The following is a 144,179-nucleotide window of genomic DNA, read 5'->3' as shown; positions in this document are numbered from 1 at the left end:
TGTAAGCTGAGTTATTATTGGCTGAAGACCTGTATTTTAATGAGTAGGTGTACTTTAATGGCATGCATTACAGGACTGCTACCAGATGTATAATTAGTACATTTCGGCATGGTCGGGAATAAACTATAATAGGAACTACTGTATTAACAATGTGCACAATATAATTACAGTAGAGTATGTCAAAATATGGTATGTTGTTTATTGTTAGTAAAATAACATGTACAAAATTACAGGTCTTAATTCTTCCCTGAAGGAGTAAAACCTCGTGCTCAGGGGGTTATCGAAACATTTACTTAACACAAACAAAGATAATTATTTGGCACAAAGTGGGTCAAGAAACAAAAAATTATAGGAATATATTAACTTTAAAAATACAATTTCAATTTTAGCAATTTAAATCATACAAACACATACACTTATTAAATCAACATATATTCTTTAAAAATTAAATTCCTAACGCTATTTTTGAAATTTCTGATACTACAATTTTCCAAATTTGGGTATTTTTCAATTATTTTATTAGGCCTATATAACCTTGGACCAAAGTAGGTACCATGAATGTACAAATGATAGAAATTAGTTTATATGCCAGAAAAAGTATACCTAAAAGGTTGCGTCAAATTAAATTACATGAAAAATAAATAAGCCAAATACTTGTATGTAAATAGGTTATGTGCGTTCGACGTTTCAAAACAATAATTTATATTTGTCTCTACAGTAGGCCTTTGTCAAGGTGATAATCAGTCTACCAACACTCGTTCCTTAAAAGTAGCATACAAATTAGTAAGGGCAATAAGGAGTTTAGAAGTATCTCTTTTCAACAAACATATTTTTAATATTCAGATTGCAAGTAATTTGATGATATGATACCGTACTGCAATGCTTCATCATGATCATCTTCGCTATTTGTATCTGTTGACATTGTTTAAAAATGGCGGTGATAAAAAATAAAATTGCACTGTAATTTCATTACAGTTTCACATATTTTCCTATAATATTAAGTGAAGTGTTTTATGTGGTCGTCTGAATTTCATTAGATACTCCCAGAATGTAGTTACTATAAATTCATAAAATAAAATGTTAAATAATAGGCTGCTATAACAAATGTAAATTATAATTTAGAATGTAATTCGGGTGTTTATGTTGGATATGTATCAAGATCTCTTGGACGAATGACATTGTAATTTACGGTCTAACAAGAGTTGGTTTCACGTACACACGAAACATTTCCCAACTGTGTCAATATAATCCCAGAGCCTTTTGGCAAAATACATACACAAGGAAGTGAGATGAATGCTCGTCACCAAAGGGACGCTGGTTTATATTCTCCACATGCACAGTGGGATTTTGTGGAAAAATGTTGAGCGGTGAAGAAATAAGTTGGGGAAAAAAGAAGAAAAATAAATTAGAGAGAGACAAGAAGAATGAAAACAAAACCGTATGAAGTATGAATAACAGTTGAAAAGGAAAGTAAAGAGAAAAATAAGAGACAAATGAAACGACGTAAACAGTTAAGACGAAAAAGAAATATGAATACAAGAAATAGAAGAAAAGTACTAGGAACGGAAGAGAAAGCATAAGAAATGGAAACACAGCACTAAGAACAGAAGAAAAAGCACAAAGAACAGACCCAAAAGCACAAAGAAGAGAATCAAAAGAACAAAGGACACAAGGAAAGCTCAATGAACGAAAGAAAAAGCACAAAGAACAGACGGAAAAGCACAAAACACAGAAGAAAAGAAACACAACTGAAGTGAAAGAACAAAAAGGAAGCCAAAGCATAAAGAACAGGAAGGAAAGCCAAAGAACGGAAAGCGTAAAAACATAAAGAAGAGAAGAAAAAGCAAAAAGTACAGAAGAAAAAGTACAAAGAACAAAAGAAAAACATAAAGAACAGAAGGACAAGCGCAAAGAACAGACGGAAAAGCACAAAGAACGGAAGGAGAAGAACAAAGAATAGAATTGAGAGTGCAAAGAACAGAAGGAAAAACACAAAGAACATAAAGAAAATCCAAATAACTGTAAGGAAAGCATAAAAAGCGGAAATGAATGCAGAGAAACAGCTGGGAAATCGAAAAAACAGAAGGGAAATCGCAAAAACAGGAGGGAAATCGCAAAGGAGAAGGGAAATATGAAAAACAGGAGGAAAAACGCAAAAACAGAAGGGAACGCGCAAAAAAAGGGCAGCGCAAAAAGGAAGGGGAAGCGCAAAAACAGAAGAGAAAGAGCAAAAACAGAAGAGAAAGAGCAAAAACAGAAGAGAAAGTGCAAAAGACAGAATGGGAAGCAGAAAACACAGAAGGGAAACGGAAACACAGAAGGGGAAGTAGAAAATACAGAAAGTAAAGCGCAAAAATGAAAAGGGAAAACGCAAAAAAACAGGAGGGAAATCGTAAAGAACAGGAGTGAAAGCGCAAACAACAGGAGGGATAACGCAAAGAACACGAAGAAAAGCGCAAAGAACAGGAGGGAAAGCGGGAAGAACAGGAGGGAAAGCAGAAAGAACAGGAAGGAAAGCGGAAAGAACAGGAGGGAAAGCGGAAAGAACAGGAGGGATAAAGCCAAGGAGAGGAGGGATAACATAAGGAACAGGAGAGAAGGCGCAAAAACTAAAGGGAAAGCGCAAAGAACTGAAGAGAAAGCACAAGAAATATAAGGCAAAGCAGAATTAACAGAAGTGAAAACGCAAGTAAAAGAAGAGGAAAAATAAAGAATAGAAGTAAAAGCACAAAGAACAGAAGAAAAAAACGAAAAAATCGAAGATGAAAAACAAAGAAGAAAAGAAGAGTACAACTGAAAAGAAGGCACAAAGAATGGAAGGGAAAGTAGAAATAAAAGAAAGGAAAGCATAAGGAACGCCTCATAAAGCACAAAGAAGGGAACGGACAAATCAAAGAACAGAACAAACAATAGAAATGGAAAACAAAAAAAAAGGGAAGAAATGAAGGAGGGAATATAAACCAAAAAGAATGGATAGATGAATCATAAGATGAGAAGCACAACCAGGAGAAGACAGAACACAGCGAGGAGGAGACGGAACAAATAAGGAGGAAGGTAGAACACAAAGTGGAGAGACAACACAATGAAGAGAAGACACACAAAAGGGAGAAAACAGAGCATAAAGAATAGAGAAGACACAAAGAAATTAAAGTAAAACACAAAGATTAGAAGAGAGAAATCAAGAAAAGGAGGAAAGAAACACATTAGGAAAGACAAAAAAGCAGGAGGAGGCAGAAACCAAACAAAAGAAGGCTGAATATATAAAGGGAGAAGATAAGAAAAAGAAGATATAAGGTAGAACACAAAAAAGGGAAGGCACAACACAAAGTAGAGAAGGCAGAATACAAGTCAAAGAAGGCAGAACACGAGAAAGAGACGATAAAACAGAATGAAGAAAATAAGACAAATCACAAAGAAGAAATAGAAGAGCACAAAATGGGAACAGGAGGTAGAAACAAAAAGAGAAGAGAGAAAGAAATTAATAGGCCGAAGAAAGCAAGAAAAAGAAGAGAAAAAGCCAAAAATTGAATGGAGAAAGCAAAGAATAGAAAAGAATAATAATAATGGTTTATTTTAACTGGCAGAGTTAAGGCCATTCGGCCTTCTCTTCCACTCAACAAGTATGATAGAAAATTACTACAATACTATGAATATAACATAATTAATACAATACAATACAATTCAAAGCAATACAATACTACAATACAAGACAATGTAATACATAATTAATATAATACAATGACAATTCTTTTCATCTTTACAACACCAATAAAATAATTATGTAATAATAATAATAATAATAATAATAATAATAATAATAATAATAATAATAATAGTAATGATACTCATACCTAAATTAAATTAAATTATTAAACTCGATCACAATTATAACTTCAATTTGACTGCGTCCGTAAGAAATCGTTTAGCCTTTTCTTGAAAGTGGTTATTGTCTGGCAGCCCCTTATCTTCTGAGGTAGAGAATTCCATTCACTGGGGACTGAGACAGTAAAAGAGGATGAATAGTGGGATGTTCTATGGACAGGAATTGCTAGGATTTGGCTCTCCTGTGACCTGGTGTTTAGATTGTGATTGGAGGATAAGTAGTTAAACAGGGAACGAAGATAATTTGGAGTAGAAGTGTGGAGAACTCGAAACGGAAGAGAGAGCGAATGAAGTGTTCTATGGTTACTAAGTTGCAGCTAGGATAGAGATTTGAACGAGGGTGTAATATGGTCAAATTTGTGAGCATTACTGATGAATCTGACACACATATTGTGCACACGCTGCAGCTTGTTCGAAAGGTCAGTTGTCAAGTCTGTAAGTATTACGTCGCAATAGTCAAACAGTGGTAGTACGAGGGTTTGCACTAAAGTCTGTGTTAATTCTGGCGGGAGGAAGTTAAAAAGGAAGGCACAAAGAGAAGTAAAACTGAAAAAAATTGAAGTGAAAATGAAAAAAGAAAGTAATTGAGCTACAAAGAGGAGAATTGGAATGGAAAGAGACATGAGTTAAAAAATAAGTGAGAATACAAAAAGTCGAAGTTTACAGGTGGGAAGTGGTAATTAAAGCAAAAGTAAGAATTAAAGGACAACTGAATACAAAGATGATAGGAAAGGAAGATTAAATGTATAAATATAAACACTAAAAGTGGGAATACGAACAACAGAAGGGAAGATGAAAGATGTGAACAGAGAAAGGAAACATCAGTAAGAAGAACGAGAAAGGAAAAAAATAACAGTCAGCAGAATTAAGAAAACAGAAACTAAGGTAGAAGTGAGATGTAAGTAGGGAAGATAAAATGTTTCCGAGTATGGAGAAAGATAGGAGAAGAAAGGAAATATATGGTATTTAAAAATAAGATAAGATAGAAGAGAATGTCAAGAATAAGGAAAGAGAAGAGGTTTGAGAAGGGACAAAAGAAAAAGACAAAAAGATTGGGTAAAAAGGAAGAGGAGGAAGAGATGTGTAACACTTAAGCTTAGTAACGTAAGGAAAGAAGAAGTAAAGAAAGAATAAATAGAAGCAGTAAGAGAAGAGTGAATACATAAATTTGAGAGAAAGGAAGAATAAACGAGAAGAGCGGGAACATAGTAGAGCAGGAAACAATTCGGAGCAAAGAACATAACGAATATAGGGAGAAATGTAACAAATGCATAATGGAGAAAGCAAATAAATTTTAGGAGTAAGAGGAAGAAAGTGAGGAAATAGGAAAGAATTGGAAAAATTCATTTGAGGGAAATAAAAGTGAAAGAATAAACAATCACCACTAATACGATGAAAGAGTAATGGAACGGAGAAAAATTCTCTCCGGCGCCGGGATTTGAACCCGGGTTTTCAGCTCTACGTGCTATGCTTTATCCACTATCCGGTGTGGCTTAGTGGATAAAGCATCAGCACGTAGAGCTGAAAACCCGGGTTCAAATCCCGGCGCCGGAGAGAATTTTTCTCCGTTCCATTACTCTTTCATCGTATTATGACGCAGAATATTTGCATGGAAATATCATATATACTTCGGTACATTAAAATAATATATATGATATGCGTAAATCACTTCGTGATTTAAGACAGCGCTTATTCCGTCGGATCCCGGCCAACTAGTCACTCATAACGAGTGCACCTCAGCACATGTGTGGACTTCAGTCTTACGTTCATAGACATCTATGACGTAGTGCAGAGGGCGGCCACTAAAGGGAACCCTAGAGTTGGAACTTAATCTGAGACGATTCTGTCCGGCGCCGGGGTGGGTATCCGGTGTGGCTTAGTGGATAAAGCATCAGAACGTAGAGCTGTAAACCCGGGTTCAAATCCCGGCGCCGGAGAGAACTTTTCTCCGTTCCATTACTCTTTCATCGTATGATGACGTAGAGTATCTGCATGGAAATATCATACGTACTTCGGTAGATTAAAATAATATATAATCACCACTAAGTTAAACATTAAAATGTAATGTTCTGATACAAAATATATGTACTTGCCAACTTTAGCTTGGTCCGTTCGAGGAAAAGTATTAATAGCATGTGCCCAGAAAGTATACAAATGATTTATTGCATCATAATATTTGTTTATTTTTTTTTAATCTTCTGTAAGTGTTCTCAACATTTGTATTCATTCTTTGGATAGACATAGCAACTTATCATGTTAAAGAAATATTTAATTTTTACTACAAATGTAGATTAAAATACATTTTCAAGAAGATAAATATTACATTCATGTCTTTTCAACTGTAATATTTCTTTATCTTGAGGTATACAGAAAAGAAAACGAATTTTGCTTCCAGATTTTGCATTTAGCACTCTATCTGGGTTACAATAAGATACACTACCCACACAGCGGAAAACTGCAGTTACGTAGAGAAAAGAAAGGTATCGCTATAATGCTAAGTATTTGCATGTAATGTTCAGGAATGTATTTCAAGGCGCACAATCTGGGATATTCAAAATAAAACAATTGCTGCTGACATTGATGTATAATACGACAGAGATGCTTTAAAATTTACGAGCAGAGAGACGTATAAGCAGAGAATCTATAACGTTTTATACCATAGAAAATTAAATTCAATGCGACTGCTGAAAATTTATATCGGTAGGAATAATCCTATTTTGCAATGAACTAAAGTCACTACATGCACTTAAATTCACAAATATTCAGATTAAGGTCACTAGGTTTATATAATAAGTAAAACACGGTTCAGAAAGATTCATGTAGGTAAATAACAGAGATAATGGAGAAGTTAAACCGAAATGTAGTACTTACTGGCTTTTAAGGAACCCGGAGGTTCATTGCCGCCCTCACATAAGCCCGCCATTGGTCCCTATCCCGAGCAAGATTAATCCAGTCCCTACCATCATATCCCACCTCCCTCAAATCCATTTTAATATTATCCTCCCATCTACGTCTCGGCCTTCCCAAAGGTCTTTTCCCCTCTGGCCTCCCAACTAACACTCTATATATGCATTTCTGGATTCGACCATACGTGCTACATGCCCAGCCCATCTCAAACGTCTGGATTTAATGTTCCTAATTATGTCAGGTGAAGAATACAATGCGTGCAGCTCTGCGTTGTGTAACTTTCTCCATTCTCCTGTAACTTCATCACTCTTAGCCCCAAATATTTTCCCAAGAACCTTATTCTCAAAAACCTCAATCTCTGTTCCTCTCTCAAAGTGAGAGTCCACGTTTCACAGCCATACAGAACAACCGGTAATATAACTGTTTTATAAATTCTAACTTTCAGATTTTTTGACAGCAGACTAGATGACAAAAGCTTCTCAACCGAATAATAACAGGCATTTTCCATATTTATTTTGCGTTTAATTTCCTCCCGAGTATCATTTACATTTGTTACTGTTGCTCCAAGATATTTGTATTTTTCCACCTCTTCGAAGGATAAATCACCAACTTGTATATTTCCATTTCGTACAATATTCTGGTCACGAGACAATCATATACTTAGTCTTTTCGGGATTTACTTCCAACCCTATCTCTTTACTTGCTTCAACTAGAATTTCCGCGTTTTCCCTAATCGTTTGTGGATTTTCTCCTAAGATATTCACGTCATCCGCATAGACAAGAAGCTGATGTAACCCATTCAATTCCAAACCCCCTGTGTTATCCTGAACTTTCCTAATGGCATATTCTAGAGCGAAGTTAAAAAGTAACGGTGATAGTGCATCTCCCTGCTTTAGCCCGCAGTGAATTGGAAAAGTATGAGATAGAAATTGGCCTATACGGACTCTGCTGTAAGTTTCACTAAGACACATTTTAATTAATCGAACTAGTGTCTTGGGTAATAATAATAATAATAAAAATAATAATGACTAAAAATAGAAAATAAAGAATTTATTAATCATTTTATTTAATTTATTTTAAGACAGTGTAAAGAGGAGAAGAAAACTTTTACCTATATTAATATTGAGGTAGAATGTAGCATAGTAAGATACAAATTACCGCTAGACATTCAATCATTTTTGGTAGGTTATTTTACGACGCTTTATCAACATCTTAGGTTATTTAGCGTCTGGATGAGATGAAGGTGATAATGCTGGTGAAATGAGTCCGGAGTCCAACACCGATAGTTATCTAGCATTTTCTCATATGGGGTTGAGGGAAAACCCCGGAAAAAAACCTCAACCAGATAACTTGTCCCAACCGGGAATCGAACCCGGGCCACCTGTTTTCGCGGCCATACGAGCTAACCGTTACTCCACAGGTGTGGACACAATCATACGGTAATATTTTCCCAGAATTATTGATAACAGTACCACAAAGAATACAGAGCAAAATAAGTCGAATAAAATAAGCGATATTGATGCGGAGGAGTTTAGTCAGTATAACCAGTGCAAATATACTCGCACATAATAACTTATAGTGAAGCAGCTGCAATAATAACACTGGAATTGTGTGTAATAATTGTGTATTTACTGCTACGTAGGAAAACATTGGGTAATGGACAAAGGATCTAGGAAACAGCAAACATGCTCATGTAAATAATGTAACTTATAGTCAATTCCGCTCTGATTTTCAATTACAGGTACTTTTTAGTTCATATACTGTATGTTTGCTTACTTCAACTTTATGTTTACATCTTCGTATACAGAGTCCATCCGTTATAAATTCTGCATACAATGATCAAACGTCCACTATGATTTGTAATACAGACTTCTAAGCGCCACATCATGGACTATCTTATACTCTCCCATTTTCTAGATATCTGTTGTATCTGTTTATATCCTTGTTAAATATGCTGGCGAAGAATTTAAATGTTCTCAATAGGTCTTAATTAAACAATTTATTACTTTCAAACATCCCCATAAGTAAAAATCCAACAGACTGGGCTCAGGAGAACGAGCAAGTCAGGATGTTGGTCTCCCCCGACCTATCAATTTATTGGGGAACCGCTCAATAGCCTATCATTCTAGCAGCAAGAGCAAAATGAGGCGGTGCTCCGTCATGCATGAACCAAATAATACGATGAATTAAGTATATTGCAGCGATGTCATCCCGTTCTATTACAAGCTGTGCTCCAATTCCGTTCCAGCAACAGCACACGTTCAAACCTTACCTCTCCTGTTACTCCTCTCTGACCTGCTTATACTAGATATTAGAGATGAACTAAACCACAGTATAGTATATACAGTCACGAAGCTCTATACTTACTAAATATGCATCCATAGATAGTTGCTAACCACCAGGATCGCTTTTATCGCCTCATCACAGACCCTTTCCCCAGCTGACGATAAAATGTATTGTAGTTTCGAAATCGTGTTCTTTTGAAAAAATTAACACCTTCCTTCCACTATTCAAATATGAAATACATAAGGTTTATATATTATTTTCATAAAGTATATATTATATTTTATAAACTCACCTACCTGGATCTTTCGGAAGAAGGATAACTCTGACCTCTTTTTCTCACAATTTATAGTTCTACAAACGTCTCCTTGTCCATATTATCATTCAAATTATTGTATTTTAGTCGTTTAGAGTCATTACAACCGATAACGAACATTTCACAGTTTACACAACTTTTCGCAACAATGCGAAATACGGCAGAGTCAATGCCTTTTCGATCTAGACCGCCGTAATGTATGTTCGGGTTTTCTATTTCAGTGTATGGAAATCAGTGAAATATTATATTATAACTTTATTGCGTATCATTGCTAAGTTTTACTTAGTGTAATGTGTCCATAAGTTCCGTTTACTTCTTATTGCATAATATGTTGCAGAAATAATTACAAAACTGTGTTATTTTAATGTGAAGAGAATGTTACATGTTAACGAAATCTGTTCGCATCAACATTTTAAGTTTAGAAGGGAAGCTATCTTGAGGTTTAATAAAAAGGAATTTATATTGTGATTTTAAATTAGCACATCTACCTTCCTTAATTGTAGACAGAAAATTTACCATACCACTCCTATGAAATTAGTGTATGTACGATTGTGTCACTTCGTCTCTTAGGTAGTACATAAATACAATAATTCAGTACTCAATTTAATTGTAATATTAAAATACAAACAAATTAAATGTGCGGGGTATCATACTTGACATTATGTTTAATTATAATGTATAATTGCGAATATAGGTATGTATGTATTTATTTACACTGCAAGTGGGCAAGCACCCGGTGGCAGTGGGTATGTAAGTTAAATATAGTAAACATAACCTATAATTTCCATATGACATAGCATACATATGTAATGGCAGGGCATTGAAGACCACTAAAATTAGACAGAAAGGGGCAACTGATACAGTAAACATAACCTATAATTTCAACATATCTAAATATCCGTGCGGTGCAACTGAAAATTATTTAATCGTGCATAAATAAATGTACAAGAATTTCGCAATATTTCATCGAAATAAAGGCAGGTATTACACATACGAACAACGTAATTTTCACACCAAAAATAATATTACACCTTAACTCGGAAGTGAATTATATCTGAAGTGTCTCATAATCATTGATTTAAAATTTTATTAATGCAATTACACTACATTTTAGAGAAATATAGGTTACTCTTTATGCATTCCAAGTAATTTATATGGTTGAAACGCCGCCCTTCATAATAGAGTTAAGTGAGTCACATGGTCTGCCTTACGCCTGTATTAGATCACAATGGCAGTGGTACAGTCTATTGGTCCTAGTATTCACAGCGCTTCAAGAGGCTAGCAACTATCGCGAGAAATGCAAAAAATTATCCCAAGCTTCATGACAGTCTATTATTACAGTTATTAGAGATGAACAAAACTAACTGCCGCTCTCGCTCGCTGTGTTCGCTGCATTTGTCTTTCGAGTCTCAGCTCGTCATTCCCGCTGCGCTTCGAGGCTCGCTCGTCATTCTCGAAATAGCATTTAGTTGGCGTGGAAAGATTTCGTAACTTTGAATAACGTACATCATTGAAATAAATAACATAAATGTTTAAATGAGACAAAAAGACAAAACAGAACAATATCTTAGTTATCAAAATGTTCTGGTTTTATTATATGATATTACCTATGGTAATATAAATAAAAAAAACAATTCTCAAATAAATTTGCATTTCTAAGAAACATAAAAGATGACATTAATATCTTTTTACTTGAGATTGCACACTTGATTTCAAACATATGAAAAGAAAATTCCTAGCCTTTCAATAATGGCCAATTAATTAAATAAAGACTGGGGAACTGATTATTATACACTGAAAGGTAGAGATGTTTCAAATAGGCTACTTGATTGTTTACACATATATAACAGTTGCCGAAGTTGATGAAAGTTCAGACAAGTATAAACAACTGCTGACTTCGGGACTTGATCACAATATCCAGTCTCGGAACTCACAATCAGTTTTTACGTCAAGGACGCGACGTAATGCAACATTGTCGTGCGGGTTTTCGGCTTTGCGGGCGCTGTTAGTCTCGTTTTCTCGTTGCTAGACATGATTGGGGAGTACAAATTTAATACAGTGCATCATTCGACCTCGTGCTGAATAGGAGAGCATTAAAGTCACCACAATATCGTCAAATACTTCAATTTTTACTTTGTACTTTAAATATTTTTTTTTTTTTTAGAAATAATAGAAATGTTCTGCATTTCATATAGGTGTAAGCAGTTTTTTCTTTCATGAAACTTAACAAATCTGACATAATGAGTCGACTGTTAGACAATCCTTTATTTATGTTCAGTTTTAAGGACTGCAAATACTAACGTAATATTATCTGATATAGAGAATGTTATATCTAAAATTAACGTCAAACGTCTGCAGCAGGTCCTTCAAGTGAGAAAAATGAACTCTTGTAAATTAAGAAATTATGTTTTGGCTTAATTCACATTGTAATTGCAATAAATGGACAATGATTTGAAAGTTTAGAAAATAAATACTTTTAAATTTTTCCAGTTTGTATATGTATTTACGTACCAGTATTTGTTTCCTACTTCAAATGTTTCGTAACGCAGTATAGATTACTGTAATTTAAGTACAGTTCATACTGTTTTCCTTTAGAATAATATATATTATTTAACGTGAAATGGTGCTAATTTATAAATAAATAGTCATAAAATTTTAATTATATATCGCAAATATTTCAATTTTGAAATAATGTTTGTGCCTTATCCCTTGTATTTTGTAGAAATTGTTATATAAATGCACTACAATCTATTTACCGCTGATGATTATTAATGTCCATGACGTATCTCAGGCACTTATAACATAAATTGTTACATTTCTATGACTGTGATTGTCCCTACAACTACAATCCCTTGCTTATTGTAACACTTTGTAATCCCTGCCTGAGCGCTGTGTAGTCGTACAGTTATATGCAGTCTTTTACAGCGGAGCACAAGGCATAACAAATATCTTCAAAACCATAAGTTACGGTGTCGATTTCGTGACACCACTGATGTAGTGTAACTTCTTCCAGTAAAACATCTAAATATTCCATTCAAATTCACAGTATGATTATCCTGTAATGTTCCGGATGAGAAAATAACAGATTAATCTGTCACCAATTATTGCAGTCCATACATTAATGTTAAACTGTTGATGGTGTCTTGATTTAAAACTGCAAATGGAGTTTCGTCACCGCATACGTGAGTACGTGAAAGTTCTCCAATCCATTTCTGGTAGAGTTTGCTTCATCGAGGAATAGTTGACAGAGAGAAAGCGTTTGTCTTGTGCACATCTGTAGTAACAAAATAATTGTCTAGGTAGAAAGTGAACTTCACTAAGACCTAAGATGGTATGGATAAGAGAGTTGACTTTTACGATTTTCCACACTGTCAAATGTTTCACATTTTCAATTTCTGCTATCCGTCTGGTGCTGTTATCGCTATTGTCCTCACGATGATTAAGGATTGATTTCCTAAATGAAGTATTTTGGTACTCAATGGTCTTCCACAATCTGAAACACTTTTTCCAGTAAGCCTAATTCCACAAGGCGTTCATGTATTTTCTGTTGTTGGGTAGAGGTCTGTTAGGAAACGGGTTGGGAACAACTCGCCACAGAAAATTGGCCACAGAGGCAACTAGCCACATAATTAAAATTCGTATCAAAGACAATTAGCCACACATTAAAATTCGTATAAAAGGCAATTGGCCATATACTAAAATTCGCTACAACTTGTAATATATGAAGGTAATACTCAAATTCGCAACAATTTATAATATATTTCTGTGGTAACACAAGACAAATCCAGAAGCTGTAAACTAATTCGGAATTATGGCGAAAGAAATTCGCTTCATAAACTCAGAAAGAGGCTCTGACAAATTAATATATCTTGGCTACATGTACACGAGACTTAGAGAAAATAAGAATGGAGTTGTTTGGCGATGTGACATGCGTGGCGGGTGTAATGCAACAGTCACGTTATCAGAAAATGGAAACGAGAAGTAGGGCGACGTTTTGAAAATCAATTAAACCCAAGATTCATATCTATTGATTACGAAGTAACTGTTATAATCGTAATAAAAAGTGAATTTAACGGAGTTAAGTTAGCTGGTTGTCTTTTTCACTTAGCCCAGTTTTTATGGGGACGGCTTCAGACCAAAGGATTGGTGCAGCAATATAATGTTGAAGAAAATTCAGAATTGAGGCACAGTTCCACTCACTCGTGGCAAATTGTCTATTTGTGGCGAATTGCCTATATGTAGCGAATTGTCCCTATTACCAATTTTCTGTAGCCAATTGTCCCAGTTACCAATTTTCTGTGGCCAATTGTCCGGAACCGTTAGAAAACTGTTCAGCAAACAAACGCCTTACTTCATGCACATTCCAATTAGCATGCCTATACATGAAGTGCATATCTGTCACATCCTGATGAGAATACATTTTGACCACAAATATAATAGTAACGAATCTCAAATAGGAAATAGGTCTAAGTGTAGAAGATTCCACTATCCGTTTTGAGTTGCAGTAATAAGTAGATCGTCTTTCTTTGTACCGTGCCTATTGATTTAATAAACATGGTCCACTAATAAAAGAACTAATCACATTAACTAAAAAGTACCTGTAATTAAAAAAGATAAAACTGACTGTCTATTTACATGAACTTTTTTTTTCTTCTTTAAGGTCCTATATTAATTTTCCTTAAGTTCACCACATACTAGTTAACAAGCTCTAGGTAGTAGACGTAATAAGAGTAGGATAAAGTTATTCCAAAGTCACTGTAAATTTTAAGGTGTTACAAATAATATATTTGTGATAAAATATCACTGTATTGACCAAAATTGGGATTTGCTATTTACAAAACATTGGGAATATGTCTGCCGTTTCCACGTTAAAAAAATATCTATACCATTCTTTAAGCGACAACCTGCACAGTATTGGAATATTCCAAATTACTTGTAAGATAGCATATTTCAGTTACTCTAGCGTTGTTAGGTGTCTCACTAAATTGGTTCTTTAAGTTTACTCCATATCCAACTTGAAAATCGTTGATACTTATATCGCTTTATGCGCGCACTCGGATCCTCATAGTTCCGCGACACCATATCACAGCTCTCGCACTAATGCTCTGGTCCAGTGGTCGTCAGCACTCGCTGAAATATGCAACGGGTACGCGGTGCCGTCCAGTGTGCACATTCGTGCAACAGGGAGAGATAGAGAGCATACCCGCTAGCAGCTACGAGAGCACTATAGTGCACTGCGTTTTCTGCGGGTAAGAGAGGCTAGCCCCAGCGTGCTCTGTGCTGACGACCCCTGCTCTAGTCACTTTTTTCTCTTAACTCACAATACGTTAATATTGCAATCCATGGCATGTTTCACTCATTCGTAAACAGTCAAAATCCATAGGTATGCAGCTGCAAGCCTAGGAACACGACTTTACATACTATGCTTTCAAGAACCGAAAGGGAATTTGGACCTAAAGTAAAACAACGTATAGACAAAGATAAGCCATTTAATGTACTGTGATGGCCTGAGTTCGTTTTGAAGGGAGAGGCGGAATAATACTGTACCTCTGATCACGAACCGGATTGTACACTAACGCACAGGTAAACAAAACTCAACGTGCCAACTCACTCCATCTGTACTTCGTTGCACTCAGCGTATTCCGAATCTCACCGGTCCGGTGGCATCAATGACGTCACGTTGCAATGAAATAAGGAACAAAACTGCTGGAAGGATCGATGCTGTCATGGCGACTGTGTAAGTGGTTATCTCTGCTAGCTAGCAAAATTCTGCGAAATTTCCGTACTGCCATCTCGTTCAAAGAAAAGAGATCATAAACAACTTATTTCTTGAATCGGTAGTAATAACTGGTCCGTTGACATGTTCGCTCATAAGCCATTAACATATTGTTTTTGCGTTGTGGTCATTACAAACAATACAGCAGAACTAAAGCAGAACACACCGCCATGACACAACAGTGCACGATGTCATTCGTCTGCTAATTCCCGCCCTATACAAGAACCAATCAGATTCACTGATGGCGGCTGATGGAGACTGCCACCACCTCTGCACGTTGATGGCACCGGTGCGACACCGGTGGAGCATCAATGACGTTATCGGTGGAATTCGGAACACCGTGATGCCATCGGATTGCTCACCGGTGAGATTCGGAATACGCTCTATCATGGCAGTTGTACAAGTTGTCTGTGCTACGCTAGCAAGATTTTGCGAAATTTCCGTACTGTCATCTCGTTCAAAGAAAAGAGAGCATAAACAATTTATTAATAACTGGTCCGTTGACATGTTCGCTCATAAGCTATTAGCATATTGTTTTTACGTTGTGCTCATTACAAACAATATAGCAGAACCAAAACAGAATACACCGCCATGACACAACAGTGCACGATGTCATTCGTCTACTAATTCCCGCCCTATACAAGAACCAATCAGATTCACTGATGGCGGCTGATAGAGACTGCCACCACCTCTGCAAGCTGACGGAACCGGTGAGCATTAGTGATCATCGTTGAAATTCGGAACACCGTGATGCCATCATATTGCTCAGTGCTGAGATTCGGAATACGCTCACTATAACTTCACTTCATTCTTAAGTTGTCTCGGATCTAAGTCTGTTCATAACATAAGAAGGCAGTGCCTATAGACTTGTTGTGAAAGTCTTTAAAGTACAACGAAGCACCTATTTATGTGTCACATTATTTTAAATTTTGCGTTAGCAAAGTGTGAAGAATTGTTTATAGCTGTAATCATCTCCAGACAATATTTGTAATCGAGTTGCATTACAATTTTCAACGGAGTTAGCTATCATCATTATCTACCAAATCACGTATTAGGCCTTTAAGACCTGTTCCGAGGCTAATATTTGTACTTCCATCTTCTCCCGGATCGCCTGACATATCTATTAATGACAATTACATTTAAAAGATAACTTGAAGATATCCATATTAACTACTTAATTTAAGCGGGACAGCACTGTGTGACGTAAGTGATTATTAATATGCTGTGTTTTCAATTTTCTTTGTGTTGTTCACCATTACTTAGGTCTATTTCATGGAAATTGATACCGTCATTTCCCATAATTATGGTCCTGGAACACAACTATGGTACATTCAAATTTTGTACTCCATAACGTAGTACCTAGTTTATCTATATCTTTGCTGTACTGCAATTTGAAGACAAGTCACCGCAGCTATCTACGAACAGTCTATGTTACTTCTACAATGTTTTTTGAATAATTGTATCGTGGACCATAGTTTTCCAGGACCATAGTTATGGGAAATGACGGTACTAATTTACCATAATGCTACTTAATATTGGCATTTACATGCTAAACAAACAAAATATGTCTGACTTAAGATGCTGTGCAATGCATTAAACCAGTGGTTTCCAAAGTGTCCTCCGCGGATCCCTGGGGATCCGCTAACACTTCTCAGGGGATCCCCGGTTGGTAATATATATTTTGAAATAAATAACATAATAATATTACCGTTTTTCTCGACGCGATTGTATAGTACAGTACGCGACTGTACTAAGTACAGTCTTGTGAAAGTTAGTATATCGGCAAGCGTAGATGACCAGATCTCACCCTTGCGTGAGCTGGCCTTCGAGCTGTAAAAAGAACACGATTTTCTTTTTTCAGTCAATTCTGTCGAACATTTGTGTCTGCTTAGCGAGGGTGGCGAGTTATTAGTTCATATCTGCTTGTAAATGTTTGCAGTTTTTTCTCACGAGACCAACAGTGTAAGAATAAGTTTTTTGTAAATGTGCTCGGAGACTTAGTCTTAACTGTAAAATAAATTTGATCGACAAAGTTAGTTAGTTAGCAATAAATTTTGACACGTATTTTTAAAAGAAACTAATTTCGTCTATTGTTGTGCACGCGTTCTGCTTCTGCTACTTTTAAACTTCGTGTTAAACTTCGTGTATTACTGTGTTAATAATCACGTGCCTTTGATTCCGAACATAATTTATTTATTTTATTTTATTGGGTTATTTTACGACGCTGTATCAACATCTAGGTTATTTAGCGTCTGAATGAAATGAAGGTGATAATGCCGGTGAAATGAGTCCGGGGTCCAGCACCGAAAGTTACCCAGCATTTGCTCGTATTGAGTTGAGGGAAAACCCCGGAAAATACCTCAACCACGTAACTTGCCCCGACCGGGATTCGAACCCGGGCCACCTGGTTTCGCGACCAGACGCACTGACCGTTACTCCACAGTTGTGGACCCGAACATAATAATATTAATTTAATATTACGAATAATTTTAATTTTCATATTATATCCTACAGTGTCATCTCAATGGATCGGTGAGTAATAGAAGACAATAAAAATTACTTTTCTACAAATTCATAAACCAGTAGATCACCTTGTTGTGCATCACACCCCAGTGCTGCTAATTTAAAAATGGATGAATCAACAAAAAACGAGAATATGATAAATCATATTTGGCTTTTGGATTTACGTATACATGCAATGAAATTGCTTCGGATGCCCTTTGTGTGCTTCGTAACGAAGTGTTAAGTAGCAGTTCCTTATTGCCGGCAAAACTGCATAGACATTTGGAAACAAACCACCCCGAATGTAAGAAGACGATCACACATGTTTTTCAATGTAAACTGCAAGGGTTAAAATTGTGTCAGAATACGTTGGTGAAAAGTACGAAAACAGATAATGAAAATGCTACAGAGACATCATACCTGGTGAGTTGTGCGACAAAAAACAACACCGTTCTTCACATTAGCAATATAAAGGTATTTTTTGTAATAACGCATTTAATTACTAAAAAAAAATACACGCAGTTTGTAAATACTGCTGCATATTTATGAACTCATGACTACGTATGGCAATTGAATCGGTCATTGCAGAAAGGGGATAAGTCATATAATCTTACTTTTGAGATAATCAATAAAAACTGTTTTATTCTTGCAATACTGGAGTAATCATTATAAATATTTTTTCTTACTTTGTTTATGAATAGTGAAGTATAATACATCATGTCAGACATCTGACATCTCAAGCACTTTTGTTTAAAGTTGTTTAATCGAACCATGACTTATCCCCTTTCTGCAAGGAATTGTTAAATATAAAAGAAAAAATATATAATTTACCATTTTGGGCTAATATAATATTTGAAATCAAACTAAATATTAATAATTACAATGATAACGATGTTTTGTGTGTAATTACTACATTACTGTCACAATTTCAATAATTATTTTTGCATTTTAATCATTATTCCTACTACAGAAATGTACCAATATGTGATTTTGTATCACAGTTTTAAATCAAAACTCTACTTTCAAACTAATACTTAAAAACTGCATATAGGAGAGCACAATAAAAATACACTAAAGTACTACACAAAATCATTTGTTTCAATTTGTTATAAAGTGTACTGTTAGACGTTGGAAACCACGTCATTTGTTGATTCTTTGTCACAAGGTGGCCAGTTCAGAATCTCTTCGTAAAAGAAAGTGTGTTCCAATGGGATGTATTGCCTTACTTTCGATACGTCTACAAGTTTTTTTTTTTTTTTCGTATTAATGGGAATTTTCCCATTATATGCTTTTGTGTAGGCATTACTATACGCCCAGAACCTGGTTTTTTCATACAGAATCTGTGTTTCCTCATTTTACTACCAATGAACAAACTGGCAGTCACACATCCTGGATCATCTTTAGAGTAAACAAATTCACTGAATTGTGCTGAAGAAAACATATTCTTATCTTTCCCTTTTTTTCCTCAGTGTGTCTAATGAGCAGGCGGTTTTCTTGTAATACTCTGGCCACCAGTATTTAAAATTCATAATATCATCAGTAGTAACTGATTCTACAGAAAATCTGTAGTGTTTGCCTGGTGGATCAAGGTATTATATTGGTCTGGTACATATACCCTGTCTGTCTTACTTAGTTTGCGCTTCACTACACCAAAGTTGCGGTCACAGGGAAGAAATGAATGGCCTCGTTGTGGAAAATAATGAATGATTTTGTTAAATCTCCCCATTTGGGTCAGTGCAAGCAGCAATCGAATTAAGGTATGATTTTTATTTTGCCCTCCACAGTTATCAGAGAAAAGATACAATTCCTTGACTGAAGAAGGGACATTATTTTCAATGTAGTTCAGAAGGAACACACTTCATTTGAAGATCTGTGACCCATACCTTCATGATAGGAATAGAAGTGCGCCGCATGGTCTTTGAAATTGTGAATGTTGAAAATTGATGACTCAAAGTTGCGTCTAATCAAACAAAAAGTAGTTTCTTACCCACATTGTTCTCCTGTCGTACGGGCTGCTACAGACTTCCCAATGGAATTGACGTTCCAATGCCTTCAGTTTATTTTTCTTATTTACATTTCTGCTGTAGTTAATTTCATTGCGTTTACATTTCCCACTAATAACACAGTTTTCTTCCCCTGGGTCACTTACTACTTCTTGCTTATCTGTCATTTTCCTTATCAGCTGATGGGCGCGTAACTTATTAGATCCGCGGCACTCAGTTGCGTCACGTCGTCAGTCAGTGCAGAAAGAAGGTAAGTCGCTGACTTGTCTCCTTCCTGCAATGACTGCGCTGCTTATGGTACTCTGCTTTGCGTTGAGAATGAGCAAATTTGTCCCATTTCTGTATGGAAATGTGTGTCTAAATCTGGAGAAAGCAATGGCACTCTTAACTCATTTTCGCGTTTTTCGTGACTTATCCCCTTTCTGCAATGACCGATTCAATTAACGTAGTTGTAGACATATTGTTCCTTTTAAGTAGGTACAGAATATAAATATGTAGGTCTGTATTAAGTATATATTATATAATAATCTAGCGATTAAATTAATTTAATTTCATTTGAGGATCCTTGAATATTTTTTCGAGTCGTAAGGAATCCGCGATCAAAAACGTTGGGAATCACTACACTGAGCAATGAGAAAGTAATATCTGGTCTTGTCTTTTTCTTACTTTCGGAAAAAGAGTTGTCAAGACCCTTCTTATTTAAAATAGAATTTTTAATAATTAATAAGCAAGCATGTGTACTCGTAATTTCAAACAACAGCTTCTTAAAAGGTAGAGTGACGTCTTTAGACATTGCTTCAATTTCATTTTTTGTAGCATCTGTAAATCATAATGTGAAATCTGATTATATTTGTTATTTCGCGTATCCAGTAAACCTCACACAAAAACATGCTTTGCATTACATCTGAGTAATTAAATTTACAGCTTAGTTTCACGTGAACAGGTCGCAATTTAATATTACGAATGAAACATGTATTCTCTCCTGCAATTTATCTTTTACTAACGGATATTTTATCTCATACGGGACAATAACTAACACGGAAGCTGAATTTAATATCCTATGTAATTAAGATTAAATTAGTAGTGAACAAATTTCACTTTGTGAAATGATACGAAGTGAAGTGATTAGAATCACAAAACAGGCAACGAACTATATATTCATTTGCTTTTAATTGAAGAGAATCTTAAATCAAATACAACCGATCCAACAAAAATCAAAAGACTGTAATGACTTAAAGAAGAAAAATACTCAAACACTATCTATTTTAAATTCAACATCAATGTAAGTACAATTACCATCAACATAATATACGCCATTACTACTGCTAGAACTATCGCTATTATCAATAACTACTACCTCCATACACGTTTCTATCACTAGCACCAATATAATTCCTACACCATCACCATAAATACTACCAATTGCATTATATAGTCACCTCCATTTCTTCTTCATCCATACCAATCACCTCTATAGCCACTGACATCATCTCCAAAATATAAACTACAGTATTTTCTTTATACTCATGTCCATTTACGTAATACTACCTACTATCTTCATTCACATGCATAGCCAACATAGTAATTCTTATTCATTCCCATATGCACACCCAACTACTTCTACAGGGTGTTTCATGACTTCTTCGACAAACTCTGGGGGTCGATAGATCTCCCAATCAGGATATTTTTTCGTGAAACAATCCATGTTTTCGAAGCCTTGTTTAGGAGCTATGCGACATCGAAAAAAGACAGGTTTTAGTGACATTACCAATAATATCAAATGAATTATTTCTAAGTATGTTTTCCGACAAGTTTCAGGTATTCAAAGTGTCTACCCTGAATCTCATTACATTCATTACACCGTCGTGTCAGTGATTATCGGACTCCGTCGAACATTACTAACATGCGTCGAATTTGATCAAAAGCAGCGAATATTCGCACAGTTAGTTCCTCTCTGCTGTCAATTCGAGTCGTGTGCACTTGATATGTCCCCAAAGGAAAATATAAGGCGTGAAGTCGGGTGATCACGTTGGCCACGCAACAAGTTCCGCTTTCCTTATCCATTGCTCCTCGTAGATATTGTTCAGATGTACTCGTATAGCCAAGCTGTAGTGCGTTCAGACGTCATGATGGAATCACATGTGTCCCTGCACATCGTCAAGGGTACATCCTCCAAAAACAACTGAATCATGTTCCGAAGGGCGCTTCATTCAAACGGAGCAGCAAAATGACAGGGCACTTGTAACTATCCACAAGGTTACTTGAATAAATAAATGAGTAATTCATTTCATAATTAAATATAAATGCCGAACCTGTCTTTCTTCGATGTCGTGTATCTCCTAAACGACACATCGGAGAACATGGGTTGTTTCGCTATCTATCGATCTCCAGAGTTTGTCGCAGAAGTCCTGAAACACTCTGTATACTCACAACCAATACTTCTACTAGCGTCGTGTATTACGGGCACTATGTTCGGTTCAAGTTTGTCGAGTACGGCGAAGTTCGGTATTCGCCGATGTTCGCTCTTCAGAAGGAGGCCTGTCGTGTTCGTAGCACTTTGTTATTAAAATATTCGCTGTCCTTCACTCATGTTTCAATCGCTTAAGAAATTTATCACATAGCTTGCGATTAGTTTTTCATTTGATATAGACGAAGTTTTTAATGTCTTCGTTCTCTCTCTCTCATGTTCGAAAATTAGAAGACACTAACTTCTACACCCGCCACCTTCATACCTATGCATACAACCTTCACATTCATACACCATATCTTAATATTCATGTAATTTATGTTAAAATGTAAAATGCCCTAATCTTGTTAACCCTTAGGAAGTCGCGCAGTTATTCCTAACATTGGTACTCGCGTGGTGTATTATTACACACTAAGTAATAATCAATGTTTTGGAATTAATGTGTTTATATTATGTCTATTTATCTATATATTGCTAAAATGACCAACTTGCATGTAATTTTAAAGTTTTAAATATCATATTGTAGGGTTAAGTAGCAGAAACTGACAGTTTCCTACATTCGAAAAAAATGTAACATCAAGCAGACACTGATTCATCAAATCGCCTTCATTGCCCATGCACACTTTCAGAATACACTTGCACATAAAAAGGAAGATTAATTGCACTTTAAAATAGGGATATCAAAAGTAAATCGTGTTAATTCACTTTGTTTCACTTTATTCGCTTGTTGCGAGATTCTTATCACATACGTATAATTATTTTGACATTTTGCACGGGCGGGTATTTTTGCTTTACTATTAATTCTGTAATGTAATTTTACCATCTAATTAATTAATTTGCTATTTAATCCTTGTTAAATATCCCACGATAAACACGATTACATTTTCTAATAACCATAATCATGGGACTCTAAACGGTAATTGCGGTCCATAACCGCCACATATCAAGGTTTAATCCTGTTAAAACTAAAACAATTATTCTAACTAGCTGATGGAAAGTACTCTGTATGTTATGTATTTATATACTTAACTACAGTAATTAATTGATTAGTTAATTAATTATCATATAGACGGTCCAGTTCTGCTTAAGCCCGAAGATTTTCATTTAAAAATCCACAGCAACATTTGAGGTAGATATGAACGCAGTTGGCAATTTTGTTCGTGGTTCTTCCGTTTCCCTATGTTAGGCATCAATATCGCTCTAGACAGATCTCCATTCCATTAATGCATTTCTCCAATCACTGGGTGGCGACGTATGGAAGGGACTAATATAAGGACATGTGGGTTGCCTACAAGAAAGTGGATGCACAGTGAACCTTAGTAGAGTCTACTAGTGCGGGTATTAAGGAGTCTAGTCTGAACATTAACCTAATAGTCCACTAGGGTGGACGTAGCTCTATGATTTGACTCTCCTTCCCCACAATAATAATAATAATAATAATAATAATAATAATAATAATAATAATAATAACAATAATAATAATAATAATAATAATAATAATAATAATAATAATAGTAATAACCATAAACATAATCATCATCCACCTGATACTTACTACGCCTTTACTGGCCGTTACGGTCTCAAGCCACTGATTTTTTATGTCTTCCTAACGACAGCTTTTCCTTAGGCTGGTAATTAAAAAGTCGTGAGATTTCATTCGAAGCACGTGATTTTTCCACGTGTTTCAGTAATCTATATGGTGCATAAGGAGTGGAATTTTTAGTTCACCCCGTATATCTGTATTAATCCAAGAGGACTTTTTTTTTTTTTTTTTTTTTTTTTTTTTTTTTTTTTTTTTTTTTTTGCTAGACATGCGAACTTGTACAATTACGTAGATTCTCAATACCGCGACTGAGGCTGCTCTCTTGGGATTGTATGATAATTAACAGCCATCTTTATTCCCTCTTGCGAAATAATTTATACCTCCTACTTAATACATTCATTTCCATAGTTCTTTCCTTTGAACCTCGTTACTGAGTAGACTGCTAAGCAAATTAAATTTCAGTTAGGAACTCAACACAAAATTCTATGCTGAAGCGGATTTCATTTTCAGAATGTATTGCAATGATTATTTTTGGAATATATACATTAATTTAACGCTAATACTTACATACGCCATAACATATTTTCAGTCTGATTCGCTAGATAATGAATCCTGCATATATACACATATCGTCGTCGTTCCTGCAATAACTCCTATGTGCAAAATATAAAATTTTTCAGTAGGAAGAAAAAACACATTTATCCATTCTATGACAGCCGTACATAGGAAATTGTAAATTCTTACATTTTCGAAATATAGAAATATAATTACATATAGGAGATTTCATTATTTGATGTATCACTAGGCCTATTTAGGATATTTAATAGAGCAAAACTCTCAAAATCGATAAATATGTCACCTAGGAGTTATTGCAGGAACAACGACAATATATTATGTTTCTTCATAATTTATATAAATTTAATAACTAAAGAGTTTACTGATTTATCGACTGAGTTATTTCTTATCTGCAAGGGTATACGTAATATAAACAGAGATAAGAAATAATTCAGTCGCTAAGTCAATAAACTCCTTCACTGATTCCAATTTTCTCTGACACAATTACTTTGGTGTTTTAAAACACGTAACAACTCAGCTAATTACACAGCTTGCAAAAATAGCCGACTTCGGTTTTACGCTTAAGCGATCAGTTAAAATGGAAAGTTGGAGGAGTGTTACGTAATGATAACATTGTCACGCACCACCGGACACCATTGTTCCTGCGGTCGCTCCGGGGCATTGACCAGTCGATATCGGGACGCTCCGCAGAGCTTGAATTCTGTAAATACCGTCCTGATTAAGAACGGCATTTCCCAAACTATATTCCGCTATATACCAATGTTCTGTTGAAAGTCTATGATTTAAAAAGTAGGCCTATAGCCTATTATACAATAAAACATATAAACGAGTAGGGCCTAAGTAAATGAATAGGTTTCTTGAGAAACTCTGTAAGTAAAATTCTCATAAAATTGAGTTTATTACTAATTCTTGTTCTATAGGGATAGATATACCATTTTGTAGAAAAATAGGCCTACTACAAGTCAAACGGTATTTCTGTTGTGACGTGCGCTTGAAAATTGGGTTTCGTGGAGAAGGCTCAAAAGTCAGTGACAAGGCTAACATAGAATGAACAAAACTATAGCCTAAGCCAGGCCTGCACAAGCGGCGCTCATTGAGTGCTGCAACTCCTTCGGAGCGTGAGAGCCGTCTAACAGTTCGCCGGAAAGGTACGTCGGAATGACGTAGGCCTGCTATTGGTAGAGGATAGTCCACGCAGCTATCTGGTGCAGTGTGTATCATCAATAGCTATTTTACTTTGCCTATCTACGGCTACATAATGGAGGACTCTAAAAGAAGAAAAAGTGATCGTCAGGCAAATTCTTTCAATATTGCATGGGAAAATGCTTATTTTTTCACAGCAGCTGCAGTCAATATTATCTGCCACAAAAGTTTGAAAGAAAGAGGAAAATATAATATAATGTGTCATTACTAATCAACACATAGAGATATGATGGTTTTATTGGTGTAGAATTAAATAATATAAATATAATAGAGAAAAATAAAAATAGTATTAATCATCTTAGAGGTATTATTTGTGGGATAGAAAATTATTCACATGAATAATTTTATCTTGACAAGATAATGTTATTATTTAACTAAATTTTCCCATCAGAAGTAATTGCTAAATTACTATAAATTGGTTTAAGAGACCATTGCAGTAAAAAGGTTCAGGAGTTGAAAATTGCATTATTACATTAGGTAGGGTACGTTAAAATTTATTAATCTTCAACAATTTAAATATCTCTACTCAGGGAAAAGGCCAACTCATTGTTGAAATGTTGAATAAATTACGGGATTTCAGTCGTAAACTCACATTTTTCGTAAGTCAGTTTCGGGAAGGTAATAGCCTATGGCTCACTTTCCAATGATAGAAACTGCTCGTGATGAAGCCATGTTAAACGATTATGTGCAAATATTAATTGAAATTCAAAATGAATTTAATTCTAGGTTCCAAGATCTTGTCTTAATTGGAAAGAAGCTTAAAGTTATCATAATAAATTCCTTCAAGACCAGTTGAAACAATGTCATATGATTTACAGCTTGAACTCATTGATCTTCAATGTAGCCTAAGGGCTAAATACCTTTTGAATAATACTACTAGTCTGGTTGAGTTTTACAAGACCAAACCTCAGCAATAATATCCACGATTACACAAGTTGGCTGTGAAAATGATTGCTATGTTTGCCTCAACATTTATATTAGTGAGAAACTGTTTTCTATTATCAACTTTAATATAGGTAGACATCGAACATCTGTAACTGATGTTTCATTACGATCAGTACTGTTCCTTTCAGCTGCCAACAGCATAAAACCACGTTTTGATATACTGATAAATAAAAGTAACAAAATGATATTGTATTTTTAAGTAGCTATAGAGTTTCTATTATTTCTGTAAAATAAATATGTATTTATTTATTAACTAATAATAGTCCAAGATAGTTTTGTAAACAATGAACGGGAATTCATTTCATGAACACTCATACTAGCACTTTTGTGTACATTTTGTACGAGATCACTTCTTCTTCCAGTCCACCCTTATACAGAGCGCAGCCAATATCTGCATTCCGCTCTCGAGCTGTGAGCTGACTCGAAGAGCGCAAACCTTGTGCAGGCCTGGCATAATCTGTTGTGTTTGGTAAATTAACGAATAACGAGTAAGGAGATAGTGAGACAGAAAATGTTTAGCAATTTAATTAATTTAAAATTATTAATAAATTACAAAAAAAAAAAAATGAAAATCATATGGGGACAGGAAGAATATACAAAATTTAACAACAGGATAGAAAGGGTGGGACTTGCGTGGAGGAGATTGGGAATTTGGAAGCTGAAAAATAGAAGAGGAGACGTAGGAAAAGACATATGTCCTTTATGTAATAGAAAAGAAGACGTATTACACATTTAGCTATCTTGTCCAGAAAATGAAAAACAAGAAATATTTTTATTCGGGAAGCATTACTAAAACTAAATGTAGAAATAGCATATAGAAAATTGTATAGAACAGTAAGTGAAAGAAAATTGAGGGAACTCGGAAAATGTTTGTATATAGTAAAGAAAAATGGGAAGAGAAAACTAAAATATACACATATTTATGTATATAAGAAATATTAAGCAAATGGAAAGAGTTTTTGTTAATAAATAACTATAATGATTACATGTAGTATAGAATATACAGTATAGTAATAGTTATGAAGAGTAGAATGTAGTCAAGGGTGGTTTTCTGGAAAACAGAAATGTATTCAGCAGAAATTTTGGACCCAAAATATATAATTCATTAATTAGAGCTTACCCTGAGCTAAGTACACTGAACACACATAGATTTAAGAAACAAATCAGATTAATTATTTAATTGTTTAAGCTAATTGACTTAAAAATTGATACTCTAATATTCATGTACGTTTGTATTTTCTATTTGTATACAGACCCTTTTCTTACATGCTGTATGTATTTTACCATTTATTAATGTTATTGTGCTCAATGAACTCTCTTAATTTTGTGATATATTTTGTATAACTGATCTGAACTGCGCCTGAGCACGAGCTTCTGCTCTTTCGGGCTGCAATGCCTAATGTAACTCAAGTGTAAAGTATTAAATAAATAAATTCAAATTCAAACAGGATCACCATTAACATGTGATACACAAATTTAATATGATTTTGGTGACAAGAAATACACACATACACAATAAGAGTGAATAAAAGGGATGGAAGGAAGAAGAATAAAGTAGACGAAACGAAAGAAAATAGATCGAAGAATGAAGAGAATAAAATAGAGAATGGAGCAGATGAGAAGTTGGAGGATAAGTGAAGGAAAAAGAAAATGATTTTGAGAATGGGAGAGAGTTTAGGGTGGAGGATAGTGGATAAAAAAAAATAGAGAAATAGAATAGGAAAGGGAGAATGAGATAGAAGAGGGTAAGAGAAATGAAGCACTGAAAGGATGAAAGACAGGAACAATGAGTGAATGACATAAATGACGTTAAGGAAGAGTAGATGGAATCTGAGTGGGAGAAAATTAAACCTGGAAGTGAAGGAAGGCAGAAAAATTATAGGGGAGGATATGATTAGCGTTAATGTAGGCAGAGAAGAAAGGCAGTGTAACTAGAAGAAATGAACAGAGGAGAAGGAGGAAGAGGAGGAGGGGGAGTAGGAGAAAATCCAGAGGATTACAATTCTTACATTTCCCTGTCCTCCTCTTTCTCTCTCGCTCTCTCTCTCTCTCTCTCTCTCTCTCTCTCTCTCTCTCTCTCTCTCTGAAGACTGATTTATTTAAAGTATTACAAATCTGATATGAGTAAAGGTACACTTTTAGGAGAGCTTATTAAGCTGTGGCTATTGGAAAATGTACGTGAAATTGTTAGGAAAATACATAATCTAGCAAAAAATAAGTTTCTACGTGTAGAGGTAATTTATGTATATACTTTTGCTGCACAGTACGTAGGTACACAATATATCATTGCCTTCAATGAAGAAGCTTTATGTCATTCGGTACTAATCTTCATGGCTAGACTCAGACTCGTGAAATAATGCCCACGATCTCCTGGGTTACGTTATGTAGAATGAACTCGCAGCACATCCTGCGAGTGTTTTCGCTTCTACGATTAAATTTAAAGACTCTCACAACTTTTATTACAACTGAAATTAATAAAAGACAGCAATAGCGAAAGACGACGAACTAAAACAGATATAAAATGTATAAAAATTAGGGCATAATTCATGACGACTATTTTCTTTTTGTAAGAATGCGGCAGCGGTTCGAAATTTTGAAATATGCAAGTTAAAGAGCAGAGTACATGTATTAAGGACGTAGGGTATAGTAGGAATTGGACTTCCATAAACGATAGAGCATCATGCTACTCGACAGGGGAGGGTATATGCATATAGGCTACTACTTGAAAGGTCAGTATGTGTACTAGTGGGGGATGATATGGTACAATAGCGATCAAACATCCATAAACGTCACAGCATCATGCTACTCGTGTTTGAACGGTAATTGGAATAGCAATACAACACACATTCTCACCCTAAAAATTCATCGGATCACATTCAGTCAGCACGACTGTCGACTCACAACTGCATTACACATTACACGTTAACATCACTTTGTGCGATAATCATATCACACTGCCATCTCCGTAGTGCTGAGTCCACATACTCTTACTATGAATATACGGTATGGCGGTACAGGCACAACTGAATTCATATTGGTCTTTTTGCGATAATACGTCACACTGGCATCTAGTGATGCAACCACATATTTTGGATGTCAGACTATACACGACTTAGGCATCTCATGATACTATCTATTGACTCTGATAAAAAAAAATAGTTGCCATGACTTATGCCCCAACTCTCGTATATTCCTCGTCATAAAGGAGATAGATACAATTTATTGAAAAATACAAATGTTTGATTTGTATGAAATATTAGTTACAGTCAACCATAATTTACGCTTCTTGTCACATATGTGAAGATACCTTGTGCAGTATGACCTTGAGACACATCGTAAATCCTGTAATAACCTCACTTGGCAGGTGTCCTCATTTATATGTTTGAGTAGTATCAGTACTATTGGTCTCTGTTGCTTTATAGATCAGTTGCCTCTTTCAGCATTATTCCTACAAACGGAACTGCATTTTTTATTTTACTTTTGTTTGTGTCAGTAACTATTGAATCATCTACTGTTCCGATTAAATTGTTTTGAATTTGATAAGATATACCTTTGAAAGATACGATTGTTTTTAAATCATTTCATAAAATTGACTTATAAAGAGATAATATTCAAGGATTTCAAACCTCATCTCGCCGAATATTATCTCGACTTCACCAGTTCCATTGATTCTAAATAACCGAGTAATTGATACAACGTAGTTAACTAACCAACTAAAAAAACATAGTGACGAGCCACATTTTAACTTATCTTCTCTATGAATATTTTACAATAATCACAGCATCTCTGTAAAAAAAAATTTGATATACTATTCAATGTCCAATAGATCATGGCATCTCAAACTTCAATTTAAAAATCAGGCTTATTAATTGTTACAATAATAATGTTAAAATTTAAGAGTAGCTTTCCAGTAAAATCTAAGTGTGGCTTATTATGTTGTCCCAAGCCCTTCAAATTAATAAAAAAATAAAAATCAATTCTTTCGAATGTGTATGTATAAGTACTTAAAATGGCTAACAGATTTCTGATGTTCTCTAAAAGATTTAAATTACCAAACACATTTGTATTCCAGCGATTAACATCTTTAGAAAATAAAAGGCAGAGACAAAATTACTCAACTGCTCCTGCTAGCCAAGAGCATTTTGACAGTCTGTCGGATTAAATATCTTGATATATGAACGATTTTTTTTTTGTAATGACACTTTCATTTGCTCGTGGTCTTCCAGATGTAAAAATGTCAACTTTTTTCCAACTCGTAACTCGAAAATGACCCTTTCCTTATCAAAACCCTTATAATATCTGACATACTTGACATTGGGTTCATTCAATAATAATAGAGGCCTGTCTCACGCCTGGATGTTCCATAAAAATAAAAATATTAACTTGCAACAGATGGTGTTATCATCTTTGTAATTCCACGTCAAACACTGAGGAAATAATTGTTACAAATACACTAATACACGCACTGGGATACATGGAAATTGAAACAGCTGGTGGATGGAGATTATTGGGGAAATTCCATAAATTACACACAAATGCCACAGTAGCTATCTGTTTGAGAGAAATTAAGAAACTACTTGCTACAGCCCTTAGTCAAGACTTTATACGGCTTGTTTTCACAGCCGCGCACCAACAACTTTGCGCGAAACATTATCTCAACAGGACAGCAAAACTAATTATATACGCTCGCAAATGTAAACTAATTAGAGGCCAGGTAATCTAGCAGAAGTAAAGATAACAAAAATTAAATAAAATGAAGTAAAAAGGAGAGAAATGAAACGATCATATAATGTTATAATGTTTTCAAAAGTGGCTAGGCTTCTCAGACTATCTGGCGCAGGAAATACGACCCTGCCATTCATTTCCAGCGAATACAGTAAGTTCAACTCGCTAATTCTCCGACTGTGGAGATATATAAATCAGGATAAAGATATAGATAACGAGATACGGGGATACGAAAGGGAATACGGAGATTGTGAGATGCAAATTCCGAGATCGTGATGGCGAGATACGGAGATTCATGTGTGGTAGGCTATATGCAGATGGAGATAAAAGAATATCTATATAAGCATATAAATACAAAAATATTTAAGTAGCCTATACGCATTTAAATATTGATGCTGGAGTACAACCACAGTCTAGTATATATACAGTCACGAAGCTCAATACGTAGTAAATATGCATCAATAGATAGTTGCTAACCACTAGGATCGCTAATATCGCCTCATTACAGACAATGCGAAATAGTCAAAGTGAAATTCATATACCATCATAACAATTAGTTATTTTATGAACAGAAATGTGGGTATTAACATATTGCCACATCTTACAAGCAGAACAAAAGCCGTGTACATTGTATTCTTAAGTCGTCACTGGTCATTCACCTTATTACTAAATTTACACAGATGTCACAGATTTTATAGTTCGATGTTGATAAGCCTCGTCAAAATAAAACTCATACAGCTCCGATTCATAGTTTTGTGGAAGATACTGTGTACGTTTGTGTTGCGTATGCACTAAACAAAGAATACTTAGTTAGTGGTGAGGAGTTGCAGAATACAGAAGCGTACAGTAGAGTCGTCATGGGTGGTCAAAGAGGTCAGTCTTCGAGGGCAGGAAGAGAACTGATGATTTTTCATTACAAAAATGGAAAATGTCTCCTATAAACAGCTAAAATTGTGAATAGGAGTCATGCAACTGTACAGTATGTTATCAATAGATACAAAAATACACACAGCATTGAAAATAAAGCAAAAATAAGCGAACAAAAATGTTTAACCCAAGAGAAGAACGTTGGATAATAAGACAAGTACAGAAAAATCCAATGATTAGTGCTCCAAAACTTGCTGTGGTTGGTGAGGAATATACAAACAAGAAAGCTAATCCAGAAACTAATCCAATTATTTTCAGAAAAAGTAACACACATAGAAGAATAAACTAGGAACAAACCATTTATTAACAAAATTAATAGGAAGAAGAGGTTGAACTTCGTTAAGGAGCATACTGGAAAAGAGTTCGACTTCTGGAAGACAGTAATTTTTGCTGATGAGAGCAAGTACAAAAATACTACCTCACCACAAACTAAGTATTTTTTGTTCATACGAAACACAAACGTACACAGTATCTTCCACAAAACTATGAATCCAGAGCTGTATGAGTTTTATTTTGACGAGGCTCATCAACATCGAACTATAAATTCTATGACATCTGTGTAAATTTAGTAATAAGGTGAACGACCAGCGGCGAAATAAGAATACAATGTACGCTACTTTTATTCTGTTTATAAGATATGGAAATATGTTAGTGCCTACATTTTTTTTTTCGTAAAATAGCTGATTGTTATGATTAGAGCCTTTTTTTACAAGTGGAAGTAAATCATTATTTGCATAGATATAAATGTGATTTGGAGTAAATCAAAGTGACAAGGCCAATTTTTGTTTTGCCTATTTTGCCTTTTTAAGATATTTCTTATTAATAAATGCCTTTTTGTTATTTTAAAGCAATATTTCTTCTTTATTTGCAATTTTCTAATTAACTGTAATGTAATATGTAAGAAATTTAAATATTTTAAACAATGACTAACTTTTCTAACAATAGTAAGTAAAAGTAATTTATTTCAGTGCTTAATATGCTAATAATCGTGCTTTAATACTAATATGAATAATGATCGACAATCCACAGTTTCAAAATAAAATAATATTGTCGTGTCTTAACGATACCAACAATCAGCTTTATAATTTTAAATATTAAGCTCGTTCTCATACAAGTTGTCACGTATCATTTCCAGTTATTTGTTTTCCTATTTTCAAATCTTACTGTTACAATTTTGTGCTACACGTGTTTATTATTGTAGGAGAAAGAAATTTGAGTGAAGAACAGTCAGTTATTGTCGGGTGACAAGGTATGAGATCAGTTAGCTATAATGCCTAAATTCAGTAAACTATTGAAAAGTAAACTTCATTCTTACTTTAGTAAATTTGGTGCTCATGTGTTTTCAACCGATGGAACAGTTTTGTTATGTAAGGTTTGTGAAAAGACAGTTAATCATTAAAATAAAGTAGTTTCTAAGTCAACATGTGTCACCTACGAAGTAAATATGTGAGTTATGTTGATATAATTTAAATTTATTGCTAAAATGTATTATGCTTTTTAAAATTTAAAATGCCTTTTTCAAAGACTATTGTGCCGTTTTACGTTTTTATTGCCTTTTTTGCCTGCCTATTGTAACTGTTATATAAATGCCTAAACATCCGGGCTCTAGTTATAATGGTGTATGAGTTTCACTTTAAGCCACTGTATATCTGTATCGAAGTGGATGTATAGGACATGGCATATCGAAAAGGATACCTACACATCGTATCAAAAAGAATTCATGACATATCGAAAAACAAACAGCGCACATCGAAAACGATACAGGGTATATCGGAGACTTGCATTATATGACTATATGTCGAAAATGATGTGTTATATACAGAAAGTGACGTAAGGCTTGTCGAAAACGATACACGGCATATCAAAATAAATACATGATCTAGAAACGAATAAACGACATAAGAAATGGACAGAGAGTATGGAACAGAATCGGAAATACAGATATTCAATTGAAGATATAATAATGGAATTTAATGTGGCGATATTGGGACAAATGTGGAGATTAGATGGAAGGGTTGTAGATATAGCTAAGCTAGATAACGATGAGGATTAACGGCGACGGTAATAAAAGCGGTATCTTTGGCGAGAACGGTGAGGTTAAGATGATGACCATTAATTAAATTTAAAAATTAGGCTTTGTCTAGTTACATAACTTTCAACACTTATGTTTTTATTTAAGGATACGGTACTTGGAGATTTGTATTAAGCGATCACAGACTTCAGAACGAAATAAAACATAGGGAGTGAGCTATTTCCTATTCACTTTTATCTCTTCCTGAGAATTAGATTACGCCTGGAGACAGACATTTAGCTTTTACTTCTCACATTTCATATTTTGTTTCCTTTCTATCTATCCTTCTCTTACGCCGCATTCTACTCGTTTCAAGCCGTACAGTATATGTCTGCGAGTTATTTACCTCATTTTATGAGCCTGCACTGCTAAAGCTTTGGTTTATGAAATCCAATATACGTACTATGGGGTCAAAGTTTCACACACCGGCTAACGTTATTTTCATAGAAATACGTTCCTAACATTCAGCTAAATCTATTTTATGAAATGAAGTTTGTTTAACGACTGACAAAATTTGTAAATTTATAATAATGTCGTGAGAAGCAATGAAAGTCGGTACCATAGCAACGGACTTTGACGGCAGTTCGTCTTTGCATATAAAATGCATGTACGATAAAAATTTCACAACCGAAGTTTGTACACATTCACACGACGATAACTTCAAGTTCAATTTTATTTACAGGATTTAACACACATACTATACTGCATCGTGACTTTAGACAGATAGATCTTATGCTTTTATGTTACACATAAATATTTCTAGTAAAATATAACCATTTTCTGAGATCCCAAGGAGTAACTATATTATTATGATTCCTTTTCCAGTTTTGTCAAAATAGCTTTATACGACATTTCTAAACGATAATTTCTTTTGAATCCATTACTTATACGTAAGCTCTCAATAAGAATGTGTAATATTTTTAGGACTGTTTATATCTTAGTTATTTGATGTACAGTAGACCAATTACATGCAACAAAATGTTGGTATCAAGCAATCACATTATTCTCTACATCGATAATATGGACCATACTACATACATTTTCATGCTGTCTATCGATCAGGTGTAACAAACATGTGTGCAGTGAAAACAAGCGCTAGATCCAAACAACAAGAGGACGGGCGTCTGAAATATCTAGAAGAGCAACAAACAAAGAAATAAATAAAATAATTCGTCAGGCTGAGACTCAGAAATCTGAAGTGAACAGAAATTATATAATTATATTTTAATTTATATTTGTTATGTTGAAAGGCTTAAGATCATAGCTGCAGTGACCAGTTGTGAAATTGAGATACAATTTATTGCATTTGAAATATTACCTTATTTCGTTCGTATGTTTTATTAGTTCTATTAGTTCCTTTTATTCGTGAAATAGCCCAAATAAATGCAACTCAATAATTTTTAACTTTTCTAGATAAATCCGCCCTAACTAAAGTGATTCGCGGACTTATCCGTGGTGAGGTGAGGTGAGGTGAGGTGAGGTGAGGTGAGGTGAGGTGAGGTGAGGTGAGGTGAGGTGAGGTGAGATTCGTTGGGACGCCACAGGAGAACCGGGACTCCCGGAGAAAACACGTGTTACCTGGACCACGGATTTACCCAACACAAGTTATAAATCGGGGGTACGCGGGGATCGAACTCCGGTCTACAGGATTATAAGTACAGCGCTCTAATATTAGACTAGTGATAAAAATACAATTACGCAAGGTTTTTGATGCAGAATTTATCAGGAGCTATGCCTAAAGTATGTCTTACTAAAATGATTAATATGTCTTACTAAAATACGAGTATTTTGGTGTGATAAATCTAGCATAACCACAGCTCGTTAAATGAGATGATTGGGTTAATCTAGCGCCAATATAATGTTGATAGGAATATAGCATTTAGGGAAAACGAGTTGAATATTCCCCACGAGATTATCTAACTTTGAATTACAGCAGGGAGAAGATCGAAAAAAAATCAACTTGGCAAAGCCCAATCGCAGTTTGAACCACGTCCTAGAGCAGCTCAAAGCATTAGCCTCACTCGTTCTGGATTAAGCCGGTGACTGATTTCTCTCTTATTGAAATATCACGTAATTGTTTGGCCTGATTAAAGTATAGAATTATAATTATATTTAATCATCCAGTATTCGAATTACATGTCGGATCATTTTAGCCAATCATAAATTAAACCTTTTTAAAAATAAAATTGGATGTAACTTGTTAGTTATACATTGATTCGGTCATAGAATGCAGCCATAAAACAAGGGTATTTTAAAAGAAAAATTGCATTGAGTTACAGTAAGGCTATTCGCAGAAATTAATCTCGACTAACTTTCATAAGAATAAACTACATAAAATGTGATGCCTAGTTCAATTTTAGAGGGGAATATAATTTCGCGCGTAAACGCGTATTTTATCTCATTATTAACTTACCTGTAAATGCCTTCATTATTGGATTATAAGAAATGTATTTTGCATTTGACAGAAAACTAAACTTCACTGCCCTACTGGGCGCATATACAGAGTTAATCGTAAGTAATGTCATTAATTTCAGAGGGTTATTCTTCGATTTATTTCAAATAAAAAGTTTAATACAATTTTGCTCTTTTTTGTTTCCTTTTGGAGACAAAAATTGTTTTATATTAAACATTTCATAGTATGTTTTGGAAAAGCTATTTTTTTTTAATTTCCGATATGCTTAGTCAATTTAAGAGAGCAATGTATTATGATAATAAATGATTGAAAGAATTTTAGTTGTCCTTTAAATGAACAGAAATTTGATCCGAACAAATGCAACATTGTAAAATCCCTTTACAGAACGAAAAAAGCAAATCGGCCCAGAGATTGGCTCCAACCTTTATAGATTGTCGGCATTTAATACGGCAGTAGGGATGTCAGTCCTACTTGCCCGTCGCTTTTACTGCCAATGAATTGTTCTGCGTACTCATTTCTGTTAGAGGTTGAGTAGACCGCGGGCCATAGTGAGGCTGGAAGGATTAAATTAATGTAAAAATACATTACCCATCGCGAATCGAACCCACGACCTTTCGGCTTGCAGCGTTATTTCTTAACCGTGATGTTACTGTGCGCTCCTATCGCGATTACAATATATCATAATATACTGCGGATATAAAATTATTATTATTATTATTTTATATAGTGATTTATATGTGAAGTTACTGTTTTCATTATACCACTATATAAAATCTATTCAGCATTAACATTTATTTATTATGATTGTGGTTTGGATTCAAGGTTGGTAGCATTCAAATATCACGCATATTTGATCTTTGATACCTCATCATTATATTGTTTTGAGTATAAATCAGTCTAGTGAAAATTCCAACATATCAACATTAGTTCTCTTAACGATAGCATCACTAAACTGAGGGTGGTTTTCATTGTATAAATTCTGAAAAGCGTGTTGTGGCCTGTGAGAATTATTCATGCGTAACAGAGCCAACGAACTGGATGATGCATCAGGTCTATATTACCATATTATGGAATCTCAGGGTAATACTGAAATGTTGGAAGTATATTAAGTCCAAACGCACGATGTCAAAACACAAAATATTTATTTTTCTCTGACTAAAATTACCGTGAAACCCTAATATCTCATTACATTCTTATCTAGTGGAATATTAAACAACAATAGGCCTACGCTTTCCGTTTAGAAGATCCAATGTAATTCGCGGTATAGTTGAGACAGGAGGTTATCTCGGAATATATGGCAGAATTAAATTTAGGCCTAGTAGGTTAATTAATTTAATCGAATTCTCAAAATTAGTTTCTGAAACCAAACCATTAAACAAGCAATAATTGTATATTATTTTATAAATCTGATCTCGAAAATGACAGTGGCGAAGCTCTTAAAAGGCTTCTGAGGCTTATCCGACCCAAAAAAATTGAGTCATTACACCTAGTAACAGTAGGCCTGTAAGTTCATAATAATAATGTATCGTAGCACTTGATTTCACTCCGATCTTTCTATATATTAAATGCACTATTGGCAGTCATTTTATGATGCAGCATTTAGTGCGAGAGGCTTGCGGCAGAAGCCTTTAAAGACATGGCTACGACCTTGACTCGTAAGCTTGAGAGGGGATCGGGGTATCAATTCGTTACATCTCGGTACGAAATGCGGTTACCCTCAACAATAATACGTTACGCTACATTGGTCTTCTGTAATGCGCTGCATTATTGAGTGTTGGTTTAATGAAAAATTTATGTGTGTATGTGCGTTGCATATTAATTTTCTGGAAAATGGCCCAAACTGAGAGAACATTGAGGTCATTATTTGTAGAATTAAAAGAGAAACTGCTTTCAAGTTGGACGTATGAAAGCAATATTGTTCTTACAATAATAGAAGATCGACACTACATTTTCCCCAACGGAATTGAGACATCTGTCACATCATGGAATCGACAGAGAGGTGCAGGTGGCTGTTAAACCTTAGTTCCGATCCCAGGCGGCTGACTTCTTCTACGACACAAAGCTACAAAAATTGATCCCATGGTATGACAAATGTTTCACTTCCAGTGGGGGATATGTTGACAAATAGTGCAACAATTGCTGTTTCTGTTTCGATAAATCTTTCCAAGCAATTAAGTTTTTCTTCTGTAAACGGCCCCAGTAAAAATCACTTTCTGGACGGCCTCGTAATTGCGGTCGAGTGGCCAAAATTTGTATAAGCACTTCTTTTGATATTATTAACATGGTGGAAGAAAAAATTTAACTTTTTTATTAGCCCTCATCAGAATGTTTGCTTGTTAGTGGATAGTTCCGATAGATCATGGGTAGAAAAGTCTTCGATGCACCTGCAGTGACTTTCTATGCACACAGTTCGACTCTTTACTATATCTTATGCTGCCGACAGAAGATTTCAGTAGCAGATTCTTGGTCCTAGGAATGACATTTATTTTTGGTTCGCTGTTTTTATAGTAAATTATGTTGAATATATAACCCTACGACGTATGATACTTATAAACATATCATGATAGCAAGCAATTATTTAAAAGAATAGAGAACAGAAAATACAAACTTGTAAACGGAAACGGGTACAGAAAAATGTGTAACTATATCCTTATTTCTATAGTCAATTACAAATTAATTGACAATGACATAGGAAATTACACAAAACCTAGAAATGTTTAGGATATTAATCACGGAGGCTTATATTATCACAGGAAAAAGATATTTACTTCACAAAACTAAGTAGAAAATAGGTAAGCTAACTAAATATTTGATTCGGTTTCTTTCTCTGTGTTTTAAAATTTACCTTGATGTGCCTACTGAAAGTTGACACTTCTTTTTGTTTGTAATGGCGTCGAACACTAGTTCAATATTGGAGAAAATTAAACGTAATACACATACTAAACGTCCATTAGTGTTGCGGCTTCCAACATTATTTTTCCAGTTGTTTAATATGCTGAAAAAACTGTTCGGAATGATATGTCAAACAGATTAGAGCCACAATGCGTTCTGCAAAACGACGAATTTGTTGGTAATCATTTTCTGGCAATGCATGATGCAATAATTCAGGCCCAGCACTCGTGACGTGCGCAGCGGTGTGCTATTTTACAATATCAGAAGTTCACATTGCAATATATGTGGAGCATCAGCAATATTATATGAGAAGGGGTTGTGGAAAAGCTTAATAGGATATATTCTTCTTCCATTTGTTTCAGATCTTGGAACTTAATAGTGCTACAAGTCCTTTTTCCTTCTCTCAGACCTCCCCGGATATTTCGTCGGTACCACAATCATCAATAAAAACGTTCATAAAGTGTGATGCGTGCATAGTAATTGTTCCACAACGCCCATTCCCGTCTTCTGGCACATAAAAATATTTCTCCTACCATTCAGAATTAAACACATCGCTCCTGCGTGGATTCATGTTGCAGGTGATCCAGCACTGTTCACTTTGAGTGTAGGTAGCGGAGTGCATGAGAGTCTGGGAATGCAAGTGCTCTCCGTGAGCACCTCTTCCCCATCACTGCGATATGTGGAAAAAGTAAACAAACCCTCGCCTGTTCCTCCAACTCCACTCAATACTCTGCTATCAGTTAACCTGCATCTACGACTGGGACCTGAACTTCGAAGTCTACTGATTAATACAGGGACATCACTTTATTTTTACCAACATTTTTAACATTAACCTGACTATACTCGGAAACACTGTTACCCCTCTTCCATTACAGGAGTTTGGAGTTGCTAGTGCAATATGTAAACAAATCAGTTTACTAGCTATAGGAGGAGAGAAAAGCAGTGTATCCATTTATGTTACAGGGAAATACAGTATTATGATTTTCAGTTTGATCATTACTTTTAAGGTATTTTATCAAAAAGCAGTAGAATAGCAAAAATTGTTTTTCACAAACTCAATTCTTCAGGCGGTTATAGTCATTATGTAATGTCTACTTTATTCAACATATTACTAACCTAAATTATTCCTGAGAATTTTGTGAGCACTTACGTAAGAAACCCAAATTCCTACAGCTAACTTCTTGACTGACTTATTAGGACTTCCCTGCATCCTTTCTCTAGTATCTTCTACAGGATCTTCTGTCACCTTTGGCCATATTACACTTTTATTCCTTTCTGTGCACTCTGTTGCTCTAAATTTATCTACCAGATTAATGGCATTTCTACGAAAATATTCCGTAATGATATAATCAGGAAATTGTGTTGTTCACATTCGGTTATAGCCTATTGTAATATTCCAGTTTCATCATCGTCCTTCATACCTACAAACAGTAAAACAAAACTCTTGTTTAAATAATGCTGTTAAGTACCGTACTATATCATAGGGTACCGTACTTTCGGTAACTCTAATCTTCACTTGTGCTCAGTCCACACAGATAAATTCAGTTATGTTACACCATACCTGTGTGAAAATAAACTTCAATATTTTTTTAATTGGGTTATTTTACGACGCTGTATCAACATCTAGGTTATTTAGCGTCTTAATGATATGAAGGTGATAATGGCGGTGAAATGAGTCCGGGGTCCAGCACCGAAAGTTACCCAGCATTTGCTCGTATTGGGTTGAGGGAAAACCCCGGAAAAAACCTCAACCTGGTAACTTGCCCCGACCGGGATTCGAACCCGGGTCACCTGGTTTCGCAGCCAGAAGCGCTGACCGTTACTCCACAGGTGTGGACACTTCAATAATATATATATATATATATATATATATATATATATATATATATATATATATATATTAAGCTCTTTCTTCTATAGAAAACGCAACATATTTCTGAAACACACTGTACTCTGTACTGTTTACTTCACTACTAGCAACAGCGGCCGTAAGTTTGTGTGACTGACGTTAGCAAGGACAAGTAAAAATAAAATGATGTCCCTGTAAAATGAGAGAGAGGTGCAGTGTAGTAGTAGAATGATAGAATGAAACCCTCTATTGTCTGCTTTATATACCACAAATTCCATCACGACCTGATCGGTGATCAAACCCGGACCGCCTGAATCAAGACCAGCGCGTTGATACTTGAAGCAAATAGGCTACACAGCATGGTGAGTGGAAGCACTAACACTCTTCCTACAAACATGTTGATTTTAAGTACAGTCGGGTGAAAATTTCAATGTTTAAATGTACAAATGTAATATTTCTAGTAGATTTTAGGTCTACATAAAATACAATTTTGCACAAAAACAATTGCAACCCGTACATTGGAGAGGACGTGTGGTAGATAGCATTTGTTTATATCGTCCGACCATCAATGCATTCGAATGTATGTCATCCATTGTAAATGACGTCATAGTGCCAGAAAAAGGAACATGACAAGTTGTGATTGATCACTAACAATAAACGCACTCAAGAAATCATATACAACAGAAAGTGGACAAAACTGCAGAATGAAAGTTACTAGAAGTGACAGCAGTACAATTAACCTAAAATTGTCTATAGGAAATTGAATCTAAGAAAACCGGGTAATTTTAAAGATACGATTGAAATTATGACGTCATTTGTGACGTAAGTTATTAGGCTATAAATTGACGGTACTGTGATCGATAGGTGAATTCGTGCGATAAATTGTAGTTAACATTGGAATGTTTTTGAAATTTGAAAGTTCATTGGTTCAAAATATGTACATGGCGTGTAATAGACCGATTACTTGGTTTAGTTTAGTGCATAATATGAGGATTGTGAAATGTTTCTTACTTTTTGAGGGTGCTTGTAGTTTGTGGAGCGAAGTGTAAGGTTTGCAAGAGATCTAAGAAACATAATTATTCCTACGGATCTATTTGTGTTGTTTGTGGAAAGAGGACAGTTATTATTTTTTTTATTTTATTGGGTTATTTTACGACGCTGTATCAACATCTAGGTTATTTAGCGTCTGAATAATATGAAGGTGATAATGCCGGTGAAATGAGTCCGGGGTCCAGCACCGAAAGTTACCCAGCATTTGCTCTTATCGGGTTGAGGGAAAACCCCGGAAAAAACCTCAACCAGGTAACTTGCCCCGACCGGGATTCGAACCAGGGCCACCTGGTTTCGCGGCCAGACACGCTGACCGTTACTCCACAGGTGTGGACGACAGTTACTACGAAAATACTTTGGTTGTTGGATATTTTCTACTTAACAAAATATATATAATCTATGTATGTGTTGATGCATGGTTTTATGCACACCTGAAGGTTTGAAGTTGATTTAAATATTAATACAGTTTATGATTATGTCTGTGATTTTTAATTTTGTTGTGTCTTAGTAATTTTTCTTAAATTCTTGTGTACCTTTTTTAATTTTAGTGTTTTGTAAAATGGCTGGCTATGATTTTATTCTTGACGTCGCGAACGTTTTTTGTACCGTATACGATGGTCATATTGGATTAATTTGATATAGTCGCTGTTTTCATAAGAAATTTTATGAAAAGCACTGGATTTTTTGTTTTTTTTTTTTTTTAATGTGATATGGCTTTTTATTATGTTGTGGTTTATGACTTTTGAAAGTTGTGTTGATATAGGGAATATTTTACGGTTTAAAGGTCGTAGCCCTCTAAACTTTGATTAATATGCACATTCAATATCCTATGGGTTTCACAAATTTTTTTAGGAAATGGTGATTGTATTTAATCCACTATTGGCTGCAGTATTGGTAGCAAATGCGTTCGTGAAGTCACGATCCTTCCATCCTATCTTTAAAATAATTATCGAAAGGTGAAACTAACCTCAGGAAATAAAACTAACCTTCAGAAACTGAAACTAGCGAATAAGCATCATACCAAATCTTACAAAACCAAAGAAAGCTGAACCAAACCGAAACTAGAGTGAGGAACCAAAAGCTAACCTATAAAAACCTAAATTATTCTAAAATGATTAGCATAAATGGATATCTCTGTATAAACTCAGGTGAAACCAGCGCGCAATTAGTTCTGGTGATTTCGGAAGTAAAAATTCGGGTCAATCTAGAGCAGGCCTGCACAAGATTTGCGCTCTCCGAGCCGACTCACAGCTCATGAGCGGAATGCAGATATTAGCTGCGCTCTGTATAAGGGTGGACTGGAAGAAGGAGTGATCTCGTACAAAATATACACAAAAGCAAATACAGTGCTAGTAAGAGTGTTTATGAAATGAATTCCCGTTCAGTGTTTGCAAAACTATTTTGGACTATTATTAATTAACAAAGAAATATTTATTTTACAGAAATAATAGAAATTCTATAGCTACTTAAATGTACAATATCATTTTGTTATATTTTTATTTATCAGTACATCAAAACGAGGTTTTATGCTGTTGGCAGCTGAAAGGAACAGTAGCCTACTGATCGTAATGAAACATCAGTTACAGATATTCCATGTGTGCCTTTATTAAAGTTGATTGCAGAAAACAGTTGCTCACAAATATAAATGTTGAGCTAAACATAGCAATCTTTTTCACAGCCAGCCTGTGTAGTCGTGGATATTATGGCTGAGGTTTAGTCTTGTAAATCTCAACCAGGCTAGTAGTATTATTCAAACGATCTTTAACCCTTAGGTCACATTGAAGATCAATAATTTCGAGCTGTAAATCGTTAAATGTTAAATGTTACGTTCCGTCTTTTAGATTCCTACATACTGTTCAGTAGCAGTAGGTAAGCAACGTGAAACAGTTACTGAGAATAGGCCTACACACTGCACTCCACTAGATAACTCAGTGGTCGTTTCCCTCTCCCCTACCTATAGCAAGTCTAAGTCATTCTGACGTATCTTCCTCTCCGTTTCGGAGAGCGGTAAATACAGCTCTCCCGCTCCGAAAGAGCGCTGTTTTTGCAGGTCTGATCTAGAGCATCTGCCAGCCACTGAACGAATATTGCACACTTTTATCACTGTCAATGTGGCAGCTATAAACCAATTTTCAATACTTTTATCACAACTACAACACATTTCAAATCTTATTGTACCATATATATAGAATTATTACTACATTAACACATTTAATATATCACGAAACATGTAAAATGTAATTATTATGAAAGTCGTCATAGCGTCTTCGTCGAATTAGTAGTATTAGTACGATCCACTTCCACTAGATGGAAAGCAACACGATTGGCAGAGCCGGCAATACATGAAAACGAAATGATACTAAATGTGAGGAATGTACTATAAGTGTGTAGTATTATGTAACAGGTTAGGTTAGGTTTGATTAGATGTGTATTATGTGACGGATTAGGTTAGGTTTGATTAGGTGTGTAGTATTATGAGAAAGGTTAGGTTAGGTTTGATTAGGTGTGTAGTATTATTACTACGTTGGCAACACTGAAACCCACTGTTACATTAAAGGAATATGGCGGTATTCTTCGTTCACGCACGACTATTTTTCATATATAAGTGAGGTACATATTTAGAGGGGTTGGGGTGGGGTGGGCTTACAGCTGTCCCAGTGATCGTATCAATTTCTATTAATCAATACTATAAATCCAAGACATTTTCAAGGTATTTTATCGACTTCCTATAGTGGCTGGGACATAAGAAAGATTCACCTAGATCAGTACCGACAACATCATGAAACAAAAAATCACCAGCTTTTGCTCAACACTTGGAAATCCTGCAGATTCGTACGTACAAGGCATAACAAAAGCCTAAACTAACCTAACCTGTCACAGATTCGTATACGCAAGGTATACGGTGAGTATACGCCAGCTTGAAACTTTCGTAATGTCACCAAAGTTATCTTTGCATGACTGAGGAGAGCTCTCTGAACACTTAAAGAAGTATAAACGGAGTACGAGAAACTAACTGTCCACTAGTTCAACCTAGTCTCATGCGGTGGGAACGAGTAAGCGAATCCATCACACGAAACTAGAGGTAAATACATAAACGAAAAAAATTGTATCCATATTCTGCATTTTAATTCTAAATTACAAAAATATATAATGTGGCATATTAGTGTAAACGTAGTCTTATTTACAGTATATTACGTTATATAACTTCCACTGTAATGACTGCAATAAAATTATTGTAGTTTAATGTAGCAGCTGTTGTTCTGGTAACATATTACCTTTGCTTGTGGATATTTCCCTGACTTAGTGGTGCAACGTGGTCCGATATAATCTTCAGTCCAACTACACACAACAAGCACAGATAAATGAAATTCAGAACACTTTACTTCTGCACTTTTGCCCGCAATTACCACAAAAACACAAAAGATCGGTTCTTCATTAATCCGCACTTTCAAACGACACGGAAAACACTGAAATGGAATTTTCCCCCTCCACCTTACATATGCAACAGTGTTCCAATTGACACAATCCCTCTAAAGAGGAATTGAAATATGCTTGTCAGCTTTGAGAAGTCACTATATCCGCAACTCAAGGTCACTTAATATAACTCTGCTAGCGTGTCGGAAGAATAAAATTAAATAATTCACTCGTTAAATTGATAATCTTTACAGAAATTATACAAGATAAAATGTAACTGCAGTCATATTTAACATTAAAGAACACTAATATGATATACGTTGAATTCTGGTTTAGAAAGAACTAGCTTTGCTTAGAAAATACTATGAAAAATCAAGACGACGTATTGAAAAACAGACTCACCTTTTTTCTGTAGGTCAAAATGTGTCCATATAAGTTAACCGAAAGGATTCAGCGACTCCCAAATCTAAACTGCACTCAGTCAAAAAGTTATATAGCACTCGTTACCGCTACAGTTTTCCACAATCACAATATACACTCAAATTTACAGTTACCGACGCAAGAGAAACAAACTTACAATTTATAAATAACTTCTGCACTAGTGAAGTAACTTGCTGCAGATTGTCTGTAACCACAGTCCACGCTTTAGTCACTGCTGTTGTTAGTTCAAGAGTTCATCGTAAATTTGAGAGTTTGTTTCCCAGATTTCGGAATTATCGCCCCACTGTTCGTGCAGGAAACTTATCGTTCACAAACACTATAACGTCTTCTTGCATCCTACTAACTTATTTAAGATTAAAAGTAATATTCCATGTGTACTATAAACTAACTTTGTATAGATAAGATTTGTTTAACCACAGTATCCGCATAAAATAATTGTATATTCGCTGAACATGTTTATCTTGTAGAAGTTGTAATCGAAATATAACTTACGACATACAGCAGGGATTTTGTAGCCTCATATCTATGCATATTATTAAGAACTCTTTGTAACAAAATTTATATAAAGCACAATATTAAAAATGACAAACTAAATAAATATCTTCATTCAAAATACACTAATATCATCACAGGGCATTTACATCGAACTTAAAAGATAGAAATGTTCTTAAGAAAAATACCAGAAGCAAAACCCATATGTCTTAAAATCAATCGCACAACCAACATAAACTCTTTCCGGTACTAAGAGAGCGAGTATCGCTCTTTACCAACCTAACAGACTACATTTTACCATTTTCTTCTTCTTCTTCTTCTTTTCTTCTGCTTCACATGCAGGGTATAAACTAATTTACCTCCAAAGGATATTTCTCGCTGGTCGCAACATTCTTTTAATTTCAAATAAAATTAATTCCCGAAAAAATTGCACTTATTCCTTCCTTCCATCATCACTTCATCTATTAATCTAATTTATCTATATTTATACTACGTTTTAGGCCTATAAGTTTGTTTACAATGGCTCAAAGGAGACTGAGGAAATGAAAGAGGAACAGTTTTCGTATGTATGTGATAACAGTCAGGTATATACGTCGCTTTCCCCCTAGGGGGTCCTTGCAGTTTAGACCACATACACGTTAGAGAAATTATTGAAACTTTTTGCCATTTACATGAATGCAGGGTTGACATCTCTGATAATATCCTTAAGGTGCATCTACACGGTTCAACTTTTCTTTCAACTTTACGCATTCAAGTAATACATACAATATTTGATATTTAATATTAATTTATATATATACGTAGTGAGGATAACGTTCAAAACGGCGCACCATGTAGGCACAAAATCTTCATGTATCTCAGCGTTGTCAGACACAGCCTAAACGGAGCGGAGCGCTCCACTATAACTCGTTGGGAGCTCCGGTGCTTCCACAAACATAAGCAAAATCATGCTCCGACTTGACGTTTCTAGCACCACAACCGGTTTCGGAGCTTACAACTCTGACACTACTGATGTATCTTAATTGAACACCCGTTTTAAACTCGATTCAATTCAATATTCTTCCCAGATTGCATGCATACGCGTATGGAAATTTGAACCGTGTAGATGCAGCTTGAAATTTCCAGAAGTTTAACGATTAATCGCTGCAACTGAAGCTATGCTAGCAGCTAGTTTTTCTAAGATATTTGTTGGAATCTCATAGACCTTGCGTTTCATCTCCTCTACAAAAGATAGCAATGATTTTGTAGAATCCTTATAATTGTGTGCAACGTTTAAGTAGTTTTGCGATTTCGAATTGAAGAAAATAAAATCATCTTAGCATAATCATAAAACAAATAACTTTAATTTTAATGAATATCGAACATGTCTTTCTTTCTTTCTTTCTTTCTTTCTTTTTTTCTTTCTTTCTTATAAAGAAATAAAGATTATTTTCCGAAACGAATATAAGTTAAAAAACAGTTTTTCGTCTATTTCGTCATTTTTATGTATTAATAACAATACAGATAGCATCCCAAAGTAAAAACTGAACAAGACTTCCGATTTATAACAGACGGACATATGGTGATGATGATGTTTGATCATTGTTATCAGTCGGTTAACATGACGTTTGCTCCGTCCAAATATGATCACAATAAGACTCGTGCACTCTGAATTTGAGTGGTACTCCCATGAAATCAGTAGCCAATGTCCCTGGGTTTCTGAAAGTGATCAAAGCGACATAGGACGTTTTTTGAGAATGGTTATCATGCATGCCTTCATGAGAACCCGCATAATAATAAATTACTTAATCATAAAAATTTCTATTCAATCATAATGTATTGTATTTGTATTTCTGGTGCTGTGGAAGAGAAGGCCTGATGCCTTTTATATATACATAAATAAGTAAATAAATAGACAAATAAATAAATAAATAGGTGAAGAAATAAATAAATAAATAAATAAATAAATAAATAAATAAATAAACGTACAAAGTTCAATCCTTTTTTTGATTTGAGAAATTAAGAAATTAATTTTCGACACAATACAAACCTTCAGATGGCATTTTCTTCCTAAGCTGTAATTTCAATATAGCCTACTTGTAGCGAAAATTATATGAATACAGAATTTCTTTGGAAATATTGACAGTAAAGAAGTTCCTCCCCGATTGAATGCTGCAGAGTCATATTTCAATATTCCGAATGATAAAAAAAGAACCGTGTGTGATATATTAAAAATATATCGACACAGACAAGAGGGTGAGTGCAGGAGGCGAATTGTTAATCAAACTATCGAAAGGGAGGGTGTGGAATACAATAGCAGACGGACACATGGTCACCTCTGGCCTTCGTGTTCTGAATGGCCGTCCTCTGTTTCATACACAGTTTCATATTCAGTTACAACAATATTTATTGGCCTTAAGGACATAATACAATGTTGTTCAGCGTTATATTTTACATCGATTTCCATTTAAGAATTCCAAACTGCAAAAGAATTTCTCCACGATAGAAGAAAATACGAGTACTGTATATAATTATTATTGTTTACACAAAGGAGGTCAGTAATGGAAATAAAATTAGATAGAAACCATTGCTTTTGCAGAAACAAAAAAAAAAAACATACAACATAATAGACATACTGTAGGTCTTACTTACTTACTTACAAATGATTTCTGAGGAACCCGGAGGTTTATTGCCGCCCTCAATTAAGCGCGACATCGGTCCCTATCCTGAGCATGATTAATCCAGTACCATCATCATCATATCCCACCTTCCTCAAATCCACTTTAATATTATCCTCCCATCTACGTCTCGGCCTCCCCAAAGTTCTTTTTCTCTAAGGTCTTCCGATTTTAACACTCTATAATAAACATTTCTGGATTCACCCATACGTGCTGCTCATACCAAACACCTGGTTTCAATATTTCTAATTACTGTATGTTAGTTGAAGAATACAATGCATGCAGTTTTTCGTTTTGTAACTTTCTCCATTCTACTTTAACTTCATCCCTCCTAGCCCCAATTATTTTCCTTAGCACCTTATTCTCGAACACTCTTAGAGTGAGAGTCCAAGTTTCACCACCATACATAACATCCGGTGATATAACTGTTTTATTTTATTTATTTTATTTTAGTAGGTTATTTTACGATGCTTTATCATTATGTTTGGTTATTTAGCGTCTGAATGAGATGAAGGTGATAATGCTGGTGAAATGAGTCCGGGGTCCAGCACCGAAAGTTACCCAGCATTTGCTCATACTGGGTTAAGGGAAAATCCCGGAAAAAACCTCAACCAGGTAACTTGTCCCGACCGGGAATCGAACCCGGGCCACCTGGTTTCACAGCCAGACGCGCTGACCGTTACTCCACAGGTGTGGACTAACTGTTTTATAAATTCCAACTTTTAGCTTTTTTGAGAGCATACTTGATAGCAAAAGCTTCTCAACCGAATAAACTAGTATTATTTCCATATTTACTCTGCGTTTAATTTCCTCTCGAGTGTCATTTATATTTGTTACTGTTGCTCCAAGGTATTTGGATTTTTCCATCTTTTGAAGGGATAAATTTCCAATTTTCATATTTCCATTTCGTACTATGTTCTGGTCAAGAGAGATAATCATATGCATTGTTTCGTTTTGTTGTTGTTGTTGTTGTTTTTTTTTTTTTTTGGAGTTTATTTCCAAAACCTATCTCCTTACTTGCTTGAAGTAAAACAACTTGATTAATAAAACCATACGCATGATTTTATTTTATTTCTCAGCTATAATGAGTATAAAACATGTATCACAGGAGTTGTTTAATTGATATCCATCTGCATTCATGGATTTCTGCTTCTGAAATTCTTCGTATTTCTATTGTTATATTGTCTTTCATTTCATTTATACCGTGAAGGTTATTTCTACAGACTCTATTTTTTAGGGTTTCTTACAAATGAAAGTCGCACACGGAAAGATCTGGCAAACGTGCAGACCACAAACTTAGAAATTATTCAGTCATTAAAACCCTTCTTATATCGGCCAATGAATCACAGCAGTGCGGTGTATGGTAGGATCTCTTTGAAAATAAACATATTGTCTCTCGTCACCTGTCAACAACTGAAAAAATAATGCGAGTATTTCTGTGCGGTACATCTGTCCATTTGCTGTCCTATTGTTAGAAAACACAGACCCTATTATTTGTGTTGCAGTGAAGGGAAACTTCAAACTACCTACTACGACCAATATCGGTCATTTTGACCCATACATTTTATCGTCAATTTTTCTCTGAGTAGAAACATTATAAATAATATCTTAGTAAAAAGTTAATGACTATAATTAAAGGGTTGAGAGTTAGTTTTAGAACATAATTTGACACCCATATACACTCTTCTTCTAAGAAAATCTTATGTTATGCTTTAATGAACAAATCTGTTTATTAACTGTATGTCACTAATAACATGTTAACTCTACCAGTTGTCAGATGGATTCTGTTCTTAAGATTTAAAATTATTAATGTTTCGTGTTTACTCAATGTTACATCATATATGTCGCAATTATCATATATTTTCTGTTTTATCAATGTATCTATTATCTATTGGTAGTTATTCACATCTTGCATATATATATATATATATATATATATATATATATATATACACACGATTCTTCCTGAACCTGGGCCACACAAAAATTTGTTACATTCTGCATAGATATGTGGTGTGTTATTTATGCTATGACACTCTTCAATCTGACAAGTGTCCTGTTCGGCTTCCTGGACACTACAGCTGGAATACTGTCTTTACAAGGGTGGTTGTTATTGTTGTTCTGTAAGGAGTCGTCAATTCCTCTGCCAGTTTCAAAATGAAGTCTCGACTTGATACACTTTCCTCAGTCTTTTCTGTAGAGGATCCAAACATTGATGGCAGCAAGATTCAATACATTGAAAAATACTTGCATAGCCATCGACGGCACTCATACATTACCGTGTAGAGGCAGGTCATTTGGTGCAGGACATCAACTCCACATTTTGTGGAATTGCAGTAAGAAACAATCTCGGGAAATTTCTTAGTGGCATGTCGTTCTATGCTTAATAACTGGTGCATTGAACTGAGGAGAAGGGCAGTTTTTTGCTTCTTTCTGTAGTATCACGTCAATGTTGCAGTCTATCTCCTTATCTGTAAGAAAGTGTTGTGGACATAACGCGTTTTGATTCGAAACTCCTGAATATAGTGCATATTAACAGATGACAATACCAGGCAACTAACCATTGAAAAAAACCAAATGCAATAAGGATGGCGTGTTCCATTGCAAACATGTTTAAGTTGCTTTCTTAATGGATTACAGGCTTCTTCCTTAAAATTCAACGACAGTTCAGGACGAAGTTCCAAGAGCAGCAATATGAATTATACGATATCCTGTTATACGCAATCAAAGGAGGAGTATGCTCCGCTATGTCTGATTTTAAGGATTATAGTGCCAATATTTTTCTGGAATACGATTGACTCTAATGCATACAAGAAGATATTCACAGAGTTTGTGGAACAATTTTAAGACGTAGAACTGAACTAACGTAAGGATATTTTCAGTAAGATAAGAGATCCGCCATAAATCTAAAGATGCAATGAAAACAATATCCATTTTTTTCGACAACTGAATAATCTCTGCTTGTCTGTGGCCACCATGTTTGCTTTAATCTTATCACTTCTGAGTTATTCTTGTGGGGTCGACTTAAATATAGGGTTTTCCACAACAGGCTCCAAAACCTGGTACAGTTGGAGGACAACTTCACAACTTCTCTAGAGAAATCAGGAGGACTAACAGTGTGATGTTGGCATACCTAAAAGAAGCTCCGTGTATAAATTTGCGTAAGGAAAACGGCGGTCACTTCCAGCACATAATATGACGTGTGCACACATTTCAAATAAATCAAGACTAGTCTCCTGTGAATGTAATCAATTTGCCTTAATTTATTTGTGAACTATAAACAAGATATTGGGTTCGGCTCTATAATAATCAGACTGCATTTCTATGGCGCTAATTACAAAGTTGTTATTGATTTGGTTTACCGAATTACGGCATGTGGGTTGAACCGACGTTAGTCTACCATCTGCCGCCCATTCTGCTTCCCGATTCCCCTTTACTTTGGACGCGCCCATACATGTTACGCAATAATGCGATTGTTGTGAGTGCAGTATCGTTTGAGGTACTGTACCTCATGCAATGACTCGCTACTTGACTCTCGAAGAAATAGTGTTTGTGTGCGTGACACATTTTAAGTATGAATCGGTCGCTGGGTCTGTACGGAGATTATTGGAAAAATATCCAAATACTTCACCGCTGACGAGGCAAGTCTAGTGTCATTGGTGCCAGAAGAATAATATTTACAATCAATTCATTAATGTATCAGTCTAATTAACTTACACTTCAAAAAATGGAATTAATGTTGAGTTAGAAGTTACAAGGACTTCAGTGGAAGAACTGGGAAGGGTGAACGAGAACATTACGCGATATTGCTCTTGTGTGGGACGAGAGGATCGACAATTTCAGCATCTCTCATTAGGTAGTGTGTTGCAAATTAACTACGCTGTTACGGTACTAATTCTCGTGGGCGCAATCGCAATCCTCGCCAAGGATCCGCGCGCAGATACATCAGTAAATCAAACCGATACCAATTCTGCACTTTAAAATAAGCAAGAGACGTATTTGAATATGTGTTAATCAACGAAAATAACAATAGTAATTATGAATATAAAGATACAAGAACTACTGATATGTAAAAAACTATTAAATAAAATAGCATAAGTACAGGTAAAATACAGATATAGGAGAATTCGATATTAGGAATTCTTTCATACTACTACTCTGTGATGGAGCAAACAATGTAGGCCTACAGAATCACGTAAGTACAGTTCCTAAAAGGTTAATTTTGCCGTCTCTTCAGTGCTGCCAACTAATACTAGATACCACCAAAGAGGGTAAAATCACAGTGCCATGTACAGTAGTAGTAGTAGTAGTAGTAATAATAATAATAATAATAATAATAATAATAATAATAATAATAATATAGTATTAGCAATAACGATATCTTGTTTGTTTATTTATTTATTTATTTATTTATTTATTTATTTATTTATTTATCTATAACATCTCGACTTTATGTTGGGAGATGTTTTCTAAGTTCAATAATAGAACGTATTCCGAATCTCACCGGTGAGCAATCCGATGGCATCACGGTGTTCCGAATTCCACCGATGACGTCATTGATGCTCCACCGGTGTCGCACCGGTGCCATCAACTTGCAGAGGTGGTGGCAGTCTCCATCAGCCGCCACCAGTGAATCTGATTGGTTCTTGTATAGGGCGGGAATTAGCAGACGAATAACATCGTGCACTGTTGTGTCATGGCGGTGTGTTCTGCTTTAGTTCTGCTGTATTGTTTGTAATGAGCACAACGTAAAAACAATATGTTAATGGCTTATGAGCGAACATGTCAACGGACCCGTTATTACTACCGGTTCAAGAAATAAATTGTTTTTTGCTATCTTTTCTTTGAACGAGATGGGAGTACGAAAATTTCGCAAAATTTTGCTAGCGTAGCACAGACAGTCGTAATACTGTACAGTCGCCATGACAGCCATGACAGCCATCGATCCTTCCAGCAGTTTTGTTCCTTATTTCGCTGCAACGTGACGTCATTGATGCCACCGGCCCGGTGAGATTCGGAATAAGCTGATAGTGAAAGAGTAGGCCTATATTTTCCTCCTGAACCTCTCGCACATTATGTTGGTAATTAGTAGATTAATGCGATCCAATATTAAAATCTATTTTGTCTGACAACATGAAATTCATTGCTTTGACTAAACAGTTTACGATTCACGAAACCTAACCTAAAATGTAGTTTGTTTGATCACGTGAAATGATTAATATAAACTCAGAAAACCGAATACCACTTTGAAATATATGCTTAAGAATACTTACTCCTAATAATTTTGCTATTATAGTTATAATTGCTGTATCTGTGCGCATAATTCCTTCTTCATTATTGTCTTTCTTCAGTTCATTTATGAACTATAGATTCCTGAAGGGTACTCTGAATGCCACACGCTTTCTTCTTTCGAGAAGTCACTGTCATGCTACTATCTTTCTTTGGAATTATTGTAATAAAAATCTAAACACGAAAGAAATTAATTAAAATGTGAAATGGCATTTCTATCAATCACCCGAATGCATGTCTCACACCGTATGTTACATTTATTTTCACTTATACGACTATAATCTTGAATTCTAACCACAACGCAACGCAACACACAAAGTAACTATTATGTATTAATATCAATACTGATATTAGGCCTAATTAATCATTAAATTTCACTATCTTCCAGTAATCGGCTCAGGAATCTAGAACAATTTTAATTTTATAAAATTTCACTACTGTCAACGGCTGTTACTGCTGCCAACGTAACAGTTAGAAAATCACTACCAGTTGTAGTATTTCTCAGTACCGAAATTCGAAACGAAGTTTGCAAAAGAAAATTCAACCTTTAAACTATAAAATCACCATAATCCACTAGCATATGTAGTAATGGGGGGAATATGGTTAGGTTTCACCCTTAGGGTATTAAGTAAGCTGATCCGGACTATAACTGTTGCCTAATCAAGAAATATAACGTCGGCATTGTTTGAAAAAAAGTTTTAATAGCTTATCTTCTAGGCGCATTAGACTCTACTCTTGATAAGGACATTTTATGGATATCAAACAATATCGAGTTTTACATTCAGTACCTCCTCTTGTAAAATTGTGGTAGATAGGTCTATAGGAGAAGCACCAAAGCCCAAAATAAGTGATTTATTAACAAATGGTGATCATTATAAAAGACGTAAACAATTAAATACAGAAGTACTTTTATTAAGTACATTACATTTTAAGTCAAGAAGTCTATAACGGATATTTGGAGAACAAGAACATAATGTAGCACTTAAGCAGTTTAACACCTTTAAAATATTCCTTCTGTACATGAAATAAAACAGACCTCAAACATTTATTTAATATACAGGTAGAATTAACAGTGATTACAATGTAAAACAATATTATTTATGCTAATTCTATGTAGTTACAATCCCGCTATTATACAATTGTACATACATTAATGGATAATGTTAAATTTATATAGTAATTTGTAAACAAGATCGTTAGGTACGGTACCTCATTTAACATATGTTGTTATTGCTCATCATCCATCATATATGTACAGGGAGGGTCAACAAATTTCATTGATTTATGGTTAAATATTGTAACCAAGTACTGCTCATTATTATATCGCAGATAGCGTGTAGCAGTCTGTGTGTTCCCCTCAGGATTCATATACTAACATAATATGCAAATTAATTGCATCCATGGGAAGTTATATATGAGGACGGATCACACTATGTTTAATGGTGGTAAAGATTTACATTCCATACCGTAAATTCACTTTTCTACTCCTGTTTTGGTTCAAGAAATGTCAAAGTGACAGACAGGTTGACGGAGTTCACTCGAATCTGCTGACACAATGTAACTTTCCATTAACTTAATTGCACTGCTTGTTCTTTCAGTCACAAATCCACCAAATATCGAAACAAGTTCTACCATCTATGTCGGTGACGTGACTTTTCGATGAAAGACCACTCTAGAAATCTGCATATTTCAGACCTCTTGGTAGGATACTGAAACAGAAAAGAAAATTGGTATTAATAATCATTAACAAAAATAATAAAATTACAATCCGAAAGTTCAAGCCCTAAAATGAACTAAATATTTTGCTTGTTGTGGTTAAAAATTTAAGAACGGGCACGCACCAATGCATACCATTACATTATATTTCCTAAAATAACAAGAATAAGAATACGAAGAAGCTATGAATAAAATATTTTATTTATTCCCTGCCATTTTAATGAATGCTATTTTACATTTTTAAACACGGTGGTGAATTCTACACTTCAGTGCGTCTCTAAAATATAGTTATTATTGTGAAAAACACATTTAGATCACACTATGTGATTGAGATGCATCCGATAATATTTCCATAAAGAGAGATAAATATTTTGGTATGGTGAAGAAGTTTTCTCTCTGAATTAATTCGTAATTTCTAACATCTCTTTATATCAAGAGTGGATTATTTGATTTTTTTTATTTCAATAGGTTATTTTACGACGCTGTATCAACATCTCAGGTTATTTAGCGTCTGAATGAAATGAAGGTGATAACGACAGCGAAATGAGTCCGGGGTCCAGCACTGAAAGTTACCCAGCATTTGCTCATATTGGGTTGAGAGGAAACCCCGGAAAAATCCTCAACCAGGTAAATTTCCCCGACCGGGATTCGAACGCGGGCCACCTGGTTTCACGGCCAGACACGCTAACCGTTACTCCACAAGTCTGAACTATTATTTGTATTACGCTTGTGACTATGAAGAGCAATAATCGGTCTACCACTGAAAACATTATTATTATTATTATTATTATTATTATTATTATTATTATTATTATTATTATTATTATTGAATATCCGAAATACCAGAATCCTATTTCACTCATAGGTATATTAGGGTTGTAGCTTTAACAATTTAATGTAAATACATTTATGGATTTGTACATTAAAATTTAGCATATACACTATTTACAAAAGATGAAAAATATTTATAGTCATGCTTATTTACAAATACACAGTTACATGGCGTGGAATAGTCAGAGTAAAACTTATTTAAATATGAAATCAAAAGTATCGTTCATATAAGAACAAGGGGCGGTCGAACAAAAGAAAACATATTGAAAAATGGAATCAAAATTGGCGCAAGAGTGAAAAAGTACTAAAGAAATCAGTTTTTTTTTCAACTGTTCAAGATCGATTTTCTTTTAAGTATCTACTGTAAATGCAAATTTTATTCTAAAACGATTATTGATGTTACATGGAAAATCTGGTATATACCTTCAAAGATTTCACATTTTAAATAGTGAAAATTTTAAATGCGGACAAGAGAGTAGTCTTTCAAACATACCATTGGAAACAGTGAAGAATTTCAAACTTAATGGAAGATCAGAATAATCCCAGACTCAACTTTATACTTGGTGTTCGAGGTTCCATTTCCTAATTCATATAGAGATTATAAAGTCTATCTTCCCTTCAGATCCTAGCTTGCTTACGACCATGTGGTGGTGAAATAATTGAAAGCGATAACATGAGACAGCAAAAAAATAGTTCCTTAAATGATGAATACACAGTTAAAGAGTAACAACAAAAATGCCAATATAATATGCAGTTACATGCAACAGATGGTATAAAGGGCATATGTATATTCTCTTCCATAATGAAGTAAGTAGAGGGTCAGAGTTATAGCCCATCATAATGATATTGTTCCTGATTTCAAACTTTGCTTTTGCTCTACTGAAAACTTGCAATTTATGACATTTCCTTTTTACCGCGCACAATAGAATGTTCATCAGCAGAGCTAGAACCAACGAACTTCAGATTAAATAACAAATATATTAATCACCATATCACCAAAAAAATTACCAAGTCTAAATTCTGTTAAATTTGAGTTTCTACTTGAGAACCAGGCTAAAAACGAAGTATGTGAAATGTAGGTAATTAATTTTCAAATTCACTTTTCTCATTGGTAAATTAATCGTGTAATTCGTTCTTTCCTCGATGAAACTTCATTCCCTAATACCTAACCTCTATGACATATTATTTTCATTAGCCCCAGAAACTAATGACTTAATTCCATTTGCAGATTATATAATATGCGGTATATATCTTTTCGTTTTATCGGGAGACAATGTCAATTAATTTTCGCTACAAATGTGAGTGAAACGGGTTCCGAGGGATGCATTAACCCCGTTCAATTTTTTAAAACGCAAATTTCAGGTTCAAGTATTCTCTAATCTTCATTCTTGTTCTGGGAAACGCTTGATAACATAAAAGACCGGAATTGATGTTGACCAATTCCACAACATTTAATTGAAGAGTTCAGAGCCATAGTGGGCCAAGCGCCATTTATTAAAAACTGAGAAAACAAGGGTTAAAATTAAGTGATTACCATAATTTAAGAAAATATATGGCAAGTAATATAAAGCATGCACACTAAAACTAAATTATATGTCAATCTTCATTAAACTATGGTATTAAATTAACTTTAACCCTCGTTTTCTCAGTTTTAAATAAATGGCGCTTGGCTACTATGGCTGAACCCTTCAATTAATCTTGAACTACGAGTGTACTAGCGATCCTATTACCCGGCTTTGAAACTACATTGTTTTGCTGTTTTGCTATTAGATCTATGCAACATGCAATACATATCAGTACCTTAAGAACAATATATTTTGCACACTTCCACGCGGCAATTAGTTTTTGGAATAACATTCTTGAAAAATTCTACAGATGGTAACACTAAAAAGTAATTATAAAAATAGTATGTGACAAATCTAGGGAATCGTGTAGGACCAATTTTCAAAATAACTACAAATAATAGGCCTACCCATGGCTTGTCAATATACATTTTCATTAATAAACTTACTTGTATATTAATTGTGAAAACTTTGTAACTGATTCAATTATTCATAGCATAAATACTCGTCAAAATTACTTTCATACCGCATCGGCAAGTCTATCGTGCTATCAAAAAGGAGTGCGTTATACTATGGCAGTAAACATTTTTAATAGTCTCACTATGGATATAAAAAATCAAATTCAAAACATAAGATTATATAGGGCCAAATTAAAGAAGAACCTAAATTCTCACGCCTTCTATTCTATAGGTGAATTCATGACATTCAACAACGCTGCATGAATATTTTGACGGTCCAGTTCAAAAGGAAAATTTTAAATTTTTTTATAAACCTGTATTTTAAAGCTCTATGTTGCTATAGAAAATCAAAGAATCGTTGAAATTACTCTCGATTCTGTTATTGATGTTTCATAATATATTATAAATTTCAAATTAGAGTGTTTTAATTGGATTAACACAGCAAAATGAAGCTTTAAAATGCAGGTTCCTCAAAACGTCTAGAAAGGGAAAGTGACGAAATGAGTATGCGTATAAACAAACAAGTCAGTGTCAGAAATTAACAATACATTTCCAATAAATTGCATTTCATTTGCCAATACATGTTGACTGAGACTTTTTTGTGCATATTAGTGCGGGCGTTTCATCCTTGCAATTTTTTACCATCGCACTTATGAGACATACTGTATACATAATGTTAAACAGTTTCAAATAAAGAAATAATACATATAGCCTTCTATGAAATGCTGCTGTGGACAGGATGCTTAATATTATCGTTAAACTGATTAGGGTCAAGTTGCCTAATTCCGTGATACTCCTAATTCCGTGATACGTTTTTTCCACTGAATGTCACGGGGTTGGGTATCTTGCTAGGAAGTTCACCGATGTCTCAACTGTAGGCGAAAGATACACTCTTTCGAAAAAGATGTCTGGCGCTATGGTCGAACGGCAAAGCTTTGACTGGCATTCAATTTTAAAAAAGTATCACGGAAATAGGCAACTTTACCCTACTACTAAAATACGAGTTAGATGGTCCTAATAATCTTAAATTGATAAATATTTAACTCACAAATTTTTAATACAAACACTTTGACAAACAATACTGCAAGTAAAAAGTTTAATGTTAGCTACACATAAACAGAATACATAGAAAGACAGTACAATGGACCTCCATCCCTTGCCTAGGATGTTGTAGTCTATGAGACAATGTGCCGGGGGCGTTGCTGGCTCGCCTCTGAGCCCCGGGAATTGAATCCTGGTCCCCAGGTCAAATTAATTAATGTCAATATGTTTATGCCTACGATCTGGGGTTTCATTATTAAATATTGTAATGTATAACAAATATAATTCTTTATATTTTAATATATTTTAATATTTTTACATTTCAAAGAATGTGTGGAACAATTGTAAGAACACTAAAAAATAAAACGTTACCTGAAAAACAACTAAAATTGTATAAAACACTTGCAGTCCCATTACTCACCTATGGCTGCGAAAATTGGACACTAAACAGAAATAACAAGAGAAAATTAGAAAGCAGCGAAATGAAATTTCTTCGAAGTGTTGCAGGCCTCACATTATTAGATAAACAAAAAAGTGAAGATATACGCAATAGATTACAGATATATAATCTTTATGAGCGGGTACAAGCACAAAAACAAAACTGGTACGAACACATCCAACGTATGGAATATTATAGACTTCCTAAAATCCTTCTCAATTACAAACCTACTGGTAGGAGAAGCGCTGGAAGACCTAGAACCCGCTGGATAGATGACATCCTTTGAAGTCGGAACAGGCCTTAAGGCCTATACCCTGAAGTTGAAGAAGAAGAAGAATATCTTAATATTTCTTTTAAATCGAAGAGTTGATTCATAGAGACGGGCTGAAGAATTGTAACTCTTCATTTATACATAATTTTCAACTAAATATGGTATTCAGAGAGTATGAGGAAACTATTAGTGATATATAATTATTTAATTGAAATTACATTGCAATACAATTTGCAATAAGAGATTATGATATGATTAATTTTCACTTAATTTTTTCTTTAATGTTTTTCAACTACAGACGTTATTTAGAGAAGAGCTTTGATTGCAATTCTTTATTCAAAATACAGAGCGATCCAAAAGTCGCGCACTTCTTAATAATACGTTCACATATATTTATAAAGATGAATTTATTAAGTTTATTTACATCAGTTTTCATATGAGTTACATCATTTTTCACAACATATGCTGAAAATGGCAGCCCCGTTCAGAAATGCATGTACGAACTCTTTTTACCACGTTTGCGGCCACATTTTTGAGCACGCGTACATTGATGTTGTTAATCTCTGTTGTTACGCTCCTCTTTAGTTCCCTTCCTTTAAATTAACCCCACAGGAAGAAATCTGGAGACGTCAAATCGGGGGAACGTGGGGACCATAATCCTTGAGAAATGATACGTTCACAAAAAAACTCGTGCAAAATCTGTATGGTTTCATTAGATGTGTGACATGTAGCATTGTCCTCCTGGAACCAACAATCACGTTCATCATTGTCAAGAACCACTGATCCACATTCCCTAAAACGGGCGATTAATCTCGTTATGGTGGAATTGTTAGGCACTACCACATCGGATAATTCTTACGAAATTCGTCTACAACACGTGCTTGAAACCCAGATGTTCCTGAACTATTTCTTAGGCCAAGCATTCCGTCCTTCTGGAAGAACGTCAGGAAAATCTGGGTTAAAAACGACTGGAAAAATAATGTTCAACAATGAAAACTCGTTGCTCTTGGGAAAACGACATGTTTGCGGAGCAATAAACGAAGGACTACTGCAAGCGTCAGTGTATACATACACATCACAATGACGCCTAGATTTGTTGCTGTTAATACCCATGATGCTATCTAGCAGTAGCCGATAGCATTTTCCAACTGCACTACTCAATATAGGCATTTTAATGTGTGCGACTCTTGGATCGCTCTGTACCTTTATTACTGTACAGGACGGAAGAGGATAGATTTAAGAGGTGATTCTAGATATTAAATATTATAACAACATTTTCATCAAACTTTTATTTCAATTAAGCACCGTTAAGCAGAAAAAAAATAGTATTCTCCCAATGTTTGCAGCGCTCTATTGCGATAATGGCCCGAGAGAAATGGCTGATTGCTATATAAGCAGATACGTAAAAATAAGCTAAACAGTTAATGACCTGAATCTTTTTTTGCAAATTAAACCGTTCAGCCATGAATTTAAATTTAATAAATTCGAAAATTGTGACAACAAATCTTGCGACGCAGGGCACTATCGTGCGTCACCGACAGAGTATAGCAATGGGAGAGGGGAATGTAAGGATTGCACACCGCGCTTGCTAGAGTAGCCGTGCTGTTCCCAAATACTTCATAGAAACACAACGATTTGCTCTAAAATGGTGAATATTAGAGAAAACACTTACTCAGGTTTTTCAGATTTTTACTCATGATCTATTACCCGTTTCATTTTGGTGCAGGGGTTACCATCCAACTTGCATAGTCAATTCTGAGGTTTTAAGGTGTGATAATGCTAGTGAATGGTGAAAGAAGAGGAAATGGGAGGAGAAAGAGTTAAATGGTACGCGATCACGCATACTTGCAAAGGAATTAAAGGCTGAGAAAAGGATCTATGTGAGTTCCAAGCCTGTTGGTCACTTGTCTCACTCCGTTTTACACCGTTTCGTTGAAGGCAAATATTTTGAAGGGTAAAAGCCTAAAATTTACCTAACCAATTATTAGTGACTGGCATAATATGAAAAAAAAAAAAATTACCAACATATTAAATTTATTTTGACAAAATATGAAAATGTGAAATATTATATTTCCTTCACAACTGAAACTTCAATTCTGATTTAAAACAAGATTTAAAACCCTAAACCAGACAATTGATTACACTGAACAACAAGTTTTTACTTTTTGTCTTGCTTCGAAATAAAAATAGGTGAATATTACTAATATGTGTACCCTAAATCTGAATTTAAAATCCAAATTGCCCCATCACGCACCATTTTCCGGGGAAAGTGAATTGAATTTTTTATAAAAAACTTTTAATTTTTTTTATTTTTCACTGCTACTGATAAAATTACAACAGACTAAGGATTCAGAATACCTCATAATATTTGAAAATGTTTACTGGATACAAAAATGACGTTACATAGTTTAAAACATAAAAAACACAACAATAAAATTATTTCATGTGTAGAATGAGAAAAATCTCGAAATTTGAACTAATCATTTAAAAAGATTTTCTGGATGACTTCAGTTTATAACCAGACCCGGGACTGTCTTTTACAAGGAACCATCAATAGTCTGCAAGCATGCTGGATGATCATCTTCCTTTATATCGCCTTTCCATTTCAGATATTTCTTGATGAAATCTTTCCCCATTCTGGTCGTTTACCGCTCCAAGATTAGGAGGAAAGAAATCAAAATGAAAATGCAAAAAAGTGTATTTTTGAGAGATATATTACGCTCCATTTTCTCATATGCACTTAACATGGTTTCCACAATTTCGATGTTGTTGTTTGCTCTAGAATTTCCAAGGAAATTTGAGCAAACATCTTTGAAAACGCGCTATGTCATTTTTTCTGTAACGGAAAGTTCTTCCTCAAGCAAAGGATCAGCAATAACTTTGTGAATTTGTGGACCGATGAAAATGTCCTCTTTTAATTTGCCTTCACTCAAACTGGTAAACTTTTCCTTTAAATACTGAAATCCACACCCTTGTTTGTTCATTGCGTAGACCTCACTTTGAACTGTTATGATAGTTACTGAATGGAAGGCACCAATATCCGTTTATTTATTTGAAGTACAAAAGAACATGTCAACAACCATAAGAAATCGGCAATAGGTCATAAACTCCTAAAATGCATTAGCTTTGGTTTACAACCCCCAACTCGCGCCAGATGTTTCCTGGAAGAGCGCTTATCGAAAAGTGAAATCATAGTATATCTTAAAAACCTTACGGATACGAAGAAATGAGATGCATTTTCGGATTCAGTTCACACCAAACCATAAGGGACACAATGTTTTAAGTCCGAGCAAAATTCTTGTTGTTCAGTGTTATTACTTTCAATATTATGTAATAGGAGAAGTTTATAAATGAAATCTCTTACATATTTTTAACTGGTTATTTCACAATGCTTAATCAACTGCGATGATTATCTAGCGTTTGTGTGAAATGAAGATGTCAATTCCAGCGAAATGAGTCCAGGGTCCAGCGCCTAAAGATACCCAGGATTTGCTCTTAATGGGCTGAGGGAGAATCCGAGAAAAAAACTGAACCATGTAACTTGTCCCAACCAGGATTAGAACACAGGCCGCTCTTTACACGATCAGACATGCCAACCTTTATTTCACAGAAGTTGGTTCTCATATATTTTCTAGATTAATAAATTATTCACTTTTGTATAACAGTTTATACATGTAACAATATCCATAAACTGAGAAATATAAGACAGTTACATGTCTTAAATGTCGGTTATGCTAGAACATAAGACTGAAATATACTCGTTTATCTTTGCATAAATTTAATATTGGCAAGATTAATTGGACCTATACACCCAAAGCTAGAAAATTATATACAAAAATACGAATCAATAGTGAACCAGATATAATAATAGCCTACGCCTTGATTCCTATTTGGGAAAATGTCTAAGAAATCGAAACAAGTAAATATATCTCAGCTGAAAATAATTTATAAAACTGGATTGTCGTCGGCAAGAGAAATAGTCTGATAGTGCCTCTGATACACAGTAGAGGCGCTGTGTCCAAAACTTTACCCGACTCTCCCATAACTGGGGTTTATTTACATTACTGTGGCAGCACTGTTTCATTTCTGTTAATTGAATCACTTGCTTTCAGTCAACTCTGAGCACATTAATAGTACGCAAGGGAATTATGTGTGTTAAATTTGTCCGTTGAATATTTTAACTGTACAGGATGTATAATAATTAAACCGACAAATTTTGGGAACTGAAAGAGAAGTTATTTGAGACATATATTTCTTTTAAGGAGCCCACGGGATATGACGAATAGAAGCATTTGAAATGTGGATATGGAGAGGAATGGAACGTGTGAAGTGGACAGACAGAATAAGAAATGAAGCTGTGTTGGAAAGAGTGGGTGAAGAAAGAATGATGCTGAAACTGATCAGGAAGAGGAAAAGGAATTGGTTGGGTCACTGGCTAATAAGAAACTGCCTACTGAAGGACGCACTGGAAGGAATGGTGAACGGGGGAAGAGTTCGGAGCAGAAGAAGATATTAGATCAGGTATGTCAAAACCCTGCACATTGTGTAGTCGCGCACATTGTACAACTGCCTCTGTGCGATGTGCACTCTCTATCCCCCTGTCTGGAGGGAGTGAATCGCCTTGGAGGGGAACGCGACAGGCTATACAATACCTGCAGCCGCTTTTGTTTCAGTAACACAGTTTCAGTACGAGTGCCGATTTGGCTGTGTCTGTGAATGAGTTATGATAAATAAAGTGAGGAGTTGACAGATAACGGAGAAAAATTACTAACCATATGACATAATTATTATAATGTTTTCCTCAGCCAACAATAATTATTATTTTAAAATGAAAGGCTTTAATCAACCTATGTCGAGGTAATAGTGTTGTGAGGTGACAATTAAGATCAGATTAATAAAGTTCTCAAAATATGATATTGCCAGCGCTTATTTCTTAATCACGGCAAAACGTACTTGACAATGGCGTTGTTTTGGAGTCTGTACTAACACAGCCATCAAAGGTTAGACGACTTACGACTTTCATTTCATAAACTGGTAAGTGATGAGAATATAGTGAGGAATACATGTGAGGCTCTTGAGGTTGTAAGGAGAGAAGAAAACAACTATTTGCAAAGCGGAAAAATTTTCTGGAAAAATATATAATGGCAAATTTTCCATCTCACGTCACAATATTAATTCAATATACTTATATTAATAAATCTTTAAATCTGACATAAAGAGAATATCGTCGCTTCACAGCTTGTGAACTACACTTTTAATTTCTTTGAGTAACGCTCCCAACTTTTCAATACTTGGTCTCAACGTTTTCAAATAAACTATGTGTGAATTTAAATTCTAAGCTTAATTTATATTTATTAATATTAATATTAATATTAATTTATATTGACATACAGGAAAGAAATGATTTCAGTGTAAAAACTTCACAATGTCCTACTGCATGTAATTAATTGGGAGTATAATATTTTCTTCAACATTTGTGTACCAATGGTCACAGTAAATAATAATGCTTGACGAACAATGAAAGAGTAGGGTCTATTACTTTAAAATAATTAGTGCCTACTACGTAAAATGAAATACTTGTTCGTTTCTTGTTGTTTCGAAACTACTGCAATTTTTTTTCTTCAAATGCTGTATAAAAATCATATTAATAAATTATGCTTTACAAACCACTACTTTGTGAAGTATAACTGAGTAAGCCTAAAGTTTCTTGTATTACAATAATTGTCAAATATAGACACTGATAATAACTGTGTTTTTTTCGTTCTGCTAACTATGTTTATAATGTCCAAATGTCTATTTAATCAAACCCTAGCAGCGCAGAATAGAATATTGTACACCCCTCCAGCTAAGAACGGGTAAGAGCAACGCTTGATTGATGTAACCTGCACAGACCGGCGATCCGCGCACATAACTGCACATTTAAGGTAAGCGTTCACTACATCGTATCGCACTCCTCGTACGAATCGCACGCAACGGATATTTTAAGTGCAGTGCGTTTACTGTAACGGCTCCACCGCATCGCCTCATCGGATTCCCCTATCAGCTGTTTAAAACATGACGTCGTACGATATTGACATTACTGAAAGCAGAGGAGTTAAGGTTAGGTCTATTAATTACGTCTGTTAGCGAATAAGAATTTGTAATTGCTTCATGCGTCTTAATTGAAGAGGAAGAAACGAAAGAAATATTGGTTACATAATATATTTGCAAGAAACGACTTGATTACTGTAATGGGAACGCCTCAAATTGTATAATTCTTCGCAATTTTCTACACGCGAAATAAGTTTTCCGTCTGCCATTTTGGCGCGACACTGAACATGGCACAACATAATAGTAACAGTTGACCAATTAAAATTGATTTATTAAAGAAGGCCATGATCGCACGCATCGGAAAAGTTGCCCATCCGAGAAACGTGGACGGATTTGCCGATAGCCGATGCGTCCGATACAATGTAGTGAATGCGGTTACATAACAATTACAGCAAAGATAGTCTTTTTCCGATCCGTGCGATTCGTCCGATGAGGGCGATACGATGTAGTGAACGCTTACCTTTAGAGTCTGATTTCTGACATGCCTGTATTAGACGATAGACGACATTAAGATATATGAATCATATCAGGATACAAAGAGGAAAGCAGAAAATAAGAAAGATTCGAGAAAGTTGGGTTTGCAGTGAAAGACCTGCCCTTGAGCAGAAGAATGAATTAATTATTTAATAGCTTTTCTGATAGCGATACTTGTTGGAAACACCGGAAAGAAATATCATTAAAAAGCCATATCAATAATAGAAGGGTATTATATAGAGCGTTGATGAAATGTCGAAGGCATAAACGGGAGAATATTTATTTTGTCTTCCTTAAATGCAACTGAACCACGGCCGTCATTTGAACTCAGGTCAGCGACCATTGTACGCCGATACTACCAACTGAGCTACCAAAGGAGCAATGTGAAGGTGATAGATAAATTATGAAATGACTTTAGGAGAAACAAGGGCACATTCGAAAAGCCTGTTCCAACACCGTCTTCATCCACCACAAATTCTAATTACGACATTCGGCTCATAGTGAACCTTCGAACGAATTAATCTCCTTTGATATAATGCATTCTCTTCAATAATCCGCATAAAGCTTCAAGAGAGAAGGCTGCGTATTTTATGTCCGACGGAAATGAAATACGACTAGATTCTAAATTCAGAGTGCGGAAAATTCAGACGTAAACCAAAGGTCTTTGAAAACTTATGCTGAGGATTTCATATACCTGCCAATAATTCACGTCGGTAGCATGTGACATAATGTCGGAACTTAATAGAAACGAATGGCAAACGTTGAAAGACTTCCATTAAATGTAACGTTTATGAACGTTTAGATGCAAAGATGTGGCACCAATACTCGCACGGCATATCTGCTTTCTCATAGACGCTTTTGAAATACTGTAGCTAAAAGCTTGTGAAATAATTAAGGTTCACATAATAGCCTACTGTGCCTCAATTCACCCGGAAGTAAAGTTTAATATTACAAAGGCTGTTTGTATTCAAACGTTTCTTATCGGTTCCCTGGTAAGCTTATTATTTATTTCGACATGCAGCAAATCAGAGTTATTCGCTTCTGAGTTATTGCGTACTTTCCTGTAATTCATCCGTGCATTCAATTTTTTTATAGAAGCAAACTGTGTACGGCTTAAAAACGACGTTACATTAAAACTCATGATCTCTAAACAACCTATTTACTTTAACAGGAAGGCAACATTAATTATAGTTAGAATACATTATCATTCGCTTTCTAGTACGTTCTATTAGAAAGAAAGTTAAATAAATAATTACAATTAAAAATTAACGAAGTGGTCATCTCTGAAAAGCCGTAGTAGTATTTATCTTAATATGAAATTAAAATTAATTACAATTAGAATTAATGATTATCCCCTTCTAAATATATTATACTACAAAGGAAGTTAAATAAAGAATTAAGATTGATATTAATGAAGTGTTCATCTGTGAAAATCACAGTAATATTTTCCTTAACAGGAAATTAAAATTAATTACAATTATAATTAATTATCTTTCCCTTCTTAATATGTTATACTACAAAGGAAGTTAAAAAAATAGTTGATTAATATTAACGAAGTGTTCATCTCTGAAAACCATAGTAATATTTACCTTAGGAGAAAATTAAAATTAATTACAATTATAATTAATTATCTTTCCCTTCATAGTATATTATACTACAAAGGAAGTTAAAAAAATAGTTGATTAATATTAACGAAGTGTTCATCTCTGAACACCGTAGTAGTATTTACCTTAAGAGAAAATTAAAATTATTTACAATTATAATTAATTATCTTTCCCTTCATAGTAGATTATACTACAAAGGAAGTTAAAAAAATAGTTCATTAATATTAACGAAGTGTTCATCTCTGAAAACCGTAGTAGTATTTACCTTAAGATAAAATTAAAATTAATTACTATTATAATTAATTATCTTTCCCTTCTTAGTATATTATACTACAAAGGAAGTTAAAAAATAGTTGATTAATATTAACGAAGTGTTCATCTCTGAAAACCGTAGTAGTATTTACCTTAAGAGAAAATTAAAATTAATTACAATTATAATTAATTTTCTTTCCCTTCTTAGTATATTATATTACAAAAGAAGTTAAAAAAATAGTTCATCTGTGAAAACTGTAGTAGGACTTAACTTAACAGGAAATTAAAATTAATTTGAATTAGAATTACTGATCATTCCCTTCTTAATGTATTATACTACAAAGAATTAAATAAAGAATTACAATTAAAATTATTAACCACTTGTTCATCTCTGAACAGCGGCAATGGTTAAACGAAAACAAAAGAATAACTTCAATTAATACTCATCATACACATATCTGTGAATATTATTTTAAATGAAAATAAATTACAAACAATTAATTGCAATTACAGTACAGGTCGCACTTTCTATGTAAATAAAAGATAAAGCAATGAGGCTTATTCAGTTGAGGTGCAACTTGGACTTCCTCCATTGCTGGTATGAATAAATATGATAACATTTCGAAGGTTTGTTTTATTTTAATCTTCAAGAGAACGAAGAAAAAAGATCCTCTAAGGTCGATAGAAATAACTAAATCCACTACACTGAACATCTTGTCTGAATAACTTTTAGTATAACAGGGATGTTAACTGGAGAATTTCAATCAGAAGACTCCTGAAATTTCCGTTCTTGGAGGATCACAGTGTTCTGGATATCACATCGAAGCAGAAGCGGCCCGCAGTTACAAAGGTTGGCAGTTCTGCATGAAAAATAGTGTATTTAGCAAACGCATGCTGTTTATTGCATCTAAATAGGATGACGCGTGTAATTACAGCCCCTTCTCGAAGTTGACTGTGCACCCGAAATTGTACTCCAACCATCCGTGCTCTACACCTTTCCCACCTGGTACAACTAGTCACGTAGTGGAGATGTGCCCCCACATGCTTTTCTAGTTTCTAAGTCAAATTAACTAAAGCCTTCACTCCGGTGTTTGTCCATGTGTTTTCTCCTCTAAACAGAATACACGGGTGGGGGAGAAAGCGTTTTCATGAGCGCAGCAATAAACCAATCGTTTCCATTACACATTTCGGTATTAAAATGACTAGTTGGTACATGATTTCCTTGACTTTTTCCAGAAATTTCAATATTTAAATTTTGTGTAGGACGTCCTCATTTTCATGAGCGCAGCAAAAAACCAATCGTTTCCATTACACATTTCGGTATTAAAATGACTAGTAGGTACATGATTTCCTCGACTTTTTCCAGAAATTTCAGTATTTAAATTTTGTGTAGGACGTCCTCATTTTCATGAACGCAGCAAAAAACCAATCGTTTCCATTGCACATTTCGGTATTAAAATGACTAGTAGGTTACATGATTTCCTCGACTTTTTCCAGAAATTTCAATATTTAAATTTTGTGTAGGTCTTAATTTCTTAAGTTAACATGCAATTTCTCTTTTAATTTCGAAGAGAGTTTGTCGATTAAGTTTTCATTTAATTCATTTTTAATATAAAATATTTCCTTAGACACACTGACTAATCACATCACACCACCCACAGTACTATAACAAACTGGAACTGTAATGATATACAGTAGTCCAGAAGCCTATGTGTTCTAACGCAGGTCGTAAAGAGATGAGGGTGTTGGCGGTTCTTTTGTATATTCGGAGAGAGCTGCTTCGGTTGCAGCTCTAATCCAGTCTTATGGGACGGTGAAGAAAACCAGTTTTCTGCTGCCGACTACCCTACGTTGAGCTTCAGGAACTGCCGATCACAGATCCGAAAAGTACACTACAGATAAAATTCTCGAGCAGTTCAAGGCTCCTACAGACAGTAAAAATCTCGAATCGAAGGAGAATGAATTGGAAAAATAAATGAAACAATGAAGTAGATTACATAAAAGCACGTTTTACATTTTTCATTTTTTCAGGTCCATTTAAATGGCGGTTCTACAGCTCTGCAGTTCTTATTGTAGAGCCGCCCCTGCATCGAAGACAGAAATCCTATATTTCCTGTTCATAGCTAATCGATTCCCAGGTTAAAGCATTATAGCCTACTTATACATCAGCGTACTAGTAATAATATCCATGTAGGGTCAAACCAAGTTTCCTTAAAATATTATATTTCTTGTCTTAATGAAAAGTTTCTTCAGTATTAATAGTGACAATATTATTTATCAAATGTACAATATAGTGTGGGAAATTAATGAAAATAATATATTTAATTTATACCAATTTCACCAGAATCTCGCGTCGAACATTTCTGCTAGCATGCATTTTCAGAATCTCTAAATCTCTACAGTTTGCACTGATGGCTGAATGACTGAATCTGCAAGTAGATATTGTGATAATCGTGTGCTATTAAAAAATTTCAAGTGTTATAAACGTCACAGTTATGATCATGTATTAATGAAACGCTGACTTCAAAGTAGATATAGTGACTTAGTCTCAAAGTAGACATTGTGATGATTATATATTAATAAAAAGCTGAGTTTCAAATTGTAGGCTACATAGTGATGATCGTGCATTAATAGAAGTCTCAGTCTCAAACTAGACAATGAAGAGCATGTATTTACTTTTTTTAAATTTACATATAGTGATAATCGTGTACTAATAAAAGTCCCAGTCTCAAGCTAGACATAGTAATGAGCATTTATTAACAAAATATACATATTTTTCAAATTATACATAGTGATGATCGTGTATTAATAAAATGTTTAGCCTTGTAGTAGAAATAGTGATAATCGTGTATTAATGAAAGCTACTGTCTGTATCGAAATATGCATGGCGAAGTTCATGTAGCAATAAAAATCTGAGTATTCAAGTAGAAAAGTAATGATAATATATTAATAATAACCTTAGTCGCCAGACAGGCATATTGACAATCGTGTATTAATAATAAATGGAAAGAATTTATTGAAAGTAGATAGCCTATAATAATAATTGTCAAATGTTTGTTCTCCAAGCAGATTGAGTTTCAATCACGTATTAATGTATTAATATTTGGCTGAGTCTCATACTAGGCAGTTACGATTATGACTTAGTTCCAAAGTAGGCAGTCATTACCGCATCTTTATAAAACACCGAGATTCAAAGTAGATATAATGATGATTGCGTACGAATAAAAGATTTAATCTTTAAGTGGTGTGCACATGGTGATAATCATGCACTCAGAAATGCTATGAATGGAAGTATACATGGTGGAATTCATTTAGTAATAAAATACTGAGTCTTCAGTTAGACACAGTGGTGATAATGTATTAATAAATAGTTTTATTCGCCATGTAGAGATGTTGCTTTTGCATGAATAAATAAAAAGCAACGTCGAAAGAGAAATAGTGATAATTGTGGATATATGAAGGAAAGCATTCCGAGTAGATTCTGTAATAGCCTTATCCTGAATTAACAAAAAGTACACTGTAATTAGACATAGTGACGAACATAAATTAATACAAATAGATCTCCAAAAAGACAATTATGATGGTATTGTGAATTAATAAATAGGTAAGCCTCCAGATAGATACAGTAATGATCGTGAAGTAATAGGTGATTATAATGAATTAATACATAGCTGGTCTTCAAGCAGACGTCATAATGATCGCGAATTAATGAAAAATGCCTCTCTAAACACACCGTCATGATCGTGAATTAAGAAATAGCTGAGTCTCCAAGTATATATTTAATAATTGCGAATTAATGAAAAATAATCTCTCTAAACAAACAGACATTATCGTGAATTAAGAAGTAGCTGAATCTACATGTATACATTTAATGAAAGCAAATTAATGAAAAGTAGCTAGTCTCTTTAAACACACTTATTGTGATTTAAGAAATAGCTGAGTCTCCAAGTATATATTTAATGAACGCGAATTAATGAAAAGTAGCTAGTTTCTCTAAACACACAGTCATGATCGTGAATTAAGAAATAGCTGAGTCTCCAAGCATATATTTAATAATTGCGAATTAATGAAAAATAATCTCTCTAAACAAACAGACATTATCGTGAATTAAGAAATAGCTGAGTCTACATATATACATTTAATGAAAGCGAATTAATGAAAAGTAGCTATTCTCTTTAAACACACTTATTGTGAATTAAGAAATAGCCGAGTCTCCAAGTATACATTTAATGAACGCGAATTAATGAAAAGTAGCTAGTTTCTCTAAACACACAGTCATTATTGTGAATTAAGAAATAGCTGAGTCTCCAAGTATACATTTAGTGATAGCGAATTAATAAACAGTAGACACCGTAACAAGACAGAGTGATGATCTTGAATTCATTAATAGGCGACATAGTAATTATCGTTATAGAATGACTTATAGCCTCTAAAGAGACAATGACGATAGTAAAAAATAGCTGAGTCTTAAAGTACTGTATACAGTAATTAAAGACCGTGATGAGACTGACAATAAAGTAGTATAGTAGTGTTCGCATGTCAATAAATATCTGATTCTCAACTAGATCTAGAGATGATAGTGTATTAAGAAAACGCTTACTCTGTGAAAAGCGAAGCTCGAGTACTTATAAGAGACTGATTCTTCAAATAAACATAGTGAAGTGTATGTACTAATAATACAATTTATTTACTCGCCAAGTAACCTTGTTGTTGAGTGTATGTTACTAAGAAGTTTAGTCTCAGCGTTGAAATAGATATTCTCATAAGTAAATAAGAAGCGATTCTGAATATATTTAAGCCTAGTGATAATCGTGAATTAATAAAAAAAATGATATCACCAAGTATAAAAGTGAAGTCTCTAAGTAGAGAGAGTGAAGACTGTAAATTAATAATAGGCAGAGTCCCAAATTATACGGAGTGGTGATACTGCATTAATAGAATGCTTTCATCAAAGGTTTCATACAATATGTCGTCTTTCTCGATTAGTCAATAGATGAGAACACGATGGTACTACCTTAAAACCAATGCAGCTGCAAGAGAACTATGATTATATGATTATTCTGGAACTGAGTGACGTCAAAAGGAGATATACGAACTACTTCTTCATTCCCGCTGATAAACATAATACACAAATCACTGAACCAGCTGTGCTCAGTGGCACAACTGACATGTGACAACATACGTAATGTACAAACATCCATAATGTCGTGGCATTAATACAAACAGCTAGTGTCCTGTAATGTTCGAACATGAGAGAGGCAACCAAGACATTAGAAACTTCGTCTTATTTCATATGAAAAACTAATACTAAGATCTGAGCTAACATTCTTGAGCGGTTAAAAAATGAAGAGGCGGGAGTGAAGAACAGCGAAAATTTTATAACAAGATGGAGAAAATACGGCCAGTCCTACGTAACCGCCGACTATACCCATAAGGAAATGTCCCTGGTACTCATTTCTGTTAGAGGTTGAGTAGACTCCAGGGTTATAGTTCGGGTGAAATGATTATATCAATGGAAAAAATGTCATGATCTCATCGGGAATCGAACCCGCGACCTTCTGGCTTGCAGCATTGCTCCTTAATAGCGAAGGTACCGTTCGTCCCTTTATACAATGAAGTGGCATTAAAAACCTTACGTGAATTAAAAGAACTTAACCCCATGCTGCATAAAATGGAGGAAAATGAATGAAAGCTGTTCATATCCTGTGTTGTGTAATGAAGACGCAGTCAGCATTAACTGCAGTGCTTCGGGCTATTGATGATTGATCGAACTGTGGCAGGAGCTTCCGGTGAATAGTAAGAACGCAAATGAACATTTGACGTTTTCCAATTTCAGTAATATACAGGGTGATCAGTTTGGGAAGAGATAAAATAGAAACGCTGTAATATGAGAACGGTTACTAGGCCTATTTATTTTTAATAATCTGTAAATACATTCCACAAGGATAGGAGTTTTCACCGCATTTGACTTCAATATGACCCCATTGTGTACACAATACCATTTAATTCTAGACCGTGACTCTAAGCCCTCTCACGAGTGATCTTACATCTCGGGGTATTTTTTTTTCAAAATCTGAGAGAATTTTTGTTTAGAGATCATCTATATCCCTGGGTTGCTGTGCATCGGCATCTATCTTTATCAAACCTCAAACAACTGCAACAGTTCATGTCAAATCTTATTCAGAAAATCACGAACTTCTCTTTCTCAATGATGTGGTGCTCCATGTGATTTTTCTGTCGCAGCTGTGATATGAAGAGCAATGTGACCAATTTCTACAGACTCGTTACCTTGCATTTTGTTAATTCATTCGTTGCCTGTAATCTGATTTCTTTTGTTCATAAAATGTATGATACAAAATTTATGTTTTATCACTTATTGTATCTGATATAACTTTTGTACCACTCATGATACGAGTATAATTGTATAGCGATTTAATTGTATATCTTCCCGAAAAAATAAAGGCTGTAAATTTGATTTCTTATCTCGACCCGACAGAAATATTCGCTAAAATGGAGAGCACTGCAATTTTGAAATTGAAGTTTGCGTAGCCCTTGAAGCTGTAATTTATTTTCTAGATGATGTATTGAAATGATCCTGCCAACATGAGTATAAACATATTCTAGACATAAATGAACCGAATCCATATTTGTACATTGTTTTAGTCTGTCAATAAGTTGCAATTCTAACCCCCAGTAGCTCAGAGATAGAGCGAGGGTTTATAGTTGTGTAGTGAGGTTCTTTCCCAATGATGACTGAAGTGGTATTTTCGATGGATAAGATCGGAAGGTGACAATTTTACCAGGATTCTTCTATTTCCCTCAACACTACAAAAATAATTTCACTAACAACCACTATTTCACCTCACTCTTCATGTTTCATAATATATGGTTACAAGATGTACGTACTTTTGATGGCGGATGGAGATGATCATGTAGGACTCGTTGTAATTCGGGAATATTACCAGAACTACTTAACTAATATTCCATCAAACCAAGGATGATCAACGGTATCACATGACAAGCGCCCAGTTGACGATACTCAATGGCATAGGCAAAGTGTATAATATCTGGTGACCGTTATGGAACTAAATTAATCATCTTTTTGGCTCCTCCGGGACAGAATACTCATCCATACAGATTCCACGCATCTCATTTCTCTCCCTACGGTTTTGTATGAATAACGAATCTACTATAATGTGAATTTAAAATAAATGGCATCCAACGTTTGCTTTTGCTTTAAAAGTGCTAAAATAAATCATTCATATATTTAAACGGTCTACATTGTCATTATAATTCGTTTCAAACATAGCTTTATTATCTTTTAAGTCATTATTTTTGTGAGAATTTTGAAACAACACTTGTTATTGCTATGCATAACTTCCTTGTACTTTGACCCACATGCTGTTAGGTCACCGTTTGAGACAACATAATAGGACAGACATTAAACAAGAAACACATTACCACACTTTCTGTAAAAATATCTTTACTCCGCTCATGGCAATCGAATTTGCTTAATATGCTTAAACTTCAGCTACAAAATTCGATTATAGTAATTAGTAAATGAATATGAACTTATGATGGCATAATAATTAACAAAACATTCTTACTATTCGTTTATTTGAAATATCTTTTTAATTACCATAAAATAAAACTTCACAAGAGAGCAATGTGCCACAGAACTTTTTAAACACAATATAAATAATAACATGATAATCCATGGCGCTGCAGCCCTTTTTAAAGACTCAGACTGACTAGCCGGCTGCTGGTCTCACATCCACATGCCGAAGCAGAGGTAGACGACCATCCAACTAGAATGCAGGTGTCGTGTGGTTAGCCGTTTTAGTTGGCTTTCGTAACCAGATTTCGCTACCTATTGTACAGTAACTCCCCAAGTGCAACACGATCCTTGTTGGGCACCGGTCCCATACACCGGACGAAATTTCTTGAGAAAATTTCTTCCCCAACGAGGACTCGAACCAGAGCGCATTCCGTAACGCGAATCGTAAGTATGATGCCTAGACCACTATGCTACGGCGCGGCATTTTTTAACACAATATATTCATTCTTGCAGAAACAGAAAGTTAGACAAGTAATTGTGAATACTTCGACTGGAGTTCGCTAACTAAACAGCCGATGACAGTTTTACTTCCTCAAAAGAGAGGAATACTAATTTTGTATTGCCAAAATTATATGAGATCAGATTTCAGTAATTCATCTGACACAATGAAAATAGTAAAACTGAATTATTTCTTTATCAACTTCAAACGAAACTTTCATTTTTATTTCAATATGTGACGTTTTAATAAGTAAAATATGTATATATAATATTTTATATTCGGAACATAAAGACTAAATGAACACGATGCGATGATAAGATGATAATAATGATCCATAACATGAATTGAAAATGACAAGGAAATCTGAAGAACTCATTGTCCCTTTGAGGAGAGTAAAAATACTGGAAAATACATAAGTATCCAACTGCAATATCTTTACAGAGAAACCGTTAATTGGCTCATAGTGCAAATGAATCTTCTTGATTTTGTCACATAATATTGCGGACATGAAATAAAGACTAAAGATTTTCGAGTGTTAGCAATAATCTATTGTGAAATGTAACTGCGAAAATAACGCAATTCAGAAACAGCACAATTCATAACCTCCAAACAATTAAAAAATTAAGACTTATTTACAGCAAAGTATACTGTGAAATCTTTACAGTAATGTGCATGTCCAAGCTATTAGAAACCATCACCTCATACTGCAGTAATATCAGTAAGCTATTTACAGAAGGAGAGTTTCATAGTGAATAGGGTTAGTCCATCAATATGTAGTCTTCGAGTCATTTCAAACTGCATGCATAAAAACGTGAAATATGTAGTAAATATTAGTTTGGAGAAAATATAATGTTTGTCACGTACTTGTTACGGTCGCAGTCTGTGTCTCTGTGACGTCTCAACGTCGGCGTCCAGACGCCATGACCTCGTCAAAGATGGCTTCGTGTTCAGATCGTCTCAACATATACTCCGGTAGAGTAACTTTCAGAACTGGGTCGAATTTTGTCTTCGTTTCTGCGCTGTAATACCCATCAGGACTCAAGTCAGAAGCCGAGAGTTCTGGTTCCGGAGGAGCGACTTTGGTCTTGATGACTTTCTCGTGTCCCTCACTGGCTGCTGGTTCTGAATCAGACTTCTCAGTTTTCTTCGACACTTTCCGCTTCTTCGCTGGCGTCGCAGGTGTTGTGAGAGTGGTCGTAGTAGTAGTGAGTACAGAAGATTTTGAAGATCTACGTGTCACTTTGACAGCAACACCAGATTTGTCAGGGGATGAAGACTGAGAATACTTGGAAGGTTTCTGACTAACTTTGTGGACCTCGACTTGAGCTGTCTCCCCATACTTGCTATCGGCTACCGGAGTAGGAGTGGTGGTAGTTGTAGTCACTTTCTTGAAGAAAGATTTTCGTTTTGGTTTCGGGGTTACTGTTGTCGCTATAACATCTGTGCTTTTGTCAGTAGATGGTGAGGGATTGTCACTAGTCTTGGCACTGTCAGAGGAGGAGGAAGAAACAGAGTCAGAAGCTACTGGAAGAGCTGAAGAAGCAGATCCGGTTCCGTCATTTGCATTCTGCTTCGGAACTAACCTGTATTCCTTGACTTCGTGATACGCGAGATGAGAACTTTTAGGCTCGGACGCTGCGACAAACATGCATTCTTCATGTTGCATTCCCTTGCTGTCGACGCATTTGTAACACGTCATCTTGTCCTTGACAACCTTCTTGCAAGAAGATCTGTCCTTTTGGGTGAATTCTCCTAGTACTTTCTCTAGATCTTTCTTCTGCTCATTATCAGTAAAGAATTCTGGGAGACTAGATTTATATTCAAACCCAGGAGAGGCTTTCTGTTCACTCTTTGTGTCTGCTGATGAAGGGTAATCGTACGTCTCGGAGTCAGTGCTCGCACTTCCCTTGCCTCCTTCATGCAATTCAGGGAACAGATGTCTGAAATATTCATCATAAGACTTCCCTTCGGGAAAATAACTTTCCTGCTGTTCTGATTCTGCTGTTTCCTTATCAGCAGCTTTTGGGTTGTAAAGTTCTGGCTCTCCATATAGGAAAGGGTCCAATCCAACTCCTCCATTTCCTTCGCTCTTCGCCTGGGTTCTGGCTATATTACTAGCAGCGAAGTCATAAGGAACATCATATTTGTCACTAACTTTGGTCTCACTAGTTTTCTGTTTGGGCTGAATTTTCTTAATATCTGTGGTGGGCTCTTGTCGGACATGTCGAGAATGTGGTTCGTCATATGAACTATCTTCAAAAGGTATGTCATATCTCCTGTGGCGTTCTGTGTAAGGCTTTTTGTTACCTGTGCTGAAGGATGATTCGTGAGCTACAAAGTAATTATTTTTCTTGGGTTCTGAAGTGTAGGAACATTGTTCATAAGAGCCACCTGTTTTTGGATCCTTGCACACCATGCAAACCATTGAGTCTTTCTGGGTTTTCTTGCAGTTTTTCTGGTCAATTGTGGTTCCTGAGGGCTTATACTCAGTGAAATCGTCGCTGCTGCTGCTTGTAAAGTACTCAGGTCCGAAGCGATAGTCACCCTTCTGATTGTTATCTCCAGTGGCAGCAAACTCATAATCGAAATCATGCTGATCAATTTTACTGTTAGTTTCTGCTGTCACTAATTCCTCCTCTTCGCTGTTCAGCCCAAATGGATCATTTATTAAATATCTACGATAACGGTAAGTTGTCGGCTTTGAGGCGGAATCTGTGCTGTATTTCTGAGCGTGACCAACAAAATAAGATTTTGATTGAGGATCAGACGTGTATGAGCATTTCTCGAAGGTACCGCCAGTTTTAGGATCCTCGCATTGGTAACAAGTCATTGCGTCACGACGGAATCTTCCTTTCGCAACATCATCAGCTGTCAGCCTCTTATCAATCTTCTTGCACTTCTTCTTGTCAGTTGCTGTACCTGATGGAGTGTATTCTGGAGGACCATGTCCAGCAGGTTCTTCTTGATATGTTTCCTCTTTGTTACTGGGGCTTCCGGTTGTTGGGATAGACTTAGTATAAGGAAGAGATGAAGGACTTCCAGTGCTAAATGGAATCGCTGTACTGCCGTAGAATTTTGGTTGTGATGAAGATTTCACCACGTATTTGTCATTGTAAACATCTGTTGGATATGGTGCAGGATAACTGGATTTTCCTTGATGTGGTTCTGTGGGCAGCGCCTTATAGGGAGGAGCCTTGCCTTTTCCATATATTATATCCGAATCAACTGGAGATGAATAGCGTGGTCTTCCTTCCCGCTGCTCACTGGATGCTGGAGTATATGCTTTCTGTCCATAAATATCTATAGGTTTTGTTGACTGGAAATTTTGTTTACTTTGCTGCTGAGGCTCGGAGGGGGATGGGCGGTAGGCAGCCTTACCAGAGTAATAATCTGATGAAGGTTGGTATGAAGACTTCCCACTATCGCTTGAAGCAGCGCGATAGTTAGATTTTTGCTGAGGATGATCAGGAGCTGGAGAGCTATAAACTGGTGTGTATAAATATTTCTCAGAAGGAGAAGGGTAACTTGACTTACCCTCTAAGTAATCAGACTTTTTGGCCTTTAGAGAAGGTTTAAATGAATAGTCTTCACTAGGAGACGCTTTGAAAGCAGGTTTCTCTTCATAACTATCCTTTGAAGAGGCTGGGGTGTATTCGGAGGAGCCATCTTCATCAGACTCTGCAGATATACGGTAAGCAGATTTGCTTGGGCGCTGTTCAGCTGCTGCGGGGACTGAATGACGAGAATAATGGGGCCCTGGTCTAGTATTATAATCCACGTTCAACTTTGAGAGTGATGGAGAATAGAAATCAGGGTGTGAACTACCTTCAGACTGCTTGTCATCAGCGTTGGCAGCTGCGGGTTTCAAGAAGTCTTGAGGTCGAAATCCGAGTTCAGTTGCGGATCCAGCAGCATCAAAGAATGAGTGGAACTTCACGTTGGGACTTATGAATCCTTGCTCAGTGTTCTTGGTAGCGCTTCCTTCTAGTTGACCTGGGAAAACGCTCGCCGCGCTCGATAGGGGAAGAGCGAATGCGTTCACATCAGTAGTTGCGGGGCGGAATACTTGAGCCGACCCTGCTGACTCGCCTCCGAAACCGATGTTGGCAGTTCCGAAGAGTGCTGAGAAATCAATGGGGCGTACGAAGCCTGAATCTTCGGGAGCTGCAGCCCCGGCGACCTGGCCGCCGGACGACGTTTCTGAGGCGTAGTACTTAGTATAGTCGGGTCCTTGCGAGGGGGCTGCGCCTCCTGTAGACGGATCACGTGATTCACTGTTGTCGTGCACCTCGTACTGTTGCGGATATTGTTGCGCTGTTGTTGCGGATGTCAACACCAGCGCGAACAAAAGCTGTGGAATAAAAAAGACAGATTGTAGACCATATTTTCTGTACAGTATGAATGAAATTATAACAATAACAATAATGCTTCATTGTGATTAGCATCATCACCTTCATGATTTACATCTCCCCACCTTCGTCCTATCTCTAGAGAAATATTATAAGTTATGCGAGGAAAACTAATGGAGGCATCCATTTTGATAGAATTATTACATTATGTTGCTCTTTATTCCATCCTAAGTAAAGAAGAGTTATTCAAATAGCCATAATAAATATTTTGCTTTATAGTTTCGTGGGAATACAGCTTTCGAATTACAAGTACGTATTAGAAAGAAAATAATTTTCTATACAAGTAACTCAAATTATATTTCAAGTTACACTTTTTTATTGTACGGGCACTTCGTGAGAAAGTAAGTTTTTATAATTTTATTATTAATTCCATGTTTGCCTTCCCTATATATATACTTTTTATTACTGTTATTATTAAGATTATTGTAATTCTTGAACAACATTATTTAAGAAAACGAGATAACTACCGATGTAGCTCAATCGGCTAAGGCGGTTTCTGCCGATCTAAAGTTGCGTTCGAGGGCGCGTTCAATTCTCGCTTTGATTGATTCGCCAACCGTAAGGCCAATGTCAGGTAATCTATAGCGAATTCTCTGCCTCAACTCGTCAATATCTTCTCGCTATCACCAATCTCATCAACGCTAAATAACCTAGTAGATGATACAGTGTCGTTAAATTACCAACAAAAAAAGAAAGAAACACACTTTTCGTGTGGTAAACTTGTTACATGACACAAGAGACAATTAATACAAAACAGTGGAATTGCACCCAATCCTTGTGAAGGGGAAATTTCTTCATTCCTAATCATCGGAAGACTACTCCCTATCTGTTGAAGCTGTTGCAGAGTTTATTTAATTTATATTTTCAGTTGGAACACAAATTAAGTATACTCTCCTCTTGTTATTCTATATTGGGATTAAATTTGAATAAGGAACAAAAGAAAGTTTCCTTCCCAGGCAGGATTCGAACCACGAAAGTCTTAGTTACCAGTCTATCGTGCTCTGGAGTGAACAAGGCTCTGAAATCAGCTACAAGGGTCGGTCCGGTTTTTTTTTTTTTTTTTTTTTTTTTTTTGCCACTACAGTACATAATTCAGTGAGTCTTTCTTTAACATTTCTCTTTTTTTAATTTATGTATTTGAACGCAACTGACTAAAAACGGATTCAGTATCGATCTGTGGCTGTTGTAATTGTTTAGAGTTTCTTCCGGAAAATACTCAAAAACTGTTATTTAAAATAATTATTTAATTGCAAGTCCGCAGAAGGAAACTCAGTATTTGTCTATCAAACCGTTCGCAGCTACTTTTCCATAAGTAAAATGAATCACATTTCTGTTTGTTAAGTGATGTCGACCAGAAATGAAGTTTCCTTATAAATCCGTAGATTTTATCACTGGCTCTTATGTTAACATCTAGGCGTTGCAAACTACTATTCAAATTGTTGAAGTGTTCGAAAAATATATCAGCAAGGAAGAAGCAAAACAGAATTGGAAAATAGGTTTACATATTACGAATTCTTCTCTTGCAGGTACTGGAATATTAGAAGTTTGCTGGTTGATTAAAATTATCATATAGTTTTAGATTTTACAGGATTTGTATTTTTTGAATAGAGTTAAGTATCGGTATGGTAGTGGGGTCGCGAAAAATGCTCGCCAAAAAGTGGGACGCGCCTTCAAAAAGTTAGGAAACCACTGCCCTAGAGTGTTAAAGGAAACTCAATTTTATTGAATAACTATATTAAACCCAGAGCAATAGTTTTAAGTTGAAAACATAGGCCTATTTGGAGCAGAAATAAATGTTTTAACCACGTCCTTCCAAAAGTAGTATTTTTAAAATGTGTTATACAGTAAACACTTTGTAACAATTTTTAGACTCACATTTTTCTCTAAATACAGGAATGATGAACTTTGTAGGAAATTTTTTGTAAATTCTTGGTGACAAACTACACGGTTTAGGAAGTCAAACTTCTCTAATACTTTTAAAAGTAAAATCTCACGAAAAGGTAAATATTTCAACTTTTCGACAGGAAATCTATGCCAGAACCATTTCTTGTCATTTCACATTCGGAAAATAAGCTTTATCATGTGGGGACTGCGCAAAATGAGACAGAATTTAGTGACAGGAGGAGTTTTCTTTTCCAGAAAGATGATTGATAGGTTTAAAAAACGATGAAAAGAATAACATATGACAGGAAGCGTCTTCAAGTCTCTGAATTCGTGGAATCAACATGAACAGAACGTCACAAACCGAAGATGTAGGAACGGCAGACATTTTTCAATGTAAGCAGAAAATATAGAAACAAACTTATGAAATTGTCATAACCATCAAGAATTAATCAATTAGACCCCGTGCATCTTCAAATCAAAATGAGACAATCGGTTGCTTCATCGCCATTGTATTTGTCGAACATCTTTCTATTTTGCCTGATTAATAGACACACATTTTAAATGGTGTGCGAATTCTAATAATTACATTTGGTTATGTTAACTATTTTCACAGTGTTGTACATCTACAACATTTGATAATTAAATCTCTTTCCATAAACATTTAATCAAATATGAAGTAATCATTGTCAATGTTGAAATTTAATTATTATACACCCATCCTTTTATTGGTTAGTGTTATTTTCCCTCCATAAATTTTATTAATATTAGTATAATCAGTACCTTACAAAAATTATAAATAATATCAGTTTCTACTTTCTGTACAATCTTCGTCCTATTTTTCTACTAGCTTTTGGTATGAATTATGTAGAAGACGTACATTTTTGTTTGTTGCTATAAAATTGTACAACCAAGGTAACTGAACCCATTCACATATTCTAATTGATGACCATTTCTTATTTTTATCTTAAATAACCTTTTCTAATTCCATAATTGTTGATTCTTTGGATATTTTAAAATCTTATTTACTTGTTACAGAAATAACTTTAAAACTCTTTTTAGATTGTCCCCTTTGGTTTCCAAAATAAACTGTACAGCAACAAACGGATTTACGATTGGTGATAGAATTTCAGTTTAATTCACGTTACCAAACTACGTACTATGCTATTTTTTAAATTGTAAATACACATAAGCAATTCTTAAAAAATCCATATTGAATATCTTGTTCAAGTGATACTCTAGTACATTATTTCACAGCTATCCTAATTTTTGTCCTACTTCTAATGACAGTATTCATACCTAAATGCTCTGCATTATTAGAACTAAATTTTGTAGCTATCTTCATGGTTAATATTATTTCAGAAATGTCAAAATGTTTTTCAGTGATCAGCAGATCTTACATATGTTCTAAATTGCTAAATTACTATAATTTGATTTAAGAGAACATTACTTCCTTTGAGTCATCTGATGACATTAATTTTTAGGATTCAATTAATAAAAACATTTGTTGAAATACTTTCAATTGCGATAGGTATAAATCTGTGGTTTGCCCCACAAATTTCAGAACATTGACTTCATGTTATATTCTACATCATTTTAATTATGCATTTAAGAAGAAATACATAGTTAATACAGGTTTTTGTTTAACCATTCTTGACTTTTTAACTAAGTATTCTTTTCTTATAAACTCATGTTTTCTTTTTCTGTTGCTCTAATAAATATTTATAATGAATTTTGTATTGGAGAATGGAGAAAGTTACACAACACAGAACTGCACGCATTGTATTCTTCACCTGACATAATTAGGAACATTGAATCCAGACGTTTGTGATGGGCAGGGCATGTAGCACGTATGGGCAAATCCAGAAATGCATATAGAGTGTTAGTTGGGAGACCGGAGGGAAAAAGACCTTTGGGGAGGTCAAGACGTAGATGGGAGGATAACATTAAAATGGATTTGAGGGAGGTGGGATATGATGATAGAGACTGGATTAATCTTGCTCAGGATAGGGACCGATGGCGGGCTTCTGTGAGGGCGGCAATGAACCTTCGGGTTCTTTAAAAGCCATTTGTAAGTAAGTAAGTAAGCAAGCAAGCAGAAGGACAGTGTTTTACACACACCAATTTTCATTATTGGACAAGATACAGTAATGGAGAAAAAATATATTTCCAAAAATTTTACTGCTGTAAGCTATACCTAACCCCTTAAACAGATCTCTCACATTTCTCTGTAGTCATAATTCCATTAGGTTCTCCGTTAATTTCCTATCAGCAACGTTAGAGCCTACAGTATAACAGCTTATATTATATAGAACAATATTGGATGATAACGTATAATTGTATTTACAAATAATTACTTGTGTATAACCAAATCTGGAAGAATCTTGTAAAATATGACAAACCGCCTGAGGAGAAACAAATTTTCTTCGAACAATTTGATTTTACTTTTCGTTATCATTTTACCATTTTTTTACTTTACGAGTATCCATATAATTCGGTTACCGTTTCTGAATATACCCTGTAGTTAAACGGGGACGGTAAATAAATCATTACAATCAAATGATATCTACTTATCGTCTTTGGACAGCCCTCATAGTATGAAAGGATAAAAATTAAGGGCCGTATTCATAGACATTTTTAGCGCGGGCTTCCGGTGGATGATCAGCGTTTTTCGTATTCATAAACCATTGTTAGCGATAGGATATGATTTGAATTCTGTACATGTAACCAGTGGATAGCCGGGGCTAGCTTAGTACGCTCGTAGCGCGTGCTGCGAAATGTCTATGAATAGCACCCAAAGGATTTAAATCACATTTTGTCATCTAATAGTTTCTGAATAGTCTGAAAAGTTAAAAAAGGACATTAAAAATAAAATGACAATTACAGTGAATAGCTTATCATCTTTCAATAGAAACTGTAACTTAAGAGACGTGTCAACTAAGAAATAATGATCTATTGATCTCATAATAAATTCTGTCATTTGAAGAAATATATAGACTATATACAACAACGAAAAGTAATTACAATTTTATTTACCTTCCCGTCGTCTCTGAAAACTTCAAAAATTTAAAATCTAGCAATTTTCCACACCGCTGCCAAATAAATTGTGTAAAAATCCTGAAATCTGCAAATATTCGTCTTTTGAAGAGATGTTATGTTGCTTTTGCATAGCTACTTCTAGAATTGTGACGTGTGTAGATATGACAGTGAATTGTTCCCGCATACTGCTCAGATGTTCTGATGTGACTTTGTATTTCTCCACTATCACAAAGCAGTTCCTGTGTTATTCCGCTGCCTTAGTAATATCAACAACTTAATTAACTCTGTGCAGACAGGAACACATGTTACTCCTTCATTAATCATGGGAACTACGAGCATGTTGCGACACAATAAAAACTACTTATAACTTTCTGCACTTTATACCGTCAACATTTCGTTAGCCCGCAAAACACTTGGTGGAATTAATCATATTAATTAAAGTACAATAAAAAACAAACAAAAATATTCTCCAAAAAATGTATGGGTTAGGAAAACATTGGGGCAGAAATGCCACCTTAATTATCTCAAAGTTAAAGAAGGATAGTCAAGAAGTTTTTGACAGCTTTCAACCTTGAAATTTAAGTGAATATTCTTTTACCATAGGCTAAAGTCGCCGATGTCGTTATGAATCTTACGGCAAAGCGGAATAATATTTCTATATGTCCTGAATCAATAATTATACACTCTACAAATCCATTGTCAGCGGAAGAGATAATACTAAGTGATATGTTATTGGAGCTGAATGACAGCTGTGAGCAGTATGGGATGAAGATAAATTCAAATACGACGAAGAACAAAAATAAATAAGATAAACTTGCGAATTCTAAATGAGGCAGTACAGCAAGTGGACGCTTCAAATACTTGGGGTGTACTAGGTGTACTACAGTGCGTTCGGCCGGATCGTTCCGCGGCGGCTTTGGACTGAGTGAAGATTGGCGCGCCCACCGCCAGAGTAGCGGTGTAGCTACCGCTGACGCGCCAGTCAGTCGAGTTGGATCTGTTGTAATATGAGCAAACTTTTGAATTAATTTTTCTCGGCTTAGGCTTTTTGTACATTTTCCATTACTAAAATTGCTACTCTTCCTAAAAATGTTGTATTAGATCTATGATTTTTGAGAATATTCTTGAATGTGTGCTGAATAATATTTTGCTACCACGACTTTCATAGATCTCATATTTTGTTGTATAATATATAGATCTCATATTTTATTTACAAAAATGTTGCATCAACTATCGAGTGTTGGCAAAAAAAAAAAAGTGTCGGAGTTACGCGACTGTAATGTATTAGACTCATACCTATGAACGCCAGTGTACACTGGCGTTCAAATATATCTGACCTACAATTTTCACATCGTGTAAGCGAACTTTCCAATCATAGGATAAGTCATAACCAAAGATATAACAAATTGGCAAACTTTGAAATAATTCCGATATTACTCAATAGGTGACACGTTTATTGAAACGAGTGAAAAGTGTTGAGGAAAATAATGATACTGTAGATTAAGTATAAATTTATTCTCATAATTGATAATATTAGCTGTTCCCCGCTAAACCTAGTGCTTTTACAATAATTGTACTATTATTAGAGAGGGATGAAATTCGGAATTCCATAATGCGGGTATATTTATGTACTATTCGCAACACTGACCGTCATCTTTGCCATCTATTCATAGAAGTAATAACTAAATAAGGCACACTTACACGAAAAAATGTCGATCACAGTGTACATTTAAGAGATTATGCATCGGCATATTTACACCCTCCTTCATCAGATGTCTCCCCAGTTGTCATCGAGATGACAGTTATGTGTCTTAACTAGAGTCGAGAATGGAGTTTTATCGAGACCGGATATTGAATCTCATTTCTACACACTTTCATTTAACATGACTTGGGGCCAATAGCTTTAATTCCTCACCAGACGGAAATTGAAATTGAATCGTTTGTGCCAAGAAACAATCACTGTGGGCCTGGATACAACAAGTGTACCTTGCGGCAAGAGGAAAATACGATACCGACTAAACCACGGAAAGTGATATTAGTAATTTTGTTGTAAAGTGTAATTTAATTATAATCAAAATTCATTAAGATTGTTTTTGAAATCCCTCAATATTACAGAAATTAAAAGTACAAAGATAAGTAAGGGTGTTAATTAAAGAAATATTTAAAATTACATTTCTGTTGCTATATCTTATAATCAGAAATTTGGCGAGATTTTTATAGTATCACCGTGAATTCATTAAATTGGTGATACATTATGTTGAAAATTATTTAATTAACTTATCAACAGTTATTAATTACATTTTTAAATATATTGAGAGAAATATTACAAGACCATAACGATCTTTTCTTTTTCAAATGTTCAATGTATTCCAAATTCGCACAATCAAATTGAAATATATGTAGCTCTACAGCAAATAACATTTTTTGTTTATTTCATAGCTATCTTTTTATCTCTTACAAATAAGTAATTTTAAAGAAAAATTTCTTACTGTCGCTTTTTGACATCGACAAAGACAAGAAACTTTTCTCACAAATGGCTTTAAGGGCATCTCTTGCTTTTAAAACTAACAGTAAATAAAATATTGCTTTATTATAATTAATAATCATAGTGTTCTCACACAAAGGTACCCACTATGAATATATATGTCATCTGAACAACAAGAATTTTGCTCCGACTTAAAACAGTATGTCCCTTATGATTTTGTGTGTGCTGAATTCGAAAATGCATTTCTTTTCTTCGTATCACGTAAGGTTTTTAAAATATACTATGATTTCACTTTTGGATAAACGCTCCCCCAGGTATCATCTGACGTGGATTAGGGGTTGTAAAACAAAACAAAAGCTAATGCATTTTATGAGTTTATGACTTATTTCTGGTTTCTTATGGTTGTTGGCATATTCTTTTGTACTTCTAATAAATAAACAGATATGGTTCCTTTTATTCAGCAAATTTCATAACAGTTCAAAGTGAGATCTACGCAATGAACAAATAAGAGTGAGGTTTTCAGTATTAAAAAGAAAAATTTACCAGTTTGAGTGAAGGAAAATTAAAAGGGGGCATATTCATCGGTCCACAAATGCATAAAGTTATGACTAACTCATTGTTTGAGGAAAAACTTTCCGTTACAGAAAAAATGGCATGATGCGCTTTTAAATATGTTTGCTCAAATTTCCTTCGAAATTCTAGGTCAGATAATTACATAGAACTTGTTCTGGAAGTCATCTTATGAGAAAATGGGGTGTAAGAAATCTCTCAAAATACACTTTTTATATTCCCATTGGGATTTATTTCCTCCTAACTTTTGAGCGGTAAGCGACAAGTATGGGAAAAATTTTAATCAAGAAATATCTTAAATGGAAAGGCGATATAAAGAAAGATCATCATCCAGCAGGCTTGCAGACTATTGTTGGTTCATTGTTAAAGATAGTCCCGGGTCTAGTTATAAATGGAAGTCATCCAAAATTTCTTTTAAATGGTAAGTTCAAATTCCGAGTTTTTTCTCACTATACGCATGAAATATTTATATTGTTTTTGTGTTTTAAACTATGTAACATAATTTTTGTATCCAGTACATATTTTTCAAATATTATGAGATCTTTTGAATCCCTGGTGTGTTGTAATTTTATCAGTAGCGTGAAACATTAAACAAAAAAAGTTTTTTCATTAAAAATTCAATTCATTTTCCCTGGAAAATGGTACATGAAAGGGCAATTTGGATTTTAAATTCAGATTTAGGACACGCGTATTAGTAATATTCACCTATTTTTATTTCCGAGCAAGACAAAAAGTAAAAATATGTTGTTCAGTATTATGATAACGATATAGGATACATTAAAAGCAAGGAAAACCAGCCAGTAAAATCATCAGAATTAGACTATTGCCAGATTAAAGTTAAACTTAGTGACACCATTACAAACTTGACATACATAAGAAAAGAAAGGAAAAGAAAGACTAAAAGAAAGAAATGAAGAAAGGAAAGAAGAAAGAAAAAAGCAAAATGAAGATAAGAATATTTTTGCTTCGTTGCAATGAAAAAATAATTATTTTCCATTCACAGCTACGTTTAAACGAAAAATCTATTATAGGCCACTGTATATTTCTTATTTTTAGCAAATATTACGATCTTTTTTTTTTTAAATTATCAAAATTCTAAGAAATGTAAAAAAATTAATTTCTTCTAACTTCTAAACTATGCCATATATATTAAAGAAAAATGTATTAATGGGAACAACTTCATCATTATTCACTAGCAACAAAAACTTTTGCTTGTAACATTTATTTAAGGATAACTCTCCGGCATAAAAGCAAAAGATATTAAGTAAGAAATATTACCTCCGATAATTTTGAAAGATCTTAACAAAACTGAATCCTCAAAATATTATTTTTAGTAAGTTTTTCCTATTAATGTGTACTTAATTTTTCAATTCTAACTTTATACAATTGTAACATTTTGAGGATTCAGTTTTGTAAGAAGAAAAACGTCTTATTTTCTCACAAGTAACAATTTTTATTTAATGTGTTTTACTTGTAAACCGATGAAATTCTCTCACATTATAAAGAACCGTGGAATCGTTTCCGATTAGCGGTAGAACTGTTGAATACTGTCGCCAGAATCGGGGTGAGAAAATATTTGAAATGTCATAATAGAAAAACACCCTTCGGCAGCTAAAAGAATGTTTTATCTCAGTAGCTCTTCGAGTTGAATATAGGATAAGAGAAAAATGTGTAGCTTATCTTATCAGGCAAGGATATTAATGAGTCTGAGGTTAAATAACGAAGAGAGAATATAAATCACGAGCCATTCTTGTAGAGATACGAGACTTGTTCATTCACACAAAGGATGAACATTTATTTCATGTCATAATCAATGAATCCTTGTAGCACACTCATATTATTGTACTGAATGCGTATCTTAGTGACAGACATGTTTCATATTATGTCTAGAGACTCTAGACGAAGAAAAACTAGTTAGATGGGCGTTTTGCTTGAAAATGCAAGCAAGGAACATATTTTAGGAATGTTTATATTTTACCCTTATACAGAGTGTTTCCGAGGTGGTGTTACAAACTTTCAGGGATGATGGCGAAGGGCTCATATGTATGTATATATATATTAACAGAACCACCTAGATTTACATGTAAAAGAAATTACAAAAACTTACCAAAATAACCACAAAACAAGTTGAAAAACAGTATAAATTCCTTATAAAAGAAATTTTAACTCGTTGGAAACTAGGAACCTATCCTATTGATGTAATTACTAACCTAATATAAACTAATCTAACTTAACGTAACCCAACTAACAAACGAACTTAACGTAACTAACTTAACTAACTTAACGTAACCCAACTAACAACGAACTAACCTAACCTAAACACACAAAAGATTTCAGCCACTCTTCTCGGAAAACACAGAGACGTATACGTGATTTATCACCAGAGCTATCAGATCCTGTCACACTTGAGGGATATATATCGTAGAAGTGGTCATATAAATTTGTCTTTTTTTTTTTTCAACTTTCTGCCGAAATCAGTGAATGACGCATCAAGTGGAACAAAGAGGGCATAATACTGAATGGCATCAAACTAAAGTCAAATGCATAAGATGGGCACAGGAGAGAGATGATTCAGTAAGTATTTTATGGTCAAACCTGCCCTAACTTGTGTATTATGATCACTGCGCTCGTCTTTCTGTTGACACATCAACGAGAATTAAATTTCTGCCTTGACATGAGTCATTTATCCATTTTGTCACGTATTGGAAGCATGCCTGTATGAGACTGTGCGGAGATATCTTCCAATCCGGACTAAATTCAACAATATGATAGGAAACGAAAATCAGCTGTAAATTTAATGTCTAATATGCCATGAAATCGGGATATTCTGATGCGTATGCAAATTATTTCGTGACTCAATGGTCGAAATCGGAACTGTCCCGGAAAATACGGGACGGTTGGCAAGCCTAGATACGTGGGGTGTAACTTTAATAGTGGCAACACTGGTGTAAAAGCGAAACGAGACGGAGTTAATTGTTGTCACTTCTATCACATGTTAGTCTATGTCTGCCCTCCTCCCCGCCTAAAAGGACTCTTCCGTCCGACTCACAACGCATGCGCTGTGGAAAGTTGAAGTTAGTCTCCTGTTAGTTATAGCTCTAAGCGGTTGTGTTTCGCCATGTTTACAAAGCAGGAACAGCGCAAGACAGAATGTTAATGCATAGTATTCCCGTCATTTTTGGAGCATAATCTGAGACCAGCGTTGCGAAGAAAGCGCTCACACGTTTTGCAGAACCCTCCCATCATTTTGCAGAATAACGCAAGAGCGCACACGGCACAACCTGTAGCTGATTTGCACCGTCGTTGGGGGGTGGGAAGTGCTTTTCCATCCACCACATTCACCGGACTTAAGCCCCTGTGATTATGACTTAATCCCAAATATGAAGGAACCACTTCGTGACCTTCGATTCCGGACTGTTCCCGATATTCTGCAGACAGTAGGGTCATCCATCACAAACATCAACAGAACAGGTGCTGCTACAGGGATACTACGACTTCCACATCGCTGGCAACGAGTTGTAGACAATGCTCGTTGCTGCATTGGAAGACTGTAGACGTTTCACAGATGTATCACTTGTATATTCGTAATAAATAAATAGTTGCCATTTTTAAAGTTACAACCTCTGTATATTGTACGCAAATACACGAAAAATGAATTTAACTCATAGATCTACTTATAAATTTCATATTCTTGTTATGATAAGAACACACCATTGTATTGAATCCCTTAGAGAACATTTTTAAATCTCTCTTAAATTGTAGATTCGACCCTTCTTGTTCCTATTTCCATTATTTTTACCCTACTGCAATAATAATGCCACCTTTCCTAAACTGATTTAAGAGTTTATTCTGAAGAATTAAAAGCAATTGTTTTTAATTCTGCAAAGCATCGGATTCTTTCCTAAGGGAGTAGAACTTAGCCTTAGAGCGTCGTGCTATCCGTTTAAATACAAACAGTATTAAACAGTCGGCAACGGTTTACGTGAGTGTAAGGAGTGCAGCTTTAATAATGTATAGAAGCCGCTGCCGCGCTGTGTGAATTCGATTTCCGTCTCAGCCTCGGATCTTTGTCAGTTGTCAACATGATCCCGTGTTGCCTTAAATAGAGGTACAACATTTTATAGACATCATGTCACGGGAGTTATTCCAAGCACTCCTTTTTAATGCGTTTAATCCCCAAAAAGTCCACGTTCGACTACAGCATTAACTTCCAGAATTCAAAGAATAGGAAGCAGAAAGAGGAGAGAAAATGTAGAACTAGAAAATATGTATCACGAATATAGGAAATATTTCCTCATTAGGATTTTATGTGTTTCACAATAATTTAGTTCCTTTATTATGCTGCCCATGACATTACTCTTTAAGGCTTACACTTTCTCCTTTAAACTCATATTAAGTTAAATAAGGTTTATATAAATTTAATTTAATATGGGTCAAAGTAATATAAAATGTAGTTTTTTCTCCATTGTAGACGGGTACGTTTTTTATAATTTAAGAGTGTTTTGAGGTGAAATGTTGTACATTTGGTCAAAAATTACGATTTTCTGTTTATATCGTTAAAAATTCGAAGGATACTGGGTAGTGCTGTTAACAGTATTTTCGCGTATAAATATGAATATGAGAAATACTTTCTTACTCTATTTCTAAACAAACATAGATGAATGTCCTTTGCATCCTGTAATAAACAAATGTTGGTGACTTGTGACCTGGCCATAGAAAGAAATTATCTATCATTGTTTTAATACAGGAAAGGTAGAGAAAAAAAAAAGAGTATCGAAAAATATATTTTTGCACGATCGTGTTTTTGCTGTATTTACAGTTGTTGTTAGGCCTTGAATTTTAGAATTCCCACACAGAAGCTTCTTGCTAGGGAAATTATTCTTCATAACACATAGACCAATTACAGTGCACTTCTTGTTAGGTCTACTTAGTTATCATTACAGTGCAGTTTTACGAAGGTCTTGGAATAATACTGCTCTAAATTTGCAATGCAATATACAGGGTGTTTCCGAAGTGGTATTACAAACTTTTAGGGATGATGGCGAAGGACACATGTATCAATTTGAGATAAGAAACCCTGGTCCGGAAATGACCGAGTCGAAAATTACAAGCAAAAATAGTTGTGTAGAAATGAAATAATTTTATTCCTCTGACACCTTATTTATGTGTATTTATCTGTACATCTTACACATACTGTATTCATCTGACGTTCTTTACGTTGCCTAATTACAGTATTCCATTCAGTGCGCTGTCTGAGGGATGGGGACAGGAAACTACACTAAAGCAATGCAGATAGCGTAATGTGTAACGGACATGGTCGGTCCTGATATGCACGTCTGTAGACAGCAGTGTATGTGTACAAGTTGCAGTGTCCAGTCGATCAGTCCTAGTAAAATGAAGGAGCACAAGAGAGCGGAATAAACAGACCTGATTTTCGAATACGGATGAGCCAATGGGAACAGTAGACAAGCTCCAGATTGTATCGGGACAAGTACCCACGTAGGAGACATCTGGCCCATACCATTTTTCCACGGCTGTTCCTAAAGTTACGCGAAGGAGGGCACGTGGTGCCAAATTACAATTCCATTTCCACACAACTATTTTTGCTTATAACTTTCGATTCAGTCATTTCCGGACCATGGGTCCTTATCTGAAATTGATACATGCACCCTTGCCATCCTCCCTGAAAGTTTGTAACACCAATTCGGAAACACCCTGAATATCATGTGATCTAGTGTGTCAAAAAGGAGATCTAAAATCTGTTTCAAAGAAGACTCAGAAACATATCAATATTCTTTAAAAATACTTGTGCCATCTTTTCCAAGGGTGTCGATTGCTTTAATTGAAGTGAGGGCCACATAATTATATTTATTTCTTCATCCGCTCGAAGTACAGGATATGAAATTAATCTCTGTAAACACCCTTAAAAATGTTTCATCAATTTGTTTGTATCCAAATTTATTTCATAATAATTGTAAGTAATTTCTAAATATTTGATACTTTCATTTTCGTCTATCGACTCCTATTCTTTTTCTCGTAGGTTATTTTACGACGCTTTATCAACATCTTAGGTTATTCAGCGTCTGAACGAGATGAAGGTCATAATGTCGGTGAAATGAGTCCGGGGTCCAGCACCGAAAGTTACCCAGCATTTGCTCATATTGGGTTGAGGGAAAACCCCAGAAAAAATCGCAACCAGGTAACTTGCCCCAACCGGGGATCGAAGCCGGGTCCCTTTCTTAGTTTCTTATTATAAATATTAAATACTTTACATTTTTAAACATTTAAATCTAAACCAATTTCTTGAAATGTAGTTTATCCTATAGTAAACAGGGCTTCACTCTTTAAATTACACATTTATTTTCATTTATTAATTTCTTACTAAAATAATATCTCTCTCTTCTGAGGGAATATTTCGTAATTGAAATATGCCTACTAGTTCTAAGATAAAAGTTTCATATTAAATATATTTTGGGGAAATATTTTTTCCAGGCTTACGATATTTTGCAAAAATGCTGTTCGAAAAAATAAACTAGTGCACAGTTAATATTAGTTATGAAATGCGACTACTTTAACCATTTTCTGCGTCTTTTATCCGGATATTTAATACCTAAAATATTTTAAGATATTTAACATATCAACAAGAAGTCATAGAGTATATATTTTTTTTCTTCTCAGTTCCTTTAAATTTCGCAATCATTAAAGACCTATTGTGCTACAACCCCATTTTCTTCGACTCCGTGGTCTCACAAGACATTTTTCTTTTCATTCCCGACTGACCTGTTAGACGAATGAGGCTTCTATTCTCAAAGGAAAGCAAAATTGCAAGGCTAGTAATAGTTGGCCACTAAATTTGCTCCAGCGGTTCTTTCAATGCAATTACAATTACGCCTACAAGCACAGCCATTTGGAACACAGAAGCTTTTAGACCAGCCTCACAAACAGTCTTATCTCTCCCCTATCTACGGATGTGTACACTTTCCCCCCCTCCCCAGACTTGTTGGAGATCCAAGATCACCTAATGGTCTGGATTTCTGAGGAGAACGAAATGTAATAAACTTTCTTCTGTAACATGTATCCTATCTCAATTAGCAACAGGGATGACACAAGGCACGTATTTGTTTTGTATGAGGGAGAGTCAGAAAGTAACCTTAATAATTGTTTTATTAATTGAATATGTACAATAAGAATACAAACACTTAATCACTTTCAATATAGTATAACAGGAACACTAGCATTGAACGTAGTTGAGACTGTGTTGAAAAGTGATAAAGTGTGTGTAGTATTATTGTACAGTAGTGGTAAAAAAAAACCGGACCGACCCTTGTAGCTGATTTCAGAGCCTTGTTCACTCCAGAGCACGATAGACTGGTAACTAAGACTTTCGTGGTCCGAATCCTGCCTGGGAAGGAAACTTTTTTTTTGTCCCTTATTCAAATTTATTCTCAATACTTTTCGATTGCAGCGATATTTTACTACTTAATTAACTTATTATTCCCTGAACATGAATTTTACCAGCTTATTTTCTAATGGCTTTCGAAATGGGCTACGTCAGCAGTCGAAACTACAACAATTTCAATAGATTACTCGCTATCTTGTGAATGCGGGCGTGGCATTCGCAGTGGCTCATTTCGGGGAATTTGATTATTTCATCGGTCCGGTTTTTTTTTTGCCACTACTGTACATATTCAATTAATTAAACAATTATTAAGGTTACTTTTTGACTCTCACTCGTATATTGTTCTAATATCTTTGTTGCTTCAGAATTTGTTCAGTTGTACTGAAATAAATGTTTGTAATTATCATAATTTTCACCTCAGTAGTAACTAAGGCCTTAATGCTTCTTGTAATGTATAATATGTAAGGAAAACTTTTTCATTAATGTTATGTTCCCTAATAATAGTTTTGGTTTAAATACGAGTGCCATAAATTTATTTGTCATGGCATAACATTCATTTGCATAGAAAGCTCATTTTGATTTTCTTCCTCAGCTAAATTTCTATCCCTAATATTAGCTTTCAAGTACTGAATTTTCGTTTGTGACATGGAGCTTACTATTTCTCTTGTCGTCTGAAGAAAGGCATGCTGGGGATCTTTTATCACTCCTTAAAAGTTCACCATTCTCGACCCGATTTTGATCCAATTGTTTTTACCTTCTTTCGTTTAGGTTAATCATAACAGTAATGAAATTTAGCTATTTTTTATGAGGCCTTCGATTAGAATTTATAAAACAGTTATATTACCGGTTGTTCTGTATGGTTGTGAAACTTGGACTCTCACTTTGAGAGAGGAACAGAGATTAAGGGTGTTTGAGATAAGGTTCTTAGGAAAATATTTGGGGCTAAGAGGGATGAAGTTACAGGAGAATGGAGAAAGTTACACAACGCAGAGCTGCACGCATTGTATTCTTCACCTGACATAATTAGGACCATAAAATCCAGACGTTTGAGATGGGCAGGACATGTAGCACGTATGGGCGAATCCAGAAATGCATATAGAGTGTTAGTTGGGAGGCCGGAGGGAAAAAGACCTTTGGGGAGGCCAAGACGTAGATGGGAAGATATTATTAAAATGGATCTGAGGGAGGTGGGATATGATGGTAGAGACTGGATTAATCTTGCACAGGATAGGGACCAATGGTGGGCTTATGTGAGGGTGGCAATGAACCTCCTGGTTCCTTAAAAGTCAGTAAGTAAGTAAGGACGAAGAATGTTTATTTTAAATGAAACTAAATGTGAGAGGTCATTTTTGTTCATTTATTACATGCAAGAATCCATCACTGTGGAGTAATAAAGCATGTCTGACATTGAATTGAGCGGGCCCGGGTTCAAATCCTGGTTGAGATTAGTTACTTGGTTGAGGTTTCTCCGGGGTTTTCCCTCAACCCATTAAGAGCAAATACTGAGTAACTCTCAGGTGTGTACAGACTGCGCGCGAAAAGGTTTACTGTTTGTCCAACTACACGAGAGTAGGTTCAGCATTACCTCAGCAAACAGGTGGACTGCGCGAGATGAGATATGCTGTAAATAGGTCGACTGCGCGCGAGTGTTTTGTTTTCGACTTGATAATGTTTGCAAAAAACCGTTTGTAGTACTGTTATCATTACTCAGTTTTTGTGAGAGTAACAAAATTTTTGTTGACGGTACCTTCGACTACTGCTGTAAATTTTTTTATCAGTTATTTACAATTCATGTTTCAAACAATGGTCAGTACATCCCCTAAGTATTTTGTCTGTTGCCAAACAAAACAGCAGTCACGTACGAAAAAGCATTAACTCAAATCGTAAATGCTTGCGATGATATGGATATTAAGTTTCAACCGTCTATCAATGTGTCTGATTTCGAAGTAGCTATACACAAAGCAGTTAGTCAGGTGTGGCCATTTTCATCAGGGTGGAAGCGAAATAACCCTGGAGATATTCAGAGTGAATAGCTCATGTTTTATGTAACAAATGAGCTTATTACGGAACCGCAGCATAAGAAAATATAAAACAGTTATATTACCTGTTATTCTGTATGGTTGTGAAACTTGGACTTTCACTTTGAGAGAGGAACAGAAGTCAAGAGTGTTCGACAATAAGTACTTAGGAAAATATTTGGGGCTAAGATGAAGTTACAGAACGCAGAACTACACGCATTATATCTAATATAATAAGGAACATTAAATCCAGATTTTTGAGATGGACAGGGCATGTTCCACTTATGGGTGAATCCAGAAATGCATATAGAGTGTTAGTTGGGAAATATATCTTTGGGGAGGCCGAGACATAGATGGGAGACTAATATTAAAATGTATATATTTTGATAATAATCAGTCACACGGAAGTCATGTTACAAAGCCGGTAACCCATCTAATGCAGTAAAGCTGACAGTGACGCCAATTGTCTTAAAACATTATAGAGAATACAAAATTCAGTAATGTAGCCTCGAATCTCTTGAATAATGGTAATTCATTTCGAATTAATAATTGTGCATATTACCTAACAATTAACTTGCCTAGCGGGCAATATCTTTACCTGAAAATTAATATTTTCTTTATATCTTACTCGAAATGTCGAAGACTACATTCTTAAATTTTGTTTACTCTGCTGTCTCACAAAACTTACAATTCAGTTAAAGTATATTAAAATGCATTTAAATTAAAAATGAAGTAACGTATTAGCTATATTAAATCTCAAAATATACTTATAAGAAGGGAATATCCTAAACACCTTGTGGAAGCAATTAAATCTCTCTATAAAGAAACCAGCATATGCTTAGTGATAGGAGGAAACTTGACAGAAGCGATTCCCACTAATAAAGGAGTAAGACAGGGCTGTAGTATCTCGCCGACACTTTTTAATATTTACATTGACTACATGTTTAGAACATGGAAATCTTATGTTAATCCAGGAATATATTTAAAGAACAACACTTTCTTGAACTCCCTTTTATATGCTGATGATAAAGTAATTATCCAAGACAGTGAGGATAAATTACAGAAATCAATTTATGTTTCAAATATAATAACAAAAGAATATAATTTTGAAATTGCAGCTCAAAAAACCAAAACAATGGCATTTAAAGGAAAATACTCAATAAGGACAAAAATAATAATCGATGAAATAATCAAAGAACAGGAAAAATATTTTAAGTATCTAGGATGCTACATTTCATATGAAAGAGATATAGACCTGAATAAAAAAACTTAATAACTTTCGAAATGTCTGTGGAATAATCCGTAGATCTTTAAAAAAACAAAACAAGAAAAGATACACGGATAAAATTTTTCAATACAATCGCAGTACCTATGCTAACTTATGGAAGTGAAGCCAGAATAATGACAGAAAAAGATAAATCAAAAGTCCAGGTAGCAGAAATGAAATTTATGAGAAGTACACTAGGATGTACAATACAAGATGAAAAGAAGAACATAGATATACGGAAGAAATTAGAGGTGGAACCATTGCTGGAGAAATTAAAGAGAAATAACAGAAGGTGGTATGAACATCTACAAAGGATGCCGAATTACAGACTGCCAGCTTTAGCAATGGGATATAAAGCAAAAGGAAAACGAGATGTAGGAAGGCCAAGAGCGAAATGGGCGCCGGAACAGGTTCAACATGAACCTAATCCTTGAAGTGAAGAAGAAGAAGAAGAAGAATAAGAAGAAGAAGGAGAAGAAGAAATCTCAAAATAGTATACAATTGCAGAAATAGCGCATAGGAATATGTGAAATTTCAAGGTTACAGATTTATTTAGTGCTGAGTTAAAAGTACTTGAAGGTGTATGTCCTTCCTTGAATAAATACTACTACAGGCACGATGAGCACAACCAATCCAATAATTTTAGATATGGAGTGAGACGAACCGCATGTATTGACGCAATTACACAATGAAAGACGAGAAAATGGAAGAGGGAATAATGAAAAGTTTGTGATCGTGGACATGTGTGGCTGTAAGAAATAAACTACCGTACGTAAGGTTCCAGCCCATTGGCCACTTACGTCATTTCATTTTTCACCGTTCGTTAAAAAAAATTAAGATAATCCTGAAGAGGAAAAGCTCAAATTGAACACAATATAATAACTACCAAGGAAAGGAGAGGACCGAGTGGAAAACCTCGAGTCTCATTAAATTGAGAATGCAACGAGACGAACCATGTGTCACGAAGTTTGTATCACATTTCTAATTCTATGATACAACGAATGATGACAGAGTAAATGATTTATGTCAAAGCGTTACAGTTTTTCTCTTCTTGTAGGTCGAATAAAGACGTTCACGTAAAAATAAGACCTCTATAGAAATTATCTTATATAAATAGATGAAATGCTCAACGAACATGACGTTTGGACAGGGGTAAATTATTATGAAGAAACGCAAGGATTCAAATTGTGATACAGATTTATATTTCAATTTATCCTTTTATACATTCTTTGAAAGTCTATTCTTTCAGTTAATGTACTCTGAAACGCTACAACGCACCTCAATTCAGTTGTTACTCGATATCACTGTTCGAATTTGTTTTAGATTTCAAGACACGTTAGAGATGTCAGCTGCACAGTCTTTGTGAAACCTCAGCCGACTCCTTGAGTGGAAGAGAGAATGCCCTCGAGAAGCGACGACATTCAGTTTGAACCTATGCATTTGCATCTAAAACGTTAGTATGTGTACAAACAAGGGGAAGATTGAAACCGGACTCGCATATGACGTCAGGTGTAGGGTAGAGGTTTCAGTCAGTTTCAAAGAATATTGATTATAACAGATATTGGATATTATAAGTCCAAGCGTATTTTCTCTGAAACGAGAAGAGAGAGTAATAGTCTTGCACTCTTGCAGGATTCTATCTTATAAAAGTATATAGGCCTACTAATACATGTGACCCAAAAGTCTTGATGGGGTTTCAAGTGATTACACTATATTTTTTGTAATGAATAGAGATAGAAATGTAATATTGGTGCCAGACGAAAATAAAATTCTCGAAGTTTTTCGTCTGTAAGTTTGAGGAACTAAAGGAAATAAATGATGGTAAAACTCGAACAAATGCAATAATTTTCATTTCTAAGTTAATTAAACAAGATGGATGTCCAAATAAAAGTGCAGTGTGTTTTGTGACTGACAAAATTTGAATTTGTTAAGACTCATTCACAATGAAAATTAAACATAACCGTACCATAAACACAGAAGTTTGCTGCCAGGTTACCAAATGGGATCATTCACAATGATTCACATAAACTTTGACATTAACATTGCCGTTAGACGTTAACATGAAAGTTTGTAAATCCAACTTTCATGCTTATGCTTACGTGATTTGCAAACAGTACACAATAGTGGAGCGCTGAAGTATACGACAATATGAGGAAATGGCGTCGTTGTTATGTTTCAATAGTTACCCAGTATCTTTGGGGTTATGTTTATGTTCCCAACGTGAATGTTCTTGATTTTACCGTAACGTTTACATTTTTAAGTTAACGCTTACGTTATGTTTAATTTTCATTGTCAATGAGCCTTTAGTCGTATATGATGTGAATTTCGACGCGTACTTAACGAAGAACCACTCATACCTATGAAACTCATAACTTTTATGATAATCATCTGTATGGTGCATGTAACAATTGAAATTTATAAGGAGTCAGATGAAGACACTTCTTTGTAGCTCTAGGAACTCTTGTTTTCAGAAGTCCTAATGTCGGGCACATTTACGAACTGATTTCTTTGAACTCTGAACAAATGCTCTTCTGACGGCTTCTACCGTTACATCATTTGTCGATGGTCTTGCAGTATGCATTTTCTCCAATACACTTCTAGTCTCATTTAACCGTCTATCCCAACGACGAATGTTGTCATACACGAGTTACAGATTCAACTTTTGCCAGCTACAAATAATTTGCACTTTTATTTGGACATCCATCTTGTATAATTAATTGTAACAATGAAAATTAATGCATTTGTTCGATGTTATCATCTTTTGCTTCCTTCAGTTCCTCAGACTTACAGACTAAAAACTTTCAGAGGTTTATTTTCATCTGGCACCAATATCACATTATACCTCTAATCATTTAAAAAATATAATCCCCTTAAACCCCACCGTGAGTTTTAGGACACAGTGTATTTTGTAAGTTGAAAGTACTAATTGTTTCAGAAAAGAACACGATGTAGGCTTACATATACGTCTTTCCCTACCTCGTCATTAAACTGTGTCCTGTCCCTCTGATAGTACTGCGTGTTCAGTTCAAAGTGTGTCATGGTTCGCTGTATGTCGTCATGTGGCGAGCCGGTGAGCCTAGAGAATTTAATCTTCCTACACTCCCACAGAGGCGTATTACCTAAATGCGAGGGAAGTTGCCTAGCAAGTACGGCGTTCATTCTGAAGTACGCAAAGTCCGTGTATATCCACGGACTCTGGAAGTACGTACTGATACGTGCGGTAACGCCGGTATTGGCAGGAATGTGAAGTGTTTGGAAACACGTTCTGAGGTGAGTTTTTTTTCTTACTGTAGGGATATGGCGAGAGGGTTAAGACGATTACTTACGTATTTGTTGACATTAACTTCGACGGTCAACATGGACACGGAGCATTTGATTTGTGTTGTGGAATGTTGCGGTATGCAACGGATGATAACAAATATCCTGCGTACGACTTGCCCGCGCAAAACACAGTTCGAAAGAGGTTATGGTAGCACACAGACTTTACAGACCGCCATCTGTTGCTACGACGTTCAAGTTATACCGTACACGTTCTCAAGTTCAGATTGAACGTCTTGATTAATAGGCAACTTCTCTGACATAAAAGCTGAAACTCGCTTCAAATCGCTGACTCACAACAGTGACGTCATGACACACTTTGAAATGAACACCCAGTACAGTGCAAAACATCTTCCCATAGTCTCCTTCAATTCCCGGCGTTGTTGACTGGAACGATATCTGTACAGAACACTATCGCAGTATGAGAATTTTCACGCGATTTTTCCATTTCCTACAACTTCACTAATTTAGTTTTACCAATACTATCCATTTTAGGCTATCGTTTCACTCATATTTAATAAATTACAGGGCCCAGAATGGTAGAATTAGATGAATATGTTCAAATAGATTTGAAATTCTCTCTGCAATACAACAATATACCGGTAAGAGTCAGCGACGCTTAGGATGAGACTAAATTCCTCAGCTGGGCTCGGTCTTTCTATCTTGCAACTGCCTAGTCTATTTCTATAGTATCTTTGAGGCTGCAAATCCAACCCTAAAAATTCACTCATCTTATCTTCCCTTCAAAAGGGGCCAGAAAATATAATAATATATCTCTAGAAGAGAGGATGGTTAAATATGGTGGAAAGCCAGTGAAATTCCAATTTTTTCCTTTAAAACGCATTTCCATATGTGAAAAAATATATTACAGAAATTTGACGCGCATTCATGTCCTTGTCAGTTGCAGCGACGTTATTTTTAGAGACGGTAAGGGGCGTGTGCTAGTTCGACCAGAAAGTGGAACAGTTGTTCAAATAGGATTAAGATATATCGATTAGGCAGATCTAACTAACAGAAAACTCGTTTCCAATAAGATCAAATCACTGCTTCACTTCTTATCTGCAGGCCTGTCCTCCAGTCAATGTTAAGTGTGAAAGGAAAGTAAGTATTATGTGTGTGATAATTACATAAGCAAATCAGCACCATTTTCCTCTTGTCTATGTGCTAGCATGTCCAGCAGCATGTTTCGCACTACAAAATAATGCTTTTTAGTAATTTCACAATCATTTTAATCCAGTTTTATAGCTCACATCCAAATATTTTTCAATTTATGGAAGCATTAATAAATGTCTAGATTTATACGATGATTAAATGTGGTGGAAAACCAATAAATTAAAAAAAAAAATCTTTTAAAATAATCTCTGATGTGTGAAAAATATATTACATAAAATTTAATGCGGATTTATGGCCTTGTTAGCTGCTGTCACGCCTTTTTAAAGCTCTGGTGTACGGGGACTTTAAATGACACTAATTGTGGTTCCATGTTTGTGACCCATACCATGCTACACTCCACACAAAGGACTTCACTAGTTAGTCTCTTCCTTAGTTATTTTTCCAGAGGACCGCAGAAGATGATCTTTTTTCTATTAAAAGCTTCCTTTACCATTGCTATCCTCCTTTTGACTTTCCCACAGCAGCTCATGTTACTACTTACACAAAGTACTTGAAGTTGTCCATCATTTCGAATGCGCAAGTTTACATTCTTTAATATTCTTCCGATAACCATGGTCTTCGTTCTGTTTGCATTTATCTGCATCCCATACTGCTCAGAGCTGTCATTTGGCTCCAGTAGCATGTCCCTTAGTATCGTCTTGATGTAATCTATTTTATTTCATAATGAACAATATATTTGTCACATAATTACCGAAAACATGTAAAAATGTTCGCTACCCTTCTGAAGACGCTTGCCACGCACGAAGTATAAGAGTTGGATCTATGCATACTGAAAAAGAACGATTCAAGTACACTCGACCTTTAGAAATATGTATTCAAATTTTGACTAACATCTCTGATCGCGTAAAACAGATTTATCAGCCTAATGCACTTTCAAGACAACAACTTTTATCAATTTAACAATGCTGCCATCTAGCGACTGCAAAAGAAGTCATGGAGTAGTAGCTTGCAGCAGTACTTCCATCTAGCGACCATTACTAAAAATTCATTTTCGACTGTGGAGATCCTAGTGATGGTTTTCTTTTATATGCTGCCATTTCATAACACGGACTTGGCCAATCTAATACTCGTGTGCATATATATATATATATATATATATATATATATATATATATATATATATAGAGAGAGAGAGAGAGAGAGAGAGATTTACCATGCCGGCACGATGCAAGCGTGCCGAGTACGTGGGCGAAAACACCGTAATATTTAATAACATCAACAACATACAGCTGTCCAAACAGCTCGCCAGAAAGTTACGTCGGAATGACGTATGCCTGCTATAGGTAGTAGATAGGCCACGCAGCTATCTGGTGTAGTGTGTATTATCAGTAGCTATTTCACTTTGCCTATCTACGGCTACATAATGAAGGAACCTAAAAGACGGAAAAGTGATCATCAGGCAAATTCTTTCAATATTGCATGGGAGAATGCTTATTTTTTTACAGCAGCTGGAGTCAATACTTATCTGCCACAAAAGTTTGAAAGAAAGAGGAAAATATAATATAATGCGTCATTAATAGTCCACACATAGAGATACGATGGTTTGTTGGTGAAGATCGCAGTAAAAAGGTTCAGGAGTTGAAAGTTGCATTATTACATGAGGTAGGGTACGTTAGAATTTATTAATTTTAAACAATTTATAAATATCTCTCTTCAGGGAAAGACCAGCTCATTGTTGTGTTGAATAAATTACGGAATTTCAGTAGTAAACTTGCACTTTTCGTAAGTCAGTTTCGGGAACGTAATATGGCTCACTTTCGAACGATAGGATCTGCTCGTGATGAAGCCATGTTAAACGATTATGTTCAAATATTAATTGAAATTCAAAATGAATTTAATTCTAGGTTCCAAGATCTTGTCTTAAATGGAAAGAAGTTTAAAGTGATCATAAATTCCTGCAAAACCAGTTGAAACAATGTCATACATAACATTTAAGTGTGCTTAAATGCAACAGGCTCAAAATTCCGGCACATGGGCAACGCTGATATAACCTCGGCAGTTGCGAGCGTCGTTAAATAAAACATAACATTTGACGATTTACAGCTTGAACTTATTGATCTTCAATGTGAACTAAGGGCTAAAGACCCTATGAATAATACTACTAGTCTGGTTGAGTTTTACAAGACTAAACCTTAGCAATAATATCCACGACTACACAGGCTGGCTGTGAAAATAATTTCTATGTTTGGTTCAACATTTATATTTGTGAGCAACTGTTTTCTATAATCAACTTTAATAAAGGCAGGCACCGAACATCTGTAACTGATGTTTCATTATGGTCAGTAGGCTAGTGTTCCTTTCAGCTGCCAACAGCATAAAACCTCGTTTTCATGTACTGATAAATAAAAATATAACAGAATGATATTGCACATTTAAGTAGCTATATAATTTCTATAAAATAAATATTTCTTTATTAATTAATAGTCCAAGATAGTTTTGTAAACATTGAAGGGGAATTCATTTCATGAACACCTTGTGTACATTTTGTACGAGATCAACCCTTCTTCCAGTCCACCCTTATACAGAGCGCAGCCAATATCTGCATTCCGCTCATGATCTGTGAGCCAGCTGGGAGAGCGCAAACCTTGTGCAGGCATGATCTACAACAAATACATAACGTTATTCAACGATAATTTGGCAACCGAGGGTTGCCCATTTATTTACTTTTAGGTTATCTCTTGACAACAGTTTTTTTTAGATTTATACAACTTTCCGGAACATCTTTAGTGATGGAATTGTTAAGTGGTTCCAAAACTTTGGATGGCTCTTTATTTATAATATGGTGCATAGCAAAACCAAAAATTGTACGCAAATACTTCAAAGATATTGGAGCTGTAGGTGGAAATGATAGGAAGGAAATTATACTTGTGGAGTTTTCTACATGTTTAAACTTGTAAACTGAACATTAGATGACATATCACTACGTTGCACTATGCCCTTATTTATCTCAATTTAGAAAATTTTCAATACAATTATCCCAATGTAGAGATGTTCCCTTATAAAGTAAATATTCTGCTTTAATATACAATCCAGCAATGTGCACGGAATTGTCTGTCCACTAAGACTACATCTACGCAATAATTCCATTTCCATATATTGTGGGTAGTATATTATGTGTAATTGCTCAACCTACATTTTTCCGACCTGTGCTTTTATGGAAGAGAACAAAGATAACTTCACTTATTACCACTAAATACGTAGAAAGGAAGCACAAGTATCAAATAACACCCCAAGGAACATTATTTTCTGTTTCCTTATCAGACACAAGTGGAGATACTTCTAATTTACTGCATACTTTTATATAAAACGTCCCAGAGAGACTATTTAAAGAAAGTCCTAGGTCTGTATTTTATTAGAATTGCCATTAGGTAGCAAGCAGAAAGTCTTACAAAACCTTTTTATTAAAACGTAAACGAAATATAGTCAAAGAAGAAAATCCGGTGAAATACAAAAATTCCTTGGAGACAAATAGGAAAACGAAAAAGTTGACTTGAGAGGGATTTCTTGTTCTGCATTGAGTGGGCAGCAATGACTAGAATATAAAATAAGAACTCACGTTTCTGGTTCACGAAGCACGTTTTGTCCTTTAGTTTCTTTTGTGTGCTGTTTTATAGCTATGTTGACCACGCGAAAATAGAACTACTGCAATGCTCTGTCCACTACAATTCAGACCTGATAAGTTCTACAAAGCGGTATTCATACTGCACTGAGTTTCAAAAAAATGCCAAGCTCGGTTTATTTTATCTCACATGTGTCCTACGGGTAAATGAAGGAATTCTGACGTTGTATGAAACTGTATCAACATTTATACTCCATGTATTGAATTCCTGTAAAACAACCCATACCTTACCAATCAGTTTTTAACGAACATTCCAACACAACAAGTCCAATCTTCTCCTTATGCATATTTTTATATATGGATAAAATGTACTTGTCATATCTCTATCGGATAGATATTTTCTTTAGTTTTCTCATACTACAAGCTGCACAGCACAAATATAGTGTTACTGCAAAATTATTTGCGATTTTTATAGAAATACCGATTTTGAATGTCCATCTTATCAAGAGTATAGTTTATGAAATTATTTCTGTCCGTATACTTAACAGCATTAATTTTAAATTAATTATATTAGATTTCGTTCATATTTAACTTTTACGGGTTACTTACTCCGGGAATAAGCTAAACAAACATTTTATCACAAAAATGGTTACTTTCATTTGAAGAATGAAACGACGTAAAGACTACAGTAACTCAAAATCAGATCTAACATATTTTCTTTTAAAGTTCTTGTCTTACACGAGATATAGGTATAAATGAGACAATATAGAAATTTCATAATACAACAAATTTTTCAATTTGCTCTGAATTAAGGAGTTTACTGAAATCATTATATTGAGAAGATATAATTTAAAAATAGCTTTTAAATATGCACGCTATACGACATGGGAAATATAGAATGACAGAAAAAGTATACAGATAATTTAACGTCACACATCCTAAAACGTGAAATGATGATGATGATGATTATGATGATGATGATGATGATGATGATGATGATGATGATGATGATCAGTGGAAATATTATGAAAGTGAAGTAAACATATTAAAGATTGCTAATTGTGTCACTTGTTCCTAGTAACGCAAAGTATCTACTTTAGCCTATAACAAGCTTTTCTCTTTTAAATATGTTTGATCATAAAAATATGCTAAACATTAATATATGAGTATTATTTTTTCCGAAAACGATTAAAGTGCATACGTATTATTTTTATTTTGTTTCCTTAACATAATCGGAGATATAAATTAATTAGTTTAAATCAGCTATGGGGACTATAAGCAAAGTAGGGAGGGAACGTTCCTACTCACCCCACATTCGTTTGATTGACATGCGAGAATTGTTTTGCTAAGTCAAGTGCAGTGGTGGATTCGACATACCTTGCGCGTCAGTAATTTCTCCGCTGTTATTTCTTGTTTCCAAATCTTTATAGTCTTTTGTTTATATGAAGTACATGTGTCATACAATAATTACTACAGTCACCCACTGTGATTAGACAAATTATATATTCTTCAATTGTATAACCATTCCTTTGTCATGTGCACGAAAAATTCTTGATCTGCCTTGTGATCGACATAATAAATTGTTTCTTTTTTAAAAACAATAAAGAAAAAAGCAAACGCTTCATTGTTATTTAACTGTACAATATATTAAAAAGTATAGTTCAACATAATAAATTATTTCTTTTTAAAACTAATAAAGTAACTAAGGTCCACTGTCATTTAACTTGAAAACATATTAAACAAAATATACGAGATATGAATGAAACGAAATACTACTGTAGGACTATATCGCTGGTTTTCATTTTTTTTTTTTTTTTTTTTTTTTTTTTTGCTCTCGGAGTTTCTTGTTATTAACTAAAAAGGATATATTTGAGTCTAAAGTAGACCAACTTAACCGTAATATTGAAACTAAATGCATGTCTCTGATCCTAAACCTGGAGATACATTTGGTAATATTCATTTTGAAAAGAAAAACTGCTCACAACAGTAAATTGAGTCAAACACAGATACAATACGCATTGCATATGTGCGCAGATTAGGAAATTGTTCCTCTGGTAGGTATTTAAAGAGATCTAATAAATTTTTCCTAAACATTTTATTGGTGTGCTCTTTTGCATCTCTGTAGTGTCTCTAATACTTGGGTAACATCAAATACAAATGGATTATTGAACAGACACATCTCCTTGTCCATTGCAGTTACTTCTAAAAGTCTTTCTTGGAAAGAGAACGCAACAAGTAGGCCTAATATGCACTCAAAGTTTTAAACAAGTAAGTTCAGTTCCAGATACATAATACAATAATAAGTAACTAAATCCTGAAAATACCATAAACATATCTTGCTTTGTATCTTTTCACAAATATTACGAAATAGCTTTTAAAATTCTAAATAAATATTTGTAAGATCACCGAAGTCCGCTTTATGCTTCCCATCAAAGTGGGGTTTAATATTGAAGCGTTTTATATGCGCAATTTTAAACCTACATATTAAGCAACAGACTTCCTTCTTTTTGTAAGTAATAAAAAATTATTTCTGCCACTCTTCCTGAAACTGGCGTCCCGAGATCGAAGCCATACCCGCCACTGAATCAAGCGTGTCTACGAAGCACCAGTAGGAGGGGATGGTCGGTGGAGTGAGGTAAGGAGGCTTTGAGTGCAGTGGCCCTTCGGAGCCATTTTTCCCCATGGTTGGTTTAAATGATAGGATAGTGTTATTTAGGCTAGTAGTGTTTATTTTTATTTTCATTTTATTTGGTTATTTTACAACGCTGTATCAACATGTAGGTTATTTAGCGTCTGAACGAAATGAAGGTGGTAATGCCGGTGAAATGAGTCCGGGGTCCAGCACCGAATGTTACCCAGCAACTAGTAGTGTTGTAAAGCACTGGAAGACAATAGAATTTTTAAGTTGGTCACAATTATTTCATTACACAAAGAACTGATCATAAATTTAATAAGGTGAGTAGAGGTGAATCAAAGATAGGGGAGAGTCGGGTAGTATCGGACATCGGGTAGTATCGGACAATGCGTTTCTTTCATCTACCACCATATGGTGGTACCTGAATGACATGGTTACGTTTCTCTATGTGACATCACAGAAACGTAACCATGTCAATCAGATACTATCATCGTGTGGTAGATGAAAGAAACTCACTGTCCGATATTATCCGATGTCCGATACTACCCGACTCTCCCCTAAATATATCCTTTGTATTAAGTAATAATTAAAGTATCACAATGTATCAAATTAACTGAACCTACGTTAAAAATACTAGTTTTTTTTTTACAAATAAGTCGATGAAAACGAAGAATGTACACATACGGAAAAAATATTGGAGCTCCCTTACTGTATAAGTTTCGCTTACAACATACTGCGCATTATCAGTAAACAAGAACTTCTGTATAAAGAGTGTTAAAAAAAAGTATCCAATATTTTGAGAGCTGATAGTATGCATCAAAACAAGAAAAAAATTTCGAATAAACATGGGTCCTACAACACATAGTTGTTCGTAGGAAGTGCTCAATGTGACGTCCGTTTATGACAGTTCCTCTGCCCTTGCGCGTAAGGGATCACGCACTCTTTGAAATTGATCTGGTTGTTCTTGATAACCAAAAGTCTAGGGGATTTAGTTTGGGGAACGAGCAGGCAAAGGTGCATGGCCTCCCCAATCAATCCAGCGGTCCTGAAGTGTCAGCGTCAGGTGCTCACGCTCATTGCAAAAAAAAAAAAAAAAAAAAAAAAAAAAAAAAAAAAAAAAAAAAAAAAAAAAAAAATGTGCTGATGTGTCACCATACATGAACCTCATCTGTAGTCTTTGCTGACATGGCACATACTCCAGCAAGATAGGTAATACGTTAATAAGAAAGTCCTGATAACGAGCCTCAGTTAATCTCTGTGATAGCACGTATGGTCCTTAATCTACGAGTATCACCAAGAACGCCTACCCATACGTTGATTGAGAATCGGTGCTGATGCCTTGTTTCTTCAACTGTATAGGAATTTTCATCAGACCAAACATGGTGATTACGAAAATTCACAACACCATCTCTACTGAACCCCACTCATATCTGCAACCAAACTTTTGTTTTCAGTATTCCTTACGACGTATCATTATTCCACGCCAAGGGTGTCAACTACGGTATGATTATCTGGTAGCCTGCTGTATTGTAGGGCAGAAAAATGCATTGCCATGAATGGACGTCACATTGAGCACTTCTATGAACAAGTGTTCAGATCTCAGAAAGCATATGTTGTAGGATCCATGTTTATTAGACATGTTTTCCTTGTTTTGTTGCATACTATCACCTCCCAATTGGATACCTTTTTTAACACCCTGTATATGCTACTTGTGTACAGTCGTGTGAAATTGTTGCCTGCAAACAAATGGACTGCCATGAAGACACGCTCCAAATTTTAATTCCGTATCTGTACAGAAATTAGAATGCTGGAAGGATCACATTGAGACGACAACGGCACAGTAATAAAATAAAATGTTGTTATTATTATTATTATTATTATTATTATTATTATTATTATTATTATTATTTAAATTTTATGATTTATTTAACGACGCTTGCAAATGCAGCGGTTATATCAGCGTCGCCGGTGTGCCGGAATTTTGTCCCGCAGGAGTTCTATTACAGTGCCAGTAAATCTACTGACGTGAGCCTGTCGTATTTAAACACTCTTAAATGTCATCGACCTAGACCGGGATCGAACCCGCAACGTCGAGCATAGAAGGCCAGCGTTATACCGACTACGCTACCGAGGCAGACTTATTATTATTATTATTATTATTATTATTATTATTATTATTATTATTATTAGTAGTAGTAGTAGTAGTAGTAGTAGTAACAACAGCAGCAATAGTATTTATGAATATAACAGTTATGAACCTATCTTTGACTGATAATGCAATTAGTTCAGCGATGTGGTCTAGGGGTAACAACCGTAATTCATATTAAAATGCAGTGCTCGGTGGTAAATTTACATCTCACTTGAGATCAGTGTTGAATCTAGGGGAGGGGTGAATTTCAGGATATCCTTTCCCGGACATTTCATACATTTTTAACTAAAAAATGTAATTTATATATTACCAAATTTAAATTTGATATGATTTCTCAGCAACTAAAATAAATTATGTTATGTAGATTTTCAGGTAGATGTTTCCTTAAAGGTTGGTGATCTGCCGGCTTATCTTGATTTGTTTAAATTTAAACCGTTTCAATTTGCAGTCCCGAATGTTACTGTTAAGAAGTCAAGTGTGCTGTATTCTTATTGATGTAGTTTTCAGTGTTAGGTTTGTCTATCAAGTGTAATTTTTTTTACAGAAAATAATTACAGTACATACAGTAAATATAGATTATTTGAGTGTACAACGGCAAAACAATAGACTTCTCTTAAAAAAGAAAAGACGTATTGAGGAGTCAATGAAAACTGCATTCGTTCCATTTAAAGAAGAAAATTATTAAATAGCTTTAAGCGAAAGTGAAATCTATTGATCGGTAATTCCCCCTATATTTCTTTCATCTAGTACTGTCAGCAGTGAGCCAATGAATGAAACGTTTAGACGCGAAATCAAATATCAAAAACGATTTAAGAGACGTCATTGGTCCGATAAGTTAAATATAGCCTATAATAAAAAATAATTGATAAAATCCTTCAATAACTGTCTTACTTTATTTCAATGTATTAAAATTGACAGATAGCATACGTTAAAATAGAAGTCTTCAAAGAAATTGCGTTATGAGTGCGTTTTTTTTTTTTTTTTTCTCAGATTTTTCAATACGCACTCATAACTTTGCGTCATGATGGCTGCCGAAAAGCATTACCCTTTTCAACTTTGTTATTTTGTGCATCCACATCAAGCACTGCAATTTCTTTGAAGACTTCTATTTTAATGTAGGCTATCTGGCAATTTTAATACATTGACTTTGTAAGAATATTCATTACTAAAATTTAAATTATTGAAACCTACTTTTATAAATAATTGTGCATCCAATTTCGCTCGCAATTCAGTGTTTGCGCAGTCACCCACATGACATTGTTTGTAACCAATGATTTTATATTCTTCGTCATGTATTTTGCAAGGTCATATTCGGTTGCACACTGTTCATGTTTTTATGTTCATAATATTGATATACCTTAATCTTTTAGGCCTGATAATGCCACACATGGCGAAAGCGCTAGTCACATTATGATTATAACTATTTCCTAATGTTTTTTATTTTATAATTAATTAGGCTAATAAAGTAGCCAGTTATTGAAGGATATTATCAATTATTTTATATCATAAAAAACGATGGTAAACTAATATGATTGGTTGTATTTAGATCGTACTCGAGATGATGCATTTTGTAAAATTGTGCGAAATTCATTTCAAAAAATGATATCGAAACTCTTCAAAGCAGGTGGGGTATTCATATCAGTGTCCTTTAAAACCTAAAAAAAAAAAAAACTACTGGAAGACGCAATCGTTTTAGATAATCGGTGAGTAATTATTATTTGTAGGCCTAATAAATTTAGGCAGTTTATGTGAATACTTAACATCGGCTTACAGGATAATTTTCAATCAGAAGGATAGTTCATAAATATTAATATTTTTAATTTAATGCCTATATTAACATTTAGTATTTAAAAGAAATATAAAGAAGTAAAAGCTCTATTTCTTTATTTGACTATATTTGTCTATATTTTCTTTTACAATATATAAACTGTCTCTGTTGTTGGGTAAGATCTGAATTATTGTTCCTTTTGCTGTCGGTTCCACCTCCCCACTCTGTTTAGTATAAATCCCCCCCCCCCATGGGGGAAAAGGTCTGAATTCAACACTACTTGAGATGGTCACATTTGTAGAGTCCGGATCAGCTTACTTAATACCGTAAGGGTCAAACCTAACCATTTCCCCCCCCCCAATTATTACATATGCGAGTGGATTATGGTGATTTTCTAGTTTCAAAGTTGATTTTTCTTTTGCCAACGTCGTTTCGAATTTCGATATTGAGAAATACCAGAACTGGTAGTGATTTTCTAACTGTTATGTTGGCAGGAGGAACAGCTGTTGTCGGTAGTGGAAATTATGAAAATTCAAATTGTTCTAGATTTATGAGCCAATTACTGGAAGGTAGTGAAATTCTAACTTACTGATAATTAATTAATATCAGAATTATATTAATACATAATAGTTATTTTATGTGTTGGGTTATAGTTACAATTCAAGATTATAGTCAGATAATAAGTATAAATAAATATAATATGTGGTGTGATACATGCACTTGAGTGATCGATAGAAAATGAGCACTTAGACAGCAATTGTAACTAAAATAGCAAAATTATTAGGAGTAAGTATTCTTAACAGCATCGTGATACACTTGGGGAGCTGCGATAGGTGGTGAAATCCGGTTGCGAATACCAGCTATAACGGCTGGGGGGATCATCGTGCTAACCACACGATACCTCCATTCTGGTTGGATGATCGTCCACCTCTGCTTCGGCATGTGGGCGTGAGGCCAGCAGCCGGCTGGTCGGTCTAGGCCCTTCACGGGCTGTAGCGCCACGGATTAAGTATTCTTAAACGTACATTTCAAAGTGGCATTCGGTTTTCGGAGTTTGTACTAATAATTTCACGTGATGAAACAAAATACATTTTTAGGTTAGGTCTCGTGATTCGTAAACTGTTTAGTCAAAGCAATGAATTTCATGTTGTCAGACAAAATACATTTTAATATTAGATCATATTAATCTACTAATTACCAACATAATGTGCGAGAGGGCCAGGTGGAAAATATAGGCCTACTCTTTCACAAATTATTGAACCATTTAGAAAACACCTCCCAACATAAAGATGAGATGTAGTAAATAAGTAAATAAGCAAGACATCGTTATTATTATTATTATTATTATTATTATTATTATTATTATTATTATTATTATTATTATTATTGTACAGGTTATTGTGATTTTACCCTCTTTGGTGATATCCGGTATTAGTTGGCAACACTGAAGATGGCCAAATTAACCTTTTAGGAACTGCTCTTACGTGACCCTCACTATAGATGTTTTTCCGACACTTACCCCAACTGTAAGGGTTATATCAAGTACTGTAATCTATGCGAATCTCACCAAAATAGCGACACACTAAGATCAATTTCAACGATGCTATCCAGTCGCGCGGTTGACTCAGCGTCGTTAAGGTAACAGATTACAATACCCTTAATACAATTCCACTACAGAGCCACTAAATGTAATTACTCACACCAGAAGATCAATAATACAATTACGGCATAAACGGTGCAACGCCACCACTTCATGTTTGTGTACAATATCAATTCGATTTACAGGACAGTTTTTGTACTATAATGATGAAAGTTCTTGAAGAAATGTATAAAAAATTCAATAGCTACTAGTATTTCCTCGTAACAGTCACTTTCACTTTTGTATACGGCTGCACCACAACTGTTTTTATCTTAACCAATACCACGGAACGTTATATAAAACAAAAACGCGTCAGAATGCAGGCACTTTTTCACTGGTATTGTTACTATTTTCAATTCTGGTACCACAGATGCCACACGTACGCCGCGCCGTTGAGGTTTGGCGCTGATTAAATCCGTTCTACGTAGTAGGCGTGCGAAATTGCAACGCCAACAACGTGTTATAGTCTGTATGGTTTTAGAAGAATGTGCTTTTTAGATTTGATTACGGAAAAGGAAAACAAGACTTCGCCACTGCCATAATCAGAGTCATGATTTTACAGTTAAGTCTATGTAACCGGTTCTGACATCATAACATAAAAATAGTCCACACCTGTGGAGTAACGGTTAGCGTGTCTGGTCGCGAAATCAGGTGGCCCGGGTTCCATTCCCGGTCGAGGCAAGTTACTTGGATGAGGTTTTTTCCGGGGTTTTCCCTCAACCCAATACGAGCAAATGCTGGGTAACTTTCGGTGCTGGACCCCGGACTCATTTCACCAGCATTATTACCTTCATCTCATTCAGACGTTAAATAACCTAAGATGTTGATAAAGAGTCGTAAAATAACCTACTAAAAAAAACATAAAAATATTGATGGTCACATTTTATATTCCTCTAGGCTGGTTTAAAATCTTTGTTAATGCTAATTTCTCTGTGAAACACGACTCGGTGTCATTATAATTCGAAGACGCCCAATTGGCGAGACCTGCTGGTATACGGTGTTAGTCTATTTATATTTGGTGACTGTTAGGTAAATAGGTGAGAAACAAATACAGCCGCAAATCCATCCACAGGCAGTTCTCAAATCTAACTTCTTTCTCTTGAAACGTTTAAATATCCAATATCAACCCACAATAATACAGCCGTAAATCCATCCACAGGTAGTTCCCAATCTAACTTCTTTCTCTTGAAACGTTTAAATATCAAATATCAAGCCACAGTAATACAGCCACAAATCCATCCACAGGCAGTTCCCAATTCTAACTTCTTTCTTTTGAAACGTTTAAATATCAACCCACAAATACAGCCGCAAATCCATCCACAGGCAGTTCTCAAATCTAACTTCTTTCTTTTAAACGTTTAAATATCAAATATCAACCCACAAATACAGCCACAAATCTATCCACAGGCAGTTCTCAAATCTAACTTCTTTCTCTTGAAACGTTAAATATCAAATATCAACCCACAAATACAGCCGCAAATCCATCCACAGGCAGTTCTCAAATCTAACTTCTTTCTCTTGAAACGTTTAAATATCAAATATCAAACCACTGAAGAAAACTTTCCGTCTGTCCTCATAACATAATTTTACTGTAAAAAAGAATTGGCTGGGTCACAGACTAGAAAGAAACTGCCTACTGAAGGATGCACTAGAAGGAATGGTGAAAGGAAGAAAGAATTAGATATCAAATAACAGACAACATTAAGATACTTGGATGGTATGCGGAGACTAACAGGAAGGCGGAAAATAGGAATGATTTGGAATGACATATCTGGCCTTGGGCAGAACCCTTTGTGACTCTTCAACAGTAACTTGCATGGCAGATATTCAAATTCAATCTCGGTATACATTTTTATTCAGTGTCAATACTTAGTAGAATTTATAGTGGTTACCTGCAATTTTTGACGGGATTACTTCTTTATTGGAGGTAAAAAGTCACTAACATCATGCAGTGATTGCGAACTGTCGAGAAAACGTTATTTAACAAAATTACACATTTATTGTATAGGAAGAGTTCATTATCATAGGAGAGAAGTAACGTCAAATATTAATGAAAGCATAGGACGAGTCCATTTCATACGAGGAGAATATTGCAAAAGTAGACGAGTAATTAACATTGCCTCGTAGTGAAGTAATCAATGGGATTTAAAATTCCCTGTCACTTCTTTTGAAGGCAATTCTTCTATTATTTCTTATGTTTAAATAACTACAAACCTACAATAGCTTATCCCACAATTTTCAATAATTTTTACTTAGGTTATTTCCTTTTATAACCACTACTAGCATTCTCATAGTATCCGAATAAGCTACCGGCGTAGCTCAGTTGGCTAAGGCGCTTGTCCGCTGATCCGGAGTTTCGCTCGGACGTTGGTTCAATTCCCGGTTGGGCTGATTATATGGTTGGGATTTTTCCGAGGTTTTCCTCAACCGTAAGGCAAATGTTACGTAATCTATGGCGAATTATATACCTCATCTCGCCAAATACTATCTCGCTATACCGAATAACCTAGTAGTTGAAACAGCGTCGTTAAGAAACCAACTAAAAGTATCAGAATCAGAAATCCATTCCACCTAGACTACATACTGTTGTCTTCCGAACATAAGAACTTCTCTAACTAGAACATAGATAGTGGCGTGCATGCAGCAGTACGCTACTAGGTGTATTCCAGCATTGTGATTGGATGGCAGATATACATCCCTGTCTATTCTATCCTAAATGGACACATGCCGCTTGCGTTTTTTACTTTATTTCTGCCATGTCCAAGAGTGTTACAGACAGTTGCTTTCTAACTGAATACTAGATGCGGTTACGGCTAGCCCCTACTAGTTCTGTTTAGAGCAGTGATCGTGGTTAGAGTAATGTACAAACACGTTTTTTGTTAATCTGTTACATTTTGAACTCAACCACATCTCTTTTTACAACCAGATTAAGTCCTACAGCATAAAATTCTGTTTTAGAAGTATCGTTCTATTCCATTAATTTGAATATACCTATATGTACATAGTAGTTTTCAAAGGTTATTTAATCTATGATTATTAAACAAACCATACGAAAATTTCACTTCTGAAGCACACACATTTGCACATCAATTTTATCTGAAGCTTTAATAACGCGTTTGGAATAGCAGTTTATAAAATTCATGTAAATTCTACTCAATGCTATATTTCGGTATTATTTTTGGGTATGCCATATAACTATAATTCGATTTCTTACTTTTAATATACACATAATAAGATTGTTTAAAGATATTTTGGAACTGAGGTACTTTCTGAAAATCGATTTAATATTCGTATCTGCTTTTAAAAGTTACTCCATGCCTGGGACTATTAACTCAATTGAGGTCCTACACATTTCCCCTTAACTCCCCGCTCTACGTTCCCCGGCTGAGATGAGTACACAGGAAGTAAGTATTGCTCAGTGACGGATTATATAAGGCTTTTAAGAACTTTCTGCTCTCCCTGGTCGCCTGAAATCAGTCACAGATGCACAGAGGGCACTATGTGTTTTTTATACGGCAATGTAAGCGAAAAGGACATGAGCGGGGATTTCTGAGTTCCGTTTCACTTCCCCTTTGTGCCCAGGGGTCTGTTTCATAAAACTAGCAGTCTAGTTATAAGTAGTGTAGACTCGTAATTTAGACTACCAAAAACTAGAAACATGTTCCATAAAAACGGCAGTGTAGGACTCATGTTTAGGAGTATTATTTTAGCAAAATATCAATAATGCTATTTCATAAAATATGAGTACTGCTATTTTATAGTAATAAAGTATATTTTATCAGTTAATAGGTGCTGATAAAAGTGAGTAGAAGAATATATTTATGAGTTAATTTGAATTTTGTTAATACTACTGTATCTGCTTTTTTATATTGTTTGTATTATATTTCTATTTCTCTTGTTTGTTTGTAATTATATATTCTTTATTCTGTATATTTAAAAAAAAGTTATACAGCATATTTCTTTTGAAAAAAAAATACTTTTGTAGAAATGCATCCTTCATCTAGTAACGAACAAAACATTTTGTGAGACATCCAAGAACGTTCAGACCTAGAATAGATTATGATTTTATAGCAGAGACATATGAACATAAGGAAATGTTTCATCTAACCTCTAATAAATTCAACCGACTGTTCATTGCCATTGAAAAATTTTTAAAGCGTAATACTTCAAGGAATATGGCTCTAATGCCAAAACAGCAATTTGTTGGGAATGACTTCAGAATACCGCGTATTCCAGGGGCCATCTTTTTTATCTACTTATTTATTTATGTACACTTGTGCCATGAATAAAAACATGTTCTAATTATTTTTAATTGGTACAGTCTTTGTACACAAGACTTACGCGATATTCTGAAATACAGCTATTTGTTGAAGTTTCAAAAGTAATTGTATGAGGAATAATTAAGTGTGGTGAACAGTATAAATGAACTACTTTTAAGAAACTTGTACGTTGACCAGAAGATGTAGATCAGCGGTCATCAGCACAGTGCACCCTCGGACTAGCGTCGCTTACCCTCGGATAAGAGACTGCACTGTGGTGCATCCGAGGCGTCAGTGCATATTGCGATACACTGCTTACCCGTTATCCATTTCAGCAGATGCTGACGACCACTGATCTAGATGAAGTTATTTGTGAGTTACTGAACTTGTTGGACTGCCATTAATTGATTCTTTAATCTCAGAATCTTTCCTTTAAAATGTTATTGTTTCAGAACTTTTTGTTCTTTCTTTGATTTCACATACTACTGATTTACTATAGTGTAATAATTATAAATTCAGTGCATACTCTTTGAATGAGGCCACACTGCTAACTGCTAAAAGTAGTGTAGGAATTTTAGGAGTGTACAGTTTTGTTTAAAAAAAAAATTTTTCCACACAGCTAACTACTAATTTTATACTCCAAATAAGTAATTGCTAAAAGTAGTTCTTTTATGAAATTGGCCCCAGAACTGAGTTACCCTCTGTTAAAAGTTACTTTTTTTTTTTTTTTTTTTTTTTTTTTTTTGCTTGAGATATCTATACTAATAATAAATCTGTAACCAAAATTTTCATCAGCTTCTTGTCTATGCGGATGACGTGAATATGTTAGGAGAAAATACACAAACGATTAGGGAAAACACGGAAATTTTACTTGAAGCAAGTAAAGCGATCGGTTTGGAAGTAAATCCCCAAAAGACAAAGTATATGATTATGTCTCGTGACCAGAATATAGTACGAAATGGAAATATAAAAATTGGAGATTTATCCTTCGAAGAGGTAGAAAAATTCAAATATCTTGGAGCAACAGTAACAAATATAAATGACACTCGGGAGGAAATTAAACGCAGAATAAATATGGGAAATGCGTGTTATTATTCGGTTGAGAAGCTCTTATCATCCAGTCTGCTGTCCAAAAATCTGAAAGTTAGAATTTATAAAACAGTTATATTACCGGTTCTTCTGTATGGTCGTGAAACTTGGACTCTCACTCTGAGAGAGGAACATAGGTTAAGGGTGTTTGAGAATAAGGTGCTTAGGAAAATATTTGGGGCTAAGCGGGATGAAGTTACAGGAGAATGGAGAAAGTTACACAACACAGAACTGCACGTATTGTATTCTTCACCTGACATAATTAGGAACATTAAATCCAGACGTTTGAGATGGGCAGGGCATGTAGCACGTATGGGCTAATCCAGAAATGCATATAGAGTGTTATTTGGGAGACCGGAGGGAAAAAGACCTTTAGGGAGGCCGAGACGTAGATGGGAGGATAATATTAAAATGGATTTGAGGGAGGTGGGATATGATGATAGAAACTGGATTAATCTTGCACAGGATAGGGAGCGATGGCGGGCTTATGTGAGGGCGGCAATGAACCTTCGGGTTCCTTAAAAGCCATTTGTAAGTAAGTAACCAAAATTTTATCGGTAATTTTCGCTTTTCAAAAAATAATTGGTGTTAACATGTATAATTACCCATATCGAGAGCAAAAATCGCATTTTTGAAATTTTTGTTTTATGTCTGTCTGTCTGTCTGTCTGTGTGTCTGGATGTTTGTCACCTTTTCACGCGATAATGACTGAACTGATGTCCATGAAAATTTTATTGGTATATAAATTTAGTTCCATCTAAGATTTTAGGCTATATGGCATTCAGAATACTTTATTTAAAAGAGGGTTATAAGGGGGTCTGAATTAAATATATATAAATATCTCGGTTATTATTGATTTTATGAAAAACGTTACACAATAAAAGTTTCTTTAACAACGGTTTCCGATAAGTTTTATTCTATGCAAAATTTTTATAGGACTGATATTTAACGAGATATACGAGCTTTAAAATAACAATGTGTTTTATCAGTGCCGCCTCAGACTAATAGCTGTCTATAATGAAATAAAAAGAAATGACTGCGTCAATTTAAGGCGGCCTTGTACAACAAACAGAAGATATTCATTTACCACTATTTTATACGGATATAATTGTACTCTATGATGGGAATATATAAATGTTTATCAATATTACTATACAGAGAATGTTTGTTTGTTTGTTTGTTTGTCTGTTTGTTTGTTTGTGTGAATTAATTAATCTCACAAGCCATTTAACCGATTTGGACAATTCTTTCACCATTTGGAAGTGTAGTTTCTCTAGATGGATGTAATGCCATATACCATTACGATAACTTCTGAATGAATCGAGGACTGAGGTAGGATTAAAATAGATTCATAAGCATAAAAATACTTGATATTCTGTCGCAACATTATATTACTTGACTATTTAAACTGAAACTTTATTTGTTTCACATTTTATTTCATTTCATTTAGTGTTCTGCCTAAGGGCAGGTCTTTCACTGCAAATCCAACTTTCTCCAGTCTTTCCTATTTTCTGCTTCCTTTTCGTTTCCTCATATGATCCATATATCTTAATGTCGTCTATCAACTATCAACTACTCTAATTTTAAACATTTCAATTTATTTTTGTCCACAGAACATAGTAGTATTTTTACTACATAGTTTTGTCATAAAAGTGAGTATTTTGCCTGGACCAAAAATATAACACATATTCTGTAAACATTATTATTTTACTGTTGAATTCACTGGAACAGAGCCATTTTACAAAGTGTCATAGAGTGGATATAGAGGGAAAAATTGGATCGGTGTCGGTTAGAGTTCCCGGGTAGCTCAGTGGTAGAGCGTTGGTACGTTAAACCAAAGGTTCCGGGTTCGATACCCGGCTCCGGAACAATTTTTCCCTCGAAATTATTCAAATCAACTTTACAGGGAGTTATACCTGAAATCTTGATATGCATAATACACGTCACTGTTCGTTAACAGAAAACCACAACTTAAGTCACACGGAGTTAGTGTGCACTCGAAGTTGGTTGCTTGACGGTTGTCAGCCCACTTTGAGGTCTGTGGATATAGAGGGAAAAATTGGATCGGTGTCGGTTAGAGTTCTCGGGTAGCTCAGTGGTAGAGCGTTGGTACGTTAAACCAAAGGTCCCGGGTTCGATACCCGGCTCCAGAACAATTTTTCCCTCGAAATTATTCAAATCAACTTTACAGGGAGTTATACCTGAAATCTTGATATGCAAGAGGAGATTCGTTTACGAACTTACAATGACTTGCCGATAACGGTGTTCGAACTTACCAGGCTCGAGAAAGAAGAAACAGTGCTGAACGATCTCACAGAATTAACGGACAACGAGAGCGTATTCATTTAGTATGCAGTAACAGTGCGTTAGATTAGGATTCCATTATGATCCAAATATTGACTATGCTCATTTTAATTGTGTTAAAATAGCTAAAATTAATAATATATTATTTTAATGTACCGAAGGAGGGAACCCAAGAGTTGGAACTTAAACTGAGACGATTCTGTCCGGCACCGGGATGGGAATCCGGTGTGGCTTAGTGGATAAAGCATCAGCACGTAGAGCTGAAAACCCGGGTTCAGGTCCCGGTGACGGAGAGAATTTTTCTCCGGTCCATTACTCTTTCATGGTAAAATGAATAAACTATGCAATAAATGCGATGCATAAAATGGGGTAATTAGCAAAACGGATTATGTTGCGCTGTTGTAAAAGTTGTTCCTCTTGAGATTCAAGAGCCCCCACGACCAATTAAAAAGAAACTTATCGTAGTACATCCGTTATCAACATACTTTTTAAATAATATAAAACAATACAACACCTTCAGTAATGGAGCATGCAGACTGTAAAAAAAAAAGTACAACACCTTATTTCAAGTGGCATCGTCTCGTCCAAAGCAAATACATAAAGTCAATTGTATGCCATAATTTGAAGTTTATGCATAGGTTTATCATTTAATTGTAAGTTCTCTTCCAGCTGATAGGAAGAGCCCTCAGTTCTTACAAGCATATTTTATTTCAGACGTTGGCCAATTGTCTATTAGGTATAATATAGTATCAATATTAAAAGTAGAGTTGACTGAACAACTCCAGAAAGTATTGCATGATAATAACATTTAAATTCATAGTTTTAAATAAAACTTTCAAAATCATTCAGAAGAAAATGACTTACAACATATAACAAGCTATTATTCACTAACGGTGCTATTCACACACATTTCGCTAGCCCGCGCTACGAGCGTGCTAAACTAGCCCCGGCTATCGACCGGTTATTTGTATGGGATTCATATCATATCATATCGCTAACACTGGTTTATGAATACGAAAAACATTAGTTCGCTGATCATCTACCGGAAGCCTGCGCTAAGAATGTCTATGAATACGGCCCTTCGTAATTACAGAATTGTACTTATATTTAAGTGAATAATATGTTTGTGCGATATCGTGTGTATTTGCTTGGTTTCCGCACAAAACCAATCCGCGGAAAGTCTTAAATTCCACATTCAGTATTCCCAACCTAACACACATAACAATTTCCCTCTTCTTACCGCTTAAGTGACATATTGTTTTCACTGCTTTAGGCTTTTAACATATTATTTTTAGAGACGTTCAATATATATTGGAAACTTACCACTGCAATTTCACCTAAATTGCACTGTTAATTATTGTTTTTAAATATTTGCAAAAATTAAGTAAACTCTACAACTCCACTAAAGTTACTGCATTCGTGATGCAAGTATCATTAAGGAAGCCGTGAAAAAATCAACAAGATTCCAGACTCATCATAGACTGGGGGGAAAAAAAGACAGACGTACCTATATCACGGCCTGCTGGAGTATAGTAAACACAGAAAACATTTTAAAGCAACAATATTGAAGATAGATATTTTTGTTTCGCAAATTTGCCGTCATTGAACAGAAACCAAGATGGAGATTTCATTGCAACTAATTAGAAATTCCTCTTTCAGGTATGTAATAAACGATCTTCGCACAAAATAATGTACGATACACCAGCGGTATGTTTTCTTTCAATTCTCGGAAGTTAAAAAAGCTCAACTACGTTTCGCTTTTTCAAACATTTCCTCGAACATGAAAACTTCAACATACCGCTCTTGTAACGCATATTACTAATGTCTAACAAGTGCAGTGAAGCGCACCGCTATGGCTAGTTATAATATATAATATATATAATAAATTATAGCATTATCTGTTTAGTAATCGCTATAAAATATATATGAAAATTGGCTCTCTTCTAGCATTCATAAGTGAAAAGTTCAAAGTACTTTTTTCCAGATGGTAAGAATTTTGCAGTTACTCTTTTATTTGCAGATTAACAAATAAAAACAAACAAAATCCATTGCGTGACAGCCCATGGAGGGCCAAGGCCGACCAGTCGATTGCTATCCTCACGTAACTTCAACAGAGGTGAACAATCATCCAACCTGTAATGTGTAACGTGTGGTTAGCATAATGAGATCACAGCGGTTTTATGTCGCTTGCGAAACTGGATTTCGCCACTCACTGTAGATACCCAAATTCGTCACAATTTTGGGAATGTAGAGATCCCATACAATGACCGACATAATTTATTCGAATTTGCACTCAATCCATAATAACTGCCAAACGTAACGGGGCTGTGCAGATTAAACGCCCGATAACCAACGAGCATTAAGGGATACTCACACTCTATTATCGTATATATCTACACAATATAATTTAAACTCTAGCTGCATTCATCTTGTTGCGAGGACTGTAACAAGCAATGCACTCTTACTTTCCAAAAAGTGACAGATTATTATGTTCTGAGGAGCTCAATTTCTGTAGACATTATTTTTCCTGGAACAGTAGTGCAACAAATTATAAAACACAGAATAAAACAGTTTATCGTTTAAATTTTTTTCATAAGCGTCGCTTGTATCCAACACATTTAAAGAGGAACTGCTGATATTCTAACATCGAAATGTTGCAATTTATTATTATAAAGGGACTGGTCAATAGCGATTATCTATTATTCCGTTAGCACAAGGGTTACTATAAGAGTATTGATAATAATGATGATGATGATGATTATTATGATTATTAATATTGCTATTGTTATTATTATAATAATTGAGGCGTTTTTCTGTAAGTCAGATGATTCTAGACTCGATTCCTGATGGGTTTATTAAATAAAGGATCGAGAAAGCATATGGCCTAGAGACGAGCGGAGATGCTTGCTCCTGAACTTGCGTATACCTACCGAAACTTGCTGTAATCAGCTGATGTGGTTTTGGAATACACTGAGGTCAACATAATAATCATTACAGACGTAGCGCTGGGGTTCGCCTCCCGCCTTGAGGATAATACTCGTAATAATCAACATATCACACTATAGGTTGTACAGACATTCTAGTTTCACTAAAGCGGACTTACATACATAAAAATAGGTACATAACATTTTGACACCGCTAACTGGGAAAACTCTAATTTTCGCCTCTATCGCTATGAAGTGTGGTCAACGATTTCTCAGATGAGTCGGTAGCTTGTCCCCTCTTTCTCACCAAAGCCTTCTCTTTTCTGTTTCTCCTCCTCTTCTTTCTTATTCGACTCAATATCGAAAAGCACTCGTTCAGATTCTTCGTGGTAATAAATAGAAATCATTGTAGTAGCCAATTACGGAATTATTGTAAATTATGTGTTAGGCTACATATTATATGAGTTTGCCTTAAAAACAGGCCACATTAGTGGTTACGAACGGGATTCGTACGCCAGCGCACAGTGGTCCGAATCGCTTAAAAAGCGGACAAAAGTAATAACTATTTTTCTAGTGGTTATATTAACATTAAATTTGATACACTTTTCACTAATAACACATATCCAACTTGTGTAAATTTTAATGACATTTGGAAATGAACAACTACCCCTCTTGAGAGGTGAAACAATTGTGAGTTCAGTAATAAGGGCCAATTAGATATTTTTATCACACTCCTGTTATTTTATTACAAAACTCGATAAATTCAATAATTACAGTAATTTTATGCACACGATTTCATCAACAACTCCTAATATAAGGGTTGAAAAATTACATAAGTTATGTAATCTAGAAGTTTATAATATTATTAAAATTATATGTAACCTGTATATATCAAAATTCAATTAAGGATTACATTTTTCAGGGTGATTACATTCTTTCATATAATAACATAAATAATCCATTCATAATTTCGTAGTTTTGTAGGGGTATCCAAAATGTTACATCCCATTTATTACTAGTCGTAATATAACTTGTATGAATTTGCACACTTGTAAATTCCATTACATTTTGTGCCAAATTCTATTATAAGTCCACACCTGTGGAGTAACGGTTAGCGCGTCTAGCCGCGAAACCAGGTGGCCCGGGTTCGATTCCCGGTCGGGGCAAGTTAGCTGGTTGAGGTTTTTTCCGCGGTTTTCCCCTCAACTCAATATGAGCAAATATTGGGTAACTTTCGGTGTTGGACCCCGGATTCATTTCACCGGCATTATCAACTTCATCTCATAACCTAAGATGTTGATAAAGCGTCGTAAAATAACCTATTAAAATAAATTCTATTATAATATCGACTTTTTTATAGATTTTGTTACGAAGTTTATGATTAACAGAAAAAAAGTAGGCCCGTGCATTTTGATACTTGCCAAGGTGTTCAATATTGGCATCTGCGAAGTGTACCTTGGATGCACCAAGTAGTTTCATTGTTGTAAATACAGGCAAGTTTAAATACAGAACTGTTTGATGGTCGCAATTCAAACGATAAGGGCGATTCGTATTTAAAAAAGAAACACAAAATATTCTTATGTGATAAACTAAAGAATTTCAAGAGGAACTTAGATCTCCAGTCTGTCACTCGTCCCCACAAGCTGATGTTTCAAATTCGTCGTCTTCTTCCCCCTCCTCTTCTTCGGATATTACCAAAAGGCCAACCACCTCCGAAGATATATTTCATTTTTATTTTCCTTTGGTAGTTCTTTCAAACTGGAAATTAATGAGTCAGAAGTCAATATTAACCTCGTCTCGTCTTGAAATTCTTTGAATAAAATCTCTCGAAATTTTCGCACTAATTCTTCAACCGGTAAAATAACTTGGATGACTGCACAATTACAGATGCATGAAGAAGAATTTTATGTACTCCGGTTGGCATACAGTATTGATATTTTGAGAAAGTCTATGTACTTAGTATTATTGATTACACTTTTTATTCCTCCTCTTCTGGACTTTCGTAGCTTGTTTTCTTTACTTCAGCCATGATTCACATTTTCCAAGTCTGGGAGGTGTTATTGTAGTAATTATTTCAATAGTTTCGCTGAATTTTCGTCATCTTCGGCCCTCAACTTCATCAGTGTCATGTATGAAAGCTACGCCCCTTTTTAATTTTCCCCCTCTTACTATTCTCATTTAAATCTTCAAATTCTTTCGAAGTACGTCAACGATTTTTAGAAGAATAAGAAGAAGAAGTAGAAAAAAGTCTGTAAATGGTAACTAAATTTATTTTTGTAATCAGTCTGAATATTTACAAAGATACATGGTTTCGCTGCGGTGACTAATTTTATACTAACGCTGATAGTATTGAAGAAAAAAACACATTCTTATTACAATATCTAGTGATTTTGTGCTATGACTGTCCAAATTTAATTCACATTTTGTTCTTTACATATTGCACAGCATATTCTTCATGTTGCACAAAACTTTCATTACTGTTTTCATTAATTTTCTCGTAAATTTCTTCTCAGCTAACACGTAAATTCATTTTTGCATACTATAATTATTATGCACACATTATACAATGATCTGAAACCAATAATAGTTCTCTAGATACGGAAAAAATCAAGAGTCTTAGTTGTTTACTTAAAATAAATCACTCCTCAGTTTAGGCCCGTATTCATAGACATTCTCAGCGCGGGCTTCCGGTGGATGATCAGCGAAATAACGTTTTTCGTATTCATAAACCAGTGTTAGATATATGATATGATATGATATGATATATGATATGATATGATATGATATGATATGATATGATATGATATGATATGATATGATATATGATATGATATATGATATGATATGATATATGATATGATGTATGATATGATATATGATATGATATATGATATGATATGATATGATATGATATGATATGATATATGATATGATATATGATATGATATATGATATGATATGATATATGATATGATATGATATGATATATGATATGATATATGATATGATATGATATGATATGATATGATATGATATGATATGATATGATATGATATGATATGATATGATATGATATGATATGATATGATATGATATGATATGATATACGATACGATACGATACGATACGATACGATACGATACGATACGATATGATATGATATATGATATAATCCCGTACAAGTAACCAGTCGATAGCCAGGGCTAGTTTAGCACGCTCGTAGCGCGGGCTAGCGAAATGTTTATGAATAACACCCTTAAGTAATCAAACATAAATTTCAGCAAGTGCTTAAAGCGCGACAAGTGTTGACGGACCAGGCGCATGGATATGACTTAGAGGTCATAGTTCGCAGTATTATGAGGTGTTGAAGATGAAACCTTCAGTGACAAACTTAGAAATATCTGCCAATATACATATATAAATTTCACGGTGTACACTTCTGCGCATTTTTTTAACTCTAAAAAAAATTTTCTTCACAAAACATGAGCAATAAAAACTGGATCTATTATTTTTTATTTAATATTTATTTATTTATTTAACCACGTAGAGATAAGGCCATCAGGCCTTCTCTGCCCCTCTACCAGAAATTATCAGTACTTAAAAGTAAAAAACACTAAATATTGTAATTGTTCCTATGCATAAGAACATAACACATTCACAAAAAAATATACTTAGTATTTTACTTCCCATGATTAAGTCAGACACCATGTTTAGAAAACACTTACAAAAATGCAGAATTAATCAGAAAAGATTTGTCTCACTTTTTCCTGTAAGTATTGACCAGAACCATTGAGGTATTCTTCGAAAAACACTTGGTTTTATCAAAATGACTATTGAAGATTATTATTGAGGTAATTTTGTGTTTTTAATATGAAGTTCGAAAAATCACTTTTGTCCGCATTTTTAGCGATTCGTACCACTATGCGGCGCGGCGCTTTGCTTTGGTGTGGGTTCGAATCCTTCATATTGATTACTTTTTTTTCTTTCCTTCTTTTCGAAATTCGTCCTAACTGTAATGTGAATTTTAGGTCACCCACGTCATGGCGAATCTCACTATAATCAATTTCTTCGCAGTTAATATAACGTCGTTAAATAACTAATTAAAAAGAACTGAAACATTCCTCAAACTTACAAACTTTCCTCACCAGCAATGTGTACATAATGCTTACCGATAGGCCTATACGTGTAGCCTACTACAGAAACATACTGTGTAAAAATGGAATATTTGTATAGACCATTCGGTAACTAACTGTGCGTGAGGGGAAGGAAAAAGTGGACTTGAAAGCTTCCTGTTCTCACTACGCTTCGACTTGCAGCTAGCTAGCTCATATACTCCCATCATAAGGTTCTTACTATGAGGTACGGTCACGAATACATTTGGTTTCACGACATAACGAATAGTCTATAGTTGTACAAAAATATAACGTTGAACATGATATAGTCCTAATAATTATGTAATTAAATCCTAAAGTACAATTTCTTCTTCTTCAGCGACAGCCTATTGCCCTGTTCCGTCTTCAAAGTTGAATTTTATTCACAGGCTGAGATAAGTATTACTACATGAGAAACGGCGCGGATGCGTTCAGCAATGGCAACAAATTTATGTCGTCCTATCTAAAGCAAGTGTAGTATTGAAACCTAGATCTAGAGGATACAAGAGAAACATTTTTAATGCGGAAAGTTTGAATGGACATTTATTCGATAAACATATCCTTACCATTTCTGTAATACTTTATACGCGTATCGTGCTTCTTAGCGGGAGGGTGCCAATACAGGAATAAAAGAAATTAAGAAAGTTATACAATATTTGAGTGTCATATTTCACTTATAAGTGTCCGAACTGTTTATATTATTATTATTATTATTATTATTATTATTATTATTATTATTATTATTAATAGTCTTAGTAGTAGTAATACCTAGACTAGTAGTAGTAGTAGTAGTAGTAGTAGTAGTAGTAGTAGTAGTAATAGTAGTAGTAGTAGTAGTGGTGATAGCGGCGGTGGTGGTGGTGGTGGTGGTGGTGGTGGTGGTGGTGGTGTTGGTTAGAAGGTTACGTGAGTAACTAAGGGAACAAAAGTTGATTTTTTTCCTAAATACCAGTAAAATACTTTGTAACTTATACAGGGACATCATTTTATTTTTACTTCAATTTTTATTGTACCTGAGTTTTTAATGAACTTCACTCCCACCCCTTCTACTACGGAAGTTCCAACTCCACACAGAACCAAGACCGCAGATAGTAAGCAGTACTGAGTTACTGATTATAGTACGTTCCAGAAATATGTTCGCGTTTTCCAGTGACGAAAGAGCTTTCAATATTGAATCATATTTTCGCACAGGTACTGTCCGTTTGCCTACGTCGCATCCCGATTTCCCCCACCTGCTTCTGCTCGCCCCTCTGTAAAAGCTGGGCTGTCTTAGCTCTTTTCTGAAAACATTAATTTCTCTTAGGAATTGGACGTTTACGTAATATTATACAGCTGTTTAATTTAACTTAAATAAAAGGGCCTCGTTAAGTAATTAACTGTCACGTGATTTCCTCCCTTTCTACAATCCTGCGGCATAACCACTTGGACGGACAGTAGATAGCATGTCTGAGTAATTATATATTTTCGGGTCGGGCAGAAGTGAAGATTGAATTCACAGTACGTAGAGTAGGTACAGAATTATTTCAACATGAGTTACTAGTACGAAGGACGAAACTGGCAATTGGAATTAGATGCAATAGTCTATAGTGCGATAATATGCACAAAATAACTGAAGCCTGTATCGAAATGAACGGCCACCATTTTCAAAATTGTGTTTAAATATTCATATTATGATTATTTTTCAATTTAACCTCTTTCTCTATATTGTACGCTAATGTGCTGTAGACAGTATACACTGCATAATGAATACGTTCGCATGGATAACTCACTTCGTGAGTAAAAACACTTATTCTTAATACAGTACTGTACTTTGTTTAAAGAAAAACCTAATGAAAATTATCAAACTCAAAATCGCGATATTTCCTGGTTTACGTAAATGGATGAACTACATTTCTTCCATCCTATACCTAGTAGAGTGATTTGTGTTTTACGCCAGTATCATCGAACTCCAGTCTTGGAGGGGGGAGCAAGCGGTGTTTCCGGTTCTCTAAAGGTATAGACAGGTTAATATTAAAAATGTTAGTAAAAATAAAATGATGTCCTTGTACGTACAGAAAGGAATTTCAGGACAAAGTTTCTTTAACTACACACGATGCATACATGCAAATTCTGAGTAGGCCATGATAATATTATGGCGTACGTAAAAATATTTTTCGTAAAGTAACTCGTTTTATTTATGCTGCTAAAGAAATAATTTTATTTCTTTATCAAGAAGAAATGTACAGAGCGGAAGTGAAATAATCCTACAGAATGAAAGGGACAATAAGGTGTATTTAGATTAATACAAAACCTATATATTATATTTTGTGATTAAATGAATGTTAATTAGAAAATTAATGTCGATGTTTCAGCAGCCTGAAAACATCGCCGGTAACATACTTCTCTTTCTTCTCGTAATACAAAAGCAAGAGGTCAACGAACTCAGGTCTGTCTGCCTTAGTGAACTACCTCCCGTCTTTCTCTCTTTTTTGTGGGTTATTTTACGACGCTTTATCAACATATCAGGTTATTTAGAGTCTGAATGAAGTGAAGGTGACATTGCCGGTGAAATGAGTTCGGGGTCCAGCACCGATAGTTACCCAGCATTTGCTCATAATGGGTTGAGGGAAAACCCCGGAAAAAACCTCAACCAGGTAACTTGCCCGACCGGGATTCGAACCCGGATCACTTGGTTTCGCGGTTAGAAGCGCTAGACGTTACTCCACAGGTGTGGACTCTTTCTTTCTGGTTACAATGTTGCAAGCTGGTCGCATCAGTCAGTGACTTTCAAATTCGTAGTTTTTAAATAATTAAATTTGCATGAAAACCGTCCACACTAGTGAAATACACCAGAGGGATAAATGATTCTTTATAAGATTTTCTAACGTTATTAACAAAAATCACGATCCTATTCGTAATAGTTACAGAATAAGAGAGTATTAAACATTTGGAAAAATAATAATTTTTTTTTAGAAAACTATGAACTTTTCACCAATATGATATTACACTTTTTTGTTATAAATAACATGAGGAATTCGCTCTGAAAGTCTGCAGGGTTATTTCACTTCCACCCTATATAAGTAGCATACTGTAGACAGTCGAGCAGAGAATTCTGTATATCGTTGCTTGGTCTCCAAAATCCGCTATGTGTTTTGATTTTCAAAGTTACTTTAGATATAATTTTAATCATTACATGTTAAATGATAAAATTATATGGAAAGCAATTTTGAAGATCAAGAGAAATCAAACTGACAATACTTTTTTTTCTTTCTCTTGCAAAATCTATTTAATAACACACAGCGGATTTTGGAGACGCAGGGACGATATACATTGTAGCATCTTTTAGAATTAGCTCACATACTTATGCACCAATTCTGTGGTGTTCGGGTAAAGCCATTTTTTGTGCAGATGGAATTTTGTTCCCCAGATGAACACACAAGTTAAATTAAACAAGTGAGTGTGCAAAACTCAAAAGAATACTAGCAGTTGATGTGTTTTATTTGTGAAGAAAATTATTTTCAATAAGGGTTCCAAGTTTAATTTTCATTTATCTCTAAACTCTCCCTTTACACAACCAACACAGAAATTACATATTTTTTAAAGGACGGATTTTTTCGTCCAAATTCGTTTTCTTTATTTTAACCATTTTTCACCATATTGAAATACTTAATGTAAGGTAATTTTCTTGTCATATTGTTAATATGACAGTAGGTTGAAGATTAAGATGGCAAATAAATATAAAAGAAATTACATATTATTTAGTGCCTAAGATATTGAGGAAAATTACCACTTCTTTGACCAGAAGTGATCCAGAGTCCACTGTATTATTTGTAATACTTCTCAAGACTTAGAAGGGGAAATAAGAATAGGTTAATACCATTCACTGGCCATATATAGGCCTACAATCTATTTACAGGAAAGAACTGAAACGTATCGACATTTCAAACATCTGTGTCCTATAGAGTTTCAAATTCCTTACAAAATAATTCACGTATCTATTTACAGTCTCGGAGAACCGTACAAATATGATTATTCCCTCTCGACCACTTGTCGTGATAGCGTGATGCTTTCTAGGTCACTCGAGGCGTCAGGATGATCTATATAATCTAGTTTTATTCAAAACGCATACACATACCAATTTGCTGCTCTGACAGCAACCCTCATCCATCATACAAAGTCTTGAATTCTTCGTCCACTTGGCTACCTCGCTGGCATCGATTTCCTTCCTAAAGATCTCCGAACATCAAGACTTAATCTATGCGTCGATTGAAGGCGAACTTGCAACACTTAGTGCTTTACTTAATACTCGATTATATATTCATGCTTAAGGAATGAGGTTCCGCTTCCTTGGGCATGCATAATAAGACAGTGGTTGCCCATAGTGTTGGTGATAATGCCGTCTCAGATGATTCAAGCCCGAAACTAATCGCGTTTACATATCTTAGTGATTCCAGGGTACATCTCACGGAAGTAAACAATAGGATGATATAGTTTATTTATCTAGAGGGGGTTTCCATAACATTGGCGATATTTGAAGGGTTCAGAACCATAGTGGGCCAAGAGCCATTTACTAAAACCGTAGAAAACAAGAGTTAAAATGAAGTTATTACTAAATTCAATGGAAACATATAGCAAGTAATATAAAGTATATACATTAAAACTAAATGATATGTCAATCTTCATTAAACTATGGTATTCACTTAACTTTAACCCTTGCTTTCTCCGTTTTTAATATATGGCGCTTGGCCCACTATGACTCTGAACCCTTCAGGTGTTACATTTAAGTAGACTGTTTTAATGCCTACATATTCTATACAGTGTTCCTAACTCTACTAACAAACGTTATGGGGATATTTGAATGAATTATCTAAATAATTTGAAATATGGAGCTCTTGGGCAATAAAATCTTTTTATTTTGCAGACAAAAATACCTACTGGCTTACATTAAAGGCCAAGAAGATAAAAGTAATTTCTATATCATCATCATCATCATCATCTTTGGAGGCCTGGATTTCCTGCAGTCTGTTCCTTCTCCATTAAATAAAAGTTTTCTGAGTCATCCAACTTCTCTCTTTTAAAATATAGACCTAATTCTCAGAATCCTTGCATTATCGATTCTTTATACGTAATTTCTCGAATCTACTTTATGCACTCAATCAAAAATAGCTCAAGCTGCTGTCCTTTATAAAAGATTATAGTGCTTTAGTGAGCATGTTACAAAATTTAGAAATCTTAGATTAGAAGAAAATGAAACAAAGAAATTTAAAATAAAATGAGAAGTCCAAAAGCGCATTGATTACGAGTTAAAATTCAAAAGTCGGCCTGAGTAGCATAGTCGATATAGCGCTGGCCTTCTGTGCTCGAGATTGCGGGTTCGATCCCGACCCAGGTCGATGGTATTTAAGTATGTTTAAATTCGACAGGTTCATGTCAGTAGATTTACTGGCATGTAAAAGAACTTCTGTGGGACAAACTTCCGGCACACCGGCGACGCTGATATAACCTCTGCAGTTGCGAGCGTCGTTAAATAAACCATATATTTTTTTAATTCAAAATAATTTTACTAAAGTACGAGGAAGTTAGGCAAACTATGTTATATGCTCAAACATTGGAATATATGCTGTACAGTAGACCAGTAATAATCCTTTACATATTCGCAAGATAGTATTTTCTACAAAATACTCAACATTGAATGCGCAAATAGCAGTACCACAACAATAGAAAGCTTCTAGGCCTATCGCTTTACAGGAGACAATAATTACGAGTACAAATGAAATTCAATACCTTATCGTCTCTGAAAGTATTCTGCAGCATTACATGTCGTTAAACAAGTAAGTTATTAGTTTTTATCAGAATAGTTAGAGAAATAACTAAAAATGCAATTAATTATCTCCCACCATATTTTCTATTCTAAAACTGATGTTAAATGGAGAATTACAGTTACATTTTCTCGTCTCACAGTATCTGAATAGCTTCTATGTCAGGGGATGTCACGGAAAAACAGAGAATTTCACAAAATATCATTATAAAATAAATTTTAATACTTGAATATTCCTGGTTTTTAATCAGTCTACAAAATATTTAATGTTACCTAACACGGACATTTTCACTTTTAAATTTTTTGTGATTGTTCAGTTCTGTAGTCGCAATTGTCACCTACACAATGCGTTATATACCATACAATCGCTAAAAATGTACATTCCTTGTTCCTCCCCCAATACCCCTCATATATTAAAATATAGCTACTTTAAACAATAAATCACAATTACAATTCATAATATCAGTTCTGGTTGATTCTTTATATTCTTTATTCGTTAATTTAACGACGATATATTAATTACTAGAAATGCATATAGAGTATTAGTTGGGAGACCGGAGGGAAAAAGACCTTTGGGTAAGCCGAGACGTAAATGGGAGGATAATATTAAAATAGATTTGAGGGAGATGGGATATGATGATAGAGACTGGATTAATCTTGTACAGGATAGGGACCGATGGCGGGTTTATGTGAGGGCGGCAATGAACCTTCGGGTTCCTTAAAAACCATTTGTAATTAAGTAAGTAAGTATTCATTACCAGATTATTTAATGCCTATGGAATTAATGATAACGAGAGAGTATTTTGTGAAATGGGGCCGAGAATTCGCAACAGAATTACCTGATATTTGCCTTACAGTTGGGAGAAAATCTCGGGGAAAAAACCCAACAATATATTCAGTCCAAGAGGGAATCGAACCCACTCTCGAACACAACTCCGGATTAACAGGCAAACGCGTCTGTCGCTTGAGCTACGTCAGTTGCTTCCCCACGTTAAAAGGGACTTTATTAAATCATTACTAATAAACGATTTTAAGTAGCTTATACGGAAACATCGTCCAAAGATGATCCAGAACTTAATCCTACTACTATAATAGTACTTACTTGTAAGTGTATACTTCCAGAGAAGAGAAGCATGGTGCCGATGCCGTCTCTTACACACCACTGTTTCTACAAATCCTAACTTTACGCTTTAAAACTAGAAGCAATCTAATTTATTCTTCCACGAACAAAAATTTCTCCACGTCGAACCGAAACAAATCAAGTGAAAGGAAAATCTCTATATATAAAAAAAGAAGTGTTGACATGAATCAGTTTGAGTTGAACAATGTGACCGCTGGGCGGGGGACGAATCCTTTTATATGCTGTACCCTAATTAACCCCCCTCCCACCAGTACTGTGCACCAAGTGGGCCGCTCTCCTCTGTGGTTACTCTGCGGTGTCGGGCGCTGCAGTGCTAGGCAACCCAGCACAACTCATCCGTGGATGAACAGAGCTTCCCAAGCAGCAGGAAACGAGACAAACTGGACGCTTTTTTGTGTTCAATATCTCTCCCTCGCCACGACCCATAGCTTTCTATGAGTCACACGTCACAACGCGTGCAACGTAAACTACCACATAACGGATTAATTAAAGATTAAGTCTAGTTGCAGAGTAACGGCTCTTCTTCGTTTATGAACCTTATGTTACAGTTCTATACAAAAAAACTTCTGTTTTAAATTATAGAAGGTATTCAGGAAAACGAAAGTAAATATATTTTATTAAAAATCATCTAAAAGTATAGACACTAGACTTGGTTGACTTTCGAAGGACGAATCCCTGCACATTGGCCCATTGTGGACCGTATACAGGACTTTAAAAAAAAAGTATCCAGTATTTTAGGAGGTGCTGCTATGCATCCAAACAAGAAAAAAAGTCAAATAAACATGGGTCCTACGACACATCTTTCTAAGGTCTGAACACTTGTTCTTAGGAGGTGCTCAATGTGACGTCCATTCATGGCAATGCATTTTTCTGCCCTACAATACAGCAGACTACCAGATAATCATACCGTAGTTGATACCCCTGGCATGGAATACTGATACGTCGCAAGGAATACTGAAAACAAAAGTCTGGTTGCGGATATGAGCAGGGTTCAGCAGAGCTGGTGTTGTGAATTTTGGTGATCAGCATGTGAAAATCCCCATGCAGTTGAAGAAACAAGGCATCAGCACCGATTCTCAATCAACTTATGGGCAGGCGTTCTTGGTGATAGATTAATAGGGCTATACATGCTACCACAGAGATTAACTAGGGATCGTTATCAGGAGAGTGCGTGATTCCTTACGCAGAAGAGTAGAGGAATGCATTGCCATGAATGGACGTCACATTGAGCACCTCCTATGAACAAATCTTCATATTTCAGAAAGTATGTGTTGTAGGACTCATGTTTATTAGACATTATTTTCTTGTTTTGATGCACACTATCACCACCTAAAATATTGGATACTTTTTTTAACGCCCTGTATGTAGCTACAATGATTGTCCAAGTGTGAAAGGTAGTCTGGTAGCAATCGTGAATCCGATGCTGTCATATTGTCAGTGACATTTCGTTACAATATTTGGGCTACGTCTACTATCAATTTTCGTCCAGTTGAGATTTTAGTCCAGAATAATTTTATGTCCATAACAGTTTTGGCCACCTATTTATGTCAACTTACAAAAATCGTCCACTGAATGATTTCGTCCTCCATACTGAAATTCCCTCACACATTTTTGTCCATTTTAATATATAGACCTATTTTAGTCCATATTTCTTAGTCCACCATATTTATGGTCCATTGTGGGATTTATATATTATTTATAGATGTATATTAGACCATTTTATATCAGCCACAACTGAAATTAACTACAAATTTAATTTAGAAGTAAATAAAGAAAAAATTAGATAACATATTAATTATTTTCTACTTCTTCTTCGTACCTCTCTTCGGTATTGTACAAATTCAATCTGCAGTTGATGGCATACAAATGTAAATCGAGCACATTTTGTGTTCTGTTGGCAAGTAATAATGGATTTCTTTCTGGTAAATTCAGTAGTATTTCCTGATCTTCAATGGCCTGAATTTATTCCCTTATGGCGCTTGCGGGAATTTCATTTGGATGTTATTCGGCCCTTCTTTTGATTCTTGCCACAACATTTTTTTGCACCAACACTATTCCCAACAAGTGTGTGCTTACCTCCCTTAAATACATGCTTACGAAAATGTAGATTATATTCCTATTTGTGATACAACGTGTATTACATACAGTATATCACGATTTTCCCACCGTGAATACGATCTGTCTGTTTTTTGCTCAATGATAAATGTAATTGTTATTGCCTTTAGACAAAGGAAGTAAATATGCAATTACTGTATAATGTTGAAATTGTACTGTATAAACTTGCCTTTTCATTTAGAGTTGTGGCACTTACAATAAATTAAATTGTATTTCACTACCATGGAAGCTATAATGAAGCAAATGTATAATGATAAAATTGTTTCCTATTAATTGCATTTCAACTTGTCTTGTATTTATTTTCATTTTATGTTATTTATTTATTTACTCTGGTGGCGTTAAAGCCACTAGGTCTTCTCTCCCACACCATCAGAAATGCAATATAACTGCAAGAAAAATTATACTTCGCGATGCGATTAATCTAATGCAATAGCGTGCGACAGAATGAATATGACATAAAAACAACTAAACATACAAGTAGGAATTTAAAAAAAAAACATAGACTTTAGAAAAAGTGTTAAAAAATGCGAACCAAAAAATGGACAAAATATTTGTGGACATATGATATTCATGGACAATAATGAAAATGCACGAATACTTTAAGGAGAAAAAAAAGTAAACGAAATGTCCATGTACCAAATAAAGATAGATTATATGACTGTGAACAATATAAAGTAGACAAACTGACGTGGAATAGGATCATCCTGCATCAGCTTTGACAGAACCAGAGCCCATCCTCCCTCAGACGATTACGTGGAAAGCTCCAGGGGACCGGGTAATGATTATGGATCAAAAATCCGATTTTTTATTTTGTGTTAAAAAATAAACTTTCTTTTTAAAACAATACTGTGAGAGTTGTCGCTTCATATAAGTACTTTAAAGGTCCTGTTTAAATTTTGCGACGCATGTAACTCATACATTCTTCTTTTTTTTTTAATGTAGTGTCCCGTACATTCATATTTTTCAAACTAAAGTACATTTTTCTCTAAAACTACTGAATCAATTTGCATGAAATTTTTACAGTGTTTTCTGAAGCCTGTGTTCTACAAATCAGACCTATGGGTTTAAGAATATCGCACACATAACACGAGGAAAAATATATGTGCATTGAAAAGTATTAAAAATTATTAATCAGAGTTCAATATTTTCTCTGTTTCACTAAGGGTGAAATATTTAACTAAATTCTGCTTTAGAAATTACATTAAACATTACTTAATAACTTAAAAAATACAAGCTATATGAGTGAAGATTGTAGCAAGTTATGTGCACCTGAAGAATGAGGTACATTTAGCAAAGTGGGAAAACAGCTTATGAGTTAGGGCCTTTCTTTTTGACTTTGTTACGAATCTAATTAGTTGTATTTTATACCACTGAATTCAGAATTATTGATTGGAGGCTATAACCATGGATATTTTTACTTCACTTTGGATACTAAAAGATCAGAAATAATTAACTAAACTTTTGTACTGAAATTACTTAATCGCACAGGCATCACTACCAACTCCCCTCCAGGGTTGAGAGACCCAAACCTTTCCAATATCAGAATCGAAAACCCGTAAAGAAGATGGATCACATAAAGTGTTACAAGTTAATTTCTCTTAAATGGATCAAGAAAACTAAATGCTGTTTTTTTTAAATCTCATTATAGAAGGGGGAGGGATCTTTTCTGATCTATTCATGGGTGGCAATCCATTGGGCCTCACTCATGGGGCACGGAGAACTGTTCTGATACTTTGAGTGAAATAATGTTTTCTTTTTTTCTCAACAAATCGGGAAACTTTTGTTGAAATATTTAGTCTAATATGAAATATTAAAAAGTCACAGCGCGTTTTAAATGAAGTATTTTTATTGGTTACTTTACGACGCTTTATCAACTGCTATGTTTATCTAGCGTCTGAATGATATGACGGTGATAATGCAGGCGAAATGAGTCCGGGGTCCAGCGTCGAAAGTTACCCAGCATTTTTTCTTAATGGGTTGAGGGAAAACCGCGGAAGAAAACCTCAACGAGGTAACTTGTCCCAACAGGATTTTAATCCGGGGTGGTTCGTTTTACGGTCAGGCAAGCTAACTGTTAATCCACAGCGGTGGACGAAATGAGGTATTAACAGATAAAGATATTAAATAATACTCCCTCTGTTCCAAAATATGGTATAGAAAGATTAATTTATTCCATTTCAAAAATGATATACATTAATTTGTTAAAGTGCTCAGTAATATAATAGATACTTATTTGTTTGATAAATTAGCATAAGAAAAACTAATAAACAAAGAACATTTAATTCTGTGTGATGTAAAATAAAAAAAAAAAAAAGCAAACATTGTTTGAGAGAGGAAAATTAACGCAACCCGTTTTTATACGACTATCGTGCCTTAGACGTTCCATTCAAAATTGACTGTGTTGGTGCAACAGGAACGTCACAGCAGGTGCCCATTTGATTTCTGTTCATAATGAACTATTTAAATATTATAGTTTGATGCACTACAGAAGACCAGAAACATTCACAACTGCACTGTCTGATGGTCCCTTCACTACTGAACAAAATACCGCACCACGATACATTTCGTGGGCGCATGCGCAATAATCAAACTTGTTTTGTGTGTTGCTATATCATATTTTGGAACGGAGGTAGTAACTATTACCTAAACTACTATTTTGCATCAATTTATTAAGTGTTCCAAGTAACCTCACTAACATCTAAACACTTAACTAATTCTTTAGCGAAGGCCTTTTCTAATATTTCTTAACATGCAGAGCATAACAGTGCCACACGCTTCACGTGTTTGTTCCTTCATATACGGCATTAAATCAGGGGGCTTTGAAAAGAGTTATCAGAATGTTACGGCTGTCTTTTTTTTTTTCAAAGTTTCATTTCCTGGTTCACAAAGAGTATTAAGACTGTAATAAACCCGAGTGGCCTAGCTAGAGCACCAGACTGTCATGCACGCAGCCGGGGTTCACAGGCGGAAAAGGTCGCAGTGGGGTTTTTCTCAAGCTCTGTATTATTTTGAAACAAGTTATAACTTCTTACGATCTCACTGTAAAAAAAAAGTGTTTCAAACAAAAGTTATTCGATTTGCTAAGGATAACCAGAATATGGAAGAAGAAATCTATCATTCCATTTTAAATACAAGAACTCACCCATGCTTCATGAGTGGGGCCCAAAGGAATACCGTCCATCACTTAATCTGAAATACCGCCTTCTATAAGAAGATTTGAAAAAAAAAATGGCATTTAGTTTTATTGATCCATTTAAGAGAAACTAACATGTAACACTTTATGTTGGCCATCCTGTATATACATATGCAGAGTGAATCGTAAGTAATATCATTAATTTCAAGGGGTTATTCTTTGAGATATTTTAAAGAAAAAGTTTAATATAATTTTGCTCGTTTTTGCTTCCTTTATGACAAAAAAAATATTTTATATCAAACATTTCATAACATATTTTGGGAAATCTACTCCAACTGTTTCCCAATATGCTCAGTCAATTTAAGAGAGCAGTGTATTATGATAATAAATTATTGAAAGAATTTTAGTTGTGTCCTTTAAATGTGCAGAAATTTTATCTAAACAACTGTAACTTTCCGTTCTGAAAAGAAATTTTAAAATGTTACATTTGTTCAGATCAAATTTATAAACATTTAAAGGACAAAACTAAAATTATTTCT

General features: G+C 35.0%; 1 protein-coding gene and 1 long non-coding RNA gene across 3 annotated transcripts in view; both read right to left on the bottom strand.

Annotated features, from left to right (window-relative positions):
* LOC138710078 (uncharacterized) overlaps nucleotides 1-45,778 on the bottom strand; it is a 736,860-nt gene extending 691,082 nt beyond the window's left edge. Inside the window, exon 1 of the long non-coding RNA XR_011335051.1 lies at nucleotides 45,606-45,778. This is a non-coding gene — a long non-coding RNA (uncharacterized lncRNA). The remainder of the gene's footprint in view (nucleotides 1-45,605) is intronic.
* Nucleotides 45,779-55,465: 9,687 nt separating this feature from the next.
* LOC138710834 (serine-rich adhesin for platelets-like) lies at nucleotides 55,466-138,563 on the bottom strand. 2 transcript variants are annotated; one of them, XM_069841978.1, is made up of 3 exons: nucleotides 138,354-138,563; nucleotides 78,283-81,769; nucleotides 55,466-56,332 (listed from the first exon to the last, which is right to left on the bottom strand). In XM_069841978.1, the coding sequence occupies exons 1-2, from the start codon at nucleotides 138,384-138,386 to the stop codon at nucleotides 78,317-78,319; spliced, it is 3,486 nt and encodes a 1,161-aa protein (XP_069698079.1). In that variant the 5' UTR covers nucleotides 138,387-138,563; the 3' UTR covers nucleotides 55,466-56,332; nucleotides 78,283-78,316. The 2 variants fall into 2 exon arrangements, with proteins under 2 accessions (XP_069698079.1, XP_069698080.1); XM_069841979.1 differs by having other exon boundaries at nucleotides 79,002-81,769.
* Nucleotides 138,564-144,179: the final 5,616 nt, after the last annotated feature.

This window comes from Periplaneta americana, chromosome 12 (genome assembly GCF_040183065.1).
Source record: "Periplaneta americana isolate PAMFEO1 chromosome 12, P.americana_PAMFEO1_priV1, whole genome shotgun sequence".
Classification (NCBI taxonomy): domain Eukaryota; kingdom Metazoa; phylum Arthropoda; class Insecta; order Blattodea; family Blattidae; genus Periplaneta; species Periplaneta americana.
This window is presented reverse-complemented; position numbering and strand designations above follow the sequence as displayed.

Excerpts from the sequence above, each read along its gene's own strand:
- LOC138710834 (XM_069841978.1), bottom strand. The coding sequence starts at position 138,386 with ATGCTTCTCTTCTCTGGAAGTATACACTTACAA. Across the intron at positions 81,770-138,353 it reads CTGGAAGTATACACTTACAA|CTTTTGTTCGCGCTGGTGTT; the intron begins GTAAGTACTATT and ends TTTATTCCACAG.